Here is a 121,896-nt window from a genome sequence, read left to right as displayed (position 1 = left end):
GGTAAAATGTGGGGAACTTGGACTCAGGAATATCTGACTTTGAATTCTGCCTCAAATGCTTAAAAGTTGTGTCAATCATGGTGAACCACATAACCTCTTTTAGCCTGTTCCTTTATCTATAAAATAGGGCTAATAATAGTACCAACTTCATGGCATTGTGAGGATTTGATGAGATAATATTTAGAAAACATTTTGCAAACCTTAATGTGTTCCACAAATGCTAATTATTGTTATTATTATTATTATTATTAAGGGGGTGACTAGGTGACACAGTAGATGGAGTGCTGGGCCTAGAGTCAAGGAAGACCTGAGTTCAACTCCAGTTTCAGATACTTTTTAGCTATGTGACTCTGGGCAAGTCACTTAATACTGTTTGCCTCCATTTCCTCATCTGTCAGATGTGCTGGAGAAGGAAATGGCAAACCACTGCAGTATTTTTGCCAAGAAAACCCAAATGAGTTTACAATGTCAGATGTGACTGAAACAACTCAATAACAACAACAAAATTATTACTAAGTATGGTTCCAATTTTGCAGTTTTATCTTCTATAGCAGCTAAAGCAAAGAATTTTGAGTGAGCCTCTGCCAATTTCTGAGGAACTAGATTGAGCAGCTACTTAAATGTGTCAATTATAGATTGGCTTAATTTTAGGGGTTCTTAAAGTCCTGGGGGCTTGAGCTTATTTGTTTTTCTTTCTCAACCCTTCCTTCCCCTCCCCATACTCAGGCTAACACATATTTTTTTGTCTTTCATGTTTCCATTTTTCAATTCATTCTCTGGAAGTGACATTCACAAGTTATTCTTCAAGTATTAAGTGTGTAGCTATATATAATGATCTCCCTGTTATCTCATATAGTTCCTTCCAAGTTTTTGGGTTTTTTTGCTTATTCATTGTTTCTTGAACTTGTTTATAAAATATTCTGGTAATTGTATTTCATAGTAACTGGTTTTCTTTTTAGTCCTATGTCTTTATTCAAACATTTAAAAATCTTGGTTTCATCAGACTGAATGGCAAAATGGGTCCAGGACACAAAGAAGGTTAAGAACTGTCTTTTTTACATTGTAATAATTTTCTAATGATCATTTCTTCCAGCTAAGACTGGCAGCACCAACTTATTAGATTATTAAGATGGTGGGGAAAAACAGTGTTTTCTGTTTCCTGTCAAAGTCTTCCTTTTATGTTGCCCTTTTGGGGATTTGCCCATTTGGAAGGAGTTTCTTCACCAGGTTGCTGCCTCTTAGCTTCCTTGCAGACTATCCTAGGTTCTCCCTTTGGTCAGGGGTTCTGATTTCAGACATTCAACACAATCAATGATTTTATTTTGCCCTACTTGTATTCCCCGTTTACTGTTCTTGCTCCCAAGTGATAGCCAATGCCACAGGGGAGTGTTTTCTCGAGTGGGTATTTCAAAGAGTCTTCAGTTCCAGCTGAGCGTGGTCAGGGAAGAGAAATACTCTTGTGTCTCCTGTCTCCTGACCTATCCCGAGCTCACTTTTGATTTTTCTCATTTCCACTATGGGGAATTTCTGCCCAGGCCTTTTTTCTTCTCCTCCTCCAGGGAAGCCAGCTGGATTGGGACATAGAGACTGCATGAGTCAGCTTGCCAGGGGAATTCTGTCCCCAACTCACCCACGGCTCTGACAGATAACAATTAAGCTTTTGTTGTTTGATTTGAAGGATTTTTTAAAGTTTTATTTTTCAAAATAAACGATATTTACATCTTTATTTCACAACTACAGCTCTATAGACTTCTTCCAAAACCTTTAAATATCTCCTTGGTAAACATTAGAAATCACATGATCAGCCCAAACCATGTCTTTTGATACTCATTGGTTTTTTTTTAACTTCCAAACACTAACCGTTTGAGGATGGGAATAGGAAAAAGGACAAGAACAAGAACAAGGAAACTTATGTGGGATCCACACCTGGGGTTAGGAGAGATAGCGTGAAGCCCTAACTTGGTCCAGGAGAATTTTAAATGACTTATAAATAAGACTCACTGGAAAGCAGTGAGGGGTCTGGTTAGGAGGAAGAGTAGGGTGCTTCATGTCATGGGCCTGAAGCAGGGAACAGAGGGAGGAGAGCCAGTTGGGGAGCTGGGGAAGAAGGGAAGATGAAGCCCCAAGATGCCAATTCACATGGTGACCCATCTCGGCACACTTGGGTGATAATAATGGTAAGGGAAGCTGGGAAGACAGTGACTGGGGCACTAGGAAGTGAGGAGACTTGCCAAATGCTAGATTTGCCTGGGAAAAGGCAGGAGGAGGAAAGAAGGCATAGTGGTCCCTTCACCTTCCCAACAGAATGGTGGGAATGTCTGCCTCTCAATGGGTCAGGGGTCCTCCAAGGAGGAGGAGGAGGAGAACTTTTCATGATAGTGTCAGTGACCTCAGCAAAAGGGCGATATCTTTGGCTAGCCTTGCAGCTGATGTCCAGCACCTCTGGACACTTCTTCTGAAGAGGTCCAGCTTTCATTGTCCCCAGAAGGGGATGTATGGATGGTTCCCAGGCTTTTTCCTGAATGCCTGCCAGGCTCTAGGGCTATCAGTCTATGAGGCACTTACTTGGCTTTACAATTGGCACTTGTGGTTGGTAGCTGCTCAAGGCAGTTGGCAGAGCTAACCTCAGACCTAGGTCCTGAGGGAGTTATCCACAGGAAAACATGGGCAATGAGTGAGAACCCTTCATATGCTTCAGGCCTTCCTCTCCCACCTCCCTGAACAGGAGAGCAGATGGAGACGCCTGTCCCTCCACTTGAAAGGGAATGAAAGAGAGGTTGGGGGGAGGAGAAGTAGGGGAGCTGGAGAGAAGCCCCCAGCTGCTCTGGCTCTTGCAGCATGGAGGCTAATGGCCTGGCTATCATTGGGATCTCTTACAAGGGAGGCCTAGGCACTTGAGGCTTTGAAGGGATTAAAGGTCAGTCCTTCTTGCCCATCTCTCCCAAGGCAGCTCCTTGCTCTTCTTCCCATGGGCTCTGTTTCCTTCACCCCTCTCTAGGCTTGCAGCTCACTGGATTCAGGGTTCAGGACTACAGCTGCAGGACTGAGGCCACAGTGCACCATTGGGGCCATCAGTATCACAATGACTCTCAGACGGGCAGGCTTCCATGAGAGCATTCCACCTGCGACTTGGAATTTCTCACTCCCTGAATGGAGTCTTGAGGAGAACAACTTCTTCACTTTTCTGGGATTTGTTAGGAAGGCATTGGTCCCTCTTTTCCTTGGGGAATCACTACCACCTCTCATTGGGCCACGGAGGCTGACCCAACCAGTGCCCCAGCCATCCTGCAGGGGTCACCAGCTAAAGGGTGAGGGGAGGAAGTATTAGCCAAGAGGGAGGAAAGCATGGCATTGGGAAGAAAAAAAAGCAGAGGGTCTGGGGAGGCGTTACTGCTCCTTCTCCGAGGTCTCTGGAATAAGGGTGTGGAAGGATCTGTCCCAGATCTTGGAGGAGATACCAAACCCTGGAGAGGGAGAGAAGGGGCAAAATCAGAAGAGCAGAGGAGCATCCTTGCAGATAGTGCTGGACTTGGAATCTGGACCCAAGTTAAAGTTCTGACTCAGACTCTTACTGACTCTTCCTGACCTCATTTGAGATTTTCTTGGCAAAGATACTGGAATGGTTTGCAGTTTCCTTCTTTGAGTCATTTTAGAGATAAAGAAACTGAGGCCAAACAGGTTAAGCAACTTGCTCAGGGTCACCTAGCTAGTAAGTGTCTAAGGTCAGACCTGAACTCATATCTTCTTGACTCTAGGCCAAATGCTCTATCCACTATGCCCCTAGCTGCCCCATAGTTATTTATACCCACTGCTAGATGTATGAACAAATCACACACTTAAAAAATATGATGATGTCTAAATTGTAGTAGAATTGGCTTTTCTTTATAATCTTGGGTACTTTATTTTATGTATTTAAAAATACAATTTTGAGAAGGAGTCCATGAGCTTCACCAGACTGTCCATGATACAGAAAAGGTGAAGAATCCTTGGACAAGATGATCTCTTTGGGACTGTTTAGTTTTAAATGTTGTGCAAATGAGATTTGGGATCAGAGAAGAAGGTCCCAAGGAAGGTGGCCCCGAGTAGCCTGGGATCAGTTCCCTTCTCCCTTTCTAGGTGACACTTTCACTAAGCTCCAATAGCTGTGATTGGAATTCCTTCCTTCCTTAATTGTCCCTGATACTTTTGAGTAGTTTTATGAGCTAAGAATGGCACTTTTGGGAGGAGGGGAAGTGTTAAGGAGAGAGGGAAAGGGACATGTGATATTCCCTGGTGTCCTCCCAGCCCTCATACCTGACTTTTGGTATTCAAAGTGGTGCTTGACATGGTAGACTTTCATCTCGTAAAGGTAGGTGCCCTTAGATGGCGACCCATAGTGTAGGTAGTAGTGCATCATGTCATAGATGATGTAGCCAAGGAGGCCTCCCGTGAAGATAATTCCTGCAATGGCCTCAGGCAGGAGGAGGCCAAGCAGTAGGTACAAGAAGACAACCACCACGGAGGCAGGCACAGGGGGGAAGACCAGCCGGGAGTCATCGTATGGGGACTAGGAATAGAGAGACCCCTGTGAGACAGCAGCCTTGTCCCCACGCCATGGAGGGGACTCTAGGCTGGGAAGCTGGCATCAGAACAGAGAGCAAGGACTGGGCAGCAGCAGGGAACTCCTCAGTGCCAAGAAGTCATATGACCATAGTGGTGGAAGCCTTATCAATGAGGTCAGAAATTCATGAAATTGGAGGGTGGGAAGGAGCCCAAGGAGCCATGTCTCTCCCTAGACAAGAATCCTCTCTACAGTATCCCTGATAGTGGTCATTTAGCTTCTGCTTGAAGACCTCCAGTGACTAGGAACTCATGACCTCTCTCAACCATCTCATTCAAGTCATAGAAGTTTTAATAAACAGCAAGTTCATCTTTCTGCTGAGTTAAAATCTGCTTCTCATCTAAGTAAGTGACTGAGGCTCCTGGGGTCACTCAGGGGTTCATCCAGCCTCTTGCCCCATTTCCCAAGTTAAGATAGGTTCTAGCAACCTTTATGGGGATGGTCATAATTTTGGAGATAAGATTTTTGGAATTCAAGTCAAATTTGTTTTAGAAACTACTTCACATCCCCATCATAGAGAGTCCATAATTTGTAGTGGCCATTTATGTACTTGGAAAGAACTGAAAGCTTCCCTCCCTGAAGACACTGCTTTTATTTGTCTGAAAGGCCCCTGATCAGGGTTGCTCCTAAGGGGGCCTTTTGGAGACAGAACGTTGTGATTGATGATGGCATGATGTAAATTGGGAGGAAGAGGGGAGACCTAGTAGCTAGCTACCATATTAATGTTGGATTCACTTATCTGTATGACACAGAGGAATGAAGAAAACAGAGCTAAGGGGGAAAGGACCTCAGTTTTGAGGTGGAAAAGAACAGCCTAGAACATGAGGAAGGCAGGCCTAGAGGGCACCAGGGGCCCCAAGGAGCCAAAAGAAAGCTTGAGAACATTAGGTAAGGGGCAGGAGGATGCCAAAGTTCAGAATCTTGCTTCCTTCATGATTCTCCTGTGGGCTGGCTCTGCCCACTCAGATAACAGAAACATTCACTCCCTATACCCTAGGATCTTGGTGATGAGGATCTGTTTTACCTTTTGAAAGCATCAATTTAGACTAGGAGGACTTTTGCCTGTCCAACCTCCGCCACCCCCAGAATTCAGGATTTCCACAGGCTCTCTCAGTGTCCTAGCCTCTGCCTTCACAAGGAAGCCTTTGGCTCTCATGATGGAGATCTGTAGCTGAGGCTAGCGATTCTATGCCTAGAGCAAGGGAAGGGAAGGGACTTCCTGCCCTGGTCTTTCCCTAGGGTCTCTCACCTTGTGGTGCTGGCCATGGATGAGGAAATGAAACATGATGAGGTAATGGTTGCTGGCAGGTGGCTTCATATGGAACAGAAAGCGGTGGAGGACGTACTCTACGGCACTCCATGACAATAGCCCAACAACAAAGAATAATGGGAATACATACTTGGACACAGGGATGGCATACTCTGTATGGAGAGAGAAGGTGGTGAGTTAGGGTCAGGGTAATGGATGCATAAGCACACTCAATGGCCCCAGACAGTATGGGACCACGTGGCCCCACACAGACACATGGGACCTTGGTGTCCATTCCAATCTGTATTGGAAGAGGAATTCCTTCTCTAATATCCCTAGGAGTAGTTACCTGACCTTCACTGAAAGAGTGATGGGGAACTGACTACTCCTAAGGCAGCCCATTCCATGTTTGGTCAGCTCTGACTGTTAGGAAATTTCTTCTTAAAAGTGGAAATCAGTCTCTTTGCCCCTTGCATGCCCTGCTCCTAGTTCTTTGCATTGGAGTCAAGTAAAGTAAATCTTTGGGGCTTTGGAAGTAGATAGAGAGAGGGCTGAGGGGAGGGGGAGACAGGAAGGGTTCAAATCCCAGTGGCTTGTAGAATGGTTAGGCCTTGACTTAACTAGAGTCATAAAACTTCTCATCCAAGTCCTATCTCTGCTGTGTCACACTGGGCAAATCACTGAGCCTCAGTTTCCTCATGTAGATGAAAGTATTTTGTAAATATTCCAGTTAGATGGGCCTTGATGTTATATTTCCTTTTTATTTGATTTGATCATTTTGTTTTTTCAATGAAAACATCTTTTTACTGTCCTTCTTACCTCCTTTCTTCTCCATAGGGAAAAAAAAAGAAAAAAATTCTTTTTAACAAATATGAATAGTCAAGTCAAACAAATCCCCACACTGGCCATATCCAAACATGATTCTTTGTCATTGTTAATCTGGAATCATGAGAGGTTATTGTGTTAATCAGGGCAGAACTCTTTCTCCCCAAATCCACTTTTCTTCTGAACTTTCTTACTTCTGCCTAGACCCTATCAGCCTCCCATTTCCCTAGGTTCAGTTTCATTGTCACCCTCAATTTCTCAAGTTCTCTCATTCTCTCTCTACTAATAATAACAACAACAATAATAAATACATATTTATGGAGCACCTTACAAATATTAACTCATTTGATCTTTACAGTAACTCAGAGCCCATCGAAACTATTTTTATTAATAAATGAAGAGAGCCAAAGATTAAATGATTAGCCCAGGGTCACAGAGCTAGTGTCTGAGAGCAGATTTGACTCTAGGCCTAATATTCCATCCAATGAATCACCACCTTGCTGCCTCTGGTTAGCTGCCTGATTTTATAAATTCCACAATTGCTTTTACATCTGTCCCCAAATATCTTCTCACAAAGTCACCATCTTATCACCTTTTGGCTGGACTACTGAAATAACCTTCTAAATGATCTCCCTATCTTAAGCCTCCCTATTACCCAGTTGACCCTTTATACAGCTATCAAGATGATGTTTCTCAAGCAAAGTTCTGACCATATCACACTCTTGCTCAATAAACACCAGTGGCTCCTTTTCATCTCCAGGATCAAATATAAACTCCACTGACATTTAAAGCCCTTGCAACCCGACTCCAATATACCTATCTTTTTTCAAACCCATACCTTCTGTCTTAGAATCAATACAGTGTTATTGGTACCAAGACAGAAGAGCAGTAAGGGCTAGTAAATGGAGGTCTAGTGACTTGCCCATGGTCATGAAGCTAAGAGGTGTCTTTGGTCACATTTGAACCCAGGACCTCCTTACTTTAGGCTTGGCTATCAATCACTGAGTAGCTGCCCCCAACATACCTTTCTAGGTTTATTAGAAAGTTTATTTTAGGGTCCCCTTCCCATACTCTCTGGTCCAGCCACACTGAACTTGCTATTCCTCACAAATTATCTTGGGTTTATTTATATATGCTTAATAAAAATTTGTGGTCTCCCTAGTAAATGTAATCTCCCTGAGGTCATTTCTGATTTTGTAACTCTAGGGCTGAGCACAGTGCCTGGCCCATTGGAGGTGCTTACCGATTGGTTGTTCCTCCATGCACTGATTTCATACAAGGCACTCTGGGGATATAGGGACAAAAGCAGAAGTCTCTGCCCACTGGGAGCTTAAGTTCTCCAGGGAATCAGATAAGGCAAAGAGTTGACTTGGGTAGGAAGAGAACACTGGGGAAAGTGTCACAGAGGATGTCACAACCAATCTGGGCACCCTGAGTTGAAGAAGGACTATATTTCAGACATGGAGTGAATGCCCAAATCCAAGGGAGATCTAGCATAATCTGATGAAGAAGGTGAACACGGCCAACGTTGGAATTTGTTTTCTTTGATTATGCATATCACGGGAAAAAGAAATGCTTGTTAATTGAAAAAAGTTAAATTAATCAACAAGAGAAAAGTGAGAACAGAGAGTTATGTGGGTATTTACAGACTTGCAAGACCTCCATGAAAGAAATGATTTGAATCCTCTGTAGCATCACTTTGTTTGCTGGTTTAACTTTTCATTAAATCCCGTAATGCCTAGCCCCTATCTTCTGGCCGTGCCTTTCATAAGCCAGAATGTCATCTGGGGCTTGAAGCCAAAGAAGCGTCTCTACTGTGGTGGCCACCACTTAGAGAAGCCTATTCCTATAGGTCAAGAATCTGCCCACCCCCTCACCCCAGCATCACCCCCTGCCCGCCCCCTGCCCTGGAGCTGGTACCGAGTGGCATCTCCAGAGCTGAGGGAAGGGACTTGGGCCAAAGCTTCAGTTTCTCTTCCCCGCCTGCTCCCCTGCCCCTCCTCCACCAGCCAGTCTCCAAGCAGCCCGGCCACTGTCTGTCATTGTTAGGGAGCCCAAGGAAGACAGAGGGCAATTCAGTCAGCAGAATTTCTGAGCAACAAGCCCTGCCCTGTCCAGGAGCTATTCGGCACGGGTCGAGAGCAGCGGCCTTGGCTCCTGGGCCATGGGGGCTCACAGGCTGCAGTTAACCCTTGCTGATTCAGCCTTTGCACTTGGCATTCCTCACATTCTCTTGAACAGTCTCTTCTTGAGCAGTTCTCTTCTCCCCTGCCTGCCTGCCACCCCCATGCCACTTTCTCTGATGACATCCTCTATATTGCTTTCCCTAAAGAATAGGCATTGGGCCGTGGCCACCTGACTGCTTTTTGGGTATCCTTCAACTCTGTATTTAGTGGGCACTTCATAAACGCTTTCCCTTGGTAAAATGCACCTGGCAGAGGCTGTGGACACAGAGCTACCTGGCATAGAAGCCTCCGTTTACCCCAGTGGAAAAGACAGAGGAGTAGGAGAGAAGAGGCCTGAATGAAAGGAGAGGCCATGGCTTCTTCCATCTCCTAGCCTCCCAGGCTTCCCAGTCCGGGCTGTCTGCTCAGAAGAAGTCCCCAAACAGGGCGGTGGGAGAGGGGGAAGTACCAGAGGGCACAAGACAAATCAAAGGTAATCAATGGAGGATCGTGTACGACCCTCTTAGTGAAGTTTCCCCCGGCCTCTCTGGCTGCCCTCCTAGCTCCAATTATCTTGTGTTTGTTTCATGCATTTTTTATACACTGATATATGTACAGACTCTCTCTCCGAGGCCGGGGGCATACAGCAGGCACCTAACAGATGCTTGTTGAATGACTGACTGGTGTCTCCTATATGATCACATTCCAACTCCCAGAGCGGCTTCAGCCCAAGTACCTTGCCTTGAAAAGTCCGTTTCTTCCTCGTTAATTGGTCTAGCCCATATAATCCTCCCCTGTTCCCCACAGGTTCCCTTGCTTGACTGATGCTAGCTTGTCTGGGGGAGATAGCATAGCCAAATCCTTCGGTCTCGGACTTTTCTGCTGACCATCATCCCGCCCTCAGGGCTCTTTCCTCTGGATGAGCAAGAGAAGCTGGCTAGAAGAGATCGGATGCCCCCCACGACTTCCTGAGAATCTGGTACCTGTGGTGAATGATGAGAAGAGTCGAACATTCTCCTGAGCCAGGGCTCTGTAGTAGAACCAGCTGAAGTACACCACCAATGGGAACCAGACAACGAGAACAATATACCTGTTAGGAGGGCCACAGGGGCAAGAAAAGAGGGAGAGTTCCTTAAGGGGGCTTGTGAGAAGGGTCCGGCTTCCCTAGAGATACCCCAGAGGGGAGTGGATGGGATAAGGGGACTCTCCAAAGTCTCTGTGGCCATCTGATGGCAGAATGGGGATTAGAGTCTTGTCACTTGGAGCTGGGAGAGCTGGACTAAGAAACTCACTCTGCCTTTTTGTGGCAAAGGGCTCAGTGGCAGGCAAGCCTACTCCAGGGGGAACTAAAGACTGAAGGAGGGTGGCCAGAACATACCAGCCCTTACTCTGAGGCCAGATACTTCTGAGGCCAAGCGAGGCAGCTACCCACTCACAGGGCAACACAGTTCTTCTGAGAATGGCATACTTTAAAGTTCCATGAAGGAAGCGATCTGGTTTTCCCCAAGTTTCATCTGCCTATCTCCTAACACTGGTGGCACCAAGGACATTGCTCTACATACAGTGAGTGCTTATAAATGTTTATAGCTGGAAACCTAGAAATAGCTCAGAAAAGTTCTGAATGGCTATGTTCACTTGTATATAGCGATTCAGAGGCAAAGGCGGGGGTATTGGGCAAGGTTTACCTTCAATACCTTCTAAAAGGTTCAGGGTCTACACAGAAATATGACCTGGGTTTCTCTGCTTTAGGGAGAGTCTAGTCACCTCAGCATGAAACAGGGACCAGGGAGACAAGCAGAAGAAGATTTACTAGGCATATACTATGACTTTTTGATCATTGATTTTTAACCCTATTTGCTTCTCTTCTAGTCTCATAGCTCACAAGGCCATAGATTTAAAACTGGAAGGTCACTTAAGGTTATTTACTTCTATCTCCTCATTTTACAGATGAGGAAACTGAGGCTCACAGTGAGTAAACAGTCACATTTAGTATAGAATTAGGGCTGAGATAGGAATCCAGATTCTCAGACTCCAAATCCATTATACTATAAGCATTTAAAATCAGGTTTGAGACAAAAATTTTCATGAATGTAGCAGACAGACACTTACACACTGATCACTTCTTTTCCCCAGGCTAACTTCAAGGCGATAGCTTTTAGGAGTATCAGGCCCTTTTGCATCATTCCTGTCAACAATAGCTTAATGACGTTAATCTTTGAGGTCCTAGGGCAGTACTTACCAAGAAGTCTTGGAACAGGCTTCTAGGAAATCTGAGTGGAAGAGGCGGATGGGTCTATCCACAGGCTGGTGCACCCACTCATCATACTTCTCTCCCAAGTGGCCCACCTGCCATAGCAAAGGTTTTTGCCAGTCAACCAGATCCTTTGAGAGAAGAAGACACCAGTGAGTGATCAACAGAGCAAGTCAAGGCATCTTCAGCTCTTGGGGGGGGACACAAATTACACTGGTTTTCTTGCCAGAGCCCCGACTCTCTTCTGGCTGCTGAACTGGCAAGGTCAATCATTCTCCCATCTACATCTATGCATCCACAAAGTCAGCAAAAATTTATTGAATTCATTAGTTTAAAAAGTAGTTACTAAGCACCTACTATATTTAAGACACTGCGCTAACTACATGCAAAACCAGAAATGATAGTCCCTGCTAAAATGAGCTTAACAGTCCATTGGGAACAGGATACAGCACTTATATGGAGCATAATGAAAGCTAGGGAATGATGGGGCAAAGAAGTAATCTAAAGTGGTCAATATAAATTTGCAGAGGGAGGGAACAGTTTCCAGCAGAGCAATGGTGTCAAACTCAAATAGAAACTGATCCATGGATAGAGAGCCAGGTTTAGAGATGAGAGGTCCTGGGTTCAAATCTGGCTTCAGACACTTCTTAGCCATGTGACCCATGCCAAGTCACTAGACCCTAGTTGTTTAGCCTTTACCCCTCTTCTGTCTAGGAACCAATATCTAGTGTTGATGCTAATACAGAAAAGTAAGGGTTGAAAAAAGAAAAATTGATCCAAGTCAGTCTTGACTTAGAAAACCACAAATTAACATTATCTAGCTCATACTGTATTTTTATTTTGTTAGAAATTTCCTAATTTCCTAAATCTTAATAAATGATATGTAAAACTCAGTGGTTGGCTATGAGAAGGGGGTGGGAGGAGGGGAGGGAAAGAACATGAATCATGTAACCATGGAAAAATTTTCTTAATTAATCAATTAAATAAAATTTAAAAAAGAAATTTCCCAAGAAATTAAAACATTTTTATTTGTTAACTATTTCCCAATTATATGTTAATATGATTCCCCTGGGTCAGGAGTATGACATCTTTGATCTAGAGGATTTAGAAAAGGTTTCAGGAAATTGGTAGCAGCTGGAATTGAGTCTTGAATAGGAAGAAGCTAAAGGGTCAAGAGTAAGAAGTCATATTTTCTAGATATGAAAACAAGATCTTGAGGGTTAAATTTAGTGACCAGTTTGTAGGTCAGTCTGGAGAAGTGTTGTTGTTGTTCAGTCGTCTCCCACTCTCCATGATTCCATTTGGGGTTTTCTTGGTAAAGATATTGGAATGGCTTGCCATACCATTCCAGTGCCATACCAATCAAACTACCTAAAATTATTTCCAAGAATTCTAAGTCAGAAGAGCAGCAAGGGCTAGGCAATTGGCATTAAGTGACCAGCTCAGAGTCACAAAGGTAGGAAGTGTCTGAGACCAGGTCCTCCCAACTCCATGCCTGGTGCACAATAACTGTTGTAATGAAATATGAAGCTTTGTGAAGGAAGTTTAACTTTCATTCCAGGAACATCACACTATTTATTTTGACTTGTGTTTACTCCTTTTGGGGAAAATGTTACAGTTTAAATGAAAGAGTGGTGAATTGTTTGAAATTGAAAACAAACAAAAAACACCAAAAGAGTGATACAGGCCCTGAGTACTAGAGGTGTACAGAGAAGGGGAAGGTCAGTCAAGGGTGGTATATTGGGAAGAACACTGATCTTCAATTCAGGTAGTCCTTGGTTCAAGTTCTGCCTTGGACACTTATTAGTCATGGAACCTTGGACAAATCTAGTCTTAGTTTCACTTTTATTGTGGTTCACTCATTTTAGCCATGTCTGACTCTTTATGACCCCATTTGGGTTTTTCTTGGCAGTGATATTAGAGTGGTTTACCATTTCCATCTTATTTTATAGAGGAGGAATTGAGGCAAATAAGGTTAAGGGACTTGCCTAAGGACACATAGCTAGTTTCACTTAGATTTCCACTATAAAATGGAAATGGGAAGAGAATTTCTTCCTTCATTATTGCTATATTTAATAAACTATGTGGTCATATGCTATTATGTGCCTTTGTTTTACAAATGTAGTATGCTATTTCAGAGAGAAGAAAGATTCCTGATGGGGATTGTGGATGGAACCATAGACATCCAACTGAAAGGAATAACCCTTAAATCAGTTAGAACTGATCACCTAGAGGTATTTTGATTTAATTATAGATTACATATCCCTTCTTTAAGGAAATTAACCTTTATAGCTGAACCAGAAAAATTTACCTTTTTAAATTAAAAAAATTACTTATTTGAAAAATATTTTTCCATGTTTACATGATTCATTTTCTTTCCCTCCCTTCTTCCCTCTCTCTTCCCAGAGCCAACAAGCAATTCCACTGGGTTGTACAAATCTTGTCACTTGATACCTATTTCCATATTATTAAAAAATATCCTTCATATAAATTATTGTTATTATTATTTTTTTTAAACACTTATCTTCTGTCTTAGTATCAATGCTAGGGCAGAAGAGCAGCAAGGGCTAGGCAATTGGGAGTAAGTGACTTGCCCAAGTTCACACAATTGTATCTGAGGCCAGATTTGAATCCAGGTTCTCTCAAATCCAGGCTTGGTCCTCTTTATCCACTGTGCAACCTAGTTGCCCCTTTCAGGTAAGTTATTGTGACATTACTTAGAGCAACCTTTACAAAAGGAAATATTTCTTATTACCCTTCCAGACAATTGTGGGTTTTTTAAAAAATCTTATTTAGTCAATTTAGAACATTATTCCTTGGTTAAAAGAATCATATTCTTTCCCTCCCTCCCCTCCCCCATCCCTTCCCAAAGCCGACATGTGATTCCACTGGGTATTACATGTGTCCTTGATCAGAACCTATTTCCATGTTGTTGATGTGTGCACTAGGATGTTCATTTAGAGTCTCTATCCCCAGCCATATCCCTTCGATCCATGTATTCAAGCAGTTGTTTTTCTTCTGTGTTTCCGCTCCCACAGTTTTTTCTCTGAAATGTGGATAGTGTTCTTTCTTGTAGATCCCTCCAAGTTGTTCAGGATGACTGCACTGCCACTAATGGAGAAGTCCATTATGTTCGGTTGTACCACAGTGCATCAGACTCTGTGTACAATGTTTTCCTGGTTCTGCTCCTCTCGCTCTGCATCACTTCCTGGAGGTTGTTCCAGTCTCCATGGAATTCCTCCACTTTATTATTCCTTTTAGCACAATAGTATTCCATCACCAACATATACCACAGTTTGTTCAGCCATTCCCCAACTGAAGGGCATCCCCTCATTTTCCAATTTTTTACCCCCACAAAGAGCTCAGCTATGAATATTCTTGTACAAGTCTTTTTCCTTATTATCTCTTTGGGGTACAAACCTAGCAGTGTTATGGCTGGATCAAAGGGCAGACAGTCTTTTAACGCCCTTTGAGCATAGTTCCAAACTGCCCTCCAGAATGGTTGGATCAGTTCACAACTCCACCAGCAATGAATTAATGTCCCTACTTTGCCACATCCCCTCCAGCATCCATTACTTTCCTTTGCTGTCATGTTAGCCAATCTGCTAGGTGTGAGGTGATATCTCCGAGTTGTTTTGATTTACATCTCTCTGATTATAAGAGATTTAGAACACTTTTTCATGTGCTTATTAATAGTTTTGATTTCTTTGGCTAAAAACTGCCTATTTATGTCCCTTGCCCATTTATCAACTGGAGAATGGCTTGATTTTTTTTTTTTTGGTATAATCGATTTAGCTTTTTTTAGTAATTTTTTAGTAAATCTTTTTTGTAATTAGACCTTTGTCAGAGGTTTTTGTTATGAAGATTGTTTCTCAATTTGTTGCTTCCTTTCTAATTCTGGTTGCATTGGTTTTGTTTATACAAAAACTTTTTAATTTAATGTTATCTAAATTATTTATTTTACATTTTGTGACTTTTTCTAAGTCTTGCTTGGTTTTAAACTCTTTCCTTTCCCAAAGATCTGACATGTATACTATTCTGTGCTCTCCTAATTTACTTAGTTTCCTTCTTTATATTCAAGCCATTCACCCATTCTGAGTTTATCTTGGTGTAGAGTGTGAGGTGTTGATCCAAACCTAATCTCTCCCATACTCAGACAGTGTGGGTTTTAAATTGCTTAGCCACCCTAAGCAGTGGTAGAGTGAATCTTTCTTCCATGTGCCAGGGAAACTGACAAAACTATTTGGTTAGTGGCTTGAGTTGAGTGCTACCTGGTGACAACTCAGATACTAGCTATACTCACTAGCTAGATAACTAATGTAGTAACACACTGCCTTTCTGTAAGCATAAGGAAAGCAGTTTAGGCACTAGTTTGGATTGGTTGTATTGTAGACCCAAAATTAAATGTCCCAAATGTTATGGTGTACATAGAAAATGTCTCACACAGTTCTTACATATGGGGTAACTGATCTGTGATACTTTGATTTGTTTCTAAGAGGTCCATTTTGAAACTCAGGATTCACAACTACATATACTTACTCTAGCCAACCCCCCCCCACCCCCGGTGTTTCCAGGTTTGTTACTGAATTTTATTTTGGGGGTTTTGCTTTTTTTTCCCCTAGGGTTTTTTGTTTCTACTTCTAAATTTGTAATGTTTCCTGATTTATCCACAGAAAAATATTTAGTTTCAGTTCAGGTTTTGATTTGAATTATTTTTCCCTTGTGCAATTTTTACCATTTATGATAGACTCATTGTATTTCATAGGATTAAAGATGTGCTGTGCCTATGAATGCAATTGATAATTTATTCTACCTGTAGCTTACAGTAAGTAGTGTTGCATTGCTGGTAATAAGCCCAGCTTTTAGTTGTGTGTTGCTGTGGTGCTTCCTTTCTGAATATAATTTGCCTTCTTATGTGCGAATTGTAGTACATCACGAAAATGTCATTGTCTTAATTACATTTTGAACAAAATGAAGAACAAATTTTTAGGAAAATGGTGTGAATTAATGGAGAGAAAAACATGAAGAGGTCTTTTAATCCTTGGAGTAGATTTTTTGAGTGTAAAAATAAAGACATAATTATTAATTATAAAGAGAAGATTTACAAAATATTTGGAAAGATTTAAGTTCTCAATAATAAATTCAGAGTAGGAACCCCTCCATTCCCCTTAGCCTTTTTCTTATGAACTATTGTTTTTTCTTAATCACTATTACTGATCACTCGAAAATCTCTTATACAGTGATAGTACCTGGAAATTGATCACTATACCATTCTCTGAAGAGGAGGTGCTGACTAAAAAAGTAGAAGATGTAATGGGCAGAGAATGTCTACCTGAGGACAAACTGAAAAATATATTAAGTTGGGAAAGAGATGATTCTCTTACAAACCGAGTCTCAAAAACCCCCTTATCAAAGGGGAATTAATTATAGTACAAATTGGAACTCTCCCCAGGAAAGGGCCCATGTCTTTGGGGGAAAGATTTAATTTAGATTTGGGCAGGTCATGTTACTAAAAGATTTCTAGATTTTGTAGAGCTAGAAAAAAAATAATAAAATTCATCTAGAAGACCAAGAGCCCAAGACTATCAACAGAATTTTAAAAATATATAAAGAAGAGCGTCTTAACTAAACTGGATCTCAATCCACATTATAAATCAGAAAACATCAAAACAATTTGGTACTGGCCAAGAAATAGAGTAGTGGATCAATGGACTAGGTTAGGCACTCAATCTACCATAGTAAATGACAACAATAAACTAACAATTGAGCAACCCAAAGATCCAAGGTTTTAGAAAAAGAATTCATTATTTGACAAAAACCGCTGGGAAAACTGGAAACAGGAGGGCAGAAATGAGGCAAAGACAACACCTCATGCCATATACCAAGGTAAATTAAAATGGATACATAATTTAACAATAAAGGGGGATACCACAAATTAGGGAAGCACAAAATAGTTTACCTCTCAGATCTGTGGATAAGAGAAGAATTTGTGTCCAAACAAGACATAAAGAACATTATGAGATGCAAATAGACAACTTTGATTACATTAAATTAAAAAGGGCTTGCACAGACAAAACCAATGCAACCAAGATCAAAAGGCAAACAACAAAGTGGGAAAAAAATTCTGACAACTATTTCTGACAAAGGCTTCATTTCTTAAATATATAGAGAACTGAGTCAAATTTATAAGAATACAAAGCATTCCCCAATCGACAAATGGTCAAAGGATAATGAACAGATAATTCTCAGATGAAGAAATAAAACTATCATTAGTTATATGAAAAAATGCTCCAAATTGCTATTAATTAGGTAAATGCAAATTAAAACAATTCTGAGCTACCATCACACACTTATCAGACTGGCTACTATGATTAAAAAAGAAAATGATAAATGTTGGAGAGTTTGTGAAAAGTTGAGACACTAATATACTGATGGCGGAGCTATGAACTAACACAACCATTCTGGAGACCAATTTGGAACTATGCCCAAAGGGTCATAAAGCTGTGCATACCTTTTGACCATCCAATACACTAATAGGCCTATATCCCAAAGAGATTAAAAATAGGGGAAAAAGTGCTAGTTGTACAAAAGTATTTATAACAGTTCTGTTTGTGGTGGCAAAGACCTGGAAACTAAAGGATTGTCTATCAATTGGGGAATGGCTGACCAAGTTGTGGTATATAATTGCAATGGAGTAATATTGTGCCATAAGAAAAGACAAACAAACAAAAAGACAAACCTGGAAAGACTTAATTGAAGTGATGCAAAGTGAAGTTAACAGACCTTGGAGAACACTATATACAGTGTCAGAAGTATTGTATGATGATCAACTGTTTGGGACTAAAGTATTATCAGCAAAACAAGGTCCCAAGATAACCTCAAAGGACTTATGATGAAAAATTCTATCTACAGCCAAAGAAGGAACTGTTGGAATCTGATTGCAGGTCAAATCATGACATCCTTCACTTTCCTTCATGAGTTTTTTTTAATTGAATGTGTGAAATGTATCTTTTGCAACAGCATGGGAAATATGGAAATATGTATTGCATGAAAACACTGCTATAAACTATATCAGACTATTTATTGCTGGGAGAGAGGAAGAGAATCTAAATCTCAAAATGCCAGATAACAATTTTCAAAAATTGTTTCTGGGGGCAGCTGGATGGCTCAGTGGATTGAGAGCCAGGCCTAGAGAGACAGGGGTTCCTGGGTTCAAATCTGGCCTCAGACACTTCCCAGCTGTGTGACTCAGGGCAAGTCATTTAACCCCCATTGCCTAGCACTTACCACTCTTCTGCCTTGGAGCCAATACACAGTATATAGTACAGTGCCTGGCACATAGGTATTTGACAAATATTTATGGACGAACAGCTAACCTCAAAAGCCATCAGAGGCTAGCTTTTGAATCTGGTCAGAGACTAAAGAATATATCCTTTCATGGCAATGATTTCAGAAAAGATACACTGGCAGTGGCCATTCCTAGCATTAGATATATATAAGTTTTCAGATAAACACAATTCAGCTGTGTCAAGGAGGCTCATCCCCTCCCCCTTCCTGAGTAACTTTAACTATCTATCAAACATTCCTGACATACCACAGTTGTGCCAGGATTGTGTCAGTGTATGTTCTGTATGGCAATAAAAGTTAAGGTTTGGGGCAGGACCAGGGAAGACCAACAAGAAGACCAAGGGGAGAACCACGAGGAGGAGAGAGTGCAGGCAGGTGAGGGGGAATGAGGAAAAGATTGGCAGGCTCGGTACCACACGGTCAGGTTACTTATAGGAACATTATCTATCTTCCAATAAACTTTATAATATATATATATATATATATATATATAGGTAGAAAAAATATTATTATTATTTTTAATTATTACAGATGGCAACCACGAAGGGATAAAGGGATGAAAGTCTGTAGAAAACTTGTTGAAACATAGAACTGTAGAAAGAACCAATTTGCTTGGAAAAGGGCCAGAGTTCACAGTAGCCTGATGAAAGGACATCACCAGCAGAGTACAGCTGAAGAGGAAGAACTTCCTTCTGTTAAATTATTGGTCTACATAGCTACATGTTGGATGCATTCAAGAGACAAATGCTGAATTGGGCTGTAAGACATTACTGTCTGCTGTGTGGCCTCTAGCCTGTTGCTAATGAGATTAGAATCAGGGATGAAGGTTGCTTAACTGAAAATCGTACACCCAACTTCATCATTAGTTGTTTATATCTCCAACCATTCAGATACACAGGAGCCTGTAGTGAAGTGATGGTCAAAACTGAAAATGTTTAGTGTTTTGTTGTGCTGGCAATGGATTCCAAGTGACCATAGGCTAGCCATTCATGGAAGAGCTAAGGCTTGATGGACTGAATGATAAAGATGATCCCTGCTTGGGACAAAACAGAGTAATTCTGAAGTTACTGAGGAAGTTGGTGTGATGAGGAAGGTGGCCAATGCTGCTCTGTAATATCTAGACTCTGTTACCATCTCTGAAGTGCTAGAATTGACATTATTCAAGATATTACTATAAGCAACAAACTGAGCCTTGATACCCAAACACTTTGACCATCTATACAACCTGAGCTCAAAGGAGGAAAGAAGAAAGTAATGGTAGAGATTATCACTAGAGTCCTGGGTCACCAATTTGGCTTGAGGAGTTAGACTGTGGTGACTCTCCAGTACCAAAAATTGGAAAGATCAGTTGAGAGATAAGTTCCGGGAGGTGAAGTGCTTTCTTGTTTCAATGGTGGGATATAGGAATGTGCCTGAGTGGCTACTTATAGATTCCACCACACTGATAAACAACCTTTTTGCCTGATTCTTGTTTTTTTTTCCCCTAATTACATGTAGAAACAATTTTTGAAAACTCTTTTCTGACATTTTGTTATTCAGATGCTCTCCCTCTCTCCTACCTGTTCAGGCAATAAATAGTCTGACATAGGTTATAGCAGTACTTTCATGCAAAACATATTTCTATATTGTTCATGCTGTGAAAGAAGACACATGTTACACATACAATAAAAAAACTCATAAAGGAAATAAGTGGAAGATGGCATGCTTTGATCTGTAATCAGATCCCAACAGTTCTTTCTTTGGCTATGGATAGTATTTTTCATCACAAGTTTCTTGTGGATATCTTGGAAACTTGCTTTGCTGATAATAGCTAAATCCTTCACAGTTGATCATCATAGAGTATTTCTGTTACTGTATATGATGTTCTCCTGGTTGACATTTCACTTTGTATCAGTTAACAGAAGGCTTTCCAGGTTTTTCTGAAGTCATCCTGTTCATCATTTCTTATGGTACAATAGTATTCCATTACAACCATATACCACAACTTATTCAGCCATTCCCCAATTGATGGACACCCACTCAGTTTCCAATTCTTTGTTACTACAAAAAGAGCTCCTAAGAATATTTTGTATAGATAGGGTCTTTTCCCTTATCTCTGATCATTTTGGGATACAGACCAGTAATGGTATTGCTAAGAAAAGGGGCATACATAGTTTTATGGTTCTTTGGTCATGGTTCCATATTGCTCTCCAGAATGGTTATATCAGATAACCAGCCTTTTTGAGAGCAATCCAGAAAGATTCATCTGTGATAGAATCCACCTAAAAGAACTATTGGTCTATATTATCATCCAAGAGTCCAGTAGATTTTACATATAATATATATGTACATACATATACTTACTACAATGGTAGTATTGAAGAATTGGAAAATCCAAATGTGTTTGATACCAGATTTTGAACATGAGAACTCTAGAGGATATTATACAATACCAAGAGCTCAAAATGCCCTGAGCTTCCACTAGGCATAACCAGAGATTCTCAGTGCTGAATTCACAGAGTAAATACTATCAGATTCCTATGGGAGAGGAAGACCCTTTTAATTTGTCCAGTAATTTTTTTTACCAATTAGAGCACATGCCCCAAGGAATTTTAAGGCTTAAGGCAAATTGTTACTTCATAAATTACCTTCTTATACTCTTTTCCCACACCCTGTAGTCAAACTAACCCTCAGCCACTTTTTTTTTAAACTCTAAGACAGAAGTCTTAGCTATGCAATTGGGATTAAATGACCTGCCTAGGGACCCACAGCTAGGAAGTGTCTAAGGCCATATTTGAACCCAAGTCCTCCTGACTCCAAGCCTGGGCTTTATACATTGAGCTACCTAGCTACCCCTAACCCTCACCTTTTGTGTTTCCTTACACATAACATTCTCCCAAGGTTGCGAATGTTTGACATATATGTCAGATGCAGGTCTTGCTTATCCTACATTATAACGAATACTTCACTTTGACTGCCTTTCTTTAGTCCTGGCTATTGATTGGATAAGTGCATAATTGCTTAAATCACTTTAATTGGGCCCTTATTCAAGGACCTGTTATAGGTTTATTTTTCCTTTACTTAGAATTTTTACACATAAGACTTTGATATTTCATATTTTATCCACAAGTTATTTTTTCTCTTTTATTTTGATTTTTGATGTTTTTTATTTTCTTTGCCAATTGATTCATATACCTCATAACTCAGCCATGCATCCCTGAGTGATCCCTGTGTTTGTCACCATCCTCCTCAGGGGGGAAGTGTTATGCTATAATGACAACTTTAAATTCATTTGAGAGAAATTTCAGGATAAGAAACTTGCTACCTCTCCAAATCCAGAAAGTGAACTGTTTGGAGAAGGTGCCATACAGATGCCTGAACAGACCACATACTGCACCAGAAGATCCAGAGTGAATTTTGGAATGTGGTGATTTGAACTGTGTGGGGTTGAATGCATTTGTTTTGTATGTATACTCGTATGCTGAAGGGGACTGCCCCCAATTGGCTTTTTATCAAGGCAATCATTGGTTTTGTTCTCTTTCTCTTTTATCCCCAAATTACTATAATTTAAAAGCTCAAAATGTTTACAAGATCCATTGGAGAGACCAGTCTTCCAAGGGATCTCAGGGGGAGTGAATGTGTAATTGGAAATCTTGTGCCTTTGAACTACATTTCCCAGGAGTCCACTGACTTCCTGTCATTATGTGCTGATGTAGTCAGGGGGATAAATAATGTGGTCTTCCTGCTAGCTCTCTTTGCTTCCTGCTGGGGACTGTGGTGGAGCATGCTTTTTTTTTTGTTTTTTTTTTTAATATATTTTATTTGATCATTTCCAAGCATTATTCGTTAAAGACATAGATCATTTTCTTTTCCTCCCCCCCCCCCCACCCCCCATAGCCGACGCGTAAGTCCACTGGGCATTAGATGTTTTCTTGATTTGAACCCATTGCTTTGTTGATAGTATTTGCATTAGAGTGTTCATTTAGAGTCTCTCCTCTGTCATGTCCCCTCAACCTCTGTATTCAGGCAGTTGCTTTTTCTCGGTGTTTCCACTCCCATAGTTTATCCTTTGCTTATGAATGGTGTTTTTTTCTCCTGGGTCCCTGCAAGTTGTTCAGGGACATTACACCACCACCAATGGAGAAGTCCATTACGTTCGATGATACCACAGTGTGTTTGTCTCTGTGTACAATGTTCTCCTGGTTCTGCTCCTCTCGCTCTGCATCACTTCCTGGAGGTTGTTCCAGTCTCCATGGAACTTCTCCACTTTATTATTCCTTTTAGCACAATAGTACTCCATCACCAACATATACCACAGTTTGTTCAGCCATTCCCCAATTGATGGGCATCCCCTCATTTTCCAGTTTTGGGCCACCACAAAGAGCGCAGCTATGAATATTTTTGTACAAGTCTTTGTGTCCATTATCTCTTTGGGGTACAGACCCAGCAGTGCTATGGCTGGGTCAAAGGGTAGATATTCTTTTAGCACCCTTTGGGCATAGTTCCAAATTGCCCTCCAGAATGGTTGGATCAGTTCACAGTGGAGCATGCTTTTTGAACAGGTAGATTAGCCATGGGCATGTGGTTTTACTTTGTTACTTATAGTGATCATTAATAAATCTTATAAAATATAATATTTAAAATTATTGTACATTAATTTTAATTTTAAACAGATAGGCAGCAAAACCATAGACATACCCCCTAACCTCTGCTTCAAGATAGTCCAGCATGGACATCATCAAGGAAAACAACCCTTGTAGAAATCCAATCTGGCAACTGACACTGCAGGTGCTGCCACTCGTACCTTTTCAACAACTACCAAAAGCACAGAAGAGAACAAAGTTCTTACCACCAAATTCCTGGACACTATTAAATCATCTGTATCAGAAATGTATGTATACAGTTATCCCTTCCACATCTTGCACTTTCCCATCATGGTTTTGACATATTGCGGGTTGCATCAGAAATTAAATTGGGAATTTTGGGGAGAGTTTTACAGAAGCCTCATAAAATATGTGAAGGTCAGCAGGTGACATAAAAAAGTTTAGAAACTCAGAAATACATACTTAACCCACAATTTACAGTAAGGAACTGAAAATATCTCATAGCTTAGCATGAATTAATTTATCTGACCCTTTGCAATGTGATAACTGGCAAGCTTATTCTGAGGGAACAAGTTTTAGTGGTAGGAGTGGGGTAAAAAGTATGAAGACAGGAAGTCACCTGGGATTGAAGGGTAAGATTTAGGAAAAGTAGATGTGCTATAGAAAATCTTTTCTCTGTTTTGCATTGATATCCATTACTACAACCTTTCCTATTTAACATAGTGCTAGAAATGCTAGTGATAACAGTAAGATAAGAAAAAGGAATTATGGGAATAAGTATAGGTAAAAAGAAGAAAAACTATTATTTTTTGCAGATGTACTTAGAGAACCTTAGAAAGCCAACAAAAGTTAATTGAAATAATTAATAACTTCAGCAAAGTTTCAGAATATTAGATAAACTTATATAAATCATAAGTTTTCCTAGTTATAACCCAAACAACCTATCAGAAGGAACTGGAATGAGAAATTCCATCCAAAATAGTTGCAGAAGTTATAAAATGCTTGGGAATATATCTTCCAAGATTTATTCAGGGACTATATGAATTTAACTATAAAATGCTCTTTGGAAAAATATAGACCTAGATAAATGGGGGAAAATTGCTCATGGGTTGTATGACAGAGGCTGGCACTAAAGAAAAAAAGTGCCAGACTGAAGAGTATGTGAAATTGATCACCTCAATGGGGGAGGGGCCCCAGGAGTGAATTTGAGAGGGGGAGAAGACTTTAGCAAGGAGAGCAGTGAGGGTCTCTCTGTCTTGAGATGTCAAAGAGAAGGTGGGAAAAAGACTTTCTGCTGAGGGTTACCCATTTTTCCTGCTGGTGACTGGAAATCTTTCCCCCCAACACTTGAAGGGACTTTCTGAAGAGAAACCTGAGCAGACTTTACCTCAGCTCCTGTTGCCCAGTGGTGAATCAACCTGACTTTCTCTCAGGGGGCTCAGGCTGCCAAGGCCTGAGTAACCCCCCCAAAACTTGAGGAGGTAAGAGAAAGGGTTTAAATAAAGACAGGGACCCCTTCTTCCCACTTTACTTTTCCCATTCTTCCCTGCCCGTTATTCCTTTTGTATTACCTGATTGAGTTAACATTAAAAGTTATCTGTTCCCCAAGCTGAATGTGAGTGAATGGATCAAGGGGAGACCTTTTGGTCTCGAGTAGTGGAGGGGGAACAAGAGGGACAAGAGAGAATTTGGGAGAGCAGCTTTAGCTAAGGAGGGAAGGCAGAAGGGGGAAATCTTTGAACCCCCTCTCTGAGCCAACCCATTACATCTGCTGTCTCCCTGTACCCCGCTTTGAGAAGGGGGTTCTCCTCCCTTTCCCACTCTCCATACCGAAAGTCCAAGCTTCCAATTTCGGGGCACAATACTTCTCTCTTTATTTTTTTTAAGACAGTTGGACAGATCAAAATAATAAAAATGACAATGCTACTTAAATTAATTTACTTGTTCAGTGCTATAGCAATCAAAATTCCAAACAATGATGAAATAGACAATTTCAGAGGAAATTAGGAAGACCTCTATAACCTAAAGTAGAACAAAGTGAGCTGAACTAAAACATATACCATTTACTTCATGACAAGGAGGTGATGAACTTAAAATGCAGAAAGACAACTATATTTTTTGAATGTGGATACTGGGGGAATGCGTTTTGACAAACAATACAGATATAATACTTTTTTTTTAAACCCTTACCTTCTGTCTTAGAATCAATACTGTGTATTGGTTCTAAGGCAGAAGAGTGGTAAGAGTTAGGCAATTGGGGTCAAGTGACTTGCCCAGGGTCTGGACACATCTGAGGCCAGATATGAACCGAGGACCTCCCATCTCTGGGCCTGACTCTCAATCTACTAAGCCACCCAGCTGCCCCCTAAACAAATACTTCTCAAAATAGGAGTTGGAAGCCAAATAATCCTATGAAAACTATTTCAAGTTACTACTACTAAGACATAAAACAATCGGATTTCACCCTTCATCCAGAAAATTGGCAAAGATGGAAAAAGGTGGGAATAGTCAATATTAGAGAGACACTGGAAAGGCAGACACTGAAGCACTATTGGTGGGTGATGACATTATTCAACCATTATGGATCTCAACCAGGAATAATGTGAGAAAAACACTCAACTGTCCATACTCTTTGACCTAGCCATTCCACTACTGGGCATATATTTTGACTTCCCCAAAGAAGTCAAAGACTCACATGAAAGGGTCTAATTCATGCCAAAATATTTATAGTAGCACTCTGTAATAGTAAATAACTAGAAACAAAGTAGTGTCCATCAATAGGGAATGCCTAAAAGAATCATGGATTATTATTGTGCAGTAAGAAATAATCACGAGGAATTCAGAGAAACATGCAATGATCTATATGATTTGCTGCAGAGAAAAATAAGAAACAAGAGAATGATAGGCACAATGGTTACAACAACAATGTAAATGAAAAGATTACTAAAATGAAGTAAAAATCTGAGTAACTGAAAAGATAGTCAAGTTCTGAGAGGACAGATACTGAAAAAATACTTCATTTTCCATGACTGAAAAGGGAAGGGTTGGGTGGGTGGGTGGGAGGGCTCTGAGGACAAAATACTTTTTTCACAGTAAAGTTATTAATTTTAAAATTTAATTTGATTTATTTGTTACATTTTGAGTTCGCTCCCTCCCAGCTCTACACTAGATATTTTGTTTCCTTCTATTTTGTCAGTCTTTTGACTTTGCTTTATTAATTCTTGCTCTTTTGCAAGATCATTGGTTTCCAATTGCCCAATTCTGGTCTTTAAGGCCTGATTTTCTGCTATAATCTTTTGATTTTCTGCTATAATCTTTTGATTTTCCTTTTCGGTTTGGTCTATCCTGCTTTTTCATGGCTTCCAGCTGTTTCTCTAATTGGGAATTCTTGTCCTTTAAACTGTTATTTTTTTTTTGAACTATTTCCCACTTTTCTTTCCAGAATTTTTGGTAAACTCCAATTTAAATTCTTCAAGAGCTTATGGCTAATTTCCATTTTGGGGGAAGGTTTTGGCACATTTATTTGTATTTCCTCTTCTGCTATTTCCTCTGTAGTCTGGATTTTTCCTCTGTAAAAATTATCCAGGGTCAACTGCCAGGAGCCTTCAAAGACCACGCTGTTTGACATAGTCCACGTGGAAACTGGGGACTGCCAAGCAGCCCCCAGGAAGGATGGAAATACCCACTGAAACCCCCCCAAGTGACTTTCATTATTAATATCCCCTTATTATTGGATTATTATATAATATTTTTATATATAATAATAATTATTATGATTATTATTCTTACTTAGTCCCAGGAAAAATAGATGTGAGCAACATGCTTGCTGGGTTAATACAGATGTACAGATGTCCCACTCTGTCTCCCTAGGATATTACCAGGAGAGTCCACTTACAAAATTAAAGCTGAGGATTCTTATATATCCACTTAAATAGGACCCTCTTTTCTAGGCATAAAAAACTCCTGGCAAATCTGTGCTCTGAATTCCCTAACCTATATCTTGGTCACGTTGATTCTACCACTGATCCTGCACTTAGCAACAATGTTTCATTGACTATCTCCCTAGGCTTCCTGTCTGTTGTTAGATTCCATGGAAACATGTATGTTGAGAATGAAACTGTGTACCAAGTAGATGTGTGATCATGAGGATATAAAATAAAGCCAGGCCTCAGCCAAGGCAGAGCAGTTTATCCTGTGAAATTTGTGCTGTGGGTTGAATGCAAAAGTTGTGTTCCATTCGCCATTTAGCCAACACTATCACACCTCCAAGATCCCATCCCTTGTGGAAGGCTGGCCCACCCCACAGCAGTCAATCCCTTCTTCTTGTTTTTCTTGGTGTTGGGGAAATTGTTCCTGGGCACTGTTTGCCATCAGTATGGTGATTTTTTTCTTCCCTTTCCAGTCAGAAATCTGAGTGAGGAGAGCAAGGATTTTTGCCTGAGGCCAGCTCTCCAGTCTCTGCAGCTTCTGCTATTTGCTGCCCTTCTGTGTGTTATTTCCCCACGGGTGCCATGGTCTACGCTCTTCAGTCTGCTGGGGTTTCAGGGGTAGATCTTTGGTGGTCTTAGTTAGCTGCCAAGGACCTAGAGGTGCCCCTTGCTCACTCACAGAGCATGCTGGCTCTGACTCTGACTCCTTGGGTGGAGTGGAGGAGGGTGGATCAGCTCGTGTTTTGGTGGAAGCTTTTTCACCCTCTTATGGTGTGGAATGTCCAAATCCCATGTACCTTCAATGCTGTTCCCTACTGTAGAGTCACTTCGTTCATATGAATTTGGTTTTTTGGCCTTTTGAGGTAGTCTATATCAGTAGGTGTTGAGGAGAGGAAGAGTCCTGCGTCTAGACTGCCGCCATGTTTACCAGAAAGTCCCCAGCTCTATACTAGAGAAGGTCAACATTGGACACAGCTACACATGTAAAACCAAACAATACATACTTCCATATATTAGTTCTTTTTTCTGGAGGTGGATAGCATCTTCCTTCATAGGTCCTTTGAGGTAGATTTGAACATTCATATTGCAAGGAAGAGCTTAGTAATTTCCAGGTTCTTCTAAAAAAAACAAATAATGAACAACTCCTCTTTGAACAATATTGCTGTTACTACATATGAAGTCGTCTTGGTTCTGATCATTTCACTTTTCATTATTTCACACAAACCTTGCCATGTTTTTCTAAAACCAACCTGCCCAGGGACATGAATAGGCAGTTTTCAGATAAAGAAATCAAAACTACTAATAAGCACATGAAAAAATATTCTAAATCTCTTATAATCAGAGAGATGCAAATTCAAATAACTCTGAGGTATTACCTCACACCTAGCAGATTGGCTAACATGACAGCAAAGGAAAGTAATGAATGCTGGAGGGGATGTGACAAAGTAAGGACATTAACTCATTGCTGGTGGAGTTGTGAATTGATCCAACCATTCTGGAAGGCAATTAGGAACTATGCCCAAAGGGCGTTAAAAGACTGAGTGCCCTTTGATCCAGCCATAGCACTGCTGGGTTTATACCCCAAAGAGATAATAAGGAAAAAAAACCCATACAAGAATATTCATAGCTGAGCTCTTTGTGGTGGCAAAAAATTAGAAAATGAGGGGATACCCTTCAATTGGGGAATGACTGAACAAACAGTGGCATCTCTTTGGTGATGGAATACTATTGCGCTTAAAGAAATAATGAACTAGAGGAATTCCATGTGAATTAGAATGACCTCCAGGAAGTAATGCAGAGTGAAAGGAGCAGAAACAGGAGAACATTGTACACTGAGACTGATACACTGTGGCACAATCAAATGTAATGGACTTCTCCATTAGTGGCAATGCAATGATCCTGAACAACTCGGAGGGATCTACAAGAAAGAACACTCTCCACATTCAGAGGAAAAACTGGGGGAGTAGAAATACTGAAGGAAAACAACTGCTTGATTACATGGGTCAAGGGGGATATGATTGGGGATGTAGACTCTAAATGATCATCCTAGTGCACACATCAACAACATGGAAATAGGTTCTGATCAAGAACACATATAATACCCAATGGAATTGCGTGTTGGCTACGGGAAGGGGGGGAGGGGAGGGAAGGAAAGAATATGATTCTTTTAACCAAGGAATAATGTTCTAAATTGACTAAAATTTTCAAAAAATAAAAAATAAAATAAAACCAACCTGCCCATCACTGCTCACAGCACAGGAATATTCCATCATAATGAGATACCACAACTTATTCTGTCCTTCCCCAATGGATGGGCAACTCTTCAATGCCCAGCTCTTTGCCACTACAAAGAGAGCTGCCAGAAATCTTTTGGAATGTAAAAGGTTCTTTTCTTTTACCCTGATCATCTCCTAATAGTGCTATTGCTGGGTCAGAGAGTACATGCAGTTTGATAACTCTGGGCATCATTCCAGACTGCTCTCCAAAATATTTAAATCAGTTCATAGTTCCGAAGTTACTGGTTTTACTTAACTTATTTTCTTTATTGCAAAAGAGCATTTATTGTTGGGGATTGGGGGAAAACCCTTAAATGATACAGGCATCACTAAAACATGTTTTAAAACAAAACAGGATGTCCTTACTTGACAGTCTTCCCAAGGGCTGGCTCTGTCCCATGGCCTTCCTATATGCAAGCTCCCTTCTCCTAGCTTAAGCCTGCCTCTCCTGGTGCCTGCCTCTTCCTACCACTGAGGTTGGGAGTACACACAAGCATCTATGTCCACAGACTGCTGGCTCCCTTCGAGAGGGGGTGGACAGGGGAAGGGGGACAAGAAGCTGAGTGTCTCGTGGGACCTTGCTCCCCTTGATTGCTCAGCTGCAACACTCAGCAGGTTAGCTCAGCCCAATTCAGGGAGGAAGGGCCCCAGGTAAAGCAGGCAACATGAGATGGTGTGCATTGAGAGAGGAAGAAATGCTGAAGAAAGTTCCCCCTTCCAGCTCTCTAGATGACACTCCCCCTTGGCACCAGGAATCTGACCAGGCAGCATTGTGAGCTCCAAACCAGGCACGTAGGTAGTGTCCTTTGTAGGATAAAGGGACCTGCACATGTGGGCTGGGCAATCCGCCAGAGAAACAGAGCTAGGTTAGGGTTGGTTTGACCAAAGCCCTCCCCTCAGGCTGTCTCCCTCTGCCAATCCCACCCCTTCCCTACCTCTGTTATATCCCACCCGGGCTCCAGGGTCCTGGCTAAGAGGCAGAGAGGAGAGGGGGACAGAAAGAAGTATGCCAAGAATGTGGCCCCCAGGAGCAGACAGGGCACTGGGGGGAAAGGGTGATTGAGAGTGGGCAGGACAGCCCTAATAGTCATATCAGAAGAACATTGTTAGGGAGCCATGAGGGGGAGGAAGGCAAGGGTCAGAGAAAGAAGGAAGGCACCATACAGAGATTCGGGCTCTCACCCCATCATGCAACCACCACTTCCCAAGTTCCCACGTGCCCTTGTCTTCCAGAAGAAAATCTTTCTGGAGTCAGGGCAAAACAAGAGACCTATGCAGGTCGTCCTGTAAAGTGGCCTATGCCTCTGAGACCCCAAGTTGTAAGGATGAAGTAGAACCTTTCCCTTGATGGTGGATGCTATTATGGAATGAGTCAGGAACTTAAGAGCCAGTCTTTCTAGAAAAAACTTAAGTAGCCAGTCTCCTGGACCCAGGAAGAAGCCAGCAGAGGGGGGACAGGGAGAAAAAGAAGGGCTAGTATTGGGGAGCAGAACAATCAATCATTTCGGGGACATTAAAAACATTTTTTTTAAAACCCTTACCTTCCGTCTTAGAATCAATACTGTGTATTGGTTCTAAGACAGAAGAGTGGTAAGAGCTAGGCAATGGGGATGAAGTGACTTGCCCAGGGTCACACAGCTAGGAAGTGTCTGAGGCCACATTTGAACCCAGGACCTTCCATCTCTAGGCCTGGCTTTCCATCCACTAAGCCACCCAGCTGCCCCCTTCAGAGACATTTATTAAGTGATTACTATATGCTAGGCCCTGGGCTAAGTACTAGGGATAGAAAGAAAAGAAAAAAAAAGTATGTCCCCTTTCCCAAGAGACTCCTATTCTAATGGGGAGACAATGAGAAACAACTAAGAACATACAGGATCCACACAGACTAGATGGAAGGTAATTTCAGAAGAAAGGCTATAGTAATCAGAATACTGGGCTAGCCCCTTGCAGATGATGGAACTGGAGCAGTTTTGGAGAAAGCCAGAGATTCCAGGAGGCAGAAGCAAGGAAAGAGAACACTCCAGGCATGAGGGACAGCCCGGGGAAAAGCCTAATCCTCAAAGCTGGACATTTTTTGCAGCTGGGCTGAGATTCTGGTGCTTCCAGCTCTAGGTCTCAGGGGGCACAGCCAGGGGAGGTATAATACTCCCTGGGGTCTGATGTGTTGCAGGAGGTGCCCAGGGGCCAATGGTAGAGGACATTTCAGCAAGGTTGGTTACTAGTCGGATGTTATGGGTTTCCCATGTGCTCAACTCACTCTGCATCTAGCCAAGGACTACCAAGAAATCAGGTTTCAGAAACAACTTGGGCTTTGACCATGGGTTCAGACGCTCAGTTCTTGTCTTCCTGTTCTACCTCTGACTCATTGAACTTGAGCTGCATTCTATTGTTATGGGAAGAACTTGGTAGCTTCATGCCAGCCAAGTGAAGTGCCTGACTGGAGCACAGAATGTTGTGGGGATGAGGGGGGGGGCGGTTTCAGGGAAAAAAGAGGAAGAAGGGACAGAATGAGGAAAACCACCTGTATAGAAAGCCTTCCTTCTTTTAAGGTCCCTCTGACCTTCTGCTTGGTCCTTCCACACTCTACTTCATATTATATTTATTTGGGAACGCATCTGATCCACCCCTGTCTTCCAACCAATCCTAGACACCCTGAAATCAGAGAAACATGGGAAGATGAGTGTGACCCAGAGTAAAATAAACAGAATCAAAGGAACAATATACAACTAAATCCACAGTAAATGACAAGAACATGAAGAGGGAGGAATTTTGAGACCCTGAAAAATGAGAAAGGTTCCGGAGAACAGATAAGAAAACATACTGCTATCTTCATGGCAGAGGTGGGTGACCACTAGGACAGAGTTGTTGTATATAGCACTGGATAAACTGTAGTCATCATACTATTTATGTGTAATATGGCTCTATGCTTTTTTAAAATTTCAAAGCAATTCTTGGTTTTATTTACCAATTCACTCTATTAATATTTAATAATTCAATAAATAGATTTATTTGCCAATTTCGGTTTTGCTGATCCCTTCTTTGACTTTCAGAATTTTTATTTTGTGTTTGGCTAGTTATTTGTTTTTTAAAAGTATCTGATACATTTCCAGTTTCTAAGTTACATGTCCAATAAATTTACTAATTATCTCTTTATTTCTTCTGTTGATGAAAACATTTAAAGATGGATTTTCCCTTCTGAGGGCAACTAGCTACATTTCAAAGGTTTAGGTATTTTTGTCCTACTGTGGTTGGTGTTTTTTCTTTTTTTAATAAAAAACTCTTACCTTCTGTCTTAGAGCCGATATTGGCTCTAAGGTAGAAGAGTGGTAAGGGCTAGGCAATGGGGTTTAAGTGACTTGCCCAGGGTCACAAAGTTTAGTAAGTGTCTGAGGCCAGATTTGAACCTAGGACCTCCCAGCTCTAGGCCTGGCTCTCAATCTACCGAGCCACCCAGCTGTCCTCTGTGGTTGTTGTTGTTTTAAAATAAAATTATTTCTTGTTTCTATGATTTGTTTTTTGAGGGGAGGGAAAGGGAAGATGGATGAACAGGAGAGAGACATTGTAATTTCTGGTGAAGTAGACAGAGATGCTAAGTCAGAATAAGCCTTTGAGCCATTAACTTGCCTAGAGAGGTAAATTCAGATTTTACTTATATGTGGCATAAGATTCCAAAAAGGTTTCCCCCAGTTGACCAAAGACATATCTGTCCTTCATTTAACAACAGCTTGGTGAGACTACTCTTGAATCCCTGGGTAAATGATCTCAGGTCACAAAGCAGCAGACAATGAAGGCTACTAAGTAGACCTCCAGTTGAGGTCTTTCCAAAGATCAGAAACAGGTTTGGAACAGGCACAGAGTCTGTCTACCCACTATAGTACTAGACACGGTTATTGTTTCTCTCTGCCTTGCCTGTTCCCATAAGGCACCAATGTGGAAGAGCCTACGTCCATTTTAAGGGGGATGCCAAAGATAAGACCAATTTCTTCCCTGAGATTCTTTTCCATCCTACTTCTATGGCATTGACTCTCCTAATTTGGGGCATCTATTTTTGTTCGATTTTGGACAAATCTTTTCCTTTACCTAGTAGTCTTGCTCAGTGCTCCTAAAAGGGTCAACTAGTCACCCTTTTTTAAAGTCAAATTCATGGCCAGGATCCTGGAAAACCGATGGTATTGGTTTCTCACACAGCAAATGAACTCTGCTATTAGCGTGTGTGTGCATGTGTGTCTGTATATATATGTGTGTGTATGTGTGTTTTGGGTCAGGAAGGGAGGTAGGGATAGGAAGATTATACATTTGGAGTAGGAAGGGACCTAATGGGTCATCTAAAGCTACCCTCATTTTGTAGATGAAGAAATTGAGGCCTGGAGAGGTGAGTCTGCCTTCTAGTCCAAGGTCCTAGAAGATAGTTAAATAGGAATATCAGGACTTAAACACAATCCTCTAATTCCAAACCCATTGTTTTTTCCCTTGGTCTGGCAGGCTCCAACCTGTGGGAGAACTAAAAAGCAAGCCCAGCCAGCCATGAAAACCAGGTGAGGGTCAGGTACCCTCAGGCAAAGACATCCACAGTGGCTGGGAAGGACAAAGAGCTCTGGAAATAGGAGCTCTGAACATTCTCTTCTGTAGATTTTTACTATGGTCACTGGAGTCTTCTGTTCATTATCCATTACAAAAAAGATTCCCTTCCCTTACAAATGTTTCAGGTATCCTCAGAAGGAGGCTGAGTGTAGGGGAAAAAGGACCATTTTGATGAGATTTCCAGAGTGAGGAGGGCAGGCAGCAGCTTTGTAGAAGGCATAACTAAACTTTTACCAAATAACTGATGTTTACTGGGTACTCTAAGCACTTTCCTCAGAGCTCCCCTGATACATTGCCATAGATGAAGAGACTCACAGAGGTAGAGACCTGCCCAAAGGCACATGATTAAATGGCAGCCTGTTAACTAGCAGAGTTACCTGCCAGCAGCAGGATTCAAACCAAGCTTCCTGAGTACCTTCTACTATATTCTATCCATGCTATCTCCCTTTCTAACATACATCCCTGATTCTGACACTGATTTCAGGTGCATGATAATGGTTGGGTTTAGCAGCAATCTCCTGACATTCCAAACAGAGCAAACCCACAGGATGGCTACCCCCATTCAAACCCAGGTCAGGAATTTGCAGCACTTGGGAGTGGGGAGGAAGCAAAGATCAGACTTTCTCTGGATGGGGCCACTCTGGGAACACTGAAAACTTTAAAGTCCCTACCTGAGCCATCCTTGAGATATTGGAATAAAACAATATTCAATCCCTCAAGAAACAGCAGCAGGCTCAGCCCAGACATTCTCTCCAGAATCATGCAGAGCCCAGCTCTGATGGAAAATATAAAGTTAGAAAGTAGGCATGAAGAATGAGCAAGCAACAATAAAAATCCCATCATAAAAAGATATGGTAATGGAGATGTTCAAGACATAAACCCGGAAGAGAATCAGCCCAAAACATCTATAAGCAAAGCCTCAAAATACATAAATACATATATAGAGATATATATTACACACACACAGACACACACACACACAGACACACAGACACACACACCTTGGCTTCAAATTCATCTAGAATTACTGGATAAGATAAAAGGAAATTTTTTAAAAGAAGTTTAATACAGAAGGAAAACAACTGCTTGGCCACATGGGCTGATGGGGATATGATTGGGGACGCAGACTCTAAATGATCACCCTAGTACAAATATCAATAATATGGAAATAGGTCTTGATCAATGATACATATAAAACCCAGTGGAATTGCTCATTGGCTATGGGAGAGGGGTGGGAGGAGGGGAGGGAAAGAATATGAATCATGGAACCATGGGAAAATTTTCTTAATTAATCAATAAAATTAAATTAATAAAAAGAAGTTTAAAATGTTAAAAATAAAAAACCACTAGGCAAAATGATTGTAAAAGAAATGAGAGTTTGGGAAGAAATAACTAGAAATTAACAGCTTGGGATAAGTGGTATAAAACTTTGCTCAAGAAAACAAACACCCTGATGATTAGAATGGCCCAAATAGAAGCTAATGATTCCATGAGGCAAAAAAACCCAAAACAACCAAACCACAAATAGAAATTCTTCATTTGAGGCTTGAGGCAGAGACATGGAGACTGAGATTTACTCCATCTAGAAGCAGGGTCTAGTACTCATCACTTCATGATCCTTCTTTTCTCTTTTGCTTGGGGTTTATGCCATCTAAACATGTCTAGTTTCATCTGACCCAGCCTACTTCCTATTTCTTGGGGTACTTTCTCAAATTTGCCATTTACATGTATCCCTAGACCAACCCACCCCTCTCCCCACTTCAATTTATTTTTGAGCTATTTATACATTTATTCAGGTTGTCCTACACTGACTGTGAACTCTATGAGGATAGAGATCATAGAGCTTCATGGGATTTATTTCTTTAAAAAAATTTTAAACCATTTTGTTTTCAAGTCTGAATTCCTTTCCCTCAACTGCTCTTTCCATTGTCCCTTGCCCTTCTGAAAAATCTAGAAAAACAAAATCCATTTTGCAAATATGTGTTTTCTTCTTGCTCAGTCATGTCTGATTCTTTGTGACTCCATGGATCATAGCACATATTGATCCTGCATCAGTTGACACAATATTTTCCATCATATAACATGTATAGCCATTCCCCAGGGGATGGATACTCTTTCAATTTCCAATTCTTTGCCACCACAGAAAAACTGCTATAAATATTTTTGTACATATGAATGCTTTTTTCCTCTTTCCTTGATTATTTGTATTGTATATGTACATGCTATGTGGGCATTTCCCTATTCCGTGCCCTGATTGACTCATCCCCCCAATCCCTTCCATGGAATGTAAGAGCTTTTGTTTTTGTACTTCTGGCACCTAGTAGGGGGCCTTGGACTTGTTGAATTGGATGGAGTTGGATTGAATCTTGGGAAACTATCATGATACAATTCAATTTTAAAATGATGTATTTAGTACCTCTGAGGTACAAGATGCCTAAAGGAGCTTTCAAAATACCCATTCTGTTCCCAAATATTCTGACTGAGAAATAGTTATGTAGTCTATTGACTAGTTTCATATCTGGTCACGTCTCTAGTTATGGCAGCAAATGGGTAGGAAAGGTCCCTCCCTACCCCTCAAGGCAATGATGCTTTTGCCTAGACTATCCCCTATTTTCTGTATTCTTACTTCCTCTTCTGCTATCCTAAAGTAAGGGTGCTTAGTGAATAAAGGGCTGGGCCCAGAGTCAGGAAGACCAGAGTTCAAATCTATCCTTAGACTCTTAAGAGCAAGTTATGTAAATGCTATTTGCCTTAGTTTCCCCAACTGTAAAATGGGAATAATAATAGCACTTACTCCCCAGAGTTTTAGTGGGGATCAGATGAGATAATAGTTATAATGCCCTTAGCACAGTGCCTGGTACATAGATGCTTAATAGATGCTAATTTCAGGAGCAACTAGGTGGTTCAGTGAATAGATCATCAAGCCTGGAGAGGATGTCCTGGGTTCAAACTTGACTTCAGACACTTAAGTCTCTTACCCCCAATTACCTAGCCCTTACTGCTCTTCTGCCTTGGAATGATACACAGTATAGATTCTAAGACAGAAGGTAAGGGTTTAGAAGAAGTTGCTCATTCTTTTCCTTCCTTTTCTACAAAGCAGCCTTCTATGACTAGGAAAGGATGGGACCAGGGCCCTCTAACTTCTAACATACTTCCATGCTGCCTTAACTATACAGGTACAAAATACAAACCACAAAGGATTAAGCCACATAGAGTTTTTTCTGTTCTGTCCAAAATGACCAGAGGGAAGCTTTGCCATTGGAGAGGCTCTTCTACTCTGGGATCTCAGTTGGAAAGAGGACATTTCAGGATCTTAGAACCTGGTATCTGCCTGGAGAGGCACTAACAACAGTCCACTCGGCTACAAGAGGTGGGTGTGAGACCTCTGTTTACTTTTTCTCTAAGGTACAAGCTAAAAAGATCTCTGGGGTATTTCAGTCTAAGCTGGGAGGGTCAGATGAGGAATTAATACTATAAACCTAAAAATAGGAATTTCTCCTAAAAAGCTCATCCCTAGCCCCTTCCCTCTCCCTCCTTTTTGTTTGATAGTTTTCTCTCCTCTCTAGAATTTGCCTCCTTACTGGCTGCCAAGCCAGGATGCTGTCAAACAAAACCCTAGCCCTGGTTCCACACCCTCTCCTGGACCCATGACACAGTGGAGCAGCCTCACCCAGGGGAAATTCCTGCTGTGTGTTAGTTAGGTGTGGTGGTGAAGGGGAGAGAAGGAAGTTGGCCAGATGAGTTATCCAAGAAGATGGAGTCAGAGGCTAAACAAACAGTGAACAAATCTGCAAAAAAGGTATATTCCTCCAATGTGGAAGGTCACAAGCTCATTGCTTAATCAATTTAGAGGCCACCTAGTTCAACTCTCTCCAAATACAGCATTCCATCCACTGGGCCATAAGGTTCCCATTCCTATAAAGTGCTGGGCAAACTGATTGTCAGAAGAATTGCAAACTATTCTTACCAAAATACCCATAACAACAGCATTTTTTTGAGGTAGCAAAGAATTGGAAATAAATTAAATCCCTATTGATGGAGGAATGGTGGTATACAAATGTAACAATCTTAAGAAATGACAAGATGAATTCAGAAAAGCATGGAAAGGCTTCTATGAACGGATGTAGAGTCAGGTAAAGAATGCACATGTGATATCACCCCAGCAATGTAAATGGAAAGAGCAGTAATATATATGTGTGTATATATATACATACACATGTGTGTATATATATATATATATATATATACACATACATATACCCCTGCACATGTCTAGGAAAGAGTTGAGAAAGTTTACCTCTCTCCCTCTTTGCAGAAGGGGGAAACTATGGGTGAAGCATACTGCCTATATCATCAGACATGTTTATTTGCTTGTTAGATTTGATGAAATGCTTTTTCTCTTCTTTTCTGTTTAATCTTTGTTACAAAGAATAGTTTGCTGGGTAGGGGAGGAGGAAGGGGCTTAATAAAAATAATTATAATGAAACAACAGGAAACAAAAAGATAAAATAAGATATTTAAGTTCTTGAAGAATGTCTGTTATGTTTATTAAGAAGACAGGATCTACACATTTGAGACAATCTAGGGCAGGGAATATTAGATTCAGACGGAAGAGGAGCTTTTAATAAAGAAATTCTTTTTTCTTTTAAACTCTTACCTTCCATCTTGGAATCAATACTGTGTATTGGTTCCAAGGCAGAAGAGTGGTAAGGGCTCGGCAATGGGGGTCAAGTGACTTGCCCAGGGTCACACAGCTGGGAAGTGTCTGAGGCCAGATTTGAACCTAGGACCTCCCATCTCTAGGCCTGGCTCTCAATCCATCAAGCTACACAGTTACCCCTTAATAAAGAAATTCTGAAGACACAAAAGAGAATAGTTTTAATGAGAAGGCAAAAAGGAAGCTTTTTGCACAAACTGATGTGGATACATAGGCTATTTATGAACCAACATCTATCTAAACACATATGTATATATATACATAAATATATACACATATATTAACTTCTTTTTTAAAGTTATATGAAGAAACTATTTTAACAATTATTATCTGACATATTCTGATTAAGATTTTCTCCCTCCCCACCCCTAGGCAATAAATAGTTTGATATAGTTTATATCAGTATAATACATATTTCCATATTCTTCATGCTGTGAAAGAAGACCTATCTCACAATACAAGAAAAAAACAACTCACTAAGGAAATGAAGTGGAAGATGGCATGCTTTGATCTGCAATAAGACTTCAACAGTTCCTTCTTTGACTGAGGATAGAATTTTTCATCACGAGTCCCTGGAGGGGAACCTTACATTGCTGATAATTGTTCAGTCCTTCACAGCTGATCATCATATAATACTTCTGTTACTGTATATAATGTTCTCCTGGTTCTGCTCACTTCACTTTGTATCAGTTCATGTAGTTCTTTCTGAACTCATTCTGTTCCTCATTTCTTATGACACAATAGTTTTCCATTAAAGCCAAATGCCACAACTTGTTTAACTATTCTCCAACTGATGGACATCCCCATAGTTTCCAATTGTCTGTCACTGCATTTTTGAACAAGTAGGTCCTTTCCCCTATCTTTGATCTCTTTGGGATAGAGACTCAGAACAAACTTATATGCTTTCTTTCTTCCTCTCCTCTTCTTTCTTTGGTCTTGGTAAACCTCTTTGCCCTTGGCTGGATGCCTTGTCTCCTCCTGGTCTTTGCCATTTGTTGACATGGTCAATAGAGGGTGAGGTAATGTATTGTTTCCTTCATTCTCACTTTTTGCTGCCCTCTGGCACAAGTGTGAGGATCTGCCACTTGGAGGCACGCCTTGAGACTGGTCCATTGCCTAAGTGAATTCACCACTGGACAACTGGACTTTTTTTTTTTTTAATTTTAAACATTATTTTATTTGGTCATTTCCAAACATTATTCACTGGAAACAAAGATCATTTTCTTTTCCTCCCCACCCTGCCTCCCACCACCTTTCCCTCTCCCATAGCCGACGCACGATTCCCCTGGTTATCACATGTGTTCTTGACTCGAACCCATTTCCCTGTTGTTGGTATTTGCATTAGAGTGTTCATTTAGAGTCTCTCCTCAGTCATATCCCCTCCACCACTATAGTCAAGCAGTTGCTTATCATCGGTGTTTTTACTTCCACAGTTTGTCCTCTGCTTGTGGATAGTATTTTTTAGATCCCTGCAAATTGTTCAGGGACATTACACCGCCATTAATAGAGAAGTCCATTATGTTCGATTGTACCACAGTGTATTAGTCTCTGTGTACAATGTTCTCCTGGTTCTGCTCCTTTCGCTCTGCATCACTTCCTGGAGGTTGTTCCAGTCTCCATGGAATTCCTCCACTTTATTATTCCTTTTAGCACAATAGTATTCCATCACCGACATATACCACAATTTATTCAGCCATTCCCCAATTGAAGGGTATCCCCTCGTTTTCCAATTTTTGGCCACCACAAAGAGTGCAGCTATGAATATTCTTGCACAAGTCTTTTTCCTTATTATCTCTTTGGGGTACAAAACAACTGGACTTTTAATATATGGTCCTAGAGGTAAAAAACTTCTTTCTGACAAGATGCTTGCTGAAAGCTGTTCATCCAATGGTCAAAAAGTCCTGTGATACTTTTAAATTGATTAAAGGTTAATCTAAACATATAGGATCATAGGGCTGGGGAAATAGGAAAATTCCTCAGTTCCTAACATATTCTGTTGTTTGATTTATTGTGGTTGGGAGGTAGAACTCCACTCTTATACACAAAAGACAAAAAGAGTTACCTATTATATAATGGAGGGGTCTGAGGAGAGGGGAAGCTGATGTTCCAAGATCTCTATGGCAGTAGACAGAGAAGTGGACTTGGAATTAAGAATGCCCGAGATCAAATCTCACCTCAGACATTTGCCAGCTGTATGACCCTGGGCAAGTCATTTATCCTCTGCTTGCCCCAGTTTCCTCAACTGTAAGAGGGGGATAGAAATAGCATCTACCTCACAGAGTTGTTGTGAAGATCAAATAAGATATTTGTAAGTGGCACACAGCAGGTGCTAAAGAAATGCTTATTTACATAATCCTCCCCCCTTCTCCACCTCCTAGGGTTGTTGTGAGGACAAAATGAGGTGATGTTTGTAAAGTGCTTTGCAGAGTAAGGTGGGAATAACAATGATCCCTACCTCCAAGAACAAACTACATGTGCTAATAGCAGGTTACCTCCCTATGAGGATAAAATGTGATAGCACTTTGCTAATCATAAAACACTATATCAATGCTAGTTATTATTACTAGTGTTATTGATATCATTATTATGGTCTGAGCTTCATCTGTTCAGAGAGTGAGAGGGGCCAGTTAAGCCCACCTCCAGATGAACGAGTAGATATATTCAGTCTCTTTTCTTCTCAGAATCCCTTGGGCCCAAGAGCTCAGCCGATAGAGAGCCAGGCACTCCATCTTCCAGCTACGTGGAGCCTTTGTCCTAGTCACCGCTTATACTTGCATGCGCTCCCTCCCCTCCTATGTCTCATCGATCCCTTTCTTCCTTCAAGTCACAACTCATACACAGTCTTCTACATAAAGCTATTCTTGATCCCCCTCCCTCTTTTATATCTAACTGCTTTGTATTTCTTCTGTGTAGTTATTCTATACACATACACATTCTTGCATCTACATATAGATCGATCTACCTCCATGTTGCTTCACCGAGAGACGGAAGCTCCTTCAGAGCAGCGCTTGTTTCAATCGTATTTGAATTGCGGGCGTCTTTCACGATGCCTGGCACAAAGAAGGTGCTAGGCTTCATAAATGTCTATGGACTGACTGGTGGTTGCTTGGATCCCTACTCCATGGTTGAGTGCCTAATCCTGCTGGGCAGGGATAGAATGGATCTACAGCCTTCTCTAGCATTAGGCAAAGTAGTATTACGTTTGGAAATTAAGGCAAATTAAGAGACAATAGTCTGAGCACGACCAATTTATTAGTTAGGCTATTGTTGCTGTTTAGTCATTTTTTTCTGTCACCCCAGACTCTCTGTGACCTCTTTTGGGATTTTCCTTCTCTAGTAAACAGGATTAAGTGACTTCCTCAGGGTCACACAGCTAGGAAATATGGTAGGCTGGATTTCAACTCAGGAAGAAAAGTATATCTGACTCAAGGCCCAGGACTCTCTCCACTGTGTCACCTAGCTGCCCATTAATTAGGCTACCAGTAACAATAAATTGGATCAATGGCTTCTCTCAGTGACCAGAGTGCAGGCAGTGAGGTTGCTCAGTGGACTGAGCCAAGCCCAGAGACGGGAGGTCCTGGGTTCAAATATGACCTCAGATACTTCCTAGCTGTGTGAACCTGGGCAAGTCACTTCATCCCCATTGTCTAGCTTTTACCACTTTTTTGCCTTGAAACAAATACACAGTATTTTTTGTTTTATTTGGTTTTAACGATAACAAAAATAAATGACCAAAGACCTTGAGGTAGTGCTCACTGGCCTTCATTTAGTTCTGGGAAGTACAGGATGTGTGGGGAGAACAATGCATTTGGTTTCAGAGTAGACAGCATCTTAAGCAGATGCAGAGTCAATTATAAAAATCTACAGAGCATAAAATCAATTACATTGTAGGCTCAACGCAGGAGCCCAAAGAATAATCCATTTTTAGAAGAGGGACCCAAGAGTGTCTCCCAAGGAAGTTGGTTTGATTTGGATTCCGATGTTTGTTGAGATGGAGGATGCCCAGACATATGCTACTGCTTGTGCTATGGCATACCTTCCTTCCTTCTTTCCTTCCAGCAGCAAGCAGGACACTCCCACTTCTAGAATGCTCTTGCCCTAGCCATGACTTTGGCCCAGACCAACTGGGCAGCCTCTCTTAGTCTTTGATAATGACTTGTTCCCCTTCCTCTCCATTGATTCTACCATGGCAGCCTCTCTTTTGGGTCTAACCATCTCTTTCCCTCATCATCCGGAGTCACTTACCTTCTCAAAATCCACTGATTTGCACCTTGGGTCCATATTGGGAATTGGACCCCTAGCATTGGCATAGGCCATAGTTTCATTCTCCTGAGAATCCTGGTAAAGGAAGAAAAAAGAAGAATTAATACCAGGAAAGGAGGTATATAAAGACAGACTCTCTCCACAAATCCATCTACATATACTATGAAGGATGTGGGAATGACTTAAGAGGCTGAAGGATCTGGGTTCAAAACTGATGCTCTATTTTTTATTATGTATGAGACTGGAGGTAAATTGCTGGGTTCATTTCCTCACCTGTACAATAAGGGTGTTGTACTACATTATTTCTAAGTTTCCCTTCCCATTCCAAATCTTATACGTAAAAGGATAAAAATACATCCACTTAAGGAGGCAGCTTGGCTTAGTGGAAAGAACACTGGCTCAGAATCAGAAGAGATCCAAGTTTGAATCCAAGCTCTAACTCTTCCTAGATGTGACCTTGAGCAAGTCAACATACATCTCTGGGCCTCAGTTTTTTCTTCCACGAAGTGGGGATAATACTTCTTGCCATATCTACTTTATAGGGTTGTTGTGAGGCAAATGTTTTGTAAACCTTAAAATGGCATATAAATAGGTGTCTTTATTATATATATATGTTATAAATAATTAAGACTCCCAGAATTAAAGTAGCTAGAAGCTGATGGGGGGGGGGTGGCTAGAAATATGGACTGCCTTTTAGAAAATAGGCAAGGAGAGGCAGGTAAGTAGCTCAGTGAATGGGGTACCAGGTCTAGAGATGTGGGGTCCTGGATTCAAATCTGGCCGAGACATTGCTTAGCCCTTATCACTCTTCTGCCTTGGAACCAGTAGATTCTAAGACAAAAAGTAAGGAGGAGGGGGAGAAAACAGGCAGGGGTGTGAGAGATAGGTAAGCTCGCTGACAGACGGGGACAGAATAGGAAATAGAATTTATTAGTGAGGAACAGGGTCCTCGCAATGGGGATTAAGTGACTTGCCCAGGGTCACACAGCAGGGAATTCTAGGGAATGGAGCACCTGAGGCCAAGGCCAGACTCAGGCAGAGGCAGGTAGCATTAGGGACTCAGGGCACCTTGTGGCACTGAGCATTATCACACCAGTCACTGGTGCCAGTGGCTCCCTGGTAAACGACCTTTTCTTTTCTCTTCCCAACCCTGTTTGAGATCTGGAGAGAGGCAGAGAGATGACCTGCTCACCTCCAGCAGCTCAGAGGGACGTGAGAGAAGGAGTCAGGAGAGGAAGTATGTCTCAGTAGACTCAAGGTTATGTTGAATTAGCAAACTAGCCAAAGCCAGAAGGAAAATGGAATGTGCTGGCGAAGTCACAAAAATGAAAAACCAACTATGAGATCTGGAGTGTAGAACTGAGTTGAGGAAACTCCTTGCTTCCTTCCATCTCCCTACAAGTGAGCTAAAGCCTATGTTAAAGGGCATTCTGGTTAATCAGCTGTAAGAAGAGCTTCCACTCACTCACTGACTTTGCAAGTGTTTCTGGTGCCAGGCCCTGTGCTAGGGATTGAGACACAGTGAGTACAATGACAGCAACAATCCCGCCTACCTAGGAGCCGATGCTCTCATCAGGAGAGAGATGGAACTATTGTAAACACAGAAAGACGCTTTGATTAAAGGAGACAAACAGATGGGAAGAGAGGCCTGGCACCTGCTGTTAATTTTTCTTTTTCACATTCGATCTGACTCAATCCTAACAAGGATTGTGAGTCAGGATTCACCACGGGCAAGGGGAGAAGGGAGACTGTTTTGCCAGGCAGCCATACGCCTCAGGAGATTCAGGGTACTCTCTCACCTCCCATTCCTCCATCCCTATATTTAGTAGATAACTGGTGAAAGAAGCTTCTTCTTCCTTTTTTTTTTTAAACCCTCACCTTCTGTCTTGGAGTCAATACTGTGTATTGGTTCCAAGGTAGAAGAGTGGTAAGGGCTAGGCAATGGGGATTAAGTGACTTGCCCAGGGTCACACAGCTGGGAAGTGTCTGAGGCCAGATTTGAACCTAGGACTTCCCATCTCTAGGCCTGACTCTCAATCCACTGAGCTACCCAGCTGCCCCCTGAAAGGAGATTCTTAGTGGTTTTCCTTTCTTCAGTCTCTCCTTGTTCTAGGCCATCCTATACAGATTGCCAGGGTAGCAATTATCATAATTATTGTGCATTAATAATTAGTCAGCAAATATTTATTAAGGAAGCAATTAGGTGGCTTAGTGAATAGTGCTGGGCCTGGAGATGGGAAGACCTGAATTATAATCCAGCCTTAGACACTTATTAGCTATTCAACCCTGGACAAGTCACTTAACCCTGTTGGCCTCAGTTTCATCATCTGGAAAATGAGCTGGAGAAGGAAATGACAAACTACTCCAGAATCTCTAAGAAAACCTTACGGACAGTGCTCGCGTGCTGTGAACCACCGGGTCACAGCGTGACGTGACTGAATGACTGGACAACAATAAATGTGTGAGGTGCTAGGGACACAAAGGCAAAAGTAAAACAATCACCTCTCTCAAGAATTTTCTTTCTATTGGAAGAAAAAAATATATACATTAAAACAGGCAAAATAAAGACAAGGTGATTTCTGGGGGAAAAGGTATTCATTCATAGGGGAGGAAGATGTGGAAATCAGGAAAGATCTGGTGTTTGAGTGAAACTATGAAGGATACAGGAAATTGTAAAAGGCAAAGGTGAGGGGGTTGGGCATTCTCGTCTTGGGGGCCAATGCTGGGAAAGGCACAGCGATAAGAAGACCATGTGTGCAGAACAGTGGGAAGGCCAGCAAGACTTATCCAAAGATTGTGTGAAGGAAGGGGAGTGATATGGAAACAGGCTGGGAAGGTTGGAGCTAGGCGATGAAGGGCACTGAATGGCAAACAGATCATGTATTTGATTCTGAGATCCCTGGGATCCACTGGAGTTTACTGAGGGTGACACGGCCAGACCTCTGCTTTAGGACTGTGATACTGTGTGGTGAAAGCCGGGGCCCGAGACAAAAGGAGTAGTTAGTGCAGGAGAGCCAATGAAGCCCTAACTAGGGTGGCAGCAGCTGTGTGGGTAGAGACAAGGAGACAGGACAGATTCTATGCAGTGGAACAGACAGGAGTTGGCAATTGACTGGATATGTGAAGTGTGGGATAGGGAAGAACCAAAGATGACTAAGATTGTCAACTTGGGTGAATGAGAGTTTTGTGGTATGCTTGAAAGAAATAGAGAAGTTCAGTAAAGGGGAGGGGGGGTTGGAAGAAGGGTAATGAGTTCTGTTTTTTTTTTTATTTTTATTTAATTAATTTAGAATATTTTTCCGTGGTTACAAGAATCACGTTCTTTCCCTGCCCTTCCGCAAACCCCCTCCCATAGCTGACATGCAATTCCTCTGGGTTTTACATGTGTCATTGATCAAGACCCATTTCTATACCATTAATATTTGCACTTGGGTGATCATTTGGAGTCTACATCCCCAATCATATCCCCACTGACCCTTGTGATCTTGTTTTTCTTCTGTTTCAATGAGTTCTGTTTTAGACATATTGGACTTGAGATGTCTATGGGAATTCAGTCTGAAACGTCCACTAGGAAGAAGATGATAAGGGACTCGAGTTCAAGAGAGCGAGACATCTGGGAAGATAGATCTACAGATCTGGGATAGATCATCTCCATAAAGACTATATTAAATGTAGGGGAGACGATGAAGCCACTAAAAGTGAAAGTGTGGACAGAGAAGGGCAGCTAGGTGGCTCAGTGGAGAGAGAGCCAGACCTGGAGATGGCAGTTCCTGGGTACAAATCTAGCCTCAGATACTTTCTAGCTATATGATCCTTGGGCAAGTCATTTAATTCTAATAGCCTAGGCCCTGCTATTCTGTCTTGGAACTGATACTCAGTATTAATTCTAAGACTGGAGATAAGGGTTAAAAAATAATAAAAAAAAAAACAAAGTAGTAATTCCCTAGTTTCATATTCAAAGGCTTGGTTACTTTTCCTGTTTTGTCCCCCCCCGCCCCCCCCCCCCCCCCCCACATTTCCTGTAGCGTTACTCTCTAGCCTAAACTCTCTCCTGGCCCCAACTTCCCTCTTCCTGTCTAGGATATTGCCATCATCCAAGCCCTCAGGCTCACAATCTAGGTTCATCGGCACTATCTTTCCTGCCACAACTCCCCCTACCCAAATAGCTGCTTAGGCCTGTTGATTTTACCTTAGTAACATCTCTCCAGCAGGTCCTCATCCCTTCCCTCTTGTACTAATGTAATAGCCTGGTTGTAGGTCTGTCTGCCTTGTCTCTCCCTATGTGAGTCCATTTGCCATTTTGCCACCAAAGGTCAAGCCCAATCATGTCCTCTCCCTATTCAACAAACCCCAGTGGCTCCCTATTGCCTCCAGGATTAAATAGAAAAGGCTGGTTGGTGTTCAAAGCCCTTCATAACCTAGCTTTGCCTTTTACCTTTGCCTACCTATCTTTCCAGTCTCCTTAGATTTTAATATGTAACACATACTCTTTGATCTAGTGACACTGACCCACTGGCTGTTTGTTTGTTTGTTTTTTAAACAAGATGCTCCCATCTCTCAGCTTCCAATATTTTCTTTGGCTGTTTCCCATCCCTGGGATGGTCTCCCTCCTTATCTTCATCTGACTACCCTGGCTTCCTTCAAGTATCAACTAAAATTCCATCTTCTATAGAAAGCCTTTCCCAACTGCTCTTTAATTCTCTCTCTTTTTTAAACTCTTACTTTCTGTCTATAGAATCTATACTAAGTAATGGTTGCAGGGCAAGAGTGGCAAGGGGTAGGCAATGGAGGTTAAAAGACTTGCCCAGAGTCACATAGTTAGGAAGTGCCTGAGGCCCGGACTTCCTGTTTCTAGGCCTGGCTCTCTATTCCAGGAACCACCTAGCTCTTAATTCTAATGCCTTCCTTCTTCTAATAATTTCCCATTTATCCCATATGTAGTTAGTACACATTTGTTTGTTGTCTCTCCCATTAGTGCATAAACTCCTTGAGGGGCAGGAATTGCCTCTGGTTCTTTTTTTGTATTCCTTCCCCTCCCCTCTCCAGGCATTTAGCACCTTGCCTGACCACACAGTAGGACCTTAATACATGCTTACTAACTAGTCAAATAGAACTACTTGCTACCCCCACCTCCCAGTCTTCTTTTCTCTTTCCTCTACACCTTTGCTGATGCCACTCTCATCACCTAAAATGTTCTCCCTTACTGGTTTCTACCTATTTATCTTAAAGGAAATTTTTATGGAAGCTTTGATCTGCTTTAATCTCCCCTGGAAAAGAGATCGCAGAATGTCTAACCAGGTGAAACCTTATGGATTATTCAGACTTGGATTATAGACTTGGAGCTAAAAGGTCATCTATACCAGCCACCTCATTTCACTAATGGGGAAATCAAAGCCCTTGGAAGTTATTAGCTGAGCTGTCCAAGATTACAGTGGCAGAGCAGGGATTTTGAAGCCATGTTCTCTGACACATGATCCAGTTCTTCCACACACCTCCTCCAAACTCCTACTTATTATCTGGGCCACTGGGCATCGCTCATTCATTGCTTTTGATTGCTGGGGATTCTTTGGAAGATGTACTTAATGTTCCGCACTGAACTGGATGCTCTGCGAAGAGAGGAGCAGCTATCACAGTATCTAGGCTAAATGAGTATGTGTCAGAATGAATCAATGAATCAAACCCTTTTTTGTTTCAAAACCCCTGAGCCTCCCTATCTCTTCCAGGATCAAATAAAAAATGCTCTGTTTAGTGTTCAAAGCTCTTCATAGCCTAGCTCTTTTCCTCTGCCTACCCACCTTTTCAGTCTCTGGATGTCTTACTCCCTGACATATAATCTTTGAGCTAATGAAATTGGTCTGATGGCTGGTTTTAGAACCAAGACAATCTCCTCTCTCAGCATCTTGTATTTTTTCTGGTTGTCTTCCATGCCAAAGTAGACAGAGATCTTCTTTGGTTAAATTACAAGTTGTCATCGATAATTATGCTCAGTGGAATAAATTTAATCTATGTGGGCATACATGTACATATAAATATGTATATATATAAAACATTATGATGACATTCTATTATGATACAGATATGATGACATTATAATATATAATAAATGAAATTCTCTATCTCCAAGTAGAACCATAAATGAGTCCTGTTTCTCTTCCCTCCCAATACTTGAGAACCCATATGAATACCCCTGCCATTCCCCCTGGGTTAAAAGGGCTCTCCTCTTGTGGTCTCCAAGAACACAGGGGTTGCTTGGGTGGGTGACCTACTTAGAGAAGTGAGATTGACAAGGTCAATGAAAAAAACCAAAGATTCAGAGTTGGATGGGACCTTTGAGTAGAAATTCATTCCACGTGACAAGTGCCTAAATGTCCATTTACTGAAGACCAGCAAGGAACGTAAAAAGTTCTGTGACAAAGAGAAGTGATCCTCCATCTACAGAGGGCTAGCCCGGGGAAACCCGGCCCTTCAAGGAACACTGAATCATTGCAGCATGGCCAGGATTTCTTTATCCCAGAAGTGGCCGGATGTTTGGGTATAATTCCCTAAATTACTTTGGTCTGGAACTGAGTTAACAGGCTCTTTGGGCCCTGAATGCCTTTGGGTGTCAGCACAAGTACTAAAAGGAGAAAAAGAAAGGAGAAAGAGAGGAAGGTCTTATTTTGGCTCACAGGAATACTTGAGGAAGGCAGCATCCTCACACTAGCCCTAGCTTAAGTAGATGTGAGGCTCATTCTTCATCTACTCTCTGCAAAGATAGGGAAGTAAAGGGCTTTGTGATTCAGCTGTTGACTGGTAGGAACATTACCAAAGTGAGCCATACAGGAAAAGTGATTTTTGGACTATTGTCTCAGGCACCACACCTTGGTTGTAGTCCGACTTAAATATCATGATATTTTATAATTCTCTATTACAACATATTTGAAGAACAATATAATGAGTGTTGTCTTGGTAAATCCTTGCAATGAAGTGAATGAGCATTCCTAGCTAAACTGGAATAACTCAGTTTTTAATAGCCTCCCGCTGCTCAGGCTGCCTCTTCTTTAATGATTGCTTCACAGGTAAGACCTGGTGATGAGGTTCCTTGAAAACTTTACAGAACACTCTTAAGCATCTATTCTTGAACCTGATTTGGAAATTCTGAAAGTTTTAAAAATGACCTTTATACCTCCCTGAAGTACAAGACAAGTGACACAGAAGTTATTTCTTTCAACTCTAAACACACGACTCAAGGTGAGGAACATAGGTAGGGATATGTTGGTAGGGCCATAGGTAGGGACTGTCTCTGTGCATCGACTTTTCCACTTAAATCTCCTTCACACACAAGTGTCTTTGTGCACACTCCATACACCATACACCATAGATGAAAACGCACAAAGACAATCGTCATCCTCGGCTACCGAGAGACTACTACTATTTAACAACTAGCTGGGTGGGGTGAATGTACTCAGGATACACTTTTGGATTTAATCTGAATTATTAACATTTTCTCCATCACTGTCATGGAAGATGTCCTTTGAAAAGTCCAGGGCACCTAGGAGGCTCATGGGAGGGAGGTTCTGGATGCAAATTTAGTCTCAGATACTCCCTAGCTGTGTGACCCTGGGCAAGTCACTAAACCCTCATTGCCTAGTCCTTACTGCTCTTCTACCTTGGGACCCATATATGGTATTGATTCTGAGAAAGAAGGTGAGGGTTTAAAAAATAAAAATTTAAAAAAAGAAGAGGGAAGTATCCAAAGACCCTAGTTATTCTCATCTTCTCTTTTCTACCTCTTATCTCAGACCCTAGACCACATTAAGGAAGAAGCAGGCCAATCCCCAGTTCTTTTGTTTTGGTTTGGGTTAGGCTTTTCTTTACTTTTAAACAGGATCTATGCTAGACACAGACATCAAAGGTTTGGTGCTATAAGGGGAGAGAAAGGGTTTGAGCCTAAGGCAACAGGTTTAAGCTCATCATAGGCAGATTAAGAGAATGCATTCTGAGCTAATAGGCCCCTAAGTAAGGGTTCATAGTACAGTGAATAAGCCTAAATGACCCAGGAAGAACTGAGACAGGTATAGACATGAGCCAAGACATGTCTGGACCAGTCTAGAGAAGACATCATCTATATATATATCCCCGTTCAGTGTATGAGATTGTACCAATAGATCAAAACCCTGACAGGCTGTATCGTTGCTCAAAGTCCTCTGCGATTGGTCGTCTGCTGCTACAAACATTGCCTGACATTGAATGAGGTAACATAGATTTCTATAAATATCATCACCCTCCTCAATAAACTTGCCACTGGCCACTTGATTTGCACCAGGCCTCCTGAGTCTGTCCCCATTCCTACCCCTGGAGTCCCCTATCAGGTGGTCCCTGGTGGTTCCTGGGACTGAGCCAAGCTCCAGAGCCACCCATAGACTTACATATTCTATTTTTAATTTTTATTTTTAAACCCTTACCTTTCATCTTAGAATCACTCAATATTGGGCATTGGTTCCAAGGCAGAAGAGTGGTGAGGGCTAGGCAATAGGGGTTAAGTGACTTGCCCAGGGTCACACAGCTGGGAAGTGTCTGAGGCCAGATTTGAACCCAGGACCTTCCATCTCCAGATCTGGCTCTCTATCCACTGAACCACCCAGCTGCCCTGACCACATACTCTACTAAGACTGCTGTTTCTGTGTCTGGTGTTTTCAATGTCCCCACCCCCAACTCATCTCCAATTATCTCCATCTTTAGAAGCCCTTCCCTTCCTTCAAGACTCAAAGTTCAACTTAGAAGACAACATCCTTAATGAATGATTTCCATAACTTTTTTTCTTCCCTTCCAAAGTGATCTCTCCTTAATCCAATATATCAGAGTTGAAAATCTTGCCTAGTATTTATCTCACTTTTCCTTGTCTTCTAATCACTCCCTCCAATTATACTGTGGGTTTCTTGAGAACAAGATGTACCTTATCTTTGTATCCCCAAAGCCTAGGTACTTAAAACATGTTTAGTGAATGCTCCAATCTTTTACATTCATTAGCTTAGTTGATGTTTACAATTCTGAACACAAGTAGAATAAGTATTATTTAAAGAAGAAAATGAGAACCAAATAAATTAAAAGCCACGTTCAAAGCCCCACAGCCAGTCACTATTAAGGACAAACTAGAACCCAGATTTCCGAATTCCTATTTCTGTTCTGAGACTTTTCCCTTTGCATGGAGAAAGGTCAAGGGTCACTCTCACAAGTGGTCCTTTCGAACTCTATCTTTGTTAAGAGGTAAATTCCAATGCCACTTAACTCCCTAGATCCTGGATAGGAAATTTATTTGGGGATGTAGGAGTGGGTGGGGGAGGGGAGGGAGAAGAACAGAAGAGCAACCAAAAAACCCTGGACCCTGTATCAAAAACAAACAAGTGGCTTATAGAGTCAGGCAGTGAAAGAAGTCAGTATACTAAGTAGGTAAGGGGACTGAGAAGAGGTGGGAGAGCTCATCATAAAAGAATGTGTATTCAGGAAATTCTAGGCTCTGGTCACTTAGAAAGAAATAGCCTTCTACCTGTCAGCCTGGACTTTGAAAACTTTTACAGAAATAAGGTGGAAATTTCATTCCTCTGCTTAGCCATCCCCAATTTCCATTTGTATTCCCCAGGAGAAATGAGGTGAGGGAACAGGAAAATGGGTGAACTTGTCCCAAGTTAGGACAAGGATCAATGAAAGTAGAGGCATTGCAGATGTGAGTCTGCCATATCTGTTCACTGAGGTTCAGGCTAGAGTTGGAGATCCCACTTCACTAAAGGCTATGCTTAGTAGAAGAAACCTTGGTTAACAAGGTTATTTTTGTGGCCCCCAAGTCTTGTTGGTGCTGGGTGTTTTGAAGACCAAAAATCTTTAGATTTCGTGGGAAATGGGGGCAGGAAGGAGGTTGGAAAGAGGAGTTTGATTTTAGTGTCTAGTATACCTGAATATCCAGCTCCTTCAATGTGGCTTTCCTTTTCTTGAGAAGGAAAGAAACATGCAATTCTGATTGAACCACTGGGCCGGTTCCTTCCCCTCTCCCTTCTCTCTGACAGGTAGTATATAATGGCCCACAGATCTACACATGGAGAAAGCCCTTTCCCCTCATTTGATAGCCTCACTTTTTCCCTAGTTGCTTTGATTTTGTTTGTGCAAAAACTTTTTATTTTCATGCAATCAAAAAATTGCCAGTTTTATCTTTTATCAATACCTCTATCCCCCTTATTTAAGAATTCTACCCCAGAATAGTACCTCTAGACCTCAATTATATAATAAAGCAACAATCCAAAACTATTTGGTAATGGTTAAAAAAAATGGAAAATATATCAGTGGAAGAGACTAGATATACAAGAATTAGAAACAACTGAACTTAATAACAGTGTTCAACAAACTGAAAAACAGAAATAACTTTGGGGAATAATGTCCTATTTAATAAGAACTCAGAAAATTGGAAAATACTTTGACAGAAATCAGATTTAGACTAATGTCCCAGACTATATATATGTATATATATTTCAATAATCTCAAATGCTTTTAATATTAAAGATTACAGAACTTAGAAATAAGTATAGACTCCCCTCCTGCCCTTCATTCACACCAGTAGCATACAAGTTCATAGTTTTGTGGGTTTTTCCCCCTTTTTAAACATGGCTGATTTAATTAAAAAGAACTTTCATTACTAGATAATTGGTCAGTTGAGGCATCCTCTAGCAATCTGCCTTCTTCTGAGCTGCAGTGATCCTGTGGAAATGAAAAATAGTGGCCGGGACTGACCAATTCCTCACCTAACATTGCCTTCAAGAAGGAAATTCATGCCAGGGAACCGACTCATTCCTTATGGTCATCAATTTCACCAATATCATTATCACTATGTATAAGGTTTGACACTTATTAAGAGCAAAATTGGAACTTTTCTAGGTAGAAAAAGAATATTAGTGGTTTGAACCCCTGGAAAATCTGTCCGGTGGCCAAGAATGAGAATGTATACAACACAAATGTCAAATTGTGCTTTCCAAGCCTCATCTACCAATAGATTCTAGCACCAGGACCCTAATCTGCAGTAGGGAAGAGAAAGGAGAAATGGTCAATAACGTAGGCCTATATTTACTCTAAGTTTTGGCAAGAATCATCACTGCCCCAAAGTGGGATAGGCTGCCTGGACAGGCGGTCGGGGTCTTCTTTCTTAGAGGTTTTCTGGCAGAAGTCGGCTACAGTGAGAAGTCTTTTGGGGAATGAGTTGGACTAGATCAATCCATCAATAAACAAATGATTCAGGTCCCTTCCAGTGAGAAAACTCTCTGAAATATCCCCAGGAGGTTCACTTTTTGGGAAAAAGGAACACCCCATCTAGGGAAGGATGAGTAGAGGGAGGGATGGTAGAGATAGCTGGGGGGGAGGGATCAGGGGGTTGTGGTGGAGGTAGGATGGAGGGGGACGTGGGGGGGGGGGAAGAGTTTCCCCAGGCCACCAGGCACAAATGTCATGTTTTCTAGGAATGTTTCTTAGTCTGGAGGGATATTGTTACATGGTAAAAAGGGCAGTTTGAATGTAATCAGAAAACCTGCACTTGAATTACAGCTGATCGGCTTCTCCAGGGAACAGCTCACACATACAGACTCTCCCGCTCTGCTCGGGAACAAACACAGTCAGAATGATCCTCAGGAATGCCCAGCTTCTGGGTGGTCACCCCCTGTGCCTGGAATGCCAGCGTGCCCTTTTGGAATCACTGCTACTCCATTCGAGGGACCCCCCCCCCCCCCCCCCCCCCCGTTTAAGGGAGATCTGCACCCGTGGGCTTGGGACATGTGACTGCAGAGCCCACAGAACACACAAGCAGCCACAGTCCTGGAAGGTCAGATTAGATTGCATTTTCCCCAGGCTGGTTCCACACCCTCAGGCTCCACCCAGATAATGGGAGAGGAGGCCTTGCTGGGCTTCCTTTGCCTTCTGAAACTGGGCAGGAGGGAAGGCTCTCTGGGTGAGTGGGCAGGGAGAGAATCTTAGTGAAGAACTGCCTCCTGGACAGCCAGGGCAATGGGCCTGGATGGGGTGGCAAGAAGGCCTCTTCTCTCCCTTTTCCCCATCAGAAGAACATCAGATCTGGAGTCTGAAGAGCTATGTTGGAATCTGAGCATGTCCTCAGTTTCCTCATCTGTAACATGAGTGGATTGGACTCAACGGTCTAAGGTTCCTCCCAGCTTGAAAGCTCACGGACCTCAGAGGGAGGCAGCAATAACCTAGAATAATAACCCGAGAAGAGCCCAGAATGGGTGTCGGGCAGAAGGTTATACCAAGCTAGGAGCTGCCCCAGGCCTGACCTTCATGCCCAGCAGTCTGAGGCGTCGCTATCCTGAGCCCAGAGAGCACAGCTTGGTGGGGCCCCCGCTGAAGCCTAGCTTGGGAGGCGGCTGCCGCTGGCCCACTCAGTGAACTCAGATTATTTCCTGGTTGGCTCTCGGCCGGCAGTCAGCCACCTTCACAGTTCCCTGGGCCTATTAGGCCAAAGACTCAAAAAATAGGTTCCTCCATGTTGGCACGTTCCTGGTGGTATATGGCACAGAGCAACGGGGGCTAATGGTTCTAAGTCAAGAGAAAACGAGTGCTTGGCATCTGCCTGTCACCTCCAAGCTCCCAGAAGCTCCCCGAGTGTTCTTTATTCTTCGTCCAGGAGGCAAAAGGGCATTTGCTAACCCTTAGCACAGTGCCTGACGCCCAAGTTTTAATTTTCTGTTTAAACCCTTACCTTCCATCTTAGAGTCAGTTCTAAGACAGAAGAGCAGCGAGGATTAGGCAATCGCGATCAAATGACCTGTCCAGAGTCACCCAGTTAGGAAGTGTCTGAGGCCAGATTTGACCTATAAGAGCTGAATAAATGCTTGTAGACGAACTGACCGAAAGGAATTGGCCAACTTCAGAAGTCGCCCGAGCGTCTGGCTGAAACGGCCCTCTCCCCCTGCAATGAGAATCAGCCAGAGGCTTTCTGAAGATCCAGACCTCCACAATCACAGAGGCTTAGTGCTGGCAGAGACCTCAGAGGTCATGTGATACGACTCCCTCATTTATACGCAAGGACACGGAGACCAAGTCAGGAGAAATCACGGAAAAGTCAACAATAATCATTTAGCAAGTGCCTACTATGTACCAGGCACTGTGGAATACAAAGGACAATCTTCTTAGAGAGATGCCTGGGACACGGAGCAGCTAAGAGACTCGTCCAGAGTCACACAGACAACACCTGCCAGAGGCAGGACTAGAATTCAGGTCTTCCTGATTTAGAGATAAGTTCCCTTTCCATTACTCTGTACCACTTTTCTTTATGCTTAAAGGCTAACTAAATTATATATATATATATATGTTATATATATTACATATATAAATTATATATACAGTACGAGGTCATATAAACAATAAGTAGCACATTCAGGACTTTAGGACCAATGCTCTTTCCACTAGACCATCCTGCCTTGGAAGGAACAAATGGAAAGAATAAAGAATTCAAGGCTGTGCCAATGAAATAGTTACTGTGGCAATAGTTAGGGCTACTCTGGTAATAGAAAGACTTCCTACCGGATTCCTGGATCAGAGAGATCCTGCACTTACACAGTGCCCAGCTTACAGCGGGCACTTAATGCCCGCTGGCTGGCTTGGTTTCACTAAAACACTGAGTCAAGAGTGGGGATGGGAGTGCCTTTACAGACGTCTACTCCAAATACCCAGTGGGTAGCCCCAAGAGGCTCTACCTCCACAATGCAGGGAAAAGTGTGACCAGTTCCACCTGCCCTTCCACAGCTCGGGAGAAAATGGGCTGGGGGTGGTCCCACACATGAGCCCTGGACCCAGGGAAGGCTCTCCTGGGCACATGATGGGGCTAGCCTTCGTCAAGTCGAATAGCATTTATTACACACCCCTGAGGACAGGAAGGAAAGCAAAAGACAGCCCCTGCTCTCTGGGAGCTCACAGCTCAGCGGAGAAGCCTACGTGCAAACCATTATGTACAAACAAGATATATAGTGGATAAAATGTTTGATAATCACAGAGGGAAAGAAGGCAAAACTACAAGGAAGGGGAAACCAGGCTTCTTCTCCTTCTGGCCCTTCATTCCAAGTGCAACCCTGATCACACAGAAATTTCCTTCTTCCTCATCCTGCAGGCATCCAGTATCCTCAGGCTCTGAAAATCATCATGCCAAGGAGTAATTATTTACAGGCAACTTAAAGGATGAGCTCTTTGGAAGGATTAGAACTTCTAGAATTAATCGATTAAAAAACCTTTATTAAGGGCCTCCTATGGGCCAGTCATTGTGCTGGGTCCTTGGAGAGAGAAATGAAATAGTCGCTGTCCTCAAAGGGATTCTAAATGGGGGACTATGACCTGCACATGTATGTACGCTACCCACACACAAAGCAGATCATCTTAGTGGGCAGGGTGGGGATGGCAGTGGCTGCTGGGGAGGAAGAGGAAAGACCTGATGCAGACCTCAAATGAGTCCTGATAGAAACCAGAGATTCTAAGAGGTTGAAGTGAGCAGGGATGGGAGTACACCTCCCCCCCACACACACACACAGTATAAAGGCATAGAGATGGACTGAGTAACTGAGGATGAAGTTGCAAATTTGGCAGACTAAAGGATGGTGGTGCTCTCAGCAGCAGCTCAGTGGATGAAGCACTGAGCCTGAAGTCGAGAACTCATCTCCTTGAGTTCAAATCTGACCTCAGGCACTTACTAGCTGGGCAAGTCACTTCAACACATTTGCCTCAGTTTCCTCATCTGTCAAAAGAGCTAGAGAAGAAAATGGCAAACCACTCTAGTGTCCCTGCCAAGAAAACTCCAAATGGATCATGAAGAAATCAGGTAAGACTCAACAACAACAGTAACAGGGAAGTTGGAAGAAGGAGAGAGCTGGGGAGAGATATATGAGTTCTATCTTGGACATGAAATTCAGTTTGAAATATCCCAAAGACATATGATGAAATGGGACCAGAACTCAGAAGAGACACCAGGACTAGAAATACTGAGCTGGGAATCCCGAGATAACATTTGCCAAGTGCTTAGCCCAGGGGCTGGCAGGCACTGAGTACTTGCTAGATGCTGATTCGCTTTCCCTCCCATTTGCATAGGGATGATGGATCCAGCAGTGCTGCTGAGAGCTCCAAGTGAGGGGGTGCAGAGACTCCTGGCAGAGCCGGGGGGAATACCACAGTCAGTGGGCGCAGGGTGACATATAACATCCAAGGCTCCTCGTGGGCATACGTCATGTCAGATTAGACCGGGAGCTCCTTGAGGACAGGAACTGTGATGGTTTTTGTCTTTGTGTTTCTAGCCTCAAAGGCTAATTGAGATACATGCCGCCATGTGTGATGCTCCCAGCATCCACGTGTTCTAAGAAAGACTTGTTTGGTAAAAGAGAATCAGCAAAGCAGAAGAGAAAGTCTCAAGTGAGATGGAAAGCTGCCAGATGGGCAGTCTTGGTACCCAGTTACCCCCAGAGGTCTAGGAAGGCACCCAGCAGTCTGGACAAAAGGTTCACAGAATGTAACGAATCAGATAGGTTGCTATCTGGACCACTAGAAAAAAGCACCAATACCAACTAGCAGGAGTTCCATCGAAGTACCCCTAAAGCATACCCAATGTGCTATACTACTATACTAGGCAGGTAAGGAAAGTGATAGATAGAGTACTGAGCCTAGATTCAGGAAAACTGAGTTCAAAACCTATCTCAGACCCTTACTGGTTGTGGGGCCCTGGACAAGTCATTTGACCTCCAGTTGCTGCCTTGGTTTTAATTGTAAAATAGGGTTAATAATAGCCAGGGTTATTGTGAGGATAAAATCAGATAATCTTTGTAAATTGCCTGTCTAGCACAATGCCTGGCACACAGCAGATGCCTAACCAATACTGGCTTGTTTCCTTCTTTCCATTTAATAAATGTTTTTTGAAAATGTTGTTGACTTTAACTTATAGAAATAAATTTGATTCAACAAATGTTTATTAAGACTGTTACTATGTTCAGGGTACCATGCTTAATTATGAGGATACAGAGTCAAAAATGAAAATGTCTCAGTCCTAAAAGCAATTACAATTTACTAAGATACAACATGAGTAGGGCTGGGAAATTATCTGTATAGAGGTGACAGGACCAAGGAAGCTAATGGAGGCACAAAAAGAAGTAATATAGAAAGAGAAGAAACAAAGACCTGAGTCAGAGCCTTGACTGATACCTGACCTAAAGTGGCCCTGGCGAGGAATGAAGAGGAGGGGACAGATTCAGGAAACACGAGAATTCATAAGATACAAATATAAGGCTGAGGAGGTAGCTACTAATTCAAGAAAGGCTTTGAAGAGTGGAAAAACCAAGGTGGGTAAAGTATCTGGCATATATTGTCCAAAACTTCCAGGAAAGAAAAGAGGATTAGGTCTGAGGAAAAAAAAAGCTATTGGCTTTCGCAGTTATGTTAGGGAGTGGCTTTGGTAAAGTGGTGATGAAAATGTTGCCAGACCACAGAGGGTTGAAAATTGTGTAAAGAGCAAAGTATTCAAGGCAGAAAATCCAGATGACACTTTCTGGGCATTTGGTTATGTAAAGGAGAGGAGGTCTAGCAAGTTTTCAGTTTTGTTTGGACTTTGAATTCCCAGCCTAGCACAGTACCTTGCACATAGGACAACTTTGTAAATGTCTAGTGAACTGAATATATTAGGAGCCTTCAGTGTAGGGACATTCTGTTAGGCACTAGAGAAACAAAGCTTAGATAAGCCATGGACCTTTATTACTTGTGTCAGAGGTTTTGTTTTTCTTACTTTTTCAATGGGGATGGGGAAAGAAGTGAGGAAAGAAGGCTGATCTTCATTTAAAAATAAAGTTTAATTAAAAAAATGAATTCATGGGTCACTGAATAACAAAAACCCAAAATTTAACATATCCAGAAATGCTGGGACCAAAACTCAGACATTCTAGGTCAAAGAACAATATTAAAAGTGGCCAAGAAGAAAAAGATCAAGAACTAAGGAATAATGATCACTATTCACACAAGATTATGCCGCTTTTCCCACAAAGAAAAGGAAATCTAAGAATTTAATAAAAGCAAAAGGCTCACAACAAAAAAATAATTTATCCTGTAAAGCTATAATCCTATAGAAAAAATATGTATTTTTAATAGGATAGGTGATTTCAAGCATTTTTAATTGAGAAAATGAGAACTGGGTGGAAGTTTTGAAATGTAGACAGGGTCATTTTATAGATATTACTACCCAAAGCCCACAGCTTTGCTTGGCTTTACAGACAGGCCTGAGCCTCTTCAATATTACTATTAACAACAATCTCTTAAGGGGAATAATTTTTTAACTACATAGTCAAAGTTCTAAAATCATCATAAGATTTCCATGCTGTAGACATTAGAGAGAAAGTACTTGAAAATACTATAAGCACCCAGAAAAAAAGTATTTCAAGTACTAAGGAACTATAGTAAGATCATATAAGGTCTTGTAGCTTCTACAAAAAAAAAGAGAGAAAACAGACATCTTAGGACACAATTATTTCAAAAGGAAAAAGATACAGGTTTATGATTAAGAATAAATCACCCAGAGGAAAAAAAATGGAATTTTAATGGACTAGAAAAGGCAACAGATGAACCTCACTCTTATGAACCAGAGAAAAGAAGGTTTAATATATACACATATATTCACTTACATAGTCTGGCACAGAAATATTTCAAACTTAACAGGGAAACAAGTTGGGATGGAAGTGGGTAAGATAAAAAAGGAGGATAATACCAGGGAGGGATTTATAAAAAGTAAAACAAACTTCTCTTTCCTAAAGAGTATATTAGAAGGCTGGGGGGGGGGAGGGGGAAGGGAAGGGAGATAAACAAACAACTATAATCTAAGGAGTTACCTATCATTTGGGGAATAACTGAAAAAATTGTAGAATATAAATGTAATAAAATATTATTGCATCATAAGGAATGATGGAGGAAATGATTGCAGAGGATCTTTGGTAGTATCCATTGATAGAATGAAGTGAGAACTAGAATGATTTTTACAAAGACAGCAACACTGTAAAGAAAAACAATTTTGGAAGATTAAGCATTTCTGATCAATGCAATGATCAAAGTCTCCAGAGGACCTATGATAAAACATGCTACCCACTTCCTGCGAAAGAAGTGATGAACTCAAGCTTATCAAGAGAGAGCTATTTTGGAGCTTGGTCACTGTATATATTATTTTTCCTTGACTATGCTTATTCATTTTAAGCATTTTACCCACTGTGATTTTTTAACTGGATGGGAGTGAGAAGGATAAGAGGGCTTTAGCAATACTAATGCCAAAAAATACAGGATCATTGAAACATTTTAAGGTCCAGATAAGAACAGAAGGAAATTCAGAAGAAGCACAAAGCACTTTGAAAGTATTATGTGCAATTAATTCTATGCCTTTTAAAAAGTGGTATGAAATATAGATTCATAGTTATATGCAATTCTCTTGTGATCTGTTTATATGTGAAAATGCTTTTTTTGCTATTTAGCTTTAAAATAAAAAGAATCTAAGTGAAGGGCAAGAATAGTGTTTTTGTCTAATATGAATCCACAAAAATCATGATTTTGGATAAGGCAACTACAAAAATAACATGATTAAAGAGGTAATCAGGGATCTATATTATGCTTAAAGCTATCGTAAATCATGAAAACATATTAGTATTAAATGTATATGTACCAAATGACACAGCATTTAAATATTTAAAGAAAAAGCTTATTGAATTATAGGGAGAACTAGATGGTAAAACAACAATTATTAGGACTTTAATGTGCAATAAGATCTAGATGGATTTAACAAAAAAGATAAATAAACAAAAAAGGAATTTTAGAAGTTAGATATGACAGGCCCTGGTGATTTATGAATGGGAATAATAAGAAATATACATCTTCTTAGATTAGCATGGTAACTACTATCTTTAATGAATATTGATAAAACATCTTAATAGAGGTTATAGAAATATATTAAAACATTATTCAGTGTAACCAGAATAGATTATACTAAGAATGTATGGTTGACACAGGATTCAGAAAACTATAATATACTATGTTAATAGCAAAAATATCAAAAATTATAGGCTTATGAAAATATATTAAGAAAAACTTTTTTGATAAAAATAATTTATTTCAAAAAATTAAAAGAGGAATAAGTGGATTTTTCCTTAATATGATGACCATGATGCATATCTAAAATCAAGAGCTAGCATTATCTATAATGGAAAAATACTACCAATAAAAAGTATTATTATTTTACATAGTTCTAGAAGTTCTATAGCAATTAGATAAGAAAAAGAAATTGAAGGAATCAACAAAGGTAAGAAGGAAAGAAATCATGGCTACTTAACCAATCAAATTAATTAGCATTTATTAAATATCTAAAATGTTCCACACACTGTGCTAGGAAATGGAAATAAAAAAGACAAAAATTAAGTAGTCTCTGCTCTCAAGGAAGTTATGCACTATTGAAAGACATTACATATGCACAAATAAAAAGTAAATATAAAATAAGTTATAAAAATCATTTGGTACTGATAAAAACTTTTAATTTGATGAATTCAATAGATTATGTAAACAAGTAATTCTTCACAAGTCTATGGGCCAGAACCTGCTAATACTATCCATGGGCTTTTCTTGGTAAAAATACTGGAGTGGTTTGCCATTTCCTTCTCCAGTGGATTGAGGAAGATAGGGGAAAAGAGACTCACCAGGGTACACAGGTACTGTCTAAGCACAGATTTGAATTCAGGTCTTCCTGGCCCAGTGCTCTATCCACTGAACCACCTCCAGAAGCAATTGAGTAGCACAGTAGCACAGTGTTTGTTAACCCAAGAATATCAACCACTAGCACTTGTTGTTCGAACCTTTAGTTGTGTCCAACTTTTCATGATCACGTGGACCATGCTATCCATGCAGTTTTCTTGGAAAACTAAAGGCATATGGACTCCTTATTCAAGAAAAAACTACTAAGAAAACTAAAAAGCAGTCTGGCAGAAATTGGTAGCAATGTCTTATATGTAGTACACAGGGGGAATTTATATCTTTGAGTTCCTTGAAGTATAGACCTAGCAATGGGATCTCTGTGTCAAAGGGCATGGATATCTTCAGGCATTGAATTCTTAACTAAACCAAGCATAGAGATAGTCACATTAGATATCATGAACAAATTCAATTACATGCATCTTAATTATATCTTCTGACTTGACTCAGCTCTAAACTCTCTGGATGACTTTTCCAACCTTGCTACTGCTCAAGTAGTGCTCTTATGATGGCAATAGTTTCCCTTTTGTGACCTCCTGGTCCAATTGTTAAGTTCCTCTTCAGAACTTCAATTTGTGAAAACATCCATGCCAACCACATGCACTGCTAATCTTTTGACTCTCCTGATGACTTTTCCACCTTATCCTTGATTCTTTATCTCCCCATTTCTTTCAGGTACCTTTGATGTTATCTTCCTCCATTAGAATGTAAGCTCCTTGAGAACAGTAACTGTCTTCTTGTACTTTTGTTCCCAGGGCTTAGCAATGTACCTCATATATGTATAAATGCTTAATAAATGCTTTATCTAATCCACTCTGCATAAAATTTAAATGATTTTCCACATGCAAAATCATTGCATTTAGAAGAGAAGTTATTAAATGGGGAGGGGAAATCTTCATTATGAATATCTTTGATCAATGTTTCATATCCTAGATATGTAGGGAGTTGATTCCAATTTAAAAGAATAAGCATCATCTCCCAGTAGATATGTGGTCAAAGAATATGAACAGAGATTCTTCAAATAAAAACAAGTTGTCAATAATCCTTTATAAAATACTCTAAATCACAAATAATAAGAAAAATGCAAATTAAAACAAGACTAAAGTCCTAGTTCACACCCATCAGATTGGCAAAGATGACAAAAGGTAAAAATGAAAATTACTAGAGGGACAGTTGTTGGAAAAGCATACTAATTTACTGCTGGTAGCACTAAGAATTGGTTCACCCATTCTGGAAAGCAATTTGAAATTATATCCCCCAAATTACCAAATGTACACCCCCTGTGACTCATTAATACTATTAGTAGACACATACCTTAAAAAGGTCAGATAGAAAGGATCATGTGTACAAAATATTTATATTAATACTTTTTGTTGTAGGAAAGAAATGAAAACCAAATGGGCACCAATTATTTTGAGAATAGCTAGATAAGCTGTGGCATGTGAATGTAATGGAATATGAATGAATTATAAGAAATTTTCAATGTGAAGAGTTCAAAGCAACTTGGGAAGACTTGTGAAGATTGGATCTAGCTATCTCCTGATTGTAACAATGAAGGTACTTAGCTTTATAGTGAAGCTAGAATTATAAGCTACAATCTATTTTTAGATTTAAACTACAAAAAGGTGTTAAGTAACTACAAAAGGTGAACTTACCAAAAGAGGTGTTATAATCTAACCAGAGAACCAAAGAGTGGGCAGTCCTGGAGAAAATCTAACCAAAGAAGGTGAGAACTAAATAATGGGAAGTCCTGGAGAAAAGCGTATGCTGTGATTAGTAAATGTGAAAATTTAGAGGAGGTGATGCAAGAGAAAAAGGTCTTTAAATAGAGGAAAAAGACTGGAAGGTCAGTCAGTCACCTGGGCTTGGAGTGAAGGACAGAGGAGCAACTGGAAGATCGACACCCAGACTTCCTTTAGACTGTCACTGTTGGTGAGTGAAAAACTGACTTAATGGCATAAAGCCTCTAGGAAAGGCCCATCATCTTGAGCCTCTCTTCCCCTGGCTGGAGCTTAGAAATTCTAACTGATATCAGAAGAAGCCAGTGTTTCTCGTGTTTGTCTCTCTCTCTCATTCTTTAATATAATGTCTTCCTTCTATTGTAAATATTCTAAATAAATTACCATAAATTCCATTTACTTTAGTAATTCATTTTGGGATTTAGAAATTAAATCCCTGAGACTTCCGGTCAAGATGGCGGCTTAGAGAAAGCTAAAGTTCAGATCTCCGGAAAACCCTTCCCGACCTACCTCAAACTATAAGCTCCTAAGGCGCCGAAATTCAAGACGATCAACAGCATAGACCCTGGGAATCCTCCTCCTGGACCTGGACCTGGATCAGAATGTACGGCCCCCCTCAAAAGCCAGAACCCGAGATCACTCGGACCTAAGGGGTAGGAGCGCAGAGTCCAAGGCTCCGGGAAGCCGCAGCCCCGCCCCGCTCAGAGAGCAGGGTCATCGGAAACAACAACAACCCTCAGGGCCTTCTATCCGAGTCCCAGTGATAGTCACTGCCCTCGGAGCTCCCCCCACAGAGAGCAGGCTTGTCTGAAACAACAGCAACCCTCAGGGCGGGCAAGACAGCCTCACAGGCTGGATCCTGCTATCCAAGTCTCAGTGAAAGTCACTTCCCTCGGAGCTCCGGGAAGCCGCAGCCCATCCCCCTGCAGGCCTACGAAACAGCCTCATGGCCAGCTATTCTGAAGGCAACTTCCGGAAAGCAACCCGACCCAGAGAGCCGGGGGAGAGTGTGGCCCCCTGGTCCGACCCTTCCACTCCAGTTCCAGTGAGGCATACTCAATTAACCCAGGGAAACCTCATAGAACCGACAATCTGCCCAGGACTAAAGCCTCTGAACACCAGACAGAGATAAGAAAAGCTAATCCTCCACATTCAGAGATGGCAAACTCCACAGAAGCACAGAAGCCCCCAAATACCAAGAAAAATAAGAAGAAAGGGGCGACTTTGGACACATTCTATGGAGCCAAAATACAGAGGAGATAGAAGATGATATACAAGAACATGCTCCAAAATCTTCCAAAGGAAATGGAAACTCACCACAAACCCATGAAGAATTTGAATCAGAAATGACCAAAAAGATGGAAGCCTTCTGGGAGGAAAAGTTGGAAATAATGCAAAAGAAATTCACGCATCTACAAAACCGGTGTGATGAAACTGAAAAGGAAAACCAGGCTTTAAAGACCAGAATCAGGCAGCTGGAAGACAACGATCATGTAAAAGAGCAAGAATTAATAAAGCAAAGCCAAAACACCAAGAAATTAGAAGAGAACATAAAATATCTCACCGACAAGGTGATAGATCTGGAAAATAGAGGGAGAAGAGATAATTTAAGAATAATTGGACTCCCTGAAAAGCCAGAAATAAACACCAAACTCGACATGGTGATACAAGATATAATCAAAGAAAATTGCCCAGAGATTCTAGAACAAGGGGGCAATTCAGCCACTGACAGAGCTCACAGAACACCTTCTACACTAAACCCCCAAAAGACAACTCCCAGGAATGTAATTGCCAAATTACAAAGCTATCAAACAAAAGAAAAAATCCTACAGGAAGCCAGAAATTAAATCCCTGGTGACCACCTAATTAATATGTTCAAGTCCAACCCAAAATTAATTTTAACAGACTTGAACAGTACGACTTTGTTTTACTCAACCAATATGCTCCAAGACCCTTTGTAAAACTTGAAAATCAAGTGTAATAATGAACCCTATTATTTAATAAGTATTTTAATATGAATATACCTAGGAACTTTGTGACTTGGGCTTATCAGGGCTACCCGGATCACCACTCTTATACTTTTGGTCTATTATTAATAAATAAATACAGCTAATATCAAAACAAATACTGTTTTGATAGGATACAAATTGTAACAAGCCAGAACTCTGGTCAAAGACTGATGTGGGAGCTAATATTTTGTGCAAAATAACAATGACACACTAATACTTCTCAGAGCAAGAATGAGTGTGATTGGATGAACTGCCACAAGAATGGGAAAATGGTATGAATTTAGTGTGTAATTAAAATGTTTTATTTTACATATTTTTCTACCTTTATTTTTTTCAATTGCCAGTCGTGTATACCTGAATGTGTGTGTTGAGTTCACCACGTAAAATGAGGTCCTACTGTATACATAGTGAAATAAGCAAGGAGATCTGGGTCAAGTCTTCAATTTACGGTATGCAACTAAGTCCTCTCTTACTAGCTATTTATCTTGGATATTGACTCCGTCTCTATTGGTCATTTTTGTTCTATGATTTTCAGTGCAAGGGTTATTCTCCTTGGCAGAGAACACAGAAGCAAAATAAGATTTGAGCATCTTTTCCTTCTCTTTGCTTTCAATTTTCCTAAATGAACACTTTAAGGAGTCCCTTCTTCTATTTTCTTCTTTTTTCTCAGTTTAGCTTAAAAAAAAAAACCCAAAGTTCTCATTTCCTCATTATCTTAGAGACATGGGCACCCAGGCCTATTGGAATTCTGGAAGGGTGTGTAAGTAAACCAAGAAGGTAGCATAGTACATCCTAAGCAATCAGCCCCTTTCAGGATAGCAGGGAGGTACAGCTACTATACAAAACCTAGGGAAATAGGTAGCTTTCTAAGGATGAATCAAAGCAAGTGCATCACCTCCTGCTCCCTCTATCTCCCAAGTCTGAGTTGTCATTTTATAAGCCTTGGGAGTAGGAAGAGCTCTGGATTTAGAACCAAAAGACCTAACTTCAAATGCAGCCCTGTTCCTTCAAACCTATGTGACTTGTGTGATGAGTAACAACCCCTCACAGCCTCATAGTTGTCCTACCTACCTCACTGGGTTGTTGTGAGGGTCCAGTAAGAAGAGATGGGAAGTATTCTGAAAACTTAAAGAGCTACATAAAAGTCAGTTATGTATTTATCATTATAATTTTGTCTTATAAATAATAATAATTATTATAACTATTAGTATTATAATTCAAGTACCCCTAAGGAGAAGAAAGAACCTGAGTCATAATTATGAAAGGGGAAAAAAAGCAAACATTGTTCAAGAAAAAAGGAAAATGGGGACTAGGAATGGTAGTAGGAACCAAGTCTTTCCCATCTCAGGATTTTTGCATAAACAAAACCCTTTTCTTTCTCCCTGGAAATTTCCAGAGTCTGACTTAGTGGAAAAGGAGGCAAGATACTTGCCTATCAAACCTGAGTATGAAGGTCAAAGGATAATACTTTGATCTGAGAGTCAAGCAAGTTTCCAGGATTCAGACCTCAGCCTTTAAGACTTTCTTTTTATAATCGCTCTCTCTAGAAAAAGAATCCTTGGATCCCACCTCATTGGGCTGATAGCTTCCTTTATTCTATCCTCCACCACTCTCCCTCCAGTCATTCCAGATGTGCTCACAAGAGTCCCCAAAGCAAAGGGCAAAGAGTGGGTAGTCTATTCTAAGCCAGAGATCTCTTTCATTTTCTCTGACTATAGGAAACAGCTTTAGCCTCCCTCAGGGTTTCTAGGTGTGTGAGCTGGATAAAGGAGAGGCCAGATTCTTCTTCTGCTTACTCAGGCCAGCCACAGGCTTTACACTTGTTGAATGATTTACTGTTAAATGGTATCCATTTTTAATTATATATATATATATATATACATTATTTACTGTAAAGGAGAGGAACCAGGAAAAGAGACGCACCTCACTTCTTCCCACACAAGGATATTCTTTCAAGAAATACCCAATCATGAGTAATGTCTCCAAGACTCTCACAATTGTCATGTGAACCCTCTTAGGTGGCTTTTTTTGGTAGAGAAAACCCCAACATACATAAGCTCACACCAAAGGTTGGCAGAGAATGTTGGAGTGACCGCTTAATCTCTCTAGAACACAGGTTCCTCATCTGTGTAACCTGGCTTTAAGATCTCCCAGAAGCAGTTGGGGTAAATGATCATGAAGGTTTTGAGCCTGTCAGCAAAGGAGACCCACCCACATTTTCTACCTTACTCCAGCCTGGATATAATGGGAAAAACAGTAGAATTATGAGCATCAAATAAGACGATACATGTATAGATAGTGCTTTACAAACTTCAAAACACAAATATAGATATCTGCTATCATTATATTATATAATATATGACTAATATGATATATAAACAATATAATGCTATATCAAATATGTTATATAACATTAATAATACAATGTGTTATATTTTATTCTATATAATAATATATTGCTATAATCATAATATTATCATTATCTTGTGGATTTAATTCCATCCCACAAATAGCTGCAGCTGGTTGTCCAGTGGCTAGAGTGAAGGGCTTGGAGTCAGGAAGTCCTAAATTCAAATCCAGCTTGAGACAGTTACTAACTATATAACCTTTAAGTCACTTAACCTCAGTCTGCCTCAGTTTCATCAAATGTAAGATGAGGATAATAATACCACCTACCTCAGAAGGTGGTTGTGAGAGTCAAATGAGATATTGGTAAAAAATTGCTTAGCAGAGGGTCTTGCACATAGTAGGTGCCATATAAGTGTTTAATTCCTTCCCTCCCAAACCTTGCCTACATGCCCAGGATGTTCAAGGTCCTGTAACAGGCACTTAGGGATACAGAGACTAAACGGAAGCAGTCATTGACCTTAAGGAGCCTAGAGTCTATTCTGTCCAAAGTAATTGCAGGAAGGAAAGAGGATAATTCTAACCGTGCAGGAGGTCAGAGGGAGCTTCCACTGGAAGTGGCTGTACGTGATCTCCTATCCCAGCGTGCCATCCACACTATGGTTATGATGCCCATCCTGATCCCTCTACCTTGTTCCTCCCAGAAGGCTCTGTGAAAATGGGATTTTTACTCCTATTTGGTAGTCCAGGGAGAGAAAGGAGTCTTGTGACTTTATTCCTTCTAATTCATTATCTCTTCTGGGACTGTAGCTAGCTTCATGGTATGTTTCTGCTCAGCCAGGGGTTTGTCCAGTGCCCAGAATATCATCCTACACCTGATGATGCTAACCATAACTCATACTTATGTAGTACTGAAAGATTTACAAAGAGTTTCCCTACAGGAACCCTGTGAAGCAGATGCCAAAAATATTAGTGTACACATTTGTGTAGATGAGGAAACTGAGGCTGAGTTATCAAATGATTCCCAATGATCACATTAAGTAGAAAGTGCTGGAGCCAGGTCTCTGCTAGTCTCTTTTCATCATGTTAAATGACCTCTTAAGTGCTTTGTAAATGAATGAATGAGTGCTTCTTCCTCCTAACCTGAGAAAAGGTGTTATGGTGCAAAGTGTGCCAGATTTGGAGTGAGACGACCCGAGTTCGAGTCCTCAAACTACCATGTACTACCTTTGTGACCTTTGGCAAGTTATTTTTAGACCTCAGTTTCTTTATCTATAAAATGAGGGTTTGGACTCGATGATCTCTAAGTTTCCATTTAGTCAATAATGCCGTGATCCTTACATATGCTCCATTGCCTTCTTAGAGGACAAGCATGGCTTCATTTCCTACCTAAAGTTGTCCCTTACAAATAATGATCATTTGTGGAATTTAGCTGATGTTACCCAATATGGAGTGCCCTAAAGCATCAGACTGAGAGGGATGATCTCCACAAAGACCTGCCCCCCTACCCTAGGCCATGGACATAATCCCAGATGCCCCCATTGCAGCTGGCATTCACACAAGTCCCAGGGTTCCACTTCCAATTCCCCCAACCTCTGTAGAGGACAACTGTCACTCTGCCAGGAGGTCTGACTACCAGTTAATCAGTAACTAGTTGTGCAAGGATGGTGTCACAAGCCAGAGAGAATGGGAATCACACACATACACAAACACACACCCCTATTACACACATTACTCACTGTCTTTTCAGAGAAGAATTTCTACTATTTGGGAAGAGATGCATATTTCTCAGCTGAAAATTATCTGCTTCTCCCGCCCTGCCAATCCTTTGTCCTTCTCCCCAAGTCTGACTTTAGATTAGGCCAAAAAAAGAGTCACGAAAGCTCTGTCTTAGAGCTGGTTTCTTCCATTTGAGCTGAGATATCTGGACAGGAAAAAACAATTCAGTTCTTCATGCTCCCCATCTTGGCTTGATGCCACAGGTGCCCACAGCTGTAAGGACTATAAGTTTTATATCACTGAGAGGAAAAAGGAAAATGACAATGATGAAGGCCACCAGGGTTTCCCCTTGTCTTGCAACAGATGCTTCTTCTCATTGGAGAGAAGATGATATCTTCAGATTAGGGGATCATTACATTAAGAAGCAGAAAAGATCATCTAATCTAATGCCCTCATTTTATAGATGATAAAAATTCATCCCCCAAAGAGGAAGTGACTTGTCCAAGATCATACAGGTAAAGCAAGTGACAAAAATGAGATTCAAGCCCAGGTTAGCTGACTCTAAAATCTGGTACAATCTATACATTATGCTCATTTCCATTGTCCCAAATTTACCTTTCTTCCAGGGCAGCAATGGAGGGGAAAGACCCTAGGATTCTGGGGAACAGATCTGAGTTTCAATCCTGGATTTACTATTAACTAGCTTTGTCACTTGGGCTAGTTATTTCCTGGCTTTCAGGATCAGTTACCTCAATCATAAAATGTGGATAATAACACTTATTGACTTCACAAGATGGTGGGGAGGATCTAATAGAAATCTGGAAGGGAAGTCATGAACCATCATCCAGACTCAATGTATTATTATTATGGACCCAAGGCAGAACTGAATCTCTGTTTTTCACACAAGCCAATTTCATTAGCCTCCCTCTGTCAGCTAAAGGACTTTGTGCCAGAATCCCCACACATGACTTCATTCTTCCATGGTGTCATTCTTCAAGAGCTTTCTCTTCTCCCTTTTTCTACACTCAATCCACATCCTCCCCCATCTTCCTCTTTTTTGCTTTGGGCTCTGACAAAGAGGTAGTCCTTTTTACCCTCATTACCCAGGTCAATCAATCAACAATTACATTTAATAACCACATATGTATTATTTATGTATGCATTATGTATTATTTATGTCTCAGGAGACACCCAAGAATATGTCATGCACAGGCAGCTATTTGCTCCACCCTGTTCTGAAGGTCAAGAAAACTTCTTCTAAAGATTTGGAAATACCAGTAATTCTGGTTCAAGAGTTTTCTGAAGAGCCTGTCCTTCAAAAGAATATGCTGCCACATGATTATAATGGAATACTACTGCACCATTAGAAATGCAAATAAGATGATCACAAAAAACCTAGAAAGATTTATATGAAGTGAGCAGAACCAGGAGAGCATTGCATCCAATAACAGTAATAAAGTATGGTGATCAATTGTGAACAACTATTATCAGCAATGCAAGGATCCAGGACAACTCCAGGTCAGAATTCAGTTTGAAGCATTCTTCACTTTATTTCCTCCTGGATCTTTTTTTCTGGTGTAAGAATCACAACATGATGAACATGGAATTATGTACTGTATGATAACACATATACAGTCTATGTCATATTACTTGCTTTGTGGAGGGGGAAGGGAAGGGAGGGAGAAAGAGACTATGGATTGCAAAATGTCAGAGAATAATTACTGAAAATCTTATTGACATGGACTCTGGAAAAATGTTTTAAAAATTAATTTAAAAAAGAATAAGCTAGAAAGTTTTTGAGATAGCAGCAAACATTTCTTAAGTGTCTACTATGTGTTAGGCATTGTGCTAAGCCCTGGAGATACAAAGAAAGCTAAAAGGCAAATCCATGGCTTCAAGGAACTCATTGTCTAATGGGAGAGACAACATGTGGATGACCAAGAATGAATAAGACATATACAAGAGGAATTCTAAATAACCAACAGAAACAAGGCAATAGAATTCAGAGGGAACAAAATGTATAGAACAGAACCATGACAAGAATTTTTCTGCCAATAATACCTAGGGCACACAGCAAAAAACATGTCTTCAGCAAGTGTTGTGGGGGAGGAGTAGAGAGACCTAGATCTTGCTTCACTAAAGAGAGGGAGAGAGGAGCATAACTAGTTAGTAACTAGGTGTTGTTTAGTTGACTCTATATTTTGGAAAGTACTCCAAGGGCTGCCAGTGCATTCTCTAAATTATTTGGGAATCTCAGGCAAAGTCCTGGTTATCCTACCCTAGTTATGGTTTTGATATGGAGGGTTCAACAACATCAGTAATGGTCATGCTTATGCTACTGCAAAGAAGTTGCTTAGCATAAATAAGGACCCTGATCTCAAAGATTTCACTGCCTTTGGAGATCAATTAGGTACTAACCACTAGGGTGAGAGAACCCTAGAAGAAACTAAAGCATTGATATGGTGATCTTCAGAGGAAACTGTACCTAGAGTCAATTTATTTGTTTTTGTTTGGACTTGTGACTTCCTTGGTATAGGGGAGGAAGCTCTGAGGACCACAGCAGACCAACAATGGTTCTGCAGCTTAGTCTTAGAGACCTGTCTAGGGTACTGAGAAGCTAAATGATCATAAATGGTTCCCATCTACATTAAAATATAAATGCAGAAGGCATGTTTTCAGAGGCCTAGAGAATGAATAGCAGTGGCATGAATCCCTGACAACTACCCAGTGGGTTCAGTATGACTATTCTAAACCTTATCCCTTGGAGTCACCTATGGGTCTCCTTTCCCCTTTCCTCTCTGCAAGGGCTTCTCCCATTTTAGTCACTGGTACCTGTGCCTGGTACACAGAAGGTGCTTAATCAATGCTTGCTGGCTCAACTTAACAAATACTTATTGGTTGACTGACTGACTGACTCTACTCACCCCCATTGGAAGCCTCTGCCCACAGCTCTTAATGTACTATCAGCTACAAAGAGCCGGAGTCAGATGGGATTTAAAGAGTATGCTTAATTTGGCTAAGCATATGTCACACCCAGGGAAGACTCTTCTGGGTAGCAAGAAATAAATTCCTTCCCCTGGAGTTAACTTATCTTTGCTTTCTTCCCTTCTTGGGCAGCCAGAGATATTTGGCAGGTTTCCCAAGGTAAGATTCCACCCTCTGTTGCAGCAGGCTATGATACTTGGCTTTGTTTGGTTCTTGAAAACCTGATTTGTTAAGCATTCCTGAATTGGTAGTAGGATCATTATCCTGAGGCTCTCTCCTCCATGGGACTCCCTCATACTTATTCCTCTGCTCCTTCATTTTTTAGTACTTGGGTCCTAAGCATAGAAGCACTTGAAACATTTTTAACCACTCTTACCAGAACTGAGGTCTTGTAAGAAGTCTTTCCTCTTATTTTGGGATGCCCATAGTTCCCCAGGCAACACATAGTAGAGGACAGAACTGGGAATCCAGAGGCCCAGTTCTATATCTCCACTGTAGGCAAATTAACCTCTGTGGGCCCAAATTTCCTCTTCTGAAAAATAGAGATAGTAATATTTGAACTCTCCTCATTACCAGGCAGTTCTGGGGAAAGTGCTTTGTAAACATCGAGGCGCCATCTTGCTTCAGTGATAAGAACAATGGAGATGGAGTCCAGTCTAGATTGGAATCACTGGACTGTTTACAATCTCTGTGACCTTGGAGAAGTTATCTAACCTTTACTTTCCACATTTGCAAAATGAGAAGGTAGGGATAGATGATTTTGAAGGTCCCTTCACATTTGAAATCTGTGATCCCTTTTTTTTGTCCCACCCTACTGTTCCATTGGTATTTTACCATTCAGTCATTTTCAGTAGTGTCTGACTTTTTGTGATCCCATATGGTGTTTTCTTGGCAAAGATACTGGAATGATTTGGCATTTCCTTCTCCAACGTATTAAGGCAGACAGAAATTAAGTGACTTGCCCAAGGTCAGACAGCCAGTGAGGATTAGAGCCTGGATTTGAACTCTCATCCCCTGAGGCATCTATTTGCCTCCATGGAATAGGGAACTTCCTCATGAGAAAAAGCTCTCCAGTTTGGTATCTATACTGCAACTTACAGCTTTAGAGCAGGGATTCTTAACCCTCACTGTGCCCAGGACCTCCTTTGGAAACAGTCTGGTAAAGTCTATGAACTTCTCAGAATCATGTTTCTAAATGCATAAAATACACAAGATTACCAAGCATATGTAAAAATAAAGATATGCTGCTTTTTCTCATCCAAGTTCACAGATCCTCTGAAGTCTGTCCACAGGTTAAGGGCCTCTATCTTAGGGAGTTTCCTGAAGGCACTGAGAGATTAAGAGAGATTTACCTAGCATGTGACAGTATTGGAACTCCTTCCACTAGGATGCTTTACCACTGAACCTTTGAAAGGCACTCTGGGCCATTTCCATCTGGCCTTCCCCATATGTAGACATGACATCCATGAGAGCAGGGGTCATCTTACTTCACTGCTTGTATCCCTAGCAGTTAGCACAACGCTTTGCACATGTTAAACACTTCTTCATTCATTCACTTGGTCTGGATGCTTTTCATCCAAGAGACACACAACTCCCTTAACCTACTCATTGTACCAGAGAGAATCACCTTGCCTGAATGGCAGATGGCATTCCTTTGATTAAATCAAAGTTTATTGTCTTTGTATCCCCAGCACAGGGTCTGGTACCTAATCCTAAAAATAATGGCTAGTGTTTAGATAGCCTCGGTAGTTTGTAAAGCACTTTTTAGGCATTTTCTATTTGATCTTCACAACTCTGTGAGGTAGGAGCTATTATTATCTCCATTATTCAGATAGGTAAACAGGCAGGAAGAATATAGCCTAGGATCACCAGGTCACCTTTCTAGTCATGTCAGGATTAAAACTCAGGTCTTCTTATAGAAATATAGTTTTATAATCAAACATATATACCCTATATCCAATTTGCTTACTATCTCAAAGAGGGGGAGAGAAATTTTTAGGAAACAAATATTAAAATGTGTTTTTATATGTAATTGGGAAAAATGAAATATTATTGAAATGTAAATTCTTATCCAATGAGGGGAATGGATAAAGAGCCAGGTCCAGAGATGGGAGGTCCTGGGTTCAGGACTTCAGATACTTCCTAGCTGTGTGATCCTGGGCAAGTCACTTAATCCCAACTGCCTAGCCCTGAAAGCACTTCTGCCTTGGAACTGATATTTAGTATTGATTCTAAGACAGAAGGTAAGGAATAAAAAAAAATTAAAGAAGGAAGAGAAAGAAAGAAAGAATAGAAAGAAAGAAGGAAGAGAAAGAAAGAAAGAAAGAAAGAAAGAAAGAAAGAAAGAAAGAAAGAAAGAAAGAAAGAAAGAAAGAAAGAAAGAAAGAAAGAAAGAAAGAAAGAAAGAAAGAAAGAAAGAACAGAGGGAGGGAGGGAGGAAGGGAGGGAGGGAGGGAGGGAGGAAGGGAGGAAGGAAGGAAGGAAGGAAGGAAGGAAGGAAGGAAGGAAGGAAGGAAGGAAGGAAGGAAGGAAGGAAGGAAGGAAGGAAGGAAGGAAGGAAGGAAGGAAGGAAGGAAGGAAGGAAGGAAGGAAGAAAGGAAGGAAGGAAGGGAGGAAGGAAGGGAGGGAGGGAGGGAGGAAAGGAGGAAGGGAGGGAGGGAGGAAGGGAGGAAGGAAGGAAGGGAGGAAGGAAGGAAAGAAGGAAGGAAGGAAGGAAGGAAGGAAGGAAGGAAGGAAGGAAGGAAGGAAGGAAGGAAGGGAGGAAGGGAGGAAGGGAGGAAGGAAGGGAGGGAGGAAGGAAGGGAGGAAGGGAGGAAGGGAGGAAGAGAGAAAGAAAGAAAGATGACTTTGTATCATCCTGTTGCAGTTCCATCTTTAAATTACCCCCTTAACCTCTCAGTTTCCTCCTCTGTAAAACAAGGGAGATGGAACTGATGATGGCTAAGGCTGCTTCTAGCTCTAACATTCTATGAAATTTATTTTTTAATTTTTCAAAACCCTTATCTTCTGTCTTCGAATCAATATTGTGTATTGGTTCCAAGGAAGAAGAGCAGTAAGGGCTAGGCAATGGGGGTTATGTGATTTGCCCAGTGTTGCACAGCTAGGTAGTGTCTAAGGTCACATTTGAACCCAGGACCTCCCGTCTCTAGGCCTGGCTCTCTGTCCACTGAGCCACTTAGATGCCCCCCATTCTATGAAATTTAAAATCCAAGAGAGGCAGAGTTGAGTAGTGGATAGGGGGTCAGCCTTAAAGTCAATTCTCAGTTCAGATACATATTGGCTTTGTGACCTTAACCTCCCAGTGTCTTAGTCGCCTCTCTAAGGTTAAAAGTTGCAGGACTGATGCTGATGGGTAGAACCTGGAACCCACAACAGAGATGAGGAGGAAAAGAATCACAGGTCTAGTGTTTTTTTTTTAAATGCTGGAAATAAATGATGGGGAAGGAATTCACAGCATAACCCTCACCAGACAAGGACCCAAAAAGCAGCAGCTCTCATCTGGGAAGTCCTTTAAAGGCTAACTTAAAAGGCACTGATCATCCTTAAGCATATGCCTTTTGTAAGGTTGGCTCTGATGTATAGCTAAACTCCAGGACCACTAAGAGGTCTGGGAGGGTTGAGAGAGCGGAAGAGGAACAAACACCTACAATTCAGTCCTTGCATCCATTGGCAAAGTCAGGCTCATAAACTCAAGTGAGGTCACTTAAATCTGAAAACACTAAAGCAGGAATATCTGGAGACTAGATCATCAGGAATATTCAGGGATCTGTTATTAGAAAGAGAAGATTGAGGCTGGAGTGCCATGCTCTTTGTGATAAGACTGAAGGGGATGGATTAAATTGTGACAAGATAGACCACCCTACAAAGTGTTCAACCAGAATCCTACAACTAAAAAGAATTTGTGAACGTACAATCTAAAGATGGAGTCAAGGTGGAATAAGCATCCATTTCTTCTGTTTTGTGCTGCCCTAGGAGCCCAGAGGATCATGTGTAGAATTAGAGCTAGATGGTACCCAAGTAATTTCCAAAACTAATCCTTTCAACTTAAACATTGAGGAAATGGAGACCCAGAAGTTTTAGTGATTAGTTTAGAGTCACTTAAGCAAAGTTGAAGATACAGTATTTGAACATAGTTGGACTCTCTATCAAATAACATCATTTTCAGAAAGTCACATGACCTAACACTGGATAGCTTCTACCTGAGAAAGTTCTTCCTTACCTCTGACCCTCATGCTCTCACTTAAGCCCATTTCCTTTGGTTCTATCTTCAGTGGAGAATGGATAGTGACCATCTTGGACATAACTACTCTCCCTCAACCCGTCAGTAGCTTTCTTTTTACTAGACTGAGAACTCCATTTCCTTTGAGCTTTTTTCAAAGTTCTAAGCCTGTTGTAGCAGCCCAATTCCCACCCAAGATCTTGGATGTATCTTGAAAGTGCCATAGAAATCCCTAGTTTCTCAATTTCACTGCTGATGGAATAGACATGGTTTCAGTCTTCCCTTAACTAGAGTCTAGAACAGAACTCATCTAGCTACCCCATAACCCACTGACTTAAACTTGTCTGACTTGTTCCCTGTGTGCACACTAAGGGGAGGGGCAAAGTGGGGGATGGAAAGAGGATGGCAGAAAGGTTTAGATAGCATTGGCCCTTCCCACAGGGGTGCCAGACACTCTCACCTTCACCCCAAGAGCTCCAAATTCTAAGAAAAGAAAGTAGGTTTTGTCTGGGCTATCTTCTGGGAAGGGAGTCTTTGAGATGTCAGAACCTGCTCATGAACTGAACTGCAGCCTAAAATAACAAGACTTGAAGCCTCTCCTCTCCCCCTGGCCAACTATAGCAGGTGCCCTAGGTACAAGACAGGGAATAGAAAGGGTCACTCTTCTTGTAACACCTAAACAAAAACTTTTTTTTATCCATTGCATTGCTAAATTTGCTCAATTATCTACCAAAAGGGACATCGTATGTTTTAGGAGAATTATGAAGGGAAAGAGAGGGAAATAGAAATAGGGGAGAGAGAGACAAGACAGAGAGACAGGCAGACAGAGACAGACAGAAAGACAGAGACAGAATTTCCTCTCCTACATTATAATCTAACCATAGCTGTTGTTGCTCATACCCAGTGTCCCATCTGCCTTCTCAGAAGTCTTCCAACGCAGTGGATATTCTCCATCCCTGGAATATACTCCCTTTTCACTTGATTCCTGTGGAAACCCTGGTTTCCTTGAGGACTTAGTTTAGGGGTCATCTTCTGAAGGAAGCTGTTCTTGGTTTCTACTTTCTCCCCTGTCTCCAGATGCTTTCACTCTACCTCCTAAAGTCATTCTGTATTTATTATATGCCTATGATGTCTCTCCTGTTAGAGTGTAAGCTCCCTGAGGGCAGTTTATTTAACTTTTCTTTGTTATTTTCCAGGCTCAGCACAAGTCAAGCGTTTCATGATGTTTGCTTTCAATTGTCTGCCTTCCAAAAGCAATCTATCTCTCCACCTGTCCAGTTGCAGATAGGTAGTTTTCCTATTTGGAATTTTCTGTTTGAGGTGTTTGAGAAGCAAATATTTTTTCAATTTTTTTTGTTAGTTATTTCAAATGCTTCTTTATAAAATCTTTTTTCATTAATGGTTAGGCTCAGATTTGCATGGTAGGTCAACTTGAGTTGCATTTTGTGAGTCCTTTTGCTCTTTAAAATTAAAATTTAAACTGAACTACAGGCTTTTTTTTTCAGTTTGAAATTCTCTCCCTCCCCACCAGAAGGGAAAGAAAACAAAACCTATTAATATGTATAGTCTTGCAAAACTAATATCTATATTGGCTATAGTCTCTTCCCTGGCCCCCAAAAGAAAAATTTATGATTTAGTAATACTCTTGGCCCATTAGTGCTAACTAGAGGTGGGATAGCATGTTTAATCATGAATCCTGTGGAACTTTGGTGGATCATTGTATTCATCAGAATGAAATAGTTAATAGTCTTTAATATCTGGTTATCTTTATAATATTGCTACTACTATATGTATAGGGTACTCTTGGTTCTGCTGTCTTCACTTTCCATTAGCTTATACAAGTCTTAAGGTTTTTCTGAAACCGTGTCTTCATTTTTTATAGTATGATTATATTCTATCATTTATTTAGCCATTCTCTTGATGAGTACCAGAAAGAGCTACTATAAATATTTTGGTACATGTAGATCCCTTTCCTTTCTTTTATCTCCTTGGGGGTACAGACCTAATAGTGTTTATTGCTGGATTAAAAGGTATTTACACTTTAACAGATATCTAGGTTTAATTCAAATTGCTTTCCAAGAATGGTTAGACTAGTTTATAGCTCCACCATCAGTGGATAATAAAGCCTAATAAAAATGCAAGCTAGCTATCATTATTCTTATGATGTAACATCCTCAATTTCTTTGCTGCCCCTGCCATATAAAACTACCCCAATGCACTGGAAGATTTTAAAGCACAAGGAAAATAAATCTACCCTTCTGCAGATCAGGAACAGATCAGGCCCAGAATTCTGTGTGCCTCCTCACCTCAAGGGCAGACTTGAAGGTGATAAGAAACTTGAGTGAAAATGACAGATGACATGGAAAGATTTTTCATAAGTAATGAAAATCAAAAGTCAGTCAATTAAGAAGAATAATGAACTCTAATGACATACACAAATACAAGGTCAATAAAGCTTTATAAGTACCCAGATGAGGGTGTAGAAAGGCAAACAGTAGAAAGGCAAAAGGACAAATAAATTGTCCTATTTTAACAAATCAATATTTTATGTATACATATATGTATCATATCTATAAATATATACATATATATTTTAAACCCCAAATGGAAGAAATTCAAACTTCATGATTTTATTTGGGGTTAAAGATCATATTCTACTTATTTCTTATGAGGATTATTAAGTTCATGTATTCATTGTTTTTGTTTAGTTATTTCAGTCATCTCTGATTCTTCATGACTCCATCTGGGATTTTCTTGGCAAAGATATCGGAGTGGTTTGCCATTTCCTTCTCCAGCTCATTTTACAATGAGGAACTGAGGTAAACAGGGTTAAGTGACTTTTCTCAGAGTCATCCCCATACTAAGTGTCTGAGGCCAGATTTGAACTCAGAAAGATGAATCTTCCTGATTACAAGCCCAAGGTACTTTTTGCTCTAGCTCCAGATAGCTGCATTTAAGAATTACTTAAACTGGCCCAATGATCCCTTTGCTGGGACTATACCCTAAAGATATAATTGAAAGGCAGGGTAGTCAGATGGCTCAGTGGATTGAAAGTCAGGCCAAGAGACAGGAGGTCTTAGGTTCAAATCTGACCCCAAATATTTCCTAGCTGTGTGACTTGGGCAAGTCATTTATTTTGTCATCCATTGCCAACTCCTTACCATTCTCCTGTCTTGAAACTGGCACACAGTATTGATTTTAAGATGGAAGGTAATGGATTTAAAAAAAATTAAAGCACCATGCTTTTCTTTTCCTTTTTTTAAAAACTAAAATGATAGGGGGCATGTTTAATATTTCAATACCAAACGTATATACTTTTTATGCTGAATAGTTTTGGGGGACTGTACTTTTGGAAGGAGGCCAATTTGTTTTGCATTTTGTTGTTTGGGATTATATGAGTGCTGTGGTCAAACAAAATTTAGTCAATAAGAAAAAACTCATTAGAAACAACCTAGATGTCCAAGGTTTGGGAAATGGCTGAATAAGTTAAGATATACTGAATTAAAGTCTTCATGAAATGCATAAAAACTTTTGGGAACACCCTGTGTAAACTGATGATCGTGGCATTATAAAAATGACAAATATGAAGACTATGTGGAAAAACCTATATGAGGAGATGCAAAAAGAAGGTATCAGATTAAGAAAAGTACCCACAATTTAGCCACAACTACCTTTAAACCTTTAAAAAATGATCTTTTTGAGTACAAATAAAAAGGGGATGTAGCAAATAGTTTTTCTTGCTTTCTTAAGATATATTATATATATACACAAACATAAATAAAATCATAGTTAACAATAAATTGAAAGAGTTTACATTTGAGGTTTCATTTGAAGATTTACTCCATTTTTATTAGATTATTTATTCGTATTTGTTGTGAATGTTAAGTTTATAATACAGGAAGGGTCTTTGAGGAAGCCTTTAAAATTTTTTTTAACCTTCTCAAACTAAACTAAGTTTATAACTAAAAACTTTTTTTTTTCATTTAAGGAATCAGGTAAGTGGAATGTGGAGTAACAAGAGCCTATCAGTGGTTATATCCCTTCCAGGGTAGAACATGAGTTGGCTTCAGGCCACTTTCTGTTGCTGGGGGGTGGGTGGGTTCAAGTTCCCACTTAAACTTTCACCTCTCTCCTAGAGCCAGTCACCAGAGAATGACAAAAGAAAAAGCTAGTTAGTAGCTGAGATGCTTAGAAAAGGTGGAGTGTGTGGACTCTGCTAATTTCCTCTGGGTTATTTGTGAGCAGGTGAAAATAGAGAAGGGATTAGGAGTGAGAGAAGCTAGGTTTGTGTCAGGGTCCGGTACAGAAGGGAAGCTCAGGACCAAGGATACCACTTCCTACAGGGAGACCTGACTGACTGAGGCAGGTCATGGCATTCCTGTCCTCGCTACTGCTTCTCTCCCCACTCCAAAAAAGAAAGACAGATACACAAGCCTTCTACTTTGCCCTCTCTGCTTTTAAATTGGGCTCCCAGAAGAAATCCAAATACCCTGCTCATTCAGCAGACATTTTTGAGAATACACATTGAGTACACAATGGATCTGCTTTGAAAGTACAGAGGCACAGAAGAGGAAACAAGTACCCTAAAGCTTTGGAGGTTATATCCTAGCCTTTCCTATTTCATTCAGATTGCATCTTCAGCCTGGCCCAGTTATCCAATCATTTATTAGGTAAGAAAGTCTAAATGAAGACAACCTCTGGCCCCATGAGCAGGTCCAGTGTGGCTAGTCTATATCATACATTAACTCCCCCAAATTTCAAAGCACTTGCTGGGGTCAGCTATGAAAATCCAAGAATTGAGACTTGTGGGGTAATAAGAGTAGCTCAGGTTTATGTAGCTCTTTACAATTTTTAACAAAAATAACAACAAAAAACATTTTCCTTAAAAACAACTCTGAGAACAATGACCAATATGGACGTATGTTTTGCATGATAATATATATATTACCCAGATAATATTGCTTACCATCTCCAAGAGCAAGGAGGGAAAGGAAGGAGGGAGACAACATGGACCTTAATATTTCAGAAAATGGATATTGAAAATTGTTATTACATGTAATTGGGAAAATAAAATATATTTGAATCAAAACAAAAACTCTGAGGTATAGAGCGCAGCTATTATCATCCTCATTTTACAGATAAGGAAGCTAAGGCTCAGAGACATGCTACCTATGGTCATAGAGTCAAATGAGGTTAGGTTCTTCCTATAGATCACAATATTAGGTATTCAGATTCCACTTTTCAGGCAAGGCAAGCCTTCCCTAAGGTAACCAGGCTGCCTGGGGTTCAATGCTGCCTAATTTTGTCCAAGAACAACGATCCCACGTTAGAGTGGACCAGAAGAAACATGCCTGTCTCTACTGACCATGGAGTCACAGGATACAGGTTTTAAAGGATTTAAGATGAAGTCCAAGGTAGCAGCAGGGATTACCTGCCAGAAAATCCAAGGCAGGCAAAGGAGAATAATCTTTGCTACCAGAAAGTGAGAGGGTGCCAGGAAGGCATCAAGGGAACAAGGGATGTCTCTTACTTTTTGGTGGGCTGTGATGGGTGCCTAAGGGAAGGAAAGGCTGACAGGAAATGGGAGGTAGAAGAGAGAAGAGTTGGGGTTTGAAATCTCAGGACCAGAAATAAGGTGTGATGACCTGGAACATATGGGAAGAAAAACAGAAAGAGCAAGAAGAATCACACAGAAATGAAATGGAATTGGGTAGAATTAGGAACAAATGAAGAGAAATAACTGGGGGACAGAGTGACTAGGGGACTGTTTTCTAGAGAAAGGAAGAAAGGGATGGAAGGACTAGGAATAAAGATGAATGAAAGGTTACCAGAGAAATATTTGTGTTGTTAAATTAAGGAACTAGAATGGAAAATTTTGTTTTGAGATGAACAGAGGAGCCCAGAAGGGCAGGTGGAATAGTGGGACTCAGGAATGAACTAGCTGTACCCCAGCAGGAGCAGCTAGTCAGGAGGGAGGCCCCAGAAACAAACAGGAGTGGTCAGATGGGAGAAGACGGGTGAGCAGGAAGAGGGGCAGATAAGGGGAATACCTGGAAACGGGTGAGCTGGGAACATGACAGATGAGGGTGGCAGATGGACAGGAGGGACTTGGGAATGGGGAAACAGATGAGCCAGAGACTGAGTAGGGAGCCATGAATGTGGGGATACAGGTAAGTGAGGGGAAAACCAGTGGGAGATTGGTGAGTGGGGGGACGGGTGGCCCGGGGGCATGACAAGTGAGACCGGAAGGACTTAGGGGAAGGGAAAATAGATGAGTGGGGGACAGACACCGGAAGACCGGTGAGTCGGAGAGAGACTCTGGAGTACATTTGCGGGAATCACTGAGGGGCGGATGAATGGAGAAAGTTGAGTAAGAGGGAGACAGGTGAATGGGGGTCAAGTAAGTTCCTTCAAATCACGGCGGGGGGAGGCAAACAAGTGGTCAGATGAGTGAGGAGATGGCTGAGGAGAGAAAGAAGTGAATGGGGGACAAGTGAGTCCCCTGGATTCCCAGAAGAGGGGAGACAAACCGAAAAGGTCAGTGAGTGGGGAGAACGCTGAGTAGGAGGAAAATAGGTAGGTGGGGGGGGGTGGACAGGCGTGCAGGGGGTACGACGGTCCGGTGGGGGTGACAGATGGACAGCAGGGGTTCCGAGGGGCAGTGAGAGCCCAGGCAGATAGAGCAAAAGGGAGGCGGTCAGATAAGGGAGGTCAGAGCTGAGCGGGGACGGCCCGCACTGGCAGGTGGGCATGCACGGCAGGGCACGGAAGGTGGCGGGGGCAGCGGGCACGCATACCTGCGTGGGGCCGCGAAGCTCGCCCACGTAGTACTGCTCCAGCCAGCGGCGTGCGTTGTCCGAATGCCGGTGCGGCGGCCCGTCCAGGTCGGCGCTCACGTCGCAGCCCGCGCGCGCCCGCAGCAGTTGCTCGCCCCCCGGGTGGCGCCGCACGAAGCCTGTGAGGTCGTAGAGTCGGGTGCCGCGCCGCACCCAGCAGGCTCCGGCCGCGCAGCGCCGCTGCACTTCAGCGGCCGAGAACAGCGCCGGAGACGACGGCGGTGGCGGCGGCGGTTCGGTGGCCATGGCCGCGGAGGAAACGTCGGAGCGCGGGCCCGAGTGCTCCAAGCGCTGCGGTCGCTCCGCTTACTAGCTTGGTCCTGAGCCGGCCCCGCTCGAGGCAGCCGCCTCCTCGGCACACCTGCTCATTTGCATGATGCTCGCTCTCACTCTCTCATTGGTCACCGCGCCGGCCCAAGGAGCCAGGACCGGAGATCCGCTTCCGGATTGGTGGAAAGATGGGAAAAGGGGCGGGACCAGTAGGGCCGGGCGGGGCAGCGGGTTGGGAGAGAGAGAGAGAAGCAGAAGCAGAAACTGAAGCAGACAGGTGTGAGCTGCGTCGCCCCAGGGGATGCAAACGGGAGACTGCCTTCCTGGAGAGCTGCCCTGGACAGCGAGATGCCTTCCCGGGTAGAATCGTAGTCCTAGGTCAGCGCTTATTGGGCTAAGCGCTGGGGACACCAGGAGAGGCAAAGGACTGTCCTGCACAAAGGACGTGAGTCCTGAGGGAGCTCACAGTCTTTTTTGAGAGAGGAACCCCAGGGCGGGGGAAAGAAAGATAATTAAGGCTTGGTACCGCAGCTAGGTGGACCAGTGAATAGAGCGCCAGACCTGGAGTCAAGAAGACCTGAGTCCTTTGCTTGCCAGATTCGGGTTGGGAGAGGGAGACAGTTTGGATCATATAACTTTGGAAAACTTATGTAGAAATTTGTTTTTGGTTAAATGAAATATCTTTATAATCTAAAAAATTAAAATAAACTATAGAAAACAAAAAAAATAAAAAGGCCCAGAACTGAACAAGCTCTGAAAAAAAATCACATGAAATTGATTACAGTTTAACCTTCAGGAAACAATTCATTATTGATGTGGAAATAGTCCTGAATCAGCTGTCTATAGTTAAATTACTAACCTAGTAGAGATAAACTCAAATTTAATCCAAAACTAGATTAAAGGGGAAAATGTAAAAAAAAAATACATGAGTTCAAATTTGCTCTCAAACATTTACTAGCTGCAAGTTACTTAACCTCGTTTACCTCAGTTTCCTAATCTGTAAAATGAGTTGGAGAAGGAAATGCAAACCATTCCAGTGACAAAACATCAAATGGGGTCAGAAAAGTCAGACACAACTGAACAGCAGCATACCTGAAATTACTTTCTAATGCTTGTTAAGTCCTGTCCTCCAAGGTTTTACAAATTAAAACCCAGAAGTCTCCCCTACATCTGCCTGGCTTGCCTCTCTCCTAGAGTATTTGCCCTTATTCACTGGAGTTTAGCAAGATGCTACCAAGAAATGATGGTCTTTCTTTGGTCTGCATTATTAACATTTACTCCATCACTTTCTTAAGTCTAGACAACCAATAAAATATTTCTGAGGTACAAATGCATACCCTGAAATTTAACAACTGGCTTTTGTGTCTGATTCTAACACACATAAACGACATGAATGTAGGAGAAATGGACAAATTAGTTAGAGGTAGGGTTCCACGTTTCTAGCCCTTATCTCCCTTCTTCTCCAAACAGATCTAGAAAACATACTAGACTGAATCCTGATGGAAAAAAAAATTCAAGAAAAAGTCACAGTTATTTTTTCAGTCCAGAGGAACATAGAGAATCTCCGGACACTGGGGATGGGATCTGACCTGGAATGGCAGCTTGAACTACTCTAGAACCTGGGGAGCAGTTATATACCAGGGAAAGAGCACTAGTCAAAACTGGTACCATCTAGGAACTTTGTTGTCCAATACTCAGTTTCAGGTCACAAATCTGGAATGAGAATGAGAAGGGGATCTTTGTAAGGAGTCATCACAGGCTCTAGACTATTCTTAATGATTAGCAACTCCCCCCCCCCTATGCTTTCTGTATCCCAATGATTCTAAACCCACAGTGATCATCATTCAAATTCCATTCCCCATCCCATCTTCCCGATCTCTTTTCTCATTCTCCTCAATCCTCCTCACATACACCAATGTCCCGCTTTCTGGAATGCCTGCCCAAAAGTCCACAAATTTACTTTCATCTTAAGTCTTTCTCATCCCCAGTCTCCACAAGACCTGGTTCCATCCTGATGACAGCCTTACTGGCTGCCATTTCCAGCAATGACTGCACTTTCATTCATCTCCCCAGATTCACAAGTCAAAGTGTGAGAGTTCAAATACTCTTTGCTCCCTATTGCTACTTTCAGGTTTTCTACTCAGGAACTTCTCTTCTTTTGAGTTTCACTCAATCTATATCTCTTATCAAAATCTTACCCCAAAATGCTACCAAAATACAAAAGACACTCTCCAACCCACCACCCTCACACGCTTGATGAGTTCAGTACCTGGTTCATAGTCTATCACTCTTCTCATACTAGGGGACTTCAACAAAAATATTGACACTCCCTTGAATACCCTAACCTCAGTTCCTCAATTTACTCATTTCCCATGACTTACTCTTCTAACCTATCCCCAACACACCCAAAGATGGTCATAGTCTTGATATTACCATCCCATCCAAATGCATCACTTCCAAGTCGATGAACTCTGAAAGTACTGTATCTGATTACAATCTATTATCATTCTACTTTTCTTTTTACCTTGCCACCCCAAACCCTCTCCTTTGTCCTTACCACAACCTCTAATCCCTCTACTCTTTATTTCTCTTCCAGACCATTTGTTGTTCATCCTTTATTTTTGAGGAGAACCAATGACATGATGGGTGATGTCTTGATTTGTGAATGAATTTAAGTAAGGAATTTTCACAGACTTGTCAGCCTCACTCTTCCAGAGTCTTTACCTCTTCACTGGGTACACTTTCTTTCCCTATCTTGGTCCCTGCATGAACCAATTTATTTGTCTTCTCCTAAGTCCCTAGCCCCCTTAAATCATTTGATCTTGCTTGGTCAAACTTTCGCCTTGGATCATTTCCAGTTTCTCTGCCTTAGGTCCTGAATGAGGCTGGAGAAAAATCACAAAATCTTGCTGACTGGGTTTACAACTAATTTATATTCTATGACCTCAGTCGAGCCCTCACTGCTGCAAGGAAGTCCTTTTATATCTCCTTAGTTAACTCACCACATTGACATTTCCAAGCCTTTTTATCACCTTCAAACCTTCCATGGTTCCCCATCTCAGCTGAGAGTGCTTTATATTTTCCTGAAAAAAAAAGAACAATTGACAAGGGCTCCCTCTTCTCTCCTATCTCTCATATCATCCATATACTTTCTACCACTATGACCTCATTTACCCCTGTATCACATGAAGAGGTGGCTTTCTTGCCCAGGCAAACTCCCTACATACACAAGTGATCCTATTCTATCCCATTTTTTCCCAGCAGATTGCCACCTCTACCATCTCATATATCTTCAAACTCTCCCTGTCTACATTCCCATTCCTTCTGCCTATAAACATGCTCATGGCTCCCTCATCCTCAAAATGCCTTCACTTGGTCCATTCACCCCTGATAGCTATCTTCCCATCTCTCTCTTCCCCTTTGTAACTAAACTCGAGAAGGCTGTTTATAACAGATTCCTCAATTTCCTCTCTTCTCATTCTCTTCTTAATTAACTCTATACTGTGGCCTCCAAGCTTGTCATTCAACTGAAACTGCTCTTTCCAAAGTTACTAGCAATCTCATTATTGCCAAATCCAACAGCCTTATTTATTTAGGGTTTTTTGCTATCCTTTTTCAGGGCTCTTCCAGTGGTTCGTTTTGTGCTTGACATCTTTTACATTTTCCTTTGCGGTTCATACCTTTTTCATTCTTGTACTGCAGTCCTGGTTCTGAGCTCATATGGTCATCCTTATTGTTGAATATTTTTCTAGCATCCAGCTTTTTCTCTCTTTTGCTCATTCAGCCATTATTTTTTCCCTTGATTTTGTCTATATGCTGAAACTTACCTCTATGCAGATGACTCAAATCTCCTTTCCAGTCCTAACCTCTCTGCAGACCTTGAGTCTTACATCTCCAACAACCAACTGGACTTCTCAAATTGAATGTCCCATAAACATCTTAAACTCAAAATGTCTGATGCGAAACTCATTGTCTTTCCTCCCAAATCCTCTTCCCATCCAAACTTCTGTATTACTGTCAGGGGTACCCACATCTTCCCAGTCACCCAAGTTTTCAAACCCAGTGACATCCTTGACTCCTAATTTTCTCTCACCTGCCACATCTGATCTGTTGGCAAAGCCTGTTGATTTTTTGGTTACCTTTTGCAAATGCCCTCTTCTCTTCTTTGATGTTACCACTACCCTGGTGTGCAAGCCCTCATTATCTCATACTTGAACTATTTACTTCACTAGCCTTCTGGTTGTTCTCTTTGCCACTTGTCTCTCCCCATTCCAGTCTATTTGCCCTATAGCTATCAAAGAGGTCTTCCTAAAACACAAGGTTGACCATCTTATTCCCTTCCCTTATTCACTCTGGTGCCACTCTAGTGGCTCCCAATCACTCCAGAATCAAATATAAAACCTTCCATTTGGCTTTTCAAATCCTTCAAAGGGGGCAGCTGGGTAGTTCAGTGGATTGAGAATCAGGCCTGGAGACGGGAGGTCCTGGGTACAAATCTGGCCTCAGACACTTCCCAGCTGTGTGACCCTGGGCAAGTCATTCATTGCCATGGAACCAATACTATTGATTCTAAGGCAGAAGGTAAGGGTTTTAAAAAAACAGAAATCCTTCAAAAGGGTTGCTCCCCACCTTTCCAAACTTCCTATACTTATGTCTCCATTCCCCCAACAAACCCTGCAATACAATGACACTGGTCTACTTGCTATCCCTTGAACAAGACACTCCATCTCCTGATTGGACATTTTCTCTGGCTTCCCTCCATCCATCTCATGTCTGCTTTTGGCTTCCTTTAAGTTCAAACTAAAATCTCACCTTCTATAGGAAGCCTTTCCCAGACCCTCTTAATTCTATTTTCTTTTCTCTTTTGGTTCTTTCCAATTTATTTAAGTATAGCTTGTTTGTACATAGTTGTATACATGTCATCTCCTCCAGTAAACTTTGAACTCCTCCAGGACAGGAACTGTCTTTTACCTTTGTTCTTATCTTCAATACTTATTAGATCACCTGGCACATACCAGGCACTTAATAAATGTTTATTGACTGACTTACTGATTGAGTACCAAGAGAAGATGAAGATCAGGAGTCAATAATAGCCATGTGGCTAAATTGCTAGGAGCTGAGTGATATCTCTGTTCTAGCTTCTATCATAGCCTGAAGGCTGGAAGGAATAATCAGGAATTCCAGTTCAAAGGGAAATATGCAGTTCTGTCACTCTGAACCAGCAGAACTTCCCAGCAGGATCAGGGCTTAATCTAGCAGCAGTCTACTATTGCTCAGACTGAAACTCAGTTTGAGGTTAGAAACTTGTAGAGTATAGACAAAGGGGACAACAATCAGACTTTTCCCTGAACAACAGTAGGAACCCTGAGAGTTTCTGGTCCTGAGTCTGAGCTGTCCCTATAATTTTGAAATAATATAGCACTCAATATACCAAGAAAACAGAGCTAGACCAGCCCAAATTTTCCTTCAAGAAGTGCACAGGGGGCAACTAGGTAGCTCAGTGGATAGAGAGTTAGGTCTGGAGACAAGCAATCCTGGGTTCAAATTTGACCCCAGACACTTCCTAGCTGTATGACCTTGGACTTATCACTTTACCCCATTTGCCTAGCCCTCACTGCTCTCCTGCTTTGGATATCTAGAATCAATTCTAGGACAAAAGGTAAGGGTTTAAAAAAAAGAAGATGAGGAAGTGTAAAGAGCCAAGTCCTAATATCAAGTCCATGTCATAGAGCACAAGCAAATTAAAAAAGAATACCAGCATAAAAAGCTTTTGGGGAGATAGTGATTCTCAAGACACAAATCTAAAAAAGAATATAAGTAAAGCCTCAAAGAAAAATACAACTTGAGTACAAATTCAGTTAGAAATTTTAGAAGAGGTGAAACAATAGTTTTTTTAAAGAGAGTTTAAAATGTTTTATAAATACAATGGGAGCACTAGAGAAAAAATGGAGAATAAATGAGAGCTATCAAAGAATTTTAAAGGGAATTAGCAGCTTCACACAGGAGCAATAAACTCTTTGAAAATTAGATATACCAAATGATTCCAGAAGACAAGTAACAGAAAAAGACTGAAAAAAACGTAAGAAAATGTAAGATAACTTTTGCAGAAAAAGTGAAATAGGGTAACAGAATATATTAGATTAGATCAATATGTGAACTTAACAAACAAAATTAAATCTTAAAACAAATAATCAGCAAATTAAATATATGTGACAGGATACAGGCTCTGAATTCAAGAGTCCTTTTTTTTTCAATTCCCAATGGCTTTATTCACTATTTAGAGGGGAACAAAACTGAAAGAGTTAACAATAGAGTCTGAAAAGGCTTAGCAATTCACCTCCAGACTCTTTAAGGTTCCTTCCCCTCCCCAGTATCATCATCCATCTAGATTCCTTTGGTCACATCTCTGGGATTCCCCATATCCACACTGAGCAGAGTGTGGATGAATCCTATATTGGATGTATTGCAGAGACTGAGCACATCAAAATGGCAAGGGGGTGTAGGGAGATGAATTTCCCCCCTGAATCTCAGGATTACTCAAGCTAATCTCAAGGAGACTAGTGCACTGAGGAATAGTAATAAGAGAAGATACTCCAAAACTTTGAGTTATCTGAGCTCTGTAATGCTCTCTCAGAATGGGAGCTATTTGAGATAGGCAGAAAACTGGGCCATACTTGCAATTCTACTTATTAAATTGGTTGCAAATCTACTTCCCATTTGTAAGAGTAAGCTTCCTTCCCTCCCCCCAGGGGTAAAAATGCCAGGAAACTGCTTGCTTCCACTGCCACGTGGACAGGGAGTTAAGAGGGTAGAAGCATCTCCCAAGGCAAAAACCCTTTAGGAGGCTGATTATTGCCGAAAAGAAACACCCTGGCTTCGAATTCAGGTGTGACAAAAGCAAGGGAAAGAGGGGTTAATATTTTACCAGCAACATCAACAGCAGTAGTAGTAGTAGGAGCAGAGGTTGCATTGGTGGGTGGGACCAGCCAGGCAGTAAGTGAGGGAGGCAGGAGTGGCAGCAGCAGGGGCAGTAGCAACAGTAGTGGGAAGCAAGGCAGACATGCAGAGATGCAACTATTCCCTGGAGGGAAAAGGCTAAAAAGCCATGGCAGGAAAACGTGGTTTCTTTACAAACTCATTTACTCAGAGAGAATTAAGGGTTCTAAACCCCACTTCTGGTCGCCATAAATGTAGGTCTTAAATTAGTATCCAGCAACTCCAAGTAATCATTTAAAAACTTTTATTAATAATCACTTGAAGTAGAAGGAATAAAAAATAAGTAGAAGTAAAAAAACCTAATTATTTAACAAAATTTAGACCACGTGACTAAGTTCTCCTTACCTTTTTAAAAAAGCCCACTCCACCAAAACCCTGACAGGAATACAAGAGAGCAAGAGGGAGGACTACACCAAATTAATATCTTCCCTATGTCAGTATGTATCGTGAGGAGAGTGGGGTGCTGGGAATTATAGTTTTTAGGGTAACAGATTCTAATAACAGAGTAGACTGAGCCAATGTAATAAGAATGATACTTTTACATAAATTAGTCTACTTACCTAGTTCATTCCAATCAAATCACCCAAGAATTATTTTATAGAGCTAGAAAAGAATAATAAAATTCATCTGGAAGAATGACAGGTAAAGAATATCAAGGGAATCAGTGTAAAAAAAGTCAGGAAGGTGGTCTAGCTGCACCAGATCACCAACTGTATTAGAAAGTGATAATCCTCAAAACAATCTTGTACTGACTAAGAAGTAAAATGGTAAATCAGTGGAATAGATTGAAACACAATCCATAGAATGACCATAGTAATTTAGAGTTTAATAAATTCCAAGATCAAAGCTTTTAGGATAAGAACTCACGGTATGACAAAAAAACTGCTGGAAACTGGAAAATAGTATGACAAAATCTGGGAATAGACCAAAGTCTCACATCATATATCAAATAAAATGGACCATTTTGATTATATTAAATTAAAGACTTTTACATAAACAAAATCAATATAACCAAGATTAGAAGGAAAGCAGAAAGATGGAAAAAATTATGGCAAATAATCTCTAATAAAGGCCTCATTTCTCAAATATATGAGAGAACTGAGTTAGATTCATAAGGATATAAGTCACTCACCAATTGAAAAATGGTCAATGGATATGGAAAAATGTATATGAACAGGAAATTTTTAGAAGAAATCAAAGCTATCTAGTTACAAAAAAATTCTCTAACTTGCTATAGATTAGAAAAATGTAAATTAAATCAACGCCAAGGTACCACTTCATACCTATCAGATTGGTCAATATGACAGAAAAGGAAAATGATGAATGTATTGGAGGGGATATGGGAAAATTAGGACCCTAATGCATTGTTGGTAGAGTTGTGAATTGATCCAATCATTGTGAAGAGTAATTTCTAACTATTTCCAAGTTATGCATATCCTTTGATTTAGCAATACCACTATCAGCTCGGCATCCTTAAGAGATAAAGGGGTGGGGAAGAAAAGGATCTTTTTATACAAAAATATTTATAGCAGCTCTTTTTGTGGTAGCAAAGAATTGGAAATTGAGGGAATGTCCATCAATTGGGGAATAACTGAATAAGATATGCTATATGATAGTAATGCAATACTATTGTGCTATAAGAAATAATGAGCAGGTCAATATCAGAAAAACCTGGAAAGACATGAACTGATGAAAAGTGAAATGAACAGAACACTGTACATAGTAACAATAATATTGTATGATAAATTACGAATGACTTAGCTACAGCTAAGTAGTAGTACAGCTCAGCAATACAGTGATCTAAGATGATCCCAAAGACTGATGGTGAAAAATACCATCTGCTTCCAGAGAAAGAACTGATAGAATCTGAAAGCAGATAAAACACACCATATTTCATTTTTTTCATTTTTTTTGAGATTTCTTCCACAAAGTAACTAATTTGGGGAAATATTTTACATGACTTCATGACTTCTCATGTAAAATATATATCAGATTGCTTATGTTCTGGGGGTGGGGAAGGGAGGAGCAGGAGAGAATTTTGAATTTATAAAAAGAAATGTTTAAAAATAATTTTTAAAAATGTACTACCCAATTGAAGGTATTAAAATTGGCAATGAGGAGACCAAGCTATCACTCTTTGCGGATGATATGATGGTTTACTTAAAGAATCCTGGAGAATCAACCAAAAAGCTAGTCGAAATAATCAACAACTTTAGCAAAGTTTCAGGATACAAAATAAACCTGCATAAGTCATCAGCATTTCTATGTATTTCTAACCCATTAAAGCAGCAAGAATTAGAAAGAGAAATACAATTTAAAATCACCCTGGACAATATAAAATACTTAGGAATCTATCTACTGAGACAAACACAGGAACTATATGAACACAACTACAAAACACTCTCCACACAGTTAAAACTAGATCTAAACAATTGGAAAAACATTGATTGCTCATGGGTGGGATGAGCTAACATAATAAAAATGACAATCCTACCCAAATTAATTTACTTATTTAGTGCCATACCCATTGAACTACCAAAAAAAACTTCTTTACTGAATTAGAAAAAAACATAACAAAGTTCATTTGGAAGAAAAAAAGATCAAGGATATCCAGGGAAATCATGAAAAAAAATGCAAAGGAAGGAGGACTTGCAGTCCCGCATCTCAAACTATACTATAAAGCAGTGGTAATCAAAACAATTTGGTACTGGCTAAGAGACAGAAAGAAGGATCAGTGGAATAGGCTTGGGGTAAATGACCTCAGCAAAACAGTCTATGACAAACCCAAAGACCCCAGCTTTGGGGACAAAAATCCTCTATTTGATAAAAACTGCTTGGAAAATTGGAAGACAGTATGGGAGAGATTAGGTTTGGATCAACACCTCACACCCTACACCAAGATAAACTCAGAATGGGTGAATGACTTGAATATAAAGAAGGAAACTATAATTAAATTAGGTGAACACAGAATAGTATACATGTCAGACCTTTGGGAAGGGAAAGATTTTAAAACCAAGCAAGACTTAGAAAGAGTCACAAAATGTAAAATCAATAATTTTGACTACATGAAATTAAAGTTTTTGTATAAACAAAACCAATGTAACTAAAATCAGAAGGAAAGCAACAAATTGGGAAAAAAATTTTCATAACAAAAACCTCTGACAAAAGTTTAATTACTCAAATTTACAAAGAGCTAAATCAATTGTACAAATAATCAAGCCATTCTCCAATTGATAAATGGGCTAGGGACATGAATAGGCGGTTTTCAGATAAAGAAATCAAAACTATTAAAAAGCACATGAAAAAGTGTTCTAAATCTCTTATAATCAGAGAGATGCAAATCAAAATAACTCTGAGGTATCACCTCACACCTAGCATATTGGCTAACATGACAGCAAAGGAAAGTAATGAATGCTGGAGGGTATGTGGCAAAGTAGGAACATTAATTCATTGCTGGTGGAGTTGTGAATTGATCCAACCATTCTGGAGGGCAATTTGGAACTATGTCCAAAGGTCAATAAAGGACTGTCTGCCCTTTGATCCAGCCATAGCACTGCTGGGTTTGTACCCCAAAGAGATAATAAGGAAAAAGACATGTACAAGAATATTCATAGCTGCGCTGTTTGTGGTAGCCAAAAATTGGAAAATGAGGGGATGCCCTTCAATTGGGGAATGGCTGAACAAATTGTGGTGTATGTTGGTGATGGAATACTATTGTTCTCAAAGGAATAATAAAGTGGAGGAATTCCATGGAGATTGGAACAAACTCCAGGAAGTGATGCAGAGCAAAAGGAGCAGAACCAGGAAAACATTGTACACAGAGACTGATACACTGTGGTACAATCGAATGTAATGGACTTCTCCATTAGTGTCAGTGCAATGTCCCTGAACAATTTGCAGGGATCTAGTAGAAAAAACACTATCCACAAGCAGAGGACAAACTGTGGGAGTAAAAACATCGACAAAAGGCAACTGCTTTTTTTTTTTTCAACTACAGGGGTTGAGGGGATGATTGAGGAGAGATGCTAAATGAGCACCCTAATGCAAATACCAACAACATGGAAATGGGTTTGGATCAATACCCAGTGGAATCGCGCGTCAGCTATGGGGGGGGGGGGGAGTAAAAGAAAATGATCTGTTTCCAATGAATAATGTTTGAAAAGGACCAAATAAAATAATGTTTAAAAGTTAAAAATGAAAATAAAAAAATAAAAATAAACAAAACAAAGCAAAAAAAAAGAACTCTGATTTAAAGTTCAGTAAAGGCTACAGGCCAATATGTGATCTTGGATCACTTAACCTTCCTGGGCCTCAGTTTCTCCACAATAAGAAATTTAGACAAGATGGTCACTGTGCTCCTTTCCCATTCTTGCTCTGTGGCCCTATGATGCTAAATAAAGCACTTGACCTTCGGCCATTTCACAAGGGCTACTGAATGAATACCAGTAAAACCAAGTCATTCACCAGTTTGAACAAGGTATTCACAACTGCAAAGCACAGTTTTTTTCAGTTATAAAAGCTTAAGGAAATTTGCTTAAATATTCCCAGTCTTCAGAAAGGATTTTAAAACATTGTCATAAATGCAATGAGATTTAGGGAGCAATTTGTTAGGCTTAGACAGAAGCAATCAGTAAGGCAAAAACATCCTCATGTGCTTCAAGCACAAGTACTTAGAGCAGCACTGTAACAGTTAAGGAAAATTAGAAACAAATGTTTGGGGTCTTGGTTTTATAAGATTACTCACTTTAAAAATGAAAAATATGGAAATATGTTTTACGTGATAATACATATATAACGCAGATAGAAAGTCCTGCCAACTTTGGGAGGGGGAAGGAAAAAGAGGGAGGGAGATAAGTTCAATTATATAACTAAGGAAAACATGTGTGGAAATTTGTTATGACATGTAGTTGGTACAAATAAATAAATGAATGAATGAAAAAAAATTTACTGCTTCCCCCAAAAATAGATGAAAAAAGAAGAGCTTTTATAATTGAGTGGGTGTGGCAGGCAACACTTGAGAATTTCATTCTCATTAGAATTGTCTCAAAGAAAGAAGAACACACACACACACACACACACACACACACACACACACACACACGGGTATAGAAATTGCTTACCCAATAGGGAAGTAGGCAAAAGGATAAAAGAGTGGGATGAGAGGCACTGATAAAAGAGATGGTAGGTTAAGAGAGGGAGGCAGTGGTCAGAAGCAAACAGACTTATGAGAAGGGAGAAGGGAAAAACAGAAGGATAAATATAAGAAAATAGGATAGAGAGAAATTCAGTTAGTAATCATAATTGTGAATGGGATAAACTCATCCATAAAACAAAAATGGGTATCAGAATGGATTAGAAACAAGAATCTAACAATATGTTGTTTACAAGAAACATACTTGAAACAGAAACAGACATATAGCTTCAGCTCAGGTAAAAAAGGTGGGGATAGCCATGATGATCTCAGACAAAGTAAAAGCAAAAATAGAACTAATTAAAAGAGATAATCAAAGAAACTACATTTCACTAAAAGCTATCACAGACATTGAAGTAATATCAGTACTAAAAATACATGCACCAAATGGCAAAGTATCCAAATTATTCTTCTTAAAGTAGATAATTTATTAAATTAGCTTGTGCTGTATCTTTAAATTTTTTCAAATCTATTTTATTTTCCTCTATTACACATAGAAACAATTTTAACCTTTTTTCTCACATTTTGAGTTCCAAATTCTCTGCTTTCTTCCTTCCTTCTCCTCCCTGTCCCTGAGATAGTAAGTAATTTGATATAGGTTATAGATTTATGTTATCATCATGTAGTGAAGACTGCTTCGACTGAACAGACGGAAGAAACCAACAAGAAGGTTCAACGGCTGAGATGGCGACACAGCAAAGCACTGTGGAGTGCTCAGGGTGTGTTGGAGCACAAAGGACAACGCGGCCATCCAATGCAGCTGAGGAAGTCTCCAGATGTAACGACTTTTTGTGCCACTGGACCCAGGCTTCCAACGCCGAGAGAGTGGGACTGTCTCTGTGCATTGACTTTTCCACTTAAATCTCCTTCACGCACAAGTGTCTTTGTGCACACTCATCTATCGTAGATGAAAACGCACAAAGACAATCGTCATCCTCGGTTACCGAGAGACTACCACTATAACTATAACTATGTAGTGCAAGAAGACATATAACTAAAAACAAAAATGGAAAAAAATGATGAACAAAATAAAGTGAAAAATGATATGCTTCAAACTGCATTCAGCCTCCATCAGTTTTTTCCTCTGTCAGTGGTTAGCATTTTTCATCATGAGTCTTTTGAAGTTTTTCTGGATTATTCTATTGCTGATAATAGCTGTCTTTCACAGAATTTTAATTCCTAAAGGAAAAGCTTAATAGGAACAGGAGGAAGTAAACAGTAAAGCTTTGTAAGATAGGCACCTCAACTTTCCCTCTCAGAACTAGATAAATCTAACATGAAATAGATAAGAAAGAAGTTGAGATGAATAGATTTTTAGAAAAGTTAGATGTGATAGACCTCTGCGGAAAATGGAATGGGAATAGAAAGGAACATGAATTATTCTCAGCTGTACATAACACCATTGCAAAAAATTCCCAGATATAAGAACATAAAAATGTAGAAAAGCAAAAACATTAAGTGTACCCCTTTTGGACTATGATGCAATAAAATAAAAATTACATTCAATAGAGGGCCTTGGAAGCACTGATTAAAAATTGTACTGGAAGCTAAATAATATAATCCTAAAGCATGAATGGATCAAAGAACAACAAATCATAGAAACAATAATTTCATTAAAGAGAATGATACTAATGAGACCACAGATGATGAAAATAAAATGCTGGGAGACCCTTCTGGGTAAAGATCTGGCTTTATTGTGACAGAGAAACCACAGGGCCAGAGGTCTTCAGGTTTTCCCCTACTTCAAAACCTGAGACCTTGAATATTGACATTTATAGGTTTTTAAAGGCAAAAAGAGGAATTTACAGAGTGGTGGTGAAGATTACAGGGATCAGGCTTAAAGTGAGTAGTAATGATTTATAGGTGATGGACAGGTTGAAACACTTTTGACCTGATCTTCTTTACAGGTCATTTTAAAAAAGTTTATCCTTACTTTTTTCCAATAACAAATTTACACAAAAGTTTTCCAAAGTTACATAATTCATGCTGTCTTCTTCCCCTCTTCCCTCCCCCTTCCCAGAGTTGACAAGCAGTTCCACTGGGTTATATATGTAGTATCACTCAAGACACATTTCTATAATATTCATTTTTGTGAGAGAATAATCTCATAAAACCAAAACTCCAAATCATATACCCAAATAAACAAGTGATAAATCATGTTTTCTTCTGCATTTCCACTCCTACAGTTCTTTCTCTTGATGTAAATAGCATTCTTTTTCTTAAGTCCCTCAAAATTGTCCTGGATCATTGTATTGCTGTTAGTAGCAAAGTCTATCACATTTGATCATCCCACAATATTTCAGTTACTGTGTATAATGTTCTCTTGGTTCTGCTTATTTCTCTCTGCATCAGTTCACTCAAATCTTTCCAATTCTTTCTGAAATCATCTTGTTCATCATTCCTTATAACACAATAGTATCCCATCACCATCAAATACCACAATTTGTTCAGACATTCTCCAACTGAGGGACATCCCTTTAGTTTCCAATTCTTTGCCACCACAAAAAGCTCAGCTATAAATATTTTTGTACAAACAAATTCTTTCCCATTTTTAAAAATCTCTTTGGGATACAGATCTAGTAATGGTATTGCTGGCTCAAAAGGTATGCATTCCTTTAAAGCCCTTTGAGCATAATTTCAAATTGCCTTCCAGAATTATTCAATCAAATCACAACTCTACTAGCAATGCATTATTGTCCCAATTTTGCCATATCCCCTCCAACATTTATTATTTTCTTTTTGCTATCATATTGGCCAACCTACTACGTGTAAAGTAGACCCTCAGAGTTGTCTTAATTTACATGTCTTTAATCAAGAGGGATTTAGAACATTTTTTCATATGGTTATTGATAGCTTTGATTTCTTCATCTTAAAACTGCCTATTCATATCCTTTGACCATTTATCAACTGGGGAATGACTAGGTTTCTTATAAATTTGACTTAAGTTCTTTATGTTTTTGAGAAATTAGACCTTTATCAGAGAAATTCGTTGTAAGTTTTTTTTTTCCCTCCCAGTTTGTTGCTTCCATTCTAACCTTAGTTGTATTGATTTTATTTGTACAAACCTTTTAAAATTTAATATAATCATAACTATTCATTTTGCATCTTCTAATGTTCTCTATCTCTTGTTTGGTCTTAAGTTTTTCCCTTCTCCATAGGTCTGACAGGTAAACTATTCTATGTTCACCTAATTTTCTTATAATATCACTTTATATTTAAATCACATACCCATTTTGAAGTTATCTTAGTATAGGGCAGTGATGGCCAACTTTTTAGAGACCAAATGCCCACATTGCAACCCTCTGCCACATGTGAGCCCTCTGTTTCCCTTTACCCCAGATAAGGGAGAGAGGAAATATTCCCATTGGACTGTATGGCAGAAGGATGGATTATGTGAGAACTGTCCTCAGGTGCAGGTGGAGAGGGGGAAGGAAGCAGCCCCCTCTGGTATGCATGCCATAAGTTTGCCAACATGGATATAGGGTGTTTGATATTGATTGAAACCTAATTTTTGCCATATTGTTTTCTAATTTTCTTAGCAGTTTTTTGTCAAATAGTGAGTTTTTGTCCCCAAAGCTAGGATATTTGGGTTTATCAAACACTAGATTGCTGGGGTCATTTACCCCTAGTCTATTGCATTGATTCACCCTTCTATTTCTTAGCCAGTACCAGATTGTTCTGATGATTACTGCTTTATAGTACAGTTTAAGATCTGGTACTGCTAGGCCACCATCCTTCAAAATTTTTTTTTCAATAATTGCTTTGATATTATTGACCTTTTGTTCTTCCATATGAATTTTGTTATTATTTTTTCTAGTTCTATGAAATAATTTTTTGGTAGTTTGATAAGTATGGCCCTGAATAATTTAATTTAATTAATTTAAGTAGGATTGTCATTTTTATTATATCTGTTCAGCCTATCAATGAGTAATTAATGATTTTCCAATTGTTTACAACTATTTTTATTTGTGAGAAGAGTGTTTATAATTGTGTTAATTCCTGAGTTTGTCTTGGCAAATAGATTCCTATATATTCTATATCATCTATAATAATTTTAAATGGAGTTTTTCTTTCTAACTCTTGCAGGTGATTTTTGTTGGAAATATATAGAAATGCTAATAATTTATGTGAGTTTATTTTATATCCTGCAACTTTGCTAAAGTTATTAATTATTTCAACTAGCTTTTTATTTGATTTTCTAATATATATATTTCCAATATAATAAAAATGACAATGGCTTCTAAATAATTTACTTATTCAGTGCCATACCAATAGAAGTACCAAAGAATTATTTTATAGATTTAAAAAATTCATCTGGAAGAACAAAAGATCAAAACTATCAAGGGAATGTATTTTTAAAAATGAGAAAGAAGGAGGCCTAGTGGTACCAGATTTCAAACTATTTTACAAAGTGGCAATCATTAGCACAATCTGGCACTGGCTAAGAAATAGAGTATAATAGATCAGGTTTACTATATACCATAGAAAATGATCATAGTAATTTAGTGTCTGATAAACCCAAATATTTAAACTTTTATAGCAAGAACTCACTATTTGACAAAAATTGCTGGGAAAACTGGAAAGCAGTATGGCAGAAACTAAGTATAGACCAACATACCATGAAATTGAAATTAATATCCAGTAACTCCAAGTATTACATTTTATAAAATATATTAATAATCATGGAGTAGAAGAAATAAAAACAAAAGTAAAAACCTGAGTAAAAAACACCTGGGTAAAATTCTCCTGCCTCTCACCTCACCCTACCTCCACACCTGTGTTTCTGGGAGATGAGAGGGTCACATTTTCAAGATTGCATACCCAAAGTGCAACTTTATCTCTAAAACAAAAGGACATAAGTTGAGAACAAAAGTGGGATGCTGGGAGAGAGAGTTCTCAGGTTCAAAATTCCAATTACACAATACTCACACTTGTCTGGGCCAGGTTCCTTCCCATCCTTGCCTCCAATGAATATTTCCTTTACTGATTCTAACATGGTTTGTTACTTTGAGAGCTTACATGAAATCCATGATCCTTTTTTTAAAAGATTAAATTTGTTTTATTTTCCTTGCTTTTTATTTGGCCTCTTTCCTCCACACTTTCCTCCAATCACAATCAGGAGGTAAGAAGGATGTTTCATCTTGAGTCCTCTGAAATTTGATTGGTCATCATGTTAATCAGAGTTCCTAAATCTTTCAAAGTTGTTTGTCTTTATAATGTTGTTTTTGTACCAGTTGTGCTGGTTCTTCTCACTTCACCCTATATCTTTTTTTTTTTAAACCCTTACCTTCTGTCTTGAAATCAATACTGTGTATTGGCTCCAAGGCAGAAGAGTGGTAAGGGCTAGGCAATGGGGGTCAAGTGACTGGCCCTGGGTCACACAGCTGGGAAGTGTCTGAGGCCAGATTTGAACCTAGGACCTCCCGTCTCTAGATCTGGCTCTCAATCCACTGAGCCACCTAGCTGCCCCCACCCAATATCTTTTTAAGGATCCTTTTTGCTGTGTTTGTAGAAACCTAGATCTGAGTTATATCTGGACATTGTTCCAGGATTTTCCAGAATACATTCTGTGTGTGGACCATCAGTGTAAACCAAGAAGTTGGGGTTTTGGGCCATGGGTTACACTCATGTATAAACATGCATGTGAATCCTACTCCTTCCTCTTGATGTTATCCGTAGCAATATTCCCACCCACTGCTCAGATGGAAATGAAGTAATTCAAAATATTGTGACACATGAAAGACACCTGTATAAGGAACCCATGTGTCCGAATGCTCTGAGAAACTATTTTATTCTGTGCCTGGGAAATTGTGACCTCATCATTACCTTTTAAAAATTCTTTTGTTTCTTCCTTTTGAATCATCAACCAGAGAACCTTGCCATCTCCCCATCTCATTCCTCCCCTCATCAAACGAGTCATGGAAGGTTCCAAAGGGATGAAATATTTATTGTCTGGAGAGTAGGGAGGAAGGTGGAAACCACTCTATAATTCTCAACACAGTCCAGTAAGCATGCACTTCAGTCAGCCAGCCTGGCTCATCCATCTTTCTTGATCAGGGACCAGCTCCTTACTCTTCCTGCTTTTCTAGTCTTATTGTTCTGCATGGGGGATGACAACCACAAAAGATCACTTCCTTTCTCTACACTTAGTCATCTCACTGCCACCATCATTTTCTCATGTGTCTATATCAGTGCTTCTCCTCTTTGAGAAGCAATGGAACATGGTGGAAAGAGTCAGAATGACCTGGATTTGAGGGTTACTTCAGATTCTTCCTCTGTACCTTACATCATCACTTGAGCTGAGTATTGGCTTTTTGAGCTATAAAATAAAACCTTACCAGGTTGTGAGAGTCAAATGAGGCAAAGTTCATAATGTGCTTTATTGAATGTGACATGTTGTATATTTGACTCTCAACAATGTTCTCTGCCCTTGTGTAGTTATTATTGAGCTAATTTACCTTTTCTCCCCATATGTCAATATAACAGGGATGATGAATAGCCAACAGAACAGCTCAAATTGATCCCTTGGGACCAGAATGTCCCAAAGAGGATTACAATTCAAAATAAAAGTTTCTCTGTCTCTCTCTCTCTTTCTCTCTCTGTCTCTCTGTCTCTGACTTTGTCTCTGTTTCTGTCTCTGTCTCTCTCTCTCTCTCTCACACACACACACACATTCTGGTGGTTTGTGAATATGAAATCCCATTCCCTTTCTGTAATATTTTTGGAATTTACACTGGGCTGAGTTATACATTCTTGGCCAAAGGCCACAGGACCTAAGTCCAGTACATTTGTTAAACTGATCCTTCTGTTGTAATTGGTCTAAGAACACTTGCAGGTGTCCAAGACCCACTGCATGGGAATATACATGTTGAGTGTGATGGTCAAAGGACCTACAGTCAATGATATAGGCCAAGTGGCACTGACTGTGACATAAGCCAAGTGAGTGATAATGGTCAAGTGTGCATTTCTGACCTTATTTCTGTTCTGTTCTGCTATTACCCAGCCTCCCCATGATGTAATCTTTTGACTGTATTTCTCTTAGGCTGACTAAATTGTACATTCTACTCAGTTATGAGTTTGTGTTCTTTGACATAGGTCAGAGTTGCCAACCTCTAGGCCACCTCTAGGGCAAGGAACGTCAGCTGCATTTCTGACAGCATTTCTGTAAACTGTGCTATGAAAGGAAGCTGCTCACAAGGCTAGAGGTCTTCAGTTGCTAATCTGAGTCCCGTTTTATTGCAAGCCCAGCTCTCTCTCAATAAACCTATTTCTTTTTGGTTTGACGACTGTTTTATTTTTGGTGTTTAGGCTAATAAATTTTTGCCACAGGTTGCATAAGGTCCAGTAAGGCAAACTAAACTAAAACTGTGATTGATCTATATCAACAGTAAGGGCATCTTACCTTGTAAGAAGGAGTCTCCAAAATCCATGGCAACTGAGAAGACACAAGGAAAAGGGGTTCAGTGTTATAGTAGGCCTCCACACAGAGCTGCATGCTAACAACCACAAAGAGTCTGAGGATTGAACTCTGGATGCTCTGGACATTGACCCCTGGGAGAGCCAACCAGGCTAGACTGACAACTCCAAGGTGTGAATTTTAAAACTACTCCACCCTACTCAGGCCTACTTTAGAAGATCTGATTTAGCTATTTCCTGATTAGTAACAACGGAGTAACTTGGTTTAACAGAATCAAGACTTGGGAACTCTACATTTCTCCACCCTAATTAGTTTAACAAGGTCAGGAATGTCTGCACCATACTCAAGGATTAAGTATCTGAGAAGATGGCCTTCAACAGGCAGCAGAAAGAGTGGACAGATCTCTGGGCTGTCCTAAATCAAGCTAAGCTAACATTGGTACAGATGAGACACAGGAAAGTGACATAAAACCATCTATATAAGGCATGTCACTTCCTCTCTTCGGCCTCTTTTCCTGGAGAGGTGTCTCTGGCTGGCAGCGTGCTAAACATTCCGACATCTTGACATGGGTTTTGGCGGTGAGTTTGCCCTTGAGCTAATTCAGGTTCAGGCATCTTGGTTGAGCCCTCTTGGAGTTCAGGCTGATTCCTTCCTCTTTTACTCTCCAAACCTCTAGAGCCTCTAATCTTTCCACCTGGCACAAACCAGGCGGGAGGAATCCTATACCCTTTCCTTCTCCCTTCTTCTTAAACTTCTTTCCACTATATTAATTAAATCACCATAAATTTCCAGACTGACTTGGGTAAATTTTTTTCATTATTTGGGATAGCCATGGCGACCACTAATTAATATAGTTTAGGTCACAATGCTAAAATTATCCTTTACACATGACAGATACCAGTCAGCATCAGAGAGACCCAAATACTCGGCAAGACATCTCCTGACCAGATTGGCTCATTTACCATTCATTTTCCTTACCTCCTTTAGGAGAGATGACTAGCTTGTAGCCTTAATGTTTGGGTACATGAGCTCTTACAAATTCTGCTACTAAGGCTTACAATATTAAATTCCAATCTGAGTCATAGATATTACTTACCATGATCAACAAAAATAACTTGTAATTATTAATCAATTGATAACCTTAATTTCATACCTCTTGGAGAGATTATGATAATAATCAATTATTGTTTTGTGTTTTAAATATTTGTTCATGAGAATTTATGTGTCCTTTGTGTTTTAATATTATCATCTCTTCTATATACCCCCTTCTCTGCTATGACACTGAGATTGGGTTAGTTAGTAGTAGTTTCTCGGTAACCAAGGATGACCATTGTCTTTGTGCGTTTTTGTGCACAAAGACACCAGTGTATGAAGATTTAAGTGGAAAAGTCAATGCACAGAGACAGTCCCGCTCTCTCGGCGTTGGAAGCCTGGGTCCAGTGGCACGAAAAATCGTTACACCTGGAGACTTCCTCAGCTGCATTGGATGGCCGTGTTGTCTTTTGTGCTCCAACATGCCCTAACCACTCCACAGTGCTTTGCTGTGTCGCCATCTCAGCCGTTGAAACTTCTTGTTGGTTTCTTCCACCTGTTCTGCCGAAACAGTCTTCACATGCTGGGTGAGCAAAGCCCTGGTTCACCAGGGGTCGATGACGGCCCAATGGCTACCCTCACAAGGTTTAGCCGGCCTGTTGAAGCCATTGCCCCGGATGTGGCCGCTGCCGCATGCTAGCAGCTACTAGGAGCCACAAGTGAGAGCTGGGTGTCAGGTGGGGGTCAGAGGCTGGAGAGCTGCCCTAAGAGGGCACGACAAGCCCTCCATACCAGAGATACTACCCCTCCCTGAGCACCCCATACACCCCACTGAGATTGGGTTCTTAATCACTTAACACCCTGACTATTGTAATAACCTACTGGGAGGAGGGAAGAAGGGTGTCCCTGCTTCAGGTCTCTTTCCATTCTGGTTTAGCTCCACTCAGCAGTCAAAATGATCTTTCTAAAACTCCAGTCTTATCATATCACTCCTCTCCCTATTCAATAAACTCTTGCTTCTAGGATCAAATAGGAAATCCTCTTTGGCTTTTAAAGCCCTTTATAATCTGGCTCTTTCCTTCTCTTTCAGTTTTCTTATATTTTATTACTCTAGCTGATCAGTAACATTGGCCTCCCTGCTGTACCTTGAAGGAAACTCCATTTCCTGAATTCAATCATTTTCACTGACTGCCCCCCTATACCTGGACTACTCTTCCTCCTTATCTCCCCTTCTATTTTTTTTCTGGCCTATTTCCAGTCTCAGTTTAAGTCCCACATTCTCCAAGAAAGTCTCTGTTAGTCCTCCTTAATCTTAGTGTCTTCCCTCTGGGACTAGCACAAGTTTATCCTGCATATACTGTGTTAATACTATAAGGATGATATTAGAAATTAAATCTTGTTATTTAAGTTTAGAGATAAGTAGAGAGCTGGCTTGAGAAAGAATTGGAGTTTGAAGCAGAGTTGAGACAGTGTCAGTTTCAAAAGTAGACAGTGGGAGATGTGATAAAGGATGGAAAGGTTTGCAATTTGCAAAACTGTGCAAAAACTGAAAAGTGCAAATGTAGGTATGATTGACAGTGGCATGTGACCAAGAGTCACATGGGAGCCTGAGCTGGAGGATCTGGGAAGACTCCATCTTGCCCCAACGGATTTTTCTTCTGGTCTCCTGAGGAAGTCAAGAAGAAGGTCTGAAGAGGGATCTGAAGAGGATTTTCCCTGTGTTGAACTGAGGAAGGGTTCCTGTATCTAGCTGCTGGCAGCATTCAGTATCACTTGGACATCAGGACTTGCTAGGACATCTAATAACAGATCCTGACTCTAACTGTGTTGTTTTTTTAAATAAAAATCTATTTTATCTTTATCTTTATCATGGGGGGAGGGGTAACATTTTTTCTTTGGCAGTTGATCTCTGGTCTTTATGCTCTTTCTCTCGGAGTCCTGGGGACAGATGACATCTTTTTTCTCTCTCCTCACTGTCTGAAATAGATGGAAAAGAGGAAAAAACCTGAAGGAGCCAAGGATTTTCCTTTTCCAACTTGGGAAACACTAGTAAATGTATATTGCTGTTTCATAAGTTGTTTTTATATCTGAGAAGACCAAAGAAAGACCTGGATTTTGGCTTGGACTCAGTCTGCTAAGGCTCAGAATCTTAACTTGGTTTTTGCTGAGGCTCAGCCAGCTGGCCTTTGTTATTTTTGTAACTTGCAGACAAAGTTAAGAGTTATATACTTTGTATAAGGTAATAGTGTTTAGTTTATTGTAGAATAGGGAAAATTTGGGTTAATCAGATCAGGAAGGATCTGTATAGCCTGTGGAAACAGGAGAAGTGGTTCCTTGTGGAACCAGGGAGTTTTATCTGGGTGGAATTAGAATCCTTGAGAGTGAAAAATCCTTTTTTATCCTTATATTTTCATTATTTTTCTTTGCAAAAAGTTGGAAGTCTTCTATTTTGTTGAATGCCCATACTTTCCCTTGGAAATATATAGTCAGTTTTGCTGGGTAGCTGATTCTTGGTTGAAGACCCAGCTCTCTTGCCTTTCTGAAGATCATGTTCCATGCCTTACGATCATTCAGAGTGGAACTTGCAAGGTCTTGTGTGACCCTGATTGGCATTCCTTTATATCTAAATTGTCTTTTTCTGGCTTCCTGTAGGATTTTTTCTTTGGTTTGATAGCTTTGGAATTTGGTAATTACATTCGTGGGAGTTATCTTTTGGGGGTTTAGTGTAGAAGGTGTTCTGTGAGCTCTGTCAGTGGCTGTATTGCCCCCTTGTTCTAGAATCTCTGGGCAATTTTCTTTGATTATATCTTGTATCACCATGTCGAGTTTGGTGTTTATTTCTGGCTTTTCTGGAAGTCCAATTATTCTTAAATTATCTCTTCTCCCTCTATTTTCCAGATCTGTCACCTTGTTGGTGAGATATTTTATGTTCTCTTCTAATTTCTTGGAGTTTTGGCTTTGCTTTATTAATTCTTGCTCTTTTACACGATCGTTGTCTTCCAGCTGCCTAATTCTGGCCTTTAAAGCCTGGTTTTCCTTTTCAGTTTCATCACACCGGTTTTGTAAATGCATGAATTTCTTTTGCATTATTTCCCACTTTTCCTCCCAGAGGGCTTCCATCTTTTTGGTCATTTCTGATTCAAATTCTTCATGGGTTTGTGGAGAGTTTCCATTTCCTTTGGAAGGTTTTGGAGCATTTTCTTGTATATCATCTTCTATCTCCTCTGTATTTTGTATTTTGGCTCCATAGAATGTGTCCAAAGTCGCCCCTTTCTTCTTATTTTTCTTGGGATTTTGGGGCTTCTGTGCTTCTGTGGAGTTTGCCATCTCTGAATGGGGAGGATTAGCTTTTCTTATCTCTGTCTGGTGTTCAGAGGCTTTAGTCCTGGGCAGATTGTCAGTTCTATGAGCTTTCCCTGGGTTGCCTTAAGGCAATGACTTTCACTGGAACTGGAATGGATGGGTCGGACCAGGAGGTCACACACTCCCCTGGCTCTCTGGGTCAGGTTGCTTTCCGGAAGTTGCCTTCAGAATAGCTGGCCGTGAGGCTGTTTCGTCGGCCCTGAGGGTTGCTGTTGTTTCAGAGGATCCTGCTCTCTGCGGGGGGATGGGCTGAGGCTTCCCGGAGTTCCGAGGGCAGTGACTTTCACTGAGACTCCGATAGACGGATCCAGCCTGTGAGGCTGTCTTGCCCGCCCTGAGGGTTGCTGTTGTTTCGACCCTGCTCTCTGCCGGGGGAGCTCCGAGGGCAGGGACTTTCACTGGGACTCGGATAGAAGGCCCTGAAGGTTGTTGTTCCAAGTACCCTGCTCTCTGAGCAGGGCGGGGCTGCGGCTTCCCGGAGCCTTGGACTCTGCGCTCCTACCCCTTAGGTCCAAGTGATCTCGGGTTCTGGCTTTTGAGGGGGGCCATACCTTTTGATCTGGGTCCAGGTCCAGGAGGAGGATTCCCAGGGTCTATGCTGTTGATCGTTTTGAATTTCGGCGCCTTAGGAGCTTATAGTTTGAGATCGGTCGGGAAGGGTTTTCCGGAGATCTGAACTTTAGCTTTCTCTAAGCCGCCATCTTGACCGGAAGTCCTATTTTCATTATTTTTACAATACATAGTTGTTTGCTTGTTGTCACCTCCTTAGACTATGAACTCCTTGAGGGCAGGAATTATTTTTTGTCTTTGTACAGTCAAGCTTAGAAAATTATCAAAAACAAAACAGTTTCCATAGCAGGTATGTTTATTTTCTTAGAGAGAAAGAATTCACACATATATATGGGAGCCCAGATAAGCAGTGTAAACTTCATTTATATACCTTTTCATTTATGGAAAATTGGGAGTGAGTAACCTAAGGGAGTTATCATTCATACCACAGGAGATGCTTGGTGCCCATTCAGAATATTATATATGCAGTTTGGACCACTTATCAGGACTACGTCCTAATTCCTGAAAAGATAACAGGGAACAACCTTGGAGTCATTTGAAAGATTTAGGAGTTTTTTGGGTAGTTATTCTATGATTTCCATTTTTCCAAACATTGGGGTATTGAGCTCTGTTATTTCAGATTTTCCTTTATCTATTGTGTTCCTGTGGTCTAACTCTCTTTTTTAACCAGAACCAGATGGTTTGATGATTATTGCTTTATAATATAATTTGAAGTCTGGAAGTGCTGACCCCCATTTGTCTCTATTTCTTTTTCATAATTTTCCTTGATATTTTGATTTTCCAAAAGAATGTTGTTATTATTTTATGAAGTTCTATACAGTATCCCCTTGGTAATTTGATTGGTATATCATTAAAGTATAAATTTATTTTGGTAGTATTGTCATTTTTATTATATTGGCATGGCCTAGCAGCCATGAATGCTGAATATTTCTCCAATTATTTAAGTTCTTTATTTAATTTATTTAAAAATTAATTTAAAGAGCACATTGGAATCAAATCTATATGAGTCTTTTATTTGCTTTAGTAAGTCAATCCTTTGGTATTTTGTGCATTTTGTAGTTATTTGAAGTGGAATTTCTTTTTCTATTATTGTTCTTATATTTTGTTATTATTTTATAGAAATACTGTTGATTTTTGAAGATTTCCTTCATAGCCTGTGACTTTGCTGAAGCTATAAATTGTCTCAGTGTTTTGCTGAATCCATAGGATTTTCCAACTAAACCTTCATATCACTAGCAGATAGGGATGTTTTTTTCTCCTCTTTACCTATTTTTATTCCTTTTACTTCTTTCTCTTGTCTTATTACTATTACTAACATTTCTAGAACTATATCAATTAATAGTAGAGAGAGTGATTTTCCAAGTAAACCTTCATATCACTAGCAGATAGGGATATTTTTTTCTCCTCTAACTATTTTTATTCCGTTTATTTCTTTCTCTTGTCTTATTACTATTACTAATATGTCTAGGACTATATCAATTAATAATAGAGAGAGTGAATAAAGTTAAAGTCTTGTTTCACTTTTTAAATTATTGAATATGATGCTTGCTTTTGGTTTTAGACAGATACTTTTAATACATTTTTTAAGACGTTCCTCCATGCCTGGACTTTATAGGGTTTTGCTTGTTTGTTTTGTTTTGAGCATAAAAGAGATTGCACTTTTTCAAAGGCTTTTTCTGCATCTTACAAGATCATCATATGGTTTTAGATTTTTTTTTAACCCTTACCTCCCATCTTAGAAGCAATATTGTGTAGGCCGAAGAGTGATAAAGGCTAGACATGGGAGGATTAAGTGACTTTCCTAGGGTCATATAGATTCACACTAGGAAGTGATTGAGGTCAGATTTTAACCCAAGACATCCCATCTCTAGGTCTAGCTCTCGATTCACTGAGCCACCTCACTGCCTCCTAGATGTTTTGTTTTTAACATAATTAATTTTGTTGGTTCTTTTCCTAAAGTTGAAACCATTTTTGTATTCAGGCATAAATCCTATTTGGTCATAAAGAATGATTTCATAAATAAATTGCTATGGTCTATTTTACATGATTTAGTTGAGAGAAAGAGGGAGATGGAAGTCTCTGTCACTGTTGTGTTGTTATCTGTATCTTCTTTTAGCCTAAATAATTCTTTATCAATTTGGATGTGGAGGAATTTGGAGCATATAGCATTATTATTGATATTGGCTTGTTGTCTATGGTTCCTTGAAACACGATATAATCTCCTTGTTGATTCCTTTTAATTTTTTGAATGTTTGTTTTTGCTTTATTAGATAAACATGATTGCAGTTCTTGCCTGCTTTTTTGGATTCATTAGATGAATGGTAATTTTTTTCCTCCATCCTCTCTGTTTTATTTTGTGTATGTCTTTGCTTTTTAAATCTGTTTCTTATACGAATATATTGAAAAGTTTTATTCTCTGATCCAATCTGTCAATTTCTGTTTTATTGGATTGTTTAATCCATTCAATTTTTTTTACTATGTATTGTTTCCAAGGCAGAAGAGTGGTAAGAGCTGGGCAATGGAGTTTAAGTGACTTGCCCAGGATCTCACAGCTAGAAAGTATCTGAGGTCAGATATGAACCTAGGACCTGTGACAAGGAAATCACTTTAAAAGACTGATATATATTAATTTAAGGTCGCCAAGGAATTCAGCTATGTAATTCCTAAATGAAAACTTAAGTCAGCAGTCAATCTTTTATGGAGTTTAATTACAATAGGAGGAAGTAATTAGAGATAGAGAGAGAGAAAAGGGAGAGAAGGGAATAGGGCTTAAATACCCCTTCTGTTTAGGCTGGGCCAAAAGGCCCAAGCCCTTAGATAGCTGGGGCAATGAAAAAAGATCAGTCCCTATTACTCATGTGACCAAAATGGAGAAACAGTCTCAGAGGCCCCCACTTTCAGCTTCCTTCAGAGCAAGCTTCTCAGAGCACACACCAACCACACCGACCAACTTCTCAACCACCACCTCGAGTCTTCAGACCCCCCTATCCTCAAGGAAACCATCCAAGTTCCCTCCCCTCAGTCCTCACATCTACCAATCACCTGTCCATCAATTTCCCTGTGCCAATGGAGGCTCTAGCTTAACCCAGGACTGCCCAGAGGTCTTCTGGCTTTGCACATGTCTGTTGAAGGTCATATTTTCAAATAATTAAATCTTTGATCCTTTGCTACAGCCCTTTCTAAATCCTGTTAACCTGAGTAGGGTAGAGATTGGAATAATTAAATTTTGATCTAGGCTGCAGCCCTTACTCAATCCTGTTAGGACTGAATAGGGTGGAGATTGATTCCAAGTATCTCCATTGTATCAATTCTAAAATCAATCATGACTCAAAGAAATTCCTGTTCTATGCTTAAGCATAGGTCAAAGTCCTTTCCATTGTTCAGCAAAGGGTTTCTGTCCTAAAGTAATCTTAAGAAGGGAAGGAGAAGGAACCTCCCATGCCAATGGGGTTCACATTCCAATAGTCAAGACCCACTATCAATAGGAAATTTTTCAAGTATGAAATTTCCCAATGGTGAAATTTCCAACATTTATAAGTCTAAGAAATTTTGAGGTTTACAGACCTCCCCTCTCTAGGCCTGGCTCTCAATCCACTGAGCTAACCAGTTCTCCCCATATCCATTCAATTTTAAAGTTATGAGCATTAGGTTTATATTTTCCTCCATCAGTCTCTAATATTATTTTGTGAAGTTACTGTTTTTCCCTCATAGCCCATAGTCCAAGAAAACTTCTTCAGCCTGGAGGTAGAGTCAGCACTGGAAAGAGAAAGGGGAGACTGGAGTGCAGGAATGGATTTTGTTGTATATCTGTATTGGGTCTTTGGGTCTGCTAAGTGCAGCCTCACTGCTAGCATTCTGGGAGATAGAGAAGAATGCCAAGGGAGCTCAGAGTCAGAGAGCATCAATTCATGGGTTGGGGTAGGGTGGGGAGGTTTTCATTTTTTTAAACCTTCCTTTGGATTCTGGGTATCCATGGAAAGAGCTAAAGTTGCCTTACCTTTGGTGGATAATTTTTATTTTGGAGAGGTTTCAGAATAAGAGAAAATGTTTAGTCCTCCATCTTGCTATTCACATGAGCTGAAGATTCCCCTTTTCTCTTTCTTGACATTCATCCAACATAAACCACTAGTTCTACCCTTGGACTTTAGGAAAACTCTACTTCCTCAACTATCCCTTTCCTTGACTCCCATCCTTCTCTAGTCCTAATGATCAAAAGTATTATTAGAGATGGAAATCCAGAAAGTGACGTCAGGGTATTGGCATGAACACTGAAGATCCTTCCAGGTGGAAAATATAAATGACTGCCTCAGGGAGTAGAGAGGTTCCCTTCATTGGAGACCTTCAAACAGAGTAGATAGATGCGTGGATAGGTGGGTTGCCTGGAGTTTGGTTAATCCCTACCTTTCTTGTTGTTTTAGTTTTCCTAACTGATAAAAAAAAGAGACAATTCAAGGCATCTGTCACTTAGGACGAGGGAAGAGGAGAGCAGAACAAGTTAAATGCAAGGCAGCTCAGGACACCTTGAGCTACCTACTATTCTGCATTACTATTCATATGATATTTGTATTCAGATAAGACACTACAAGGTAGCATTTGATTTGACTAATAGTTTGTCCTTGTGACCTTTGATTCTCTTATAAAATTTATTCCTCTATTAATATCTTCTGAATCTTCCTTCTGGCTTGGAGAGACAACTGAATTCTTAAGTGTAGTCTAAGCCTTTGCAGGGCTTATCCAACTTGAAAATCAGTTAGATATGTATGTTACTATGTAAAAGACTCTGTACTTCCTATTGGGGGATTTAAAGATAAAAGGAAAAACTGTATCAGTCCTCAAGGAGCTTACATTCTCTAGCCTTTCCTGGCCTCCTGCCCTGCTCCAGTGCCCAGATTACTCCCCATTTATCATGTAATATATCTTGAATGTATACAGTTGTTTGTATCTTGTCTTCCTCTTCACTCACCTCTAGCCCCATTAAAGGTGACCTCCTTGAGGGCATGTTCTGTTTTTGTGTCCCTAGTGCATAATAAACAATAATTATGAGGAAGAAGAGGAAACAACATTTAAGCAGAAAGATAAATACAATATTTTGAAAAGAAAGAAAGCACCATGAGCTAATGAATCCACAAGGGCTTCCTATAGGAGGAAGCATCTGACTCAGGATTTTGGACCATTAGGAGGAGCACCTACATTAATGATATCACAGGACATAGAAGTATAGAAATATAGACTGCATTATTTATTACCTGAACCAGGAGGATTTGCCAGAATGAGGGGATGTGAGATTTAAAATGGTCTTAAACTGTAGTGGTTAAAATAGTGGAAGATATAAATTGTGATAGATATAAGAGAGGGTGAGTAAAATTTGGCCACAGAAATATGTTTCAATACAGTGTCTTGGGTTTTAAAATCAAATATAAGGTGGTTGCCAGGGAAATATTTCCAATTATTCAAATACCCAAGTCAATTGGGTTTTATAGAGATTTTAATTAACAATACAATGAGTAATCAAAGAAAGAGAGAGAGAGTAAGAAAGGAAAAAGTATGAAGGGCCTCAAGCCAATATGGCCTAGACCTGAGTCTTAAAAGAGAAATCAGTCAGTTTTTTATAACTCACCATAAGATCTGTCTAAGTAAGGATTTCTAATGACACCAGGCCAGCTCCATCTCAGCTGCTTTCACCAGCTCCCTCCTCCATCTGAATGTTTCAGAATCAGTCTCCTCAGAATGAGTCTCTCCAATCTGAATGTTTCAGAATGACTTCCCAGCTCTTCCCTGAGCTCTTATTTTTAAGGGCAAAATCTCCTATGTCACCTCCCCTAAGTCCTTACATCTACCAATCACTGTAGATGTTTCTAAAGGACCACCCATTTTGAATTCATAGCTGAGTAGTTTTAATCTCTTTAGTAAGTCAGGTAAACATGCTGCTGTGTCGACAAATTTCATTAAGAAAAAACCTCTGAATAAGTTATCACCCTTTTAGGTTTAAATAGTTTACAAGTTGCCCCACTTTTATAGGTACTTAGTATCCCATTGTATCAATTCTAAAACAGTCATGACTCAAAGAACTTCCTGTCCCTTCCATAAGCATGTATCAAAGTACTTTTCATTGTTCTCAAGGAGCTCTCTGTCCTAAAGCAGTCCTAAGTAGGGTGGAGTAGGCACCCTTTTCCCAAGGCAAGAAGCCCCCACACTCAAGTAGAGTTCTCACCATCTGCTAGGGAATTTTTTTAAGTAGAAGATTCCCCAATGGGGGAAACTCCTAACATTCATAAGTCTGAGAAATTTTGAGGTTTACAGGGATTAGAATAGGTCTTGCTCAGTTTCCCCTTGTCTTTGAAAATCCTTACTAGACCATATGATCCTCTCACATAACTGCCCTCTATTGTTCCATTCTTTTGTTAATTAAACCCTAGTAAAAATTGTCTCCTCTAAGTCCCTTTACCTTCTCTCCTCTCAATAATTTTTTAATCCTTTGACCCCCATTTCTCAACTAAAACAGCTGACTGAAATTACCAGTGATCATTCAGTTGCTAAATTTGAGAATTTTTTCTTAATCCTTATGCTTCTTGATCTCTTTAGAGCCTTTCACACCATTAACTAATCTCTCCTCTTCAAGAATCTACTCTTCAAGAATTATTGGCTGCCTATTGGCCATGTCCTCCACAGAACCCATGATCTTTTCCCCCAAACCCATCCCTCTTTTGAACTTTCCTAATTCTGTCAAGGGCATCACCATTCTATCACCCAAAAGTCATCCTTACCTTCTTATTCTACATTACTTTCATCATTTTACCTTTGTCCTCTGACTCACACACTTTGACCCAGTGAAATTGACTTTCTTCTTCCTCACTCACCACCCACAGTCTTCTGTCTCTGTGCCTTTACCCTGGTTGTGCAATCCTTCCTCCTCCACACTTCTTAGAATACTTGGTTTCTAACAGAAGAAAAACAATTGCTTGATCACATGGTTCGATGGGGATATGATTGGGGATGTAGACTCTAAATGACAATCTTAGTGCAAATCTTATTAATATGGAACTAGGTCTTGATCAATGACACATGTAAAACTCAGTGGAATTGTGCATCAGATATGGGAAGGGGGTGGTATAAAGATAATTTTAGCATTGTGACTTGAAAAATTAAATTAATTGGTCGCCAGGGAAAATCCCAAATAATAAAATACCCAAGTCAGCTGGAAATTATGGTGATTTTAATTAATATAGAGAAAAGGAATTAAGGAGAAGAGAGGGAGAGAGGAAAGAGTTAATTTAAACTGCTCTGGCTCAGGCTGAGCCAGGCAGTAGTTTTAAAGGCCTTGGCCAAAGTGGCCTCCCTGAGCTCAAAGGAAAGGGAGTCAGTCTTATCACTCACCATGAGACAGTCTCAAGGAAGCTGTCTGAGGGAGATTCTCCAGGCTCAGTTCCTCCTCTGAACTGACCTACTCCTTTTCTAGCCTCCTTTTAAAGAAATTTTCTCTTATGTCACCTCCCCTAAGTTTTTATGTCTACCAATCACAGCAGATGCTTTCCCCCAGGACTGCCCATTCTTTCTCACCTTCTTTGATTAGATTTTCTCCAGGACTGGCCACTCTTTAGTTCTCACCTTCTATGGTTAGATTATATCTTTTGAGTATTTTACACTTCTTTGTTAAGTTCACCATTTGTGAGTTACTTGACCTTTTTGTGATTAATTTAACCTTTATAGTTACTTAATACCCTTTTGTATTAGATCTAAAAATAGACTTAGCTTAAAGTTCTAGCTTCACTATAAGGTATGAGTTAAGTACATTCATTGTTCAATCAGGAGTTTACAACTTTATCTTCCCCTAAAGTATATCTAATTAGGGTGGAGTAATTTCCAAGTTCACGAGAGAAGAGGGGAGGGAAATAACATGAATCAGGTAACCATGGAAAATATTCTAGATTAATTAATTAAATAAAAAACTTAATAAAAAAAAGAATACTTGGTTTCTTTCAGAACACAGTCCAAACACCACCTAGGTGAGGCCTTTTCTGATCCATTCCAAATTTCCTTATATTTCTTTTGTGATTGGTATGATTGTTGTCCTTTGTACTCAAAGAGTACCAATGACATCATGGGGGAGTGTTTTTTCAGTATGCATAAATCAGACTTAAGTGAAGCAGAGTTGTATAAAGTTGTTGGCCTCACTCTCTCTTTGAGAGTCATTGAAGTCTGGTGTATAAGGATGATATTGGAAATTAAGTCTTGTTACATTAGTTTAGAGGTAAGAAGTAGAGAAGCTGGCTTAAGAAAGAATTGGAGTTTGAAACAGATCTGAGATAGTGTCAGTTTCAAATGTTGACAGTGTGTGGGGAGAGGTTTTTCTGTGGTAGTTGTTCTTGGGGAGTGGCAGTCACTCTCTCTTTCTGAGTGCTGGGAGTAGATGACATCTTCTTTTCTCTCTCTCCTCACTGTCTGAAGGTAAAAGGAAAAGAGGGGAAAGCTTGAAGGAGTTAAGTAATTTCCTTTTCCAACTTGGAAAACACTAGTGACTGTCTATTGCTGTTTCATAAATTGTTTTTTTCTCTGAGAAGACCAAAGAAAGACCTGGTCTTTGGTTTGGACTCTGAGTCTTAGCAGACTCAGAGTCCTAACTTGGTTCTTGCTGAGGCTCAGCCAGCTGGCCTTTGTTATTTTTATAACTTGCAGACAAAGTTAAGAATTATATACTTTGTATAATGATAATAGTGTTAATTTATTGTAGAATAGGGAAAACTTGGATTAGTTAGATTAGGAAGGATCAGTGTAGCCTGTGGAAAGAGGAGAAGTGGTTCCTTGTGGAACCAGGGAATTTTATTTGGGTGGAGTTAGAATTCCTCAGAGTTAGAAATCCTTTTATATCCTTATATTCTCAATAAATAATTTATTTTTATATAACAAGAGTCTTTTTAGTGTCCTTGCACTTGGTCCTGAAGAGAAGTTCACTTATGAGCTTCGTTTCACTTATTTAAATTGAAGATACTTTGTAAGCACAGCAAGCAGAGTATCTAATCAGTTTATATCCATAATCAATTCATTGAGTTATTATTTTTATAGGTGTCAAGACAAGTATCAAGATGACTAACAGTGACTCAGGATGCAGTGGATGATTTTGCCGTCTTTGATGTGTGATTAAGCTCCTAGTGCTCCATGGTGTCTCTGTCAGCCAACCATACTAGGAGGACCACTGGGGAAAGACACACAATAATCTAATTACTGGAAATTTCTACTGGACTGCAGAATTCTCAGACCCTATATGTACTTCTGGAAAGTATTGGAAAGGATGGACAATGGACTGGTTAAATAAACACTTGGTACAAAGGATTGTAGCCAGAGGTTAAATTATATGGGAAGCTAACAAGAACTAAGTAGACAAAAAGGGTAATAATTGACATAATTGATAAGATTTGACTGAACCAGCAATCCTGTCTAGAGTGATCTGGGAAGTCTCTAAGAGTTAAGTATCCTGTCTTGTAAGTTCAGTACCTTAAGGCAGAGGCACAAACTCCAGAACCTAGGTGAAACCTATTCCTAGTCAATTCAACCTGTTTAGACTGGGACAGATCAATTGGAGGTTTCTTGAAGACAGGACATTAGGGACAAAGGTCAAGCTGGGAGTTGCAGAAAATAAAGTTGTCTGTGGGTTTCAGGGGAGAGAGTGAGGAAGATCATAAGATTCCTAAATATCCCTGATGATTCCCATCTTAGTCTGGGAAAATCAGAATCCCTCTCTTGAAGCAACTCTATCAGGTTCCTATCTCCTAGCTGAAACAAGATCACTTTAGATTATTAGGAAATCCCAGATTACTCCAGACCTCCTTGTTGCTGAGTCCTGCTAAACCAGATTTAGCCACTCATTCATTCATTCATTCATTCATTCATTCATTCATTCATTCATTCAACACTTTGTTTCTACAGCATTCTAGTATTTTTAGTTATTGACAACTTTATGAAACCCTCAGGCACACCTGAAAGAGTCTAGATAGGATTAGTAGGTTTGCCCTAGGCTCAACAATAAGCCTTCAAGTACCCAATGATTTTAGCCTAGATAGGAGTAGTAGATACAATCTAATCTTAAGTATCCTTTTGTCTTATAAATTTCTCCCAGTGGTAGTTCAGTTCCTCCTTCCTTTGTCTTCAAGTAAGTCAATCCATTGTCCTTCCGGTCCTCTATTCCCCAAAGTGTATATAAGACCCTAGGCTCTCCTGTTCCATAGTCTGGGAGCTTAGTGGGGTATGGGTATGACTGTGTGATGGCCATAAGAACTGTCTCCCTTGTCCTGATTAAAGACTTGTTCTTTTCCTTTACTTTAGTGGTTCTGTGTTTTTCAAGGTTGACATTGCCAAGCCCTGGAGTATCTTTCTCTAAACCAAGTTGTTCCTAGAACTTTCCAGTACACAGGAATTTGGCAGGTGGGGAAGACTCAAGGAGGGAAACTGAAAGGGATGGAAGATGTCAACCTAGAAAAACACAGAAACACTAAAGCAATTACAAAGAACACACCTTTAATCAGGACAAGGGAGACAATGCTCTTATAGCCACCATACATACACATATGCAACACCACACACAGAGTTAAGCTCTGGGATCCTGGGACAACTATCTCCCAGAAAAATACTATGAATGGAATTTTCCATTGAACTGAAGAGCTTGGAGTTCTATGCATTCTTTAGGGAGTATAAGAAAGGAAGGCTGATTTACTGGATTTCATAGAAGCTAAGGAAGGAGGCTTCTAACCAGAGGCTGGACTACCTGGGACCTATATCCTGAAGGAGAAACTTCTTTATCTATATATCTTTATATAAAGATATATAGATATATCTTTAAAATTTTTTAAAATTTATTTTAAAAATATTTTCCCATGGTTACATGATTCATTTTCTCTCCTTCCCCTCTTCTCTTCCAATTCCCAGAGCTGACAAGCAATTCCACCGGGTTATACAGGTATTATCACTTCATACTTATTTCCATATTATTCATTTTTATAACAGTTTAAAAACCAAAACCCCAGATCCTATACATAAACAAGTGATAAATGTGGTAGAGACTTGTCATCTTTAGCAATAGTAACCTGTAGGGAATTGAAATTATGAGTTTCTGTATCAGTCACTAACTTTTTCTTGAGTTCTTGTGACTCTTTCTTTCTTTTTCTTTTGCATAATTCAATCCCATTATCTACTCTACACTGGAAAAAAGTTCTCCAGAATGATCTGATTTCCTTTACAGACTTTTCCTGTTTAGTTACTATACAACTCATTTCAAATTCTTTCATCTCATTCACTATTTGAGATGTCATTTTCTTAATTTCTGCCTCATTTTCTTTAATCTGTCTCAGCCTTTCTCTTGCTGTATTGCAATGGCTATCATTCACAGATTCACTTTCTTGCACTGACTTTTCACTATTTCCCAAGTTTCTTCTATTATTTTCAACAGCAGCCTCTTTCTCACAATTTCTTCTATCCCCAAGTGTCACACTATATAAATTATGGGCCTGGCTTCATAACTCTTTTAACCATATCAGAACATTTAGGCTTAGCTCCAGTTTTTATGGCCAGTTGAATTTCATTTAAGTCCTGAGCTTGCTGTGAGGACTTTAACTTGCAATGTGAACAACAAGTGGGCTTCTTGTACCTAGTTTGTGCAAGTTTGTCTTTGTTATTAATCTCATGTTTCTTCTTCAAAAATGTTTCTAATCAAGTGACGTTTCCTGTGGCAAAAGGAACATTCCTTAGTTTCTCTTTGCACTGGTCTTCCCTTGTAACTAGGTTTTAGGGGACTAGATGTTTTGTAAGTCCTAACCGTGTTCAGATTTTTAATTTCATCAATTTCCTTTTGTTTCAAATCATTTTCAGTCCTCTCCAACTTATCTTTCAGGCCTTGAACTTGCTTATTCTATTCTGAATTATTTTTCAAATAGGTAACCAGCAGCCTCTCTCAATTCAATTAGGGAAACTGAGTCATACTTAGGGAAATAGTTTTTGAAAAATACTTTCAAATTCGGTGTGCATCCCCTTAGAAATTGTCTATGGACGTGTCCAGCTATCTCTTAAGTATCAGCTTCTAGACCTAAGATTGACTCTGCCATCTCTAACAGACGGTCTATATATGTGGCAGGATGTTCCCCTTTATCCTGCCTGATCTTGTCAAACTTGGTCCATGCAATTGGCTTGGAACAGCATAATTTAATGGCCTGTATCAAATCCTCCCTGCACCTTTTAAGGTAGGACATGCAGGTGGCATTTTCTCTACAGTTGGCCAGCTAGTCAAATTGCTGTCAGATCTAGTTTTCTCCAGAAATTGACTCTGTTCATGGGGGCTGAACAGTTCTGACAACAGGGACTAGACATCTTTGAAATCCAAATCAAAGATCCTGAAAGCCCATTTAAGCTCCTTTTGTGATTTAAAAAGATTGTCCACAAATTTTGGGAAACAGTGCTTTATGGATTCAAGTTCCTGGGTTGAAAATTGTCTATGGACTTTTGAGTGTATCACACCAGAATTAGCAGTTAGCTTAGTGACCTCCTTTAGTGGATAGATTTTCTCAGGGTCACTAATAGGCTAGTTCTCATTTTCATTGCCACCTTTAGTTTCCTGAGGTGCATTCTCTGTTTGACCATTGTCCTTGTCTATAACTAGATCTAGCCCTT

At 40.3% G+C, this 121,896-nt stretch overlaps 1 protein-coding gene across 2 annotated transcripts; it reads right to left on the bottom strand.

Annotated features, from left to right (window-relative positions):
* Positions 1-1,658: 1,658 nt before the first annotated feature.
* FA2H (fatty acid 2-hydroxylase) lies at positions 1,659-84,854 on the bottom strand. 2 transcript variants are annotated; one of them, XM_001375279.4, is made up of 7 exons: positions 84,368-84,831; positions 42,769-42,861; positions 11,079-11,221; positions 9,823-9,929; positions 5,850-6,022; positions 4,294-4,546; positions 1,659-3,464 (listed from the first exon to the last, which is right to left on the bottom strand). In XM_001375279.4, exons 1-7 carry the CDS (start codon positions 84,650-84,652, stop codon positions 3,388-3,390), a joined length of 1,131 nt encoding a protein of 376 aa, XP_001375316.1. In that variant the 5' UTR covers positions 84,653-84,831; the 3' UTR covers positions 1,659-3,387. The 2 variants fall into 2 exon arrangements, with proteins under 2 accessions (XP_001375316.1, XP_007477567.2); XM_007477505.3 differs by lacking the exon at positions 4,294-4,546 and having other exon boundaries at positions 84,368-84,854.
* Positions 84,855-121,896: the final 37,042 nt, after the last annotated feature.

The sequence above is a fragment of the Monodelphis domestica genome, chromosome 1 (genome assembly GCF_027887165.1).
Source record: "Monodelphis domestica isolate mMonDom1 chromosome 1, mMonDom1.pri, whole genome shotgun sequence".
NCBI lineage: Eukaryota > Metazoa > Chordata > Mammalia > Didelphimorphia > Didelphidae > Monodelphis > Monodelphis domestica.
Note: the sequence above shows the minus strand (reverse complement) of the source record. Positions and strands in the feature narration are given on the sequence as shown.

Coding starts and splice junctions, on each gene's coding strand:
- FA2H (XM_001375279.4), bottom strand. CDS start 84,652: ATGGCCACCGAACCGCCGCCGCCACCGCCGTCGTCTCCGGCGCTGTTC. Junction 42,862..84,367: donor AGCTTCGCGGCCCCACGCAG/GTATGCGTGCCC, acceptor TTCCTTTACCAG/GATTCTCAGGAGAATGAAAC. Junction 9,930..11,078: donor GCCTGTTCCAAGACTTCTTG/GTAAGTACTGCC, acceptor CCCTCCTAACAG/GTATATTGTTCTCGTTGTCT.